General features: G+C 34.5%; 11 protein-coding genes and 2 pseudogenes across 15 annotated transcripts; 1 reads left to right on the top strand and 12 right to left on the bottom strand.

The window, feature by feature from the left end:
* Nucleotides 1-15070: 15070 nt before the first annotated feature.
* Nucleotides 15071-16819, bottom strand: LOC146955914 (uncharacterized). Its single transcript, XM_085724770.1, has 6 exons — nt 16616-16819; nt 16289-16461; nt 15782-15902; nt 15530-15582; nt 15313-15442; nt 15071-15230 (listed from the first exon to the last, which is right to left on the bottom strand). Exons 1-6 carry the CDS (start codon nt 16736-16738, stop codon nt 15081-15083), a joined length of 750 nt encoding a protein of 249 aa, XP_085580896.1. The 5' UTR covers nt 16739-16819; the 3' UTR covers nt 15071-15080.
* Nucleotides 16820-35739: 18920 nt separating this feature from the next.
* PIP5K9 (phosphatidyl inositol monophosphate 5 kinase) lies at nt 35740-44441 on the bottom strand. Of its 2 annotated transcripts, none has more exons than XM_085724757.1 (9): nt 43558-44441; nt 41665-43029; nt 40517-40684; nt 39696-39861; nt 38908-39018; nt 38487-38674; nt 37787-37932; nt 36802-36967; nt 35740-36165 (listed from the first exon to the last, which is right to left on the bottom strand). In XM_085724757.1, exons 2-9 carry the CDS (start codon nt 42897-42899, stop codon nt 35892-35894), a joined length of 2454 nt encoding a protein of 817 aa, XP_085580883.1. In that variant the 5' UTR covers nt 42900-43029; nt 43558-44441; the 3' UTR covers nt 35740-35891. The 2 variants fall into 2 exon arrangements, with proteins under 2 accessions (XP_085580883.1, XP_085580877.1); XM_085724751.1 differs by having other exon boundaries at nt 44259-44441.
* A 17904-nt stretch (nt 44442-62345) lies between these two features.
* LOC146955912 (uncharacterized) lies at nt 62346-62981 on the bottom strand. The gene is made up of 2 exons (XM_085724778.1): nt 62880-62981; nt 62346-62774 (listed from the first exon to the last, which is right to left on the bottom strand). The coding sequence occupies exons 1-2, from the start codon at nt 62941-62943 to the stop codon at nt 62476-62478; spliced, it is 363 nt and encodes a 120-aa protein (XP_085580904.1). The 5' UTR covers nt 62944-62981; the 3' UTR covers nt 62346-62475.
* Nucleotides 62982-63987: 1006 nt separating this feature from the next.
* Nucleotides 63988-66713, bottom strand: LOC146955911 (uncharacterized). Its single transcript, XM_085748984.1, has 9 exons — nt 66614-66713; nt 66340-66519; nt 66080-66235; nt 65901-65987; nt 65696-65803; nt 65520-65615; nt 65250-65372; nt 64349-64507; nt 63988-64256 (listed from the first exon to the last, which is right to left on the bottom strand). Exons 1-9 carry the CDS (start codon nt 66711-66713, stop codon nt 64045-64047), a joined length of 1221 nt encoding a protein of 406 aa, XP_085605110.1. The 3' UTR covers nt 63988-64044.
* A 5257-nt stretch (nt 66714-71970) lies between these two features.
* Nucleotides 71971-82688, bottom strand: LOC146955910 (protein fluG-like). The gene is made up of 9 exons (XM_085724764.1): nt 81785-82688; nt 81410-81661; nt 80810-80876; nt 80579-80695; nt 80235-80340; nt 79951-80107; nt 73104-73199; nt 72576-72624; nt 71971-72321 (listed from the first exon to the last, which is right to left on the bottom strand). Exons 1-9 carry the CDS (start codon nt 82067-82069, stop codon nt 72179-72181), a joined length of 1272 nt encoding a protein of 423 aa, XP_085580890.1. The 5' UTR covers nt 82070-82688; the 3' UTR covers nt 71971-72178.
* A 3359-nt stretch (nt 82689-86047) lies between these two features.
* LOC146955909 (thaumatin-like protein 1a pseudogene) lies at nt 86048-86903 on the bottom strand (annotated as a pseudogene). The gene is made up of 2 exons (XR_015029378.1): nt 86681-86903; nt 86048-86557 (listed from the first exon to the last, which is right to left on the bottom strand). The product of XR_015029378.1 is annotated as a thaumatin-like protein 1a pseudogene (transcript).
* A 3516-nt stretch (nt 86904-90419) lies between these two features.
* Nucleotides 90420-91562, bottom strand: LOC146955908 (thaumatin-like protein 1b). The gene is made up of 2 exons (XM_085724660.1): nt 91386-91562; nt 90420-91262 (listed from the first exon to the last, which is right to left on the bottom strand). Exons 1-2 carry the CDS (start codon nt 91435-91437, stop codon nt 90580-90582), a joined length of 735 nt encoding a protein of 244 aa, XP_085580786.1. The 5' UTR covers nt 91438-91562; the 3' UTR covers nt 90420-90579.
* A 3562-nt stretch (nt 91563-95124) lies between these two features.
* Nucleotides 95125-96267, bottom strand: LOC146955907 (thaumatin-like protein 1b). Its single transcript, XM_085724648.1, has 2 exons — nt 96091-96267; nt 95125-95967 (listed from the first exon to the last, which is right to left on the bottom strand). Exons 1-2 carry the CDS (start codon nt 96140-96142, stop codon nt 95285-95287), a joined length of 735 nt encoding a protein of 244 aa, XP_085580774.1. The 5' UTR covers nt 96143-96267; the 3' UTR covers nt 95125-95284.
* A 3562-nt stretch (nt 96268-99829) lies between these two features.
* LOC146955906 (thaumatin-like protein 1b) lies at nt 99830-100863 on the bottom strand (annotated as a pseudogene). The gene is made up of 2 exons (XR_015018172.1): nt 100797-100863; nt 99830-100673 (listed from the first exon to the last, which is right to left on the bottom strand). The product of XR_015018172.1 is annotated as a thaumatin-like protein 1b (transcript).
* A 4247-nt stretch (nt 100864-105110) lies between these two features.
* On the bottom strand, nt 105111-109584 carry LOC146955905 (uncharacterized). Of its 2 annotated transcripts, XM_085724632.1 has the most exons (14): nt 109461-109584; nt 109227-109385; nt 108930-109139; nt 108733-108825; nt 108485-108598; nt 107860-108360; nt 107501-107767; nt 107130-107404; nt 106201-106362; nt 105990-106103; nt 105827-105902; nt 105631-105726; nt 105406-105496; nt 105111-105280 (listed from the first exon to the last, which is right to left on the bottom strand). In XM_085724632.1, exons 1-14 carry the CDS (start codon nt 109569-109571, stop codon nt 105240-105242), a joined length of 2310 nt encoding a protein of 769 aa, XP_085580758.1. In that variant the 5' UTR covers nt 109572-109584; the 3' UTR covers nt 105111-105239. The 2 variants fall into 2 exon arrangements, with proteins under 2 accessions (XP_085580758.1, XP_085580751.1); XM_085724625.1 differs by lacking the exon at nt 105111-105280 and having other exon boundaries at nt 105356-105496.
* Nucleotides 109585-109672: 88 nt separating this feature from the next.
* Nucleotides 109673-112956, bottom strand: LOC146955904 (uncharacterized). The gene has a single exon (XM_085748983.1). The coding sequence runs from the start codon at nt 112898-112900 to the stop codon at nt 109673-109675; it is 3228 nt and encodes a 1075-aa protein (XP_085605109.1). The 5' UTR covers nt 112901-112956.
* Nucleotides 112957-122336: 9380 nt separating this feature from the next.
* On the top strand, nt 122337-123521 carry LOC146955903 (thaumatin-like protein 1b). Its single transcript, XM_085724741.1, has 2 exons — nt 122337-122560; nt 122684-123521. Exons 1-2 carry the CDS (start codon nt 122386-122388, stop codon nt 123364-123366), a joined length of 858 nt encoding a protein of 285 aa, XP_085580867.1. The 5' UTR covers nt 122337-122385; the 3' UTR covers nt 123367-123521.
* Nucleotides 123522-125998: 2477 nt separating this feature from the next.
* On the bottom strand, nt 125999-132271 carry LOC146955902 (protein fluG-like). Its single transcript, XM_085724731.1, has 18 exons — nt 132103-132271; nt 130916-131167; nt 130753-130820; nt 130527-130642; nt 130344-130449; nt 130015-130171; nt 129830-129925; nt 129707-129755; nt 129351-129613; nt 129076-129248; nt 128749-128869; nt 128481-128533; nt 128269-128398; nt 127991-128136; nt 127433-127621; nt 126944-127176; nt 126678-126814; nt 125999-126204 (listed from the first exon to the last, which is right to left on the bottom strand). The coding sequence occupies exons 1-18, from the start codon at nt 132262-132264 to the stop codon at nt 126142-126144; spliced, it is 2514 nt and encodes an 837-aa protein (XP_085580857.1). The 5' UTR covers nt 132265-132271; the 3' UTR covers nt 125999-126141.
* Between the last annotated feature and the right edge of the window lie 11908 nt (nt 132272-144179).

The following is a 144179-nucleotide window of genomic DNA, read 5'->3' as shown; positions in this document are numbered from 1 at the left end:
GATGTACATGACGGTACCTTTGGGACCCATGCTTCGGGCCACACCATGTCAAGAAAACTGTTAAGAGCCGGCTATTACTGGATAACTATGGAGCGTGACTGCCACAAACATGCTAAGAGATGCCACAAGTGTCAAATTTATGCTGACAAGATTCATATGCCTCCCCATGCCCTCAATGTCATATCTTCCCCATGGCCTTTCTCTATGTGGGGCATTGACATGATCGGAAGAATTGAACCGAAGGCTTCCAATGGACATCGTTTCATTCTAGTGGCAATTGACTATTTCACCAAGTGGGTTGAAGCTGCTTCCTATGCAAATGTGACCAAGCAAGTGGTTGTCAAGTTTATCAAGAATAACATCATCTGTCGATATGGTGTTCCCAACAAAATCATCACTGACAATGGTTCCAATCTGAACAATAGCATGATGCAAGCTTTATGTGAAGAATTCAAAATTGAACATCACAACTCTTCTCCTTATAGGCCTCAGATGAATGGTGCAGTTGAGGCCGCTAACAAGAACATCAAGAAGATTGTTCAGAAGATGGTCACTACCTACAAAGACTGGCATGAAATACTACCTTTTGCCTTGCATGGTTACCGTACTACGGTGCGCAGTTCAACCGGGGCAACTCCTTTTTCTTTGGTGTATGGCATGGAAGCAGTCCTCCCTCTGGAAGTGGAGATTCCATCTCTTCGAGTGATCATGGAAGCAAAATTAACTGAGGCTGAATGGTGTCAAAGTAGGTATGATCAATTGAATCTGATTGAAGAGAAACGTATGGATGCTATGGCTCATGGACAGTTGTACCAAGTGCGAATGAAGAATGCTTTTGACAAGAAAGTCAGACCTCGAGAATTCAAGGAAGGCGAACTTGTAGTGAAAAGAAGGATAAGCCAGCAACCCGACCCAAGGGGCAAGTGGACACCTAACTATGAAGGTCCTTATGTTGTCAAGAAGGCTTTCTCTGGTGGTGCTTTGATTCTTACACACATGGATGGTGTTGAACTCCCAAATCCTGTTAATGCCGATATAGTCAAGAAATACTTTGTCTAGAAAGAAAAGAACAGCGTGGTAGGTCAAAAACCCGAAAGGGCGGCCTAGGCAAAAATGCGCTTCCCGGTGGATCGAAAACCCGAAAGGGCGATCCAGGCAAAAGCTAGGGACAAAAAAAATGAATATGAAAAAGCTCGCTGAGATTGTACGCAACTCAGGCAAGAATGAGCGCCTCGATGAGCCGAAAACCCGAAAGGGCGGTTCATGCAAAAATGAGGTTGACAATAAAAGACAAGTAACTATATCTGGCAAATCACCATCACCCCTCGGGGCATCTGCAACTGTCAATGATCGTCTTCATCAGAGGCTCCTGTCCTTGTGAATTCAAAGTTTCTATGAAATGTAGCGGTCATCGTGTTCAATGTATCACCAACCAATAAAATTACCATTTTCCAAGCTTTGTAAATCCGTGAAGTCATGCCTTTAGCTGACTCTCACTCTTCTACATCAATTTGAGCCTGTGTTATTGTTTGAAACTCTATTTTTCTTTCCACTTTCAACGCTATATATACAAAATATTTTCTTTCTATTTGATGATGTCAATGTCTGAAACAAACATTTTTTGAAAATTGAAAAATCTTTTCCTGTCTATTTTGAAAGCAAACCTGAGCAACAGGGTACATTTCAATGAAACATGCATGAATAAATGAATATCAATGTCTATTCCAATACATGTCACAAGCAGGTTACTCCCCAGGATGATCTGTGGTCAATGGCAAGAATGAAAAAACAGAATGAAAATGAAAAAATGAGAAAGTGAAAATGAAAAGCTCGCTAAGTTGAAAACCCGAAAGGGCGGCTTAGGCAAAAATGAGCACCCCGCTGATTGACAACCTATGAAGGCAATTCAGGCAAAAATGGGGCAATGAAAAGAATCTTTACTCCCCGGTGAATCGAAAACCCGAAAGGGCGGTTCAGGCAAAAATGGGGTTTGAAAATGAAAAATGAAAAGAATATTGAAAAAGCATTGACCACAGATGCGAGCATCCAATGTTCACCCAGCACTGACACGCCTAGCAACGGCGAACTGTATCCAAGAACCTTCCAAGGGTCCCTCCTTTACAAGTTTTATTGCCCTCAGCCATGGTCTTGATACGTTTCCCAATGACGGTCTCTCCATCAGAGGTTTTTCCCCTGTGAATATGTCGCAGCACGAGCCACTACGTGCCCAATTTTCCAATGTCTCATCTGCCTTTGTGAAACTTCTCTGTCGAACTGCCAACCAATCATGCATTTCCAGCATTCATACATGCATAATCATGCATCTTATGTGCTCATACATCCAATAATCTTGTTATACCATACATACATGTTGCATATCCAACTTTCAACTGTCAAATCCAATCCAAATTTCAACTGTCAAGCTCAATTTTCAATTTCAATTTCAATCTCAAATTCAACTGTCAACTGTCAAAATTCAATTTCAATTTCAATTCCAATCCCAACGTCAAATTCAATTCAATTTCAACTATCAAATCCGATGCAATCTCAACTCTCCAATCTCAATTCCAAATTTCAACTGCCAAACTCAATTTCAATTTCAATTCCAATTTCAACCTGTCAAATTCGAAGCAATTTCCAATTTCAATGTCAAACTGTCAAATTCGAAGCAATTTCCAATCTCAATTTCAATTTCAACTGTCAAATTCGAAGCAATCTCATTTCCAATTCCAATGTCAGTATCCAATGACAATGCCAAATTTCCAATCTCCAATTCCAATTCCAATTTCAATGACAATCTCCAATGTCAATGTCAATGTCAATCTCCAATTTCAATTCCAATTTCAAGGTCAATCTCCAATGACAATCTCCAATGACAATCTCCAATGTCAATGTCAAATGTCAGTGTCAATGTCAATGTCAATTTTCAATTCAATTCCAATGTCAATTGCAACTTTCCAATCCAATGTCTATGTCTATGTCTCCGTTCAACCTCAACTTTCAATCCCTCTTCCAATGGCAATCTTCAATTCAAACCAATGTCAATTCACTCTCAATTTACTCTTGGGCCAACAAAAATGGTCATGTCTATTTTTGAATTAAGTCAATGACAATTTACCCTCAATTGGTATCTTGTTAAACCAGACTTTCAATTTGTATCTTGTTACTGGTCAAGTGCCAGGTTCGATCCAAAAAGAACCACTTGTACCTACTTGTATACCTATGCTTCCGGACAAACGGCAAGTTCGATTTGAAGAACAGTTTGTACCCAGCTCATGCTTTGTTATCAGTCAGACGACAAGTTCAATCTGAAGAACAGTTTGTATCCAGCTTATGCTTTGTTATCGGTCAAACGACAAGTTCGTTCTAAGAGAACAGTCTGCACTCTCCCACATGATGTGGTGATAATCCAACAAGCAAGTTCGATCCAAAGAAGCAGCTTGTATCAATCCTTTTGTCTATGTCTCCGGCCAAACAGCCAGTTCAATCCAAAAGAACAGTTTGTGTCCGTCTATCTGTCTGTATCTTCAACCAAGTGTCAAGTTCGATCCAAAGAACAGCTCGTATCTGCCTATATGTCTATGTTTCCAGTCAAGTGCCAAGTTCAGTCCCAAGAACAGCTTGCACCCATCTCTTGTTTTGTATTCCTTGGTCAAGTAGCTAGTTCGACCCAAAGAACAACTTGTACCCTTTTTCCTACCCCCTGGTTTGTCTACCCTATCAATGTCCACCGGAGTCCCCAGTAACATGACAGGTTCCATAGACTCCAGTTGTTTGTCTTGTATTCATAATCAAAGTATTGCATGGCATTCATATTTTTGAAACCCTGAGAGCGTATTTTTATGTCCAAAAGCAGTACAAATGTTAATATTTAAGTATCTTCGTCCCGTCAACTCTAAGACTTCGTCTCTTGACTCTCCGGACAAAGAAACTTAAATAGGGGCAGCTGTTATACCCTAATTTTGGACCTAAAAATACTAACTCAATTCTTCTTTTCTTGCATTTTAAGTCATTTGAACTGTCTTTGATCAATGGCATCTTTCTCCGCATTTTATTTCAATGTTATTTGCAAAATTCACATGCAGGGGTATTTTAGTCATTTCCTATGTCAAATTTCTCTCAGTCTTTCAAAATTTTGTTTGAGTCCTTTCAAGTAGTGTGAATAAGTCTCTGTTTCATTCTATGTCAAAATCCATTTTTAAAAAAAATTGCATTTGAAGTCATTTTTTTTTTGAGTCAGTTTTGCCCCTAGGGGCATTTTAGTCATTTCAAGTGTTAAAACTCTGTTTAAACCCTCAAAATTGCCTCTGAGTCTTTTAATTTTGCTTGTATGAGTCTTTGATTCAATCTCTGTCAAAAATCCATTTTTTTCTTTTTTTAGTCGTTTTGAGCCCCAGGGGCATTTTGGTCATTTCACACGAAATTTCGGCAGAGAGGTACTTTAAAGTACCTCATTTAAGCCATTGGTTCGTTTTAGTCCGTTTTGTCAATTTTAACCGTTCCACTTTACGTTCAGTCAAATTATCATTTTTTATTTTCAATTTTATTTTTAGTTTTTTTTTCTAAGTCCAAAGTGTCCAATATTGCATTTCAATCCCTTAAGTCACCTCATTTTCTTTTTAGGTCCTTGTCTTTATTCGTTTTTTAAGTCAAACTTTTTAAATCTTTTGGTCAATTACACTTTAGTCCAGATTTCTTAACAATTTTGCAGGATGGTCCCTCAAAGTCCAGAAATTGCACAAAGGTCCTTAAAGCAAAATTTCAGTCCAGTTCGAATTAGTTACAAGTCCAGAACAGGTGGCAAGCTTTCATTGGCCACCGAGGCCACTTGGCAGCCTATAAAAGGAGCCAATTCATCAATGCAGTAAAAGAAGCAATCACAAAGTGCCAACTCAATAAACACGTTTCCCTCATTCTCTCTCTTCTCTCCAGAATCAAAATCCTAACTAACTCCAGAAATTTCCAAGAACATGAAGAACACGTAAACCCTAACCGATTCCAGAATTTCAAAATTCATCAAGATTCATAGCAATTTCAACAATACAAGGTGTAATTTAGCAATCATTGTGCAAAATCAGTTCAAATTAACATGAATTCTCAGAGATTCATCACGAATCTTCATCATTGAATTCATACCTTCGCAATCCAAGCACAACGTGCGATCACGAGGGATTTTGTGAGACAAGAAGAAGAGGAATCGAAGTGAGATTCAAATCAGTGAAGAAAAAGAAGGGAATACCGATTTATTTTCGGTTTCCAACTCACCAGAAAGCTTTCACAAGGATCTTTGTTCGAATCTCCATTTTAATCCAGGTATATTCACAAGAATCCTCTCGTTTACACTTTAAATCATCATCGAAGATTCCAGATTGAAAACAAACGGTGAATCGAAGTGAAAACTTCGAAGAAATCAAAAAATTCGAAACGAAACCCTAATTTGAAAAATCATGGAGATTCACCGTTCGTTTTTCAAATACGAGTTCAATTTCGTAACCAGAGAAGAAAATAAAGCATGTTAGGGTTTCGTTTCATGAATTTCGAAAACATGAAAAACCGAATGATTCAATCCTAGATCTGCTCCGATCTGAATTTGTTTTCAAGAAAACGTTTCCAAAATCATGAAGAGGAGAGAAAGAGCTTTAAGAAGATGTACTTAGTTCTCAGATCGGAGAAGGTTGAAACTCCGACGCGGCGGCGCCACCGTGGGCCACCACGTCGGAGAAGGAAGGTCTCATCGGAGAAGAGAGAGTTTGCAGACTCTCTCTCTCTAGTTTCTTTTTAGTGAGAGAAAAGGAATGGGGAAATGGAGGAGGAACCGGTTCAAGGCCTTATATAGGCCACTGAACCGGTTCGACCCATGGTTTAACCCATGGTCTGCTCCATGACCCAGGCCCTCTCTCCCTGAGCCCAACTTCCATGCATGTATGTTCGTTTTGCTTTTCGTACCCCCCTTTCCTGCGTGTTTTGCTATTTTCTTGCTATTTACACCCCCCTGCCTGTCCAAAATTGTTCATAAAAATCCTAAAAAATTTTCATGTATTCTTGATCATTTTCTTGACATTTTTCTGGTGTTCTTATGTGTTAAATCTTGGTTAAAAAATATGTAGTGTTTTCTTGTTAAAAGTTTACCATTTTTTTGTTAAAAATTGTGAAATTTTGCATGTGTTTGTGTCTAAAAATTCTCTAAAAACTCCAAAAATTTTCATGCATGTTTCTTGATAGTTTTGTGGTATTATTGTGATAATTGTTGCATGTTAAAAATTGACAAAAATAATGTGGTTAATTTTCTTACTATTTTGTGATATTTTGTGCTAAAAATTGATGAAAATTTGCTTGTTTCCAATCCCAATCCTTGATAAATGTTTGTGGTTCATGATGGATGATTTTATGAGGTTTTTTACCACTGTTTGAATGTGTTTTTTACTGGACATGTGCATGTGAGGATTGTTTGCTTGCTTGGCAAGTTTTGTTTTGTGAATAAATGGTGCAAATAGGTCTAAATTCACATAAAAATGCAAAGTTTACAATGACACTTGGATCCTCATTTTAAGACCTGGATTTTTATGCCTTGAAAGTATGTTGAATTGTGAGGATTATAGGTCATACTCAAGCCTTGCATTGGTGATGAGATTTTAGGCCTATTTCACATTGTTTTTGCTTGTTTTTTTTATGTTAATTTTCATTACTTTTGTTATGATAGCTTTGGCTTGCTTTACATCTTGTGTTACTAACCATTTGTTCATTGTTTCATACATCATGAGCATTCCATACTTCATCACCTCATTCACTTTAATTTCTTGCACTTTAAGTTTCAATTTCATGCACAAAATTAGAATGTAAAGATTTAGGAATTCTTGTAATATTTTACTTTCATGCTCTTAATTTCTTGGCAAAGAGGCCATAGAATGTATCTAGGGGGTGATGTAAAGGACAATGGACTCTAATGAGGTACACCGACACAAGCACCGACACATGCACACACATCACTATATAGTTAGAATATGCATGTTTAGATGTATGTTTAGGATTGTATGTTTAGATGAATGTTTAGGCTTTAGACTTAGAAAAACAATTTTCCAAAAAATATGAACAAATCTCACTCAAATATTTTTCCAATAAACCTTGGGATCCAAAATCCCATTGTATTTTCTTTTTCATTTTCTTAATCAAATTTCAACAAACTTTAATCATACTTTGACTTGTTTTTGCAAATGACTAATTCAAACCTCACAATTTCCCAATCTCATGCCCTTGAGGCCTCTTTCTATTCTCCGAATTCCAATTTTCAAACTTAAAATCAACCAACAAAAACAAAAACATTTTTTGGAAGAGAACTACGGTGGATTTGATCCCTTAATCGGGTACGTAGGCAAGGAACAAAATTCCTTCAATTCAAATGAAATAAAAATTCGAACACATTCTTCTCCCTCCAATTCTTCACTTAGAACATTCTTAGGTTTAATAAACATTTTCAAAATAGCATTTAAAAATAAAGCGCGCGCGTAGAACTTAAAGACGGTTCCTATAGGTTACTATAGTCGTTATGGGTGCCTAACACCTTCCCGTAGCGAAAACAACACCCGGACCTCGATTCTCAAGGGTTTTGCTTACTTTTTCCCTTCCCAAGAAAAAATAAGATATCACCGGTTTAAAAGGTTCAAACGTAATCAATGTTTGACACCCGAAAACCAAGATAAAAAAACACCAAACACTCGAATGTTCTTAGATGCTTCCGCGGGAGGTAGTCTCAAGAGCAAAACTGATCATGAAGTCCAAGCTTTGATAGAAAACATGGCTGGAAATGAGTATCGTGCTGAAGCTAAGAAGAAAGAAAGAGGAGTGTTTGGAGTAAGTGAGCAAACTGCTATCCTTGCTAACCAAGCAGCGATGAACAAACAAATTGAAGCTCTAACTAAGGAGTTTCAAGGCTTCACTTTGGCCCATAAACAACAACAAGTAGCTGCAATCAAGTGTGACTTATGTGGTGAAGAACATCCCAACGGTGAATGTGTTCCAGAAGGGTCAAATGAAGAAGCTAACTTCATGGGAGGTTATCAAAGGCAGAATCAATACTACAATTCAGGCATTAATAAGCATCCAAATCTAAGCTACTCAAACAACAATGCTTTGAACTCTCAGATGCTCACTCCTCCTCAACAACAACAAAGGAAGCCATCAGCTCTTGAGGAAACTATGATGAACTTCATGAGGATGACTCAAGGCAACTTTGAAGAGATGAAGAAGAGTCAAGAAGCTGAAAGAAAGAAAATGAAGCTTCTAGGAAGCTGCTTGAAACTCAACTGGGGCAATTAGCTAAGCAATTGGCTGAACAAAGTAAAGGCGGATTCTCAGGTAACACTAAAGATAACCCTAAGAATGAGTCTTGTAATGCTATTGAATTGAGGAGCAAAAAGGTTTTGACACCTTTAGTTCCAAAAGCTCCAAAGAAGGTTGATGATGTAGTTGAGGTAGAGGAGGATGATTTAGTTGAAAAAAATGATCAGGGAGTAGTTGAAAATGAAAGGAAGAAAAAAATAGAGGGAGAAAAAAGTGAGAAGTTAATTGATGAAGATTCAATCTTGAGGAAGTCGAAGAGTCAAATTTTGAAAGATGGAGACAAACCACAGGTTATTCCATCATATGTGAAGCTTCCATACCCTCACCTTTCAAAGAAGAAAGAAAAGGATGAAGGGCAATTCAAGAAGTTCATGCAACTTTTCTCACAACTACAGGTGAATATTCCTTTCGGCGAAGCCCTTGATCAAATGCCGTTATATGCTAAGTTCATGAAAGACTTATTGACTAAGCGAAGGAAGCCTAAGGATGATGAGAACATTGCACTTTCTGAGAATTGTAGTGCTATTCTTCAAAAGAAGCTGCCACCTAAGCTGAAGGATCCTGGTGCTTTCACTATCCCTTGTTCAATTGGACCGGTAGACATTGGAAGAGCTTTATGTGACTTGGGAGCAAGTATAAATCTGATGCCACTTTCAATGATGAAGAAGCTTAAGTGTGGGGAACCAAAACCAACAAGAATGACCATTACTTTAGCTGATCGATCAATCTCTTATCCTTTCGGTATACTTGAAGATGTGCTAGTCAAGGTTAATGACTTGGTGTTCCCAGCAGATTTTGTGGTCTTAGATATGGCTGAAGATGAGGATATGCCACTCATTCTAGGAAGACCTTTCCTTGCAACTGGTCGTGCTTTGATTGATGTTGAACGTGGAGAGTTAATGTTGAGATTCCACAATGAGCAGGTTGTTTTCAATATCTTTGAGGCAATGAAGCACCAAGATGAGAATCCCAAGTGTTACCGGATTGACGTTGTGGAAGAAACAGTCGAAGATAAATCCCTTGAATCTCAACCTATTCAATCTACGGAGGTGGAAAGTGTGAAATTTATAGACAGAAAAGAAGTGATTGAAGATGTTGGAGTAATAGAGGGTGCTAAGCAACTGGAAGTAAGCAAAGAACAGATGCAACAACAATCATCAGGAGACATCCGTGACAACAAGTATGGGGGATTGACAACTGGTAACAATGAAACAAAGACTACTACCACCGGTCCAGGTGGTAAATGTGCTTATAAGAGGATTCCCTGTGGGATGCGTAATGGGCCGGCTGCTTTTCAATGGTGTATGCTTTCAATTCTCTCTGATACTTTAGAAAGAATTAGGAGGTACTGTGACGAAGGGTTGGCAAGAAACAAACCTGTTGATGAAGCTGTGGACCTAAGGAAGTCTGGTGCACAAGGAACTTATAAGGGTAAGGGACGAAAGCTGAAAAGGTACCGTGAAGGAGGGCTCCCAAATAATGAAGAGGGAGAGACATCAACTGATCCTTAGGGATCGTCATCAGTCAAGCTAGTGACGATAAAGAAGCGCTGGGTGGGAGGCAACCCACTAATTTATTTTCAGGTATAATTTATTGCTTTCATCTTTTAATTTTTCTTTTACAACAAAACACAAAACAGGCAGAGGATTTCCTAAAAAAAATTTTGTGCAAGCCCTGCCAGGAAGATTGTAATACAATACTGATGTTGTATCACAATCTCCCTTTCCAAGAATAATTATTTTTTCAAAAGTAGAAGTCCAGAAAAAATTTTAAATTTTAAAATATTGGCATTCTGACTTTACAACATCGCATTACGATTGTAAAATCGTAGTACGATGGTGAAGTCAAACACCTGGACTTTGACTTTTGTAATCGTATTACGATTGGGGTATCGTAATACGATCAATGGAAAAATTTTGCACCCTTTCTGTTTCAGACAAATCGTACCACGATGGGATAATCGCATTACGATGGCATCAAGAATTTGAAAAAAATAACCGTTACAAACTGAAATCGTAATACGATTATACCATCGCAGTACGATTTTATCAGGCTCTATAAAAACCGAGCAGTTTCCAGCACCAACCATTCGACTCTTTTTCCTAGTGTTACTCTGCCCAAATTTCTCCAGAAACCCTAACCACGAAATTCATCCCTTTTCTACCAATTTTTCATCTTCCTAACACTTCCCAACATCAATTCCTTCAATAACCTTCATCTTCATCCACATAATCCAACATATTCATCCTACCCTTTTCACCAAATCATCTAATTTTCATCAATGGCACCCAAACAACAACCACCCTCCAAACCATTGACCCGTCAACAATCCAAGCCTAAGAAAACAACCACCCAACCTTCATCTAGCCAAAACAAACGCAAACGAACCCCCGTTCCACCATCCAATGTTAACCGTTTCATTTTCGATGATGCTCGTGCATGGTTTGATTACTGCAAGGGTTTCGAGGTTGTAGGGGAGAGGCAGTTTGATGTGGTGAATCTCACGAAATACCCCATTTTCGACACAATGCTTCGTGAGAGAGGATGGGAAGAATTGAATAGCATGGTACCGGAAGAGAATAACAAGTCTGTTGTGATGGAGTTTTATTCAAACGCTCGTTTCACGGAAACGAAATATCAATCGTATGTGCGAGGGAAGGTCATAGATTTTAGCCCTGATACAATCAACAACTTGCTTGGGTTGGTTGCTCCTGAAGAGTGTGCAGTTCGGAGGTTGGAGAGGGAGGCAAAAAGTTGGGGTGATGATCGATGGGCTGAGTTACTTGCCCAAATGTGTAGGCCAAGGGCTTCATGGAAGAGGGCTAGGATGTTGACATATGCTGAGTTTTTGCCCATACCAAAGGCGTGGGCATCTTTTGTTATTCAGACGCTTGAGAGCACATCTTGCTCTTCTGAGATTCCTCTCAAGCGAGTGCTCACTGTTTCTGCTATTCTTGATCAACAACACATTAATGTTGGTGAACTCATCGCCAACAACATTCATATGTTTGCAAAAGGAAACAAGTCGGTCTATGGGCATGGGAGCATGATTAATTGGCTATGTGAAAAGAAGTTGGTGCAAGAATTTGAGGGTGATTTGCATACTCCGACCACCAAGCCTATCACGGACAAGACTATGGATGTCTTAATGAAGAAATATGCTGAGTATATGCGAAGGAGAAGTGGTGAACCTGAGGCACCACCACCGCAGCAGCCACCACAAATGGAGCATGGAGAGGGTAGTAGTCAGCATGGTTCTTACCCTCCAGTTCATCCTATGGTTCTAGAGTATATGTTCAGTTCTGCTAACTGGATGAATGAGACCTCTGATCTCATGTGGGTTAACCGTCCGAGGTTCTCCGCTGAGTTTGCTGCAGAGGCACAGATGCATAGGAGGCCTATCACCGGGTCTTATGAGAGGTTTGACAAGTCTAGGGAGTCTATGGATGCTTACTTTGATCGCCAAGAGCGATATGCTGCTTTCATGAAGAAGGAGATCACTGATGATTTCGAGGCAGGAGAGAAGGCAGATGCTGATGACTTCTTTGATGGGATACCCGGGACTGGTGGTGATGATGATGTGGATATGGGACTGGATCACTGAGGGTCCAGCTTTGCTTGTTTTATTGTTTTGTTGTAATTTTTATTTTCTGTTGAACAATTTTTCATTCCGTATTGTTTCTATTTCTCGTATTGTCAAAAGTCCGTTGAACTAATTTCCCCTTTTGTGATAAATTTGCACTTGTTTATTATTAATGAATTTGTTTTGTTTCATGTGACCTATTCCAGTTTAGTAACAGTTGTTTGATGAAACGGTATTCCAAAAGTTCTAAAGGAGGGGTGACTTGATTCAAAGGCGAAGTGTACGGCGTTGCTAGGTAGTCACATACTCCCACAAATCTCAGCCATAAGGTTCATTGCCAAATCTTGTTTTTCAATTTACTTATATTTAGATTAGTTTTCCATGCAACTACATTTCTAGAACTTGCATTGTTTCACTATTATTGATTGGTCTTTGTCAATTACACACTGAGGCAAAAGTGCTTGGTCCTGTGAGCCTTTTTGAAGCCTACCCTGTTTTAATTTGTTGAATTTATCCTTTCTTAACCAATTGTGAGCCGGTAGGATTAGAACTTTTTGTTCGGTGACAAACTACATTACAAGCCTAGAGACTTTTAGGACTTGTCCCTTAATGTATTTTCTGAGTTAAGGCATTGTAGAATGTTGCTAAAGATTAAGTTTGGGGTTGCTATTGGAATTTGCAACCAACTAAGTTTGGGGTGGGGGTACTAGAGAATAAGAGAACAAAAATGAAAGAAATATGAAATTGTCATGCAAAATACACACAAAAATGGTGTATCAAAAAAAAAAAGAAATTGAATGATGAAAAAGGGACAAAACATTGAAAATCCGAGTAACTTCAAACTCGAGTGTCCCTAAATGTTAAAAATATTCTCTAGTACCTTTACATTGATTGTTGTTCCACAAGGTGAATGAATGAAGGAATGAATTTTGTGCTTTAACTTCTGTAGGAATGCCTAACTCAAATTTTGTGTAGCCTACTTATCCAAATATATCCCACCTTTCACCTAAGCCCCGTTATAACCCTAAAGACCTCAAAAGTGTGTAATGATATTGACTTTGATTGATATTTAGAAACTTTTCAAGCGTATGGTAATATGTAGACCTGCATGTCGACTGGTAGAACCCTATTTCATATTGATGCGTGGAGTTGTGAATTGGTGGATGCGAACAAGTCAAACTAGCTCATCTTTAGCTAGAAGGAGAATGAACTTTTGGGTACTATCGTTTTGTTAGGTAACTGTTATTTTACTGTCATTTGTCACTGTTGCAAGCAAATTCCTTGAGGACAAGGAATGGTTTAAGTTTGGGGTTGTGATGACATGCTGTCATTACGTAATTTTTAGGACTTATTTTGACATTTTGATAGAGTTCTAAGCAACATTAAGTGTCCAGGAGCAGTTAAAAGCATCAAATATGGAAGAACTGGAAGAAGCCAATCGTACTGCGATTTGCTAATCGCAATACGATTTCTTGAAGTCAGAGAGCATGTTTTTTGAGGAGTTGGATCGCAATACGATCCATACCATCGTGATACGATTTCAAGAAGGGCTTTAAAGGAAATTAGGGTTCAAAGAGACCATCGTGGTACGATTTCTAAATCGTGGTGCGATTTTGGGCGATCCAGAAGTTGCCTATTTAAGCTGAAGTCACTCTCAAACATAGGGATTACGATTTTGGAGAGCTAAAGTGCGATTTTAACACCCAGAAGGCTGCAGCGGAGAGGATTTCATCATCTCTAACCCAGTTTATGTATGTTTTAATTCTTTCATTGATTATGCTATTTGTAAACTCAATTATGAGTAGCTAAATCTCTTAGAGATTGGGTCGGAGATGAACCTATGTAACCCTAATTGATATTATGTTGCTGTGAAACTCTATTGTTTATTAATGAATTTCTAGTCTTTATTCAATTCAATTGTTCTTAATGCTTTTTATATCCTGATCAAATATAAACATGATTTCGTGAGATCGAATGACTACTGACCATAGCTTGCGACTTAGACCTAATTGAATTGTTCTGATAAACATGGTTAGTCTAGGAATAGATAATCGTTTGTTAGTGATATTAGGTTAACGTTCATAAAACCTTCAAGGATTATTAGACCACCTAAGGAATTAGGGGCTGTAGTTTAAGAAGAGGGTCCTAAGTCAAGGGATTGATTAGGGCTAATTTGTTAACTATCGTGAAACTAGAAAATCATTAGTAATAATAGGTGCAGTAACGAATTAGGGGAAACATAGAGGATTCGAAGACCTGATCTCATCTCTCTCCATATTTTCTTAATCAAATCTTATTCTTTTATTTGATTTCATAAAATCAAACCCAATCTACTGCCTAGTGGCAAACAAAATAAACTTTTATACATCCTATTTTTATAACGCGATTGAATTATTGAAGTTAAAAACAGTCCTCGTGGGATCGATATTTTTACTACTTCGATAGTATTTGGTGCACTTGCCAGAGATCTATCAATTCACATGCACTAGAAGATTTATTTTTTTGGAATTATTTGTCGAAGTTGATCTACACTAAACTACTTTAGAGACAATTAATTAGTTGACTAAAGAAACTACTTTAGAGACAAACTCTACGTTTTTTGCCTTAATAGTTGGATGAAGATTGGATGACTCATAATTTGACTTCACTAAGTTGGCTTAAAAATAAAATTTAGAATATAAGTCATCTGATCTTCATCCTACAACCAAGATATGTGATTGTGTGATATATGCAAAAAAGCTAACCAAAGGTTAAAAGCTTTTCATATCTTAAGTACTTATAAATTTAAGGGAGTCTAATTCAAAATATTTACCTTTTGAATTGCTTTTATTGCAGTTAACAACTTATCACCAATAAATTCCTCAAGAAAGTCGGTCTTCTCAAGAGCTTCCAAAGATTCCAAAAGTGAGTTTGGCAATAATCTCTGAAGGTTTTTTAGATTTGAATCGGTATCTGTTTCATACATGACACAAATCACAAAACGGAGAAAAATTAGTATATGTTTACTAATGTTAGAAATTTTAAGAACCAAAAAATATTATGCAACCATCACACAAATCGCCAAAAGGAACATAAACATATGGGCAAAAGTTATTATGCATAAGGAGACCCTTATGCACCGTGCATAATTGCTTTCTACACTCAACATAAACAGTGGTACTTACTTTGGAAGAAAAGTTGCAAGAAAGCCATGTTTTCTAGCAATTGCCCTAACAGTTTCACGTGTGTAAACTAAGTTGTCTGCAGCTTCAGTACAAATGGTATGTCCCAAAACCACCTCAAATTGACCTTTTCCAGTTTCTGAATGTAACTGCAATTTTTCATTAGAAATCAGAAGGTGTCATAGCTCTAAATCATATTCACCGAAGAGTTAAAACTCAAGAGTTCTTTACCTGTTCTACTGGAATGCCCATGGAATGTAAAGCAGAAGTAACTTCGCAAAGTATTGGAGAAGCAGCATCAAATGCTGATGAACAACCGTAAGGACTTGAGTCAAATTGTATCCATTCTTCTTTCCCATCCCTAAATGGTTTTTTTACAGCATGTTTATAACTAAATGGCATGGTAAATTGTATTAATAAAACCACAAGATAATATTGTATGCCATACCTTTTTATGCTCTTCAAGAGAAAAAACTCATTCTCAAATCCTGCATTGATTACCTGGAAGAAGACTTTAAATTGATAATTGTGTTTTTCGACAAAAAATAAATGGACAACATTTGCGACAACAAACTAAATTGTTAACATCGTTTAAGTAAATGATTAATTATGTTCAGTAGATAGTTAATAGATATATCACATCTAAATTTGTAGCTAATGAAGTTACGTAGTATTGGTAATTTAAAACTATGCAACATACCAAGTCAAATTCATCTTTGAGAATTTTGGAAACTCTTCTTAAGGCCTCTCTTGGGCAATACTCCCATGCTTGCCTAGGTTGAACATTCAGATCAGCTAAAACCATTTCATCTTGTTTGCTCCTATTATAATGGAACAGATTTAATTAGCATCACTATAAATAATGGCATACACACCCTAGAGTTTGGTTGGTATGTATAAAGGATAATGTTTGATATCCAGAATTTTGTTTCAAGAAAATATTGTGATGGCTATATATCAAAAGGGACGACCCACATCACACACAATACTCTCCTTGTTTTCCATGTAGAGCCTGATTTAATTGGCTGAAATTATATTCGGGAAGCTCTCCGGACAAAATGGGTCGTGTTATATAGCAACGCCGTTGTTTATTTTACCTAATTGACTTTAGAGTTATGCGCATAATAATACTACATATGGAGAGAGAGGAGTAGTTAAAATAACAAAAAAAAAAACAAAAGTAAAATTATTTGAAGAAATTGTGTACCAAGGAATCGTCCTTTTAGTAGACAAATCAGGCATTACTCTTGCTTCACCAACATAACCTAAACCTGAACCAGGTGCAGGTCCATTCAAAAAGGAAGTCCTTGCCATAGTCACAAATGCTAAACCAACCCCATTCTTAGTAACAACATCATAGAAACGCTTTCTAGGAATAGCCTGAAAATAAATATAAAAAAGGAAAATGATTAGGGTGTATGCATCTTGAGATGAAGAGAAAAATATAATGATATGATAAATTGATGATGTGATAAAAAAAAGAGGGACATATAAATAAAATAGGATGTTGAATATCATGGTAGAGCATACTCACACGACATTTGTGGTTTCCTAGAATATCAACCCACATTATACGAACAAATGAAACTAAATCACTCTCTAACTCATCCACAACTTCAACCTCCTCCACTGCTTTTCTCAACTCAGTCAGATCCATTTTCTCACACTCTATCAATTCCCTTTGGGTCTGGTTATTACAATATATTGATTTTGTTCTCTTTTATAATCTCTTGCAACTACTTGCATGGATTCCTCGTATTAAAAAACACTATTTGTAAGTGTGTTTAGACTATACATATATAGCCACCCTAATTTGAGAAGTTTGAATATTTTAGGGTTAAATATCTCTATAAATATTCTAATTTTTTAATTTAATTTTTTTAAAATATTTCTTCAACTTTTAGCCCCTAAAAATTTTACATCACCATTTTTTATCTTTGCTTTTAAGTCATCAACTCATGTGTATCATTTGAATTTTGATTTTTTTTGCAATCATGTTTAGATTATTATAAAAACTCCTAAAAAAATAGAATTTTTTAACAAAACATTAATCAAATATAAGTTTTATGATTTTGACGCTTATAAATTTATATTTAATTCATGTTTTGTTAAAAAAAATCAATTTTTTTGTGAGAGATTCTTATAATATTTTGAACATTCTAAAAAATTCATTCAAAAATTTGAAGCGTGCGTGCACATGAATTGACTTAAAAATAAAAAAAAAAATGGTTAGCTAAATCTTTTTTGGTGGTGGCCAGGATTTGAACCTCAAAACCTCAAACCTTGCATATATAATGTATTGTCCTTACCAGTTGAGCTAAGCTCACGAGGACAGCTAAATCTTTTAAGGGACTAAAAATCGAACGAAAATTATTTATATAGGGATCAAAACAAAAAGCCTGAATATTCATAAGACGCAAAATATATTTATTCCAATCTGTTACTATACCTTTTCGTCCTCTTCTTTGCAATAGGTTGAAGTAATATTATTACTTTAAACTGCATTAATAGAGAGGCAGAGCCGCCCTAATTCTTTTTTAGAGAAACTTTCTATTATATATTTGATATTTGATGTAATTTTGGAGAGTGTGTAAAGATTCTCTCCAAGGAAGACGTTACTAATAGTCCATTTGAATATGCCTGACATTGTTTAGACTCATCCAAGGAAGACGTTAATATTTATACATTCAAATTACCAGCAAAGTACATCAGATATCAACACAAACTTGACATCCTTAAAAATGAAAACAGCTGATATGGTGGATAAAACTCAAAACCTTTGAGTTAATGACTTAGTCATTGGTCGAAGTTAAGAATTGGTCGAAGTTAATTTGTCAATCACCAAAACAACACAATAAATCAACCAAACACTGCATAGACAAGGGAAAATCAAACAACCCCCTCGTTGGGACAACGAAATCACGAAGAAAGGTAAAATAGACATGAATTATGTGGAAATCACTTATCTATATTAAAAGAGGGGAGAACTTGAAACTTATCTCTGTAATAAAAAACTAACCCCAAAATAACTACTTTCTGGTTAATGAAGAAGATAAAATTTAGGGAGAACGTGAAACTTATCTCTCTAATAAATCACCTACTCCTAAAACATTATTTTAAGGCATCTATTACTGAAAGCTTTTTTTCTCTATTATGCCATTTATTTCTCTATTATTGAGTCATCTTACTCCTAAGGAGAGTTGGATAGCTCAATTAATTTAAGTTAAGGGATAAAGAATTTGAGGTCTTGAATCCAAACTGGACGAAAGACAAAAAAAAAATTAATATAACAACTAATTACTAATATTTACTGTTCAACAAAAAAAAAAAAGTCTTCCTTTTAAATAAGTCAATATAACACTCACCTTCTCCTTAAATCAGTCTAAAGCATCGGCTCATCCGAGGTAAACGATGGAAGCTAATAGATAAAGTAGTGTTTTTGTTTCTAAGTTATTTTATTAACTTTTAGCCAAAAAAAAAAATTATAGTTTCTATGGCAAAAATTAGAGTGCAAAGGTGACAAATCGGCAATTCTGAGTTCCCCGAAAAACTAAAGGATTCGACAAGCAATACAAGTTCAACAAACATAAACAAGATATACGCATATGTCGAGCCACATAATATCTTCCATATAATCAAGGATAGTGGAAAACTTAATCATTCAACACATTGTGTATTAAAGCAGTAATTCAGTGGAATAGCACCTACAAGAAATTTTGTCAATACTCACGGTCAAAAGTCGTCTATAAGTGCAACCTACGACTTATCAAGGATCAAGGGGTCGTGGATAAAAGTCTCGTCAGTAACGTTACCCACGACCATGAAAACTCACAGTAATTACCGCAGCCACACCATGGATAGTTCATGGGTATCCATCATCTTAACAAATTATTTGCCTCGGTTTACCCACGATTAAACCGTCATTAACCTTACCCACGACCAAGATATGGATAAAGTATGTGTTTGTTGAGTGATTTTACCCACGATTAAGCCCTCTATAATATAATGTTTTATAAAAAAATATAAAATTGGCATACATTTATTTAGAGGTCAATTTCATCCATACCTCAAAGGTTCAATGACACAATAAGTAAACTAAAACAATTATAATATTTTGTTGTATAATAGATACAAATGGACATGGGGAAAACATTACATAAAATAAATGGTTGTTCAAATAACACAACTCTTAATTACATATAACAGATGTTGCAATTTTACTTTCAAGCTATTTACATATAATAGAAGCCAACATCTTTTCCATCAATATTTCAATTCAAGTTCACTTTTTATATTTTTTACTTGCAATTTTACTTTCAAGCTATTTACATTTCAGTCTTTTTAACTTCAAGTATTTTTATATTCAATTCATTTAAATTCAATCACCATTTCAATTGAAGTCAATTATTTTGAAAACAATTAGCTTTGAAACCAATTTCACCCATAAAACCTAAATCTAATTAAGAGACATTTTCAAAACAACCCTACACACATGTGAGTCAACATATTAATTTATTTGGACTCTCGCACTGACATTGATTAAACAATTATTTGTGTTTCAGATTTGATTGACTTTCCTTAAACCAAAAATACCCGTAAATATATTGGCAAGCCCGAAGGGACAAGTTTAGAGTAACTTACCTTTTTAAAATTGTGTGTTTTGACAGTTAATATAAGTTTACATGTCTTTAAGAAGCAGAAGAATTGAAATCGTCAAATTAAACCTTCTAATAACTCCAAAACTTATAATAATTGTTTTAGTTGGGTTGAAACAAAAGGACTTGAAGAGCAATCTAGGACTTTATTCGGCTCCTTAAGAGGGTTCTTAGTTGATAGGTTTTATGTGAGACAAGTTTAAGTAGTCTTGAATATATAAAAGGGGAAAAAAAGATAAAGGAAAAATAAGGGCACGCATGTGTGAAAAGTTAAATGAGTTCTAGTAATCTAAGTGAGTTTCATGTTGTTCTTTTAAAATTGTCGGTAGGAGCATTATCCTATGAGGGTGGATGTGTTTCGAGTAGGCGCAGTTCAATCGAACAAAAATGAACTCCTTTGCATGGAGTTTGATTTTACAATTTATAGAAGAAAAATAAACTAACTACTATATTGCTTGCACGCCATATTTTCAGATGTCTTGTTTTTGAATTGTTGGCGCTTCGGAACAAGTAACTGATCATCTTGAAATTTCTCAAGCAATCTTCATAATGCAGTTTTCAGGAGTCGTAGCATTTTGAGTTTTTCGAGCGATGTTGATAGTTTTCCTGACAGTTGTTGTAAACTCTTCAAGACATCTTTGCTTTGAACTGCTTCATTTTAACATTCTGGCTCGAAATATAACTCAAAAGCGCAAGAAATTTCTTAACTTTTAAAAAATTTAAGGACCTTATTGAGTCATGATTTGATTAATGTCATAGATGATATTGAGAAGATGGATCTTTGTCTTGATGCTTCTCAACGAGTATTGTCAAATTTTTGTGCTTGCTTCAATTTTTTGAGTGACCACCGCGAGAATGTTACTTCTACTCTCAATAGACTTTCATAGGATCAAATGTTGCTTGAAAATAGTATCAACTTGCTGAAAGAACTTCGTATATAAGAAAATAACAGAGAGAGAGAGAGAGAGAGAGAGAGAGAGAGAGAGAGAGAGAGAGAGAGAGAGAGTATTGGAAGCTATTGTTATGGCCAAGTCTACCCTAAGAGATATCGACTTGGAATTTGAAGAATCTTATTCTATAAATTCCGACCTATTACGGAATTTATCATCTTTTGAAGAAGTTTGTAATGAAATTGTTGTTAGGAAAGATAACTTGGATTCAATCTCTTTTAAATTTGTATCAGTTCCGATAGAGATTTCTATTTCTAATGATTTTTTTTAGTCATCTTCTCATAAGTATCTTGGTTGTTTAGTCAACCTTTTTTTACATTGATAATAAAATCAGTGACATCTTTTCAAAATAATTGCATTCATGGAGTTTTTAAAGGGAGTTGGATTTGTTGATTTTATCAACTCATTTTGAGCTAATTCATTTTCTCGAAAAAAATTTCTATTCGAGGAGTATACTTTAAAATTATTTCATCGAAATTTGTAAGTAATTTACTAGATTTCTGGAAATATCTTAGAAAGTTAGAACTCTCACATTTATAATTTTGTTTTAATTACTTCATCTGTTTTAAAATAAGTGTCGTTTTAGCAATAAAAATTTGTTTTAAAATGAATGTCATTTACATTTTCCAATGTAGAATTATTATTTTACTTCCAATTTTACCTTCTAATTAATTAAGTGTACATTATTCCAAAACATTACACTAATAGTAAATAAGCTTACTTTAGTAAAATTGTTATGTCTTTTGTAACTATCATTACATTTCTTAATACACCAAAAGAGGAAGGTTTACTGGTGTCGCATTGCTGTTTTATTTGAACGAGTGTGAAAGAGTCTTGCAAGGGTGCTTTGTTTAAGGACGAGGTCATTGCTTCCATATGCATTTTTTTTTTACTTTGGCGCGTTTTTTGGTGAGCTCCTTATTTCTCTTCCTTGTTTCTATCTTCTGCATGATTTATCTGAGATATAGAGTGTGTTTGTTTCAGCTTTAAAAAAAAAAAAGATTTTATGTTAAAAGAATCTGGAGATTTTTTTTTAGAGATTTTAAAAAAATCTGAAGTTATTTTTGTTTGCCTACTACCCATGATTTTGAATTAAAAAAAAAATGAGTTTTAACTTGTACATGTGTTAACTCCTTGTTGTTGAAATAAATTAAGTGTGATTGAATTATTATATAATCGTTTATCATGTTAATATGCTAACTTTTAAAAAAATATTTCATAAGGTCCGTAATTTAAAAATGAATAGTAAACTCTCCCCTTCCTTCCCCTCCTAAACCCTCCATCCAAACACACCGTTAATAATTATTATTTGTGTTCCAAGCAATGAATACACATTTCGCATGGACATGTGTTTACACTGAGTTTTGGTAAACAATCGTTGGTTTAAAAAATAATTACTTGCAAGATCAACCAGTAAATCTTAAGAGCATATTTGTGCTTTGTTATTTCCAGGAAATTATAATGTTCTTAAAGGATTAAATAAACAAGAAAAATAAAAGCGACCGAATTCAACCCAGTTGAATCCAATCGAATTTTGTTAAGTAAAACAAGTGAATTGTTCAAAATGAACAAGTAAAACGTAAAGACATTTAAGAAAAAGAACTTAAATTGCATTGATTGAATGTAAATTGGTGCACAAATTCATACATTGCAACTTGTGACTCGTTTCTCGCTTCCATACGGATAATTTGAGTGTAATTTTTGTATGATTGAATTGTGACCCCTCTCCCTTAGGAAAAACTACTATTTATACAAATAGGAATAACTGTCTAAATTCGAATTCAAATCTATAACTACAGAAAACTAACAAGTCTTATCCATCCCATTTGAATTTCGAACGCGCCTTTAGAAATGTCTGTTGCTTGCCCTTATACAAAGCGATAACCGTTCCTCGATAGGTTTCGTCCGTCGAACCGAAACACGTGCTCCAAGCAACTCCAACTTCGATAAAGACCTGAGAATAGTCTTTATTTCTTCGATGATAAGGTCAACTTTCTTTGATTACATTTAATGATAGCCTTCAAAAAATATAGGCTACCAACATGTCATTGGTCTTTAATTGAAAACGAGTTGCAAGAAGGCTAAATCCCAAGAGAAACATTAACAAACCCATTTGGACCAGTGATTTCATCCTCAAGTAATATGCGCCAAATTATTTTGTTTATTTTTGCAGCAAGGGCCAGGCCCAATATTGTAATAGGTCTAATGACCTAAACCCTACCTATTTAAAAGGTGTTGCTGCCTCTGTGGAGACATAAGAAAATTTCCGTTTTTATTATTTCTTCTTTCTCTTTGTTATTTTCTTTGTTCATCATTAGCATAACTTTGAATTTTGTTGATCCGCAAACGTAAAAGCTATCATTGGTGCTTTCATTGGTGCACTCAAATGCCTCCAAAACCCACAAACCCTTCCTCCAAGGACTTGGAAGACGCCATCAAAGCTACCCAACAACATCTTGAAGACTCCATCAACGCCACCCACTCCCACTTCAATGAACAACTGGGCATTTTGAACACTAAGCTTGATGATCAGCAGTAGCTCCTTGATGCTCGTGACACCAACTTCCAGCGAATCCTAGACGAACGCCTTGAGGCACTTATGGCGATGCTCACCGCAACTCTCCAAAATTTTCCGCCTCCATCGGAACCGTCGTCGGGTTCCTCAGGTATTACCGTTTCAAACCCTTCCTCTCAGCCTACCCTTTCATCAGTTTTGAACCCCTTAACTACTCACACAAACTACCTCAACTCTTTCCTTGTCGTTTCCAGTTTCACCCTCACCCACAAAAACTACTCACCAAATCCAACAATCCATTTTACCCCTCCACACAAACAACCAACCTTTGTTTACTTCACCCACTTCTCCCATTCCCGTACCACTACCCACCCCTCATCTGTATGTAACAGCCCGATTTTTCGCTAGATTTATTTTATTATTATTTAATTCTTTTATGTGTGTTTATATGTGCTCGTAGGTTATTAATTGCCTCTGTGTGTATCCTTGGTTGGGAATTGTAGAATTCGGTGTTAGAGGATATTTTAGTCATTTTGGACTCAGGGGTATTTTGGTCTTTTTGTGAGTAGGGGTAATTTTGTGATCTTGATAAGGATTATTTTTAGTACTTAGTGAGAGTGGTTATTTTACTAAGTTACTAGAGAGAGTGTAGTAATTACTTTATTACCGATAAGTATTAGTATTAAATTTTACCGTTAGGTGAGTAGTAACATTTTGGGTTAGAATAGAAATGGGTTAGGCCCATTAAGGATTATGAGTAAAGCTCAATTAAGTAAAGCCTATTTAAACACTAGTGTTAGTAGAGAAATAGGGTTTTACCAACATTTTCACATTTGGGAAGAGATAGAGACAAGAGAAGAGAAAGGGTTTGAAGGAGGAGAGCTAGAGATCCAAGCTTTGGGAGCTAAAGTGAAGCCTTAGCTTGAGTTTGTGGAGAATTAAGGTAAGGGGGTTAGTCTTTGATCATAATCACTTAGTTGTAGCTTCTACCCTAATTTCCTACATAAGTGCTTATTTGAATAATTGATTATTTGTGAAATTAATTGTGAAATTCGTGCTTGTGTTGTGATGCAATGTTTGGGTATGTAAATTGAATGCTAATTGATGTTTCATGATCGTGTTTGTGTACCAGATGTTCTTGAACTTAGGAGGATGATTTTGGAAGAAGGTCACAGAAGTAGTTTGAGTATTCATCCAGGAGCGACTAAGATGTATCAGGATTTGAAGAGGTTGTTTTGGTGGCCTGGAATGAAGAAAGAGATCGCAGAGTTTGTGTATGCTTGTTTGGTTTGTCAGAAGTCTAAGATTGAACATCAGAGACCGTCAAGTTTGAGGCAACCGTTGTTTGTGAGTGGAAGTGGGATAGTATCTCTATGGATTTTGTTGGAGCTTTGCCGAAGACCGTTAAGGGTTTTGATTCGATTTGGGTAATTGTTGATTGGTTGACGAAGTCGACACATTTTGTTCCTATTAAGACCGGTATGTCTGTGGCGAAGTTGGCTGAGATCTACATTGAGCAGATTGTCAGGTTGCATGGCATTCCTTCTAGCATTGTGTCGGATCGGGATCCGAGGTTTACTTCTAAGTTTTGGGAGAGTTTGCAGGCTGCTTTGGGAACTAAGTTGAGGTTGAGTTCTGCTTATCATCCCAGACTGATGGTCAGACAGAGATGACTATTCAGAGTTTGGAAGATTTGTTGAGAGCTTGTGTGTTAGAGCAAGGTGTCAGTTGGGTTGAATGTTTATCGTTGATTGAGTTTACTTACAACAACAGTTTTCATTCTAGTATCGGGATGGCACCGTTTGAGGCTTTGTATGGTCGGAGGTGCAGGACTCCTTTATGTTGGTATGAGTCAGGTGAAAGTGTTTTGTTAGGACCGGAGGCTGTGCAAGAGACTACGGAAAAGGTTAAGATGATTCAAGAGAAGATGAGAGCATCTCAGAGTAGGCAGAAGAGTTATCATGATAAGAGGAGGAGGGACATTGAGTTTCAGGTGGGTGATCATGTGTTTTTGAGAGTGTATCTTGTAACCGGTGTTGTTTGTGCTTTGAAGTGTCGGAAGTTGACTCATCGTTTTGTTGGACCGTTTGAGATTGTTGAGAAGGTTGGGGTTGTAGCGTATCGGATTGCGTTACCGCCATCTTTGTCGAATCTTCATGATGTGTTTCATGTGTCTCAGTTGCGGAAGTATGTGTATGATGCATCTCATGTGATTCAAGTTGATGATTTGGAAGTAAGGGATAATTTGACCGTTGAGACTTGGCCAGTTAGGATTGAGGATCAGGAAGTGAAAAGTTTGCGTGGCAAGGAGATCGTTTTGGTTAAAGTGATTTAGGTTGGACCGACTGGTGAGAGTGCCACCTGGGAATCGGAGAGTAAGATGAGGGTTGCGTATCCAGAGTTCTTTCCTTCAGGTAATTTTCGAGGGCGAAATTTCTTTTTAGTGGGGGAGAGTTGTAACAGCCCGATTTTTCGCTAGATTTATTTTATTATTATTTAATTATTTTATGTGTGTTTATATGTGCTCGTATGTGATTAATTGCCTCTGTGTGTATCCTTGGTTGGGAATTGTAGAATTCGGTGTTAGAGGGTATTTTAGTCATTTTGGATTCAGGGGTATTTTGGTCTTTTTGCGAGTATGGGTAATTTTGTGATCTTGATAAGGATTATTTTTAGTACTTAGTGAGAGTGGTTATTTTACTAAGTTACTAGAGAGAGTGTAGTAATTATTTTATTACCGGTAAGTATTACATTTTACCGTTAGGTGAGTAGTAACATTTTGGGTTATAATAGAAATGGGTTAGGCCCATTAAGGATTGTGAGTTGAGCTCAATTAAGTAAAGCCTATTTAAACACTAGTGTTAGTAGAGAAATAGGGTTTTACCAACATTTTCACATTTGGGAAGAGATAGAGACAAGAGAAGAGAAAGGGTTTGAAGGAGGAGAGCTAGAGAGAGAGCTAGAGATCCAAGCTTTGGGAGCTAAAGTGAAGCCTTAGCTTGAGTTTGTGGAGAATTAAGGTAAGGGGGTTATTTGTGAAATTGTTTATTTGTGAAATTAATTGTGAAATTCGTGCTTGTGTTGTGATGCAATGTTTGTGTATGTAAATTGAATGCTAATTGAGTTGTTGATGATGAAATTGCAAGCTTAAATCATGTACATATGTATGCTTTGTGTTTTACCCAAAAATTGTTGATATGAGATGTTGTTGTTGATGAATTGTGATGAATTCATGATTAGTTGTTGTTGTTGATGTTGTGAGGTGTTGTTATTGATGAATGGAACCTTGGGTAATCATAATCCTTGAGCTTGTGATGACTTGTGTTGTTATTTTTGAAGTTTTATGAAATGGGTCAAATGGTGAATTTTGTTGGGAGAATGTTTTGGGTCAAATTTTATATCAATTAGAGTGTCTTTTTAAGTTTGGAAATGTTTAGACAAGCCTTGGGATCAAATTTGGGCATTGAGAAGTCAAAATTGGGGTTTTGGGGTGAAAATGGAGGTTTTCCCGAAACTGAACTGTCACAACTCGCCACCGTGCTCGCGAGGCGAGTTGGACGCGAGCAAGGAGGGCTCCCTGGAGCTTACTCGCCTCGCGAGTAAAGTTACTCGCAACGGCGAGTTACACAGGGCAGCACCCCCTGTTTTGCGTTCTTGCGCCTTTTTCCCTCATTTCTGTTTTGATTTGGGTTTTTGTTTAAACATGAAAGTTTTAGATAATCTTGTTATCTTTCCAAAGGCTTTGGTTTGGCGTGGAAATGATTTTTGGTTTTTAAGTTATGAGGAAAATACTCTTAGTAAATTTTACGAAAGTTCCGCATAACTATTCCTAAGTCGACCCAAACCTTGTGGATTGTTTCCTAACTTCAAACTTATGTTTTATGAGTTCATTTAAAGTGTTTAAATGGTTCCTAAACTGTGATGTAGTGGACCTAGCTTGTTTTGATTTGAAAATGGAAAATTCCTTAAAATGTGAGACGAACTTCGAGTTTTTATGATTTCGTCACATTTGGCCGGTGAAACGCCAAAGTATCCTCTACTGCACTCACATGTGGCCTAGAGGTGTACTTAGTTGAGGCATTGAATCTTATTTACTTGTTTTGGTTCAATAATTTCAATTATTTTGAAAACGAGATAAGATAGACGAATTTTGTTGAAAATGGTTCCTTTGGGCCAATTACCTTGTAGATCTTTTGTGAATGACTTTATATGATTAATTGAGGATATATGACTGGTTGTGGAAGGTTGAATATGATGTTTATCCTAAATGTTGTATTATTCCACTTTGCTTGGTTTATGAGAAGTATGTGGAATTGTTGTAGGATATTGTGTAGTTGATGATGATTTATGTGATGATGACTCATACGTGAATTGTGATTGTTGAATGTGTGGACGTGTATACTTGATAATGCAATGTTGTTGAGATAGTCAATGTAATTGGAGGTTTACTTTTACATTGTCGTTGTTACGGTTAAATGGTGCATTATCGAGTCGTTGTTGTATGTCCATGCATCATAATCATATCGAGTCATATGTGAAATGTAAAAGAGGAGGTGTACTTTTACATACGTGAATTGTAAGAGAGGAGGTGTTCTCTTACATATGATGTTTTTGTTGCATCATGGGTGACGACCTTGAGGAGATTTGGTACCACATGCATATACGTGTCGAGTCTAGGCGCATTGCATATTATAATGATGTTGTTGTGGCATGTGAATGATGTGGTTAGTGATGAATGGGTCGATAAATGCTAGTTGTGATACTTGAGTTGTTGCATGAATGTAATCATGGGAGTTAATTGTTCATGTAATCTAATTGAGAATTGAATTGAATTAATTATGTTAATTATTGTTTATTGATTATGATTAATGTAATGCTTACCCCCAGTGGTTTTTGCCGCCTACCTGTCTGTATGGATGGGTAGACGCTGTGCAGGATTAGTTGCTTGGTGAGTTTGCTTGGTGGATGTTTGGATGGCGGGAGCTTTCTCCGCTGTCAAGTCTTAGAGTCTAGGACGGGCTCTGATTAGGCTGGTGTCTTAGGTCTATTTTTGATTCTGGTTTATTTGTCCATGTGTTTAGGACTTGGAGGATTTTACGTTGATGTATTTTGGCCATGACATGTATGTGTGGAGTTTGTGTTTTGCTCCGCTGCGACGGTTGAGATATTTTATATATATGCATGTCTGTTTGGATTTTTGCGTTAGACATAGCGTCTGTTTCTTGAATATTTTTTATATTCGCGTGTTTTATCGCTTTAATAGAAATAGGGTGTTACACTGTACACTCCACAACCACAACCTATCACCCATACTTTTCCCCTTCAACAACCACTACTTTACACACACCCTCCAACGACTCACAACAGTATACCCCGCGGTACATTCCAGCCACAAAATCCTTCTTACGCCACAACTCAACAAAGCCCATATACAAATTCAACCCCACAAACTCAATTTCAACAGACTTTCCGCACCCCCAAGATTGAGCTTCACCCCTTTGATGCTACCAAGCCTCTAGATTGGGTATTTCAAGCCGAGCAATTTTTTTCATTCTACAACATACCTAGTGAAAACCGTTTATCCTTGGCTTCCTTTTACATTAAAGGTGATGCCCTAAGTTGGTATAAGTGGATGTACCAAAATAATCAAATTTTTGATTGGACTTCATTCTCCAAAGCTTTGGAACTTATGTTTGGACCTTCCACTTATGAAAATCACCAAGCCCAACTCTTCAAGCTACGTCAATATACCTCCGTTACGGATTACCAAACCCAATTCGAAAAGTTGCGTAATAGGGTTACCACCGGAGGCATTATTAAATTGTTTTGTCTCGGGACTCATTCCCGAAATTCGACATGAGCTGGCTATAGGCCTTGTAAAACTTATCGAATCAAAAATTAAAGACTCCAAAGCAAAATCCTCAAGAGCCTACACTCCACCAGCCACTACTCTTCCTCATCCAGGCCCCAAACATACCTCCACTCTCCCAATACCCCCTAAGCCCAATCCATCCCCCACAAAGTACACAACTCGCAACACAAAGCCCTAAATTCCCAATTCGTCGTCTAACCGCAACCCAAATGCAATAAAGGTGAGCCCAAGGCCTTTGTTACAATTGTGATGAGAAGTACATCATGGGTCATCGTTGTGCCACGAGAAGATATCTTTTACTCATCCTCGACCCGGATGAAGAGTTTGTTGAACCTCTGGATGATACCACAACCAAAGACGAGACTGAACCCACATATTTTCACCTTTCCCCCAAGCTCTTACGGGCCGCACCTCACCCAAAACACTTAAATTCAAAGGTAATCTTTATGGCCTAACCGTGTCCGTTCTCATCGAAACTGGTAGCACCCACAACATATTACAACCCCGAATCGCACATCACTTTCGAATACCACACACCACAACGCCCAAGTTTTCAGTCATGGTGGGCAATGGATCCCACATTCACTGCTCAGGCTTCTGCCCAAACGTCCCCATCACTCTCCAAAATAAACCATTTCACATTCCAATATATCTCTTCCCCGTAGAAGGCGCATACGTTGTATTGGGTATGGAATGGCTTAAAACATTAGGCAAAATTGATGCGGATTTTACAATACCATCCATCTCTTTGGCACAACAAAACATCGTAGTTACCCTCAAAGGAGACGGTAACAGCCAACCATCACCATCCACACTACACCACATATACCACCTACTTCGTACCAATTCTATAGCCTCCATGCACCTACTCACTTGCACCCCTACACCCCAACTTGAGACCAACATTCCCTCGCCTCCATAACTACCCGAAACCATCCCACTAGCCATAAAACAACTACTTCAACAATATCCATCCGTGTTTCAAACCCCACAGGGACTTCCCCCATCTCGCCCTCGTGATCACCACATCCCTATACAATCTAACACCGCCTCAATCAACGTCAAACCATACCGTTACCCTCACTCTCAAAAAGAAGCCATGACCGTTATCATCCATAACATGCTCAAGGATGGAATTATCATACCTAGTAACGGCCCGTACTCTTCCCCTATGTTATTGGTCCCAAAAAAGAGGGTTCATGGTGTTTTTGCATCGACTATAGAGCCTTAAATGCGGTGACAATTCGCGATCGTTTCCCTATACCAACTATCGATGAATTATTGGATGAATTGGGATCAACTACTGTTTTCACCAAGATAGATTTACGTTCGGGATATCATCAGATTCAAGTTATGCCAAGTGAAACTCACAAATTGGCATTTCGCACTTTTGATGGTCATTATGAGTTTTTAGTTATGCCTTTTGGTTTAACTAATGCTCCTTCTATCTTTCAGTCAACTATGAATGATTTATTTTGTCCATTTTTGCGCAAATTTGTTTTAGTTTTCTTTGATTATATTCTCATTTTTGGTAATTCCCTCTCTGACCATATTTCTCATTTACAGCTGGTTTTAAATCTGTTGCATGAAAACCAATTTTTTGCAAAGCTGTCAAAGTGTATTTTTGCAGTTTCGCAAGTGGAATATTTGGGTCACGTAATTTCACTCGACGAGGTAACACCGGACCCGAAAAACATTGCAGTAATTTTAAATTGGCTGGTGTCAAACTCTCTCACAGCTCTCCGCGGATTCCTAGGCCTAATTGGATTTTACCAACGCTTTGTTCGAAAATATACAACTATCGCCGCGCCACTCACAGATTTGTTAAAGGGTACACGATTTACATGGAATATACAAGCAGATACATCTTTTGCTACATTAAAAACAGCTATGACAACTACACCCGTCTTGGTTCTTCTGGATTTCATGAAGACTTTCACCATCAAAACTGACGCGCCCGTTGTGGCCATAGGGGTTGTTCTCTCACAGGAAGGGCATCCCTTAGCTTTCTTCAGCAGGAAAATGTGCAACCACATGCAAAAATCATTTGTCTATATCCAAGAGCTCTTTGCAATAACTGAAGCGGTTCAGAAGTGGTGCCAGTAACTGATTGGGAGACATTTCTACATATACACAGATCAGAAGAGTCTTAAGGAGCTACTCACTCAAACAATTCAAACACCATAACATAAATAGGCAACGAAATCGCAAGGTTTCAGCTTTGACATTTTCTATAAACCAGGCAAAACTAACCTCGTGGCCGACGCGCTCAGCACAAAATACACTGAGGACGACAGTTCCCTCCTTATGGCTATCACCACTACTGTTCACAACATCCTTCAGGAACTGCGCAACTTCTATCTGCAAAATACATAGGGCAAAGCATTACTTACTAACCTTCATCAGCCAAGCAACCCGAACCCAGACTATACATTTAAAGATGGGCTGCTATTTTTCAAAAGCTGTATCTATGTTTCGAACTTACCAGGTTGGAGAGACTCTCTCTTGACAGAATTTCATGTATCACCAACAGCGGGACACTCCGGCGCAAAACCAACCTTCTCCCGACTTGCAGGCACCTTCCACAATACAGTCAAAGAATGGGTCCAAAAATGCTCCATTTGCCAACACGCTCTAGAAACACCACATAAAGTGTGGGGAGACTTAACAATGGATTTTATCACATATGTACCAAATTCTTTTGGCCATACGGCTGTTTGGGTGATTTGTGACAGATTAACAAAGTTTGTTCATTTTATTGCATCACCTACCTGGTTTACAGCAAGAGACCTAGCACTTCCCTTCTCCACGGAAATTTGCAGACTCCACGGTGTCCCTAACTCTGTTATTTCCGATTGAGACCCCATTTTCCTCAGTAATTTCTGGAAAGAGTTGTTTCGTGTCCAGGGAACGACGTTGAAATTCAGCTCGGCCTATCACCCGAAGACCGACGGACAAACATAAGTCGTCAACAGGAGTCTAGAGACATATCTTCGTTGCTTTGCAAGTGATCATCCTCACAAATGGTACAAATACCTCCACCTTGCTGAATATTGGTATAACTCCTCTTTTCACTCCTCCATTCAAATGTCACCATTCCAAGCTCTGTATGGCCGCACGCCTCCCACCATCCTCAACTATGTTAAGGGTCAAACTACACTCACAGATCTGGACAATTCCCTGGAACTAAGGCAAAAGCTTCTTAACACAATCAAAGAAAATTTGAGTAGAAGTAGGGCTAAAATGAAGGATTAAGCTAATAGAAAATGATGGGACTGTACCTTTTCCCCTAGTGATTCGGTTATTTTCAGAGTCCAGCCATATCGCTAGTAGACTGTGCAACGTCGAATATCTCCCAAGCCGGCAAAACGGTATTTTGGACCGTTCAAAATCCGCTGCCGTATCGGCGCCGTCGCCTCTGGGTGGAACCGCCGCCGTCCTCAAGGATATATCTGGTTATCCATGTATCTTAGTTAAGAGCTTACCATGGTGACAACCCAGAGGCTCACTTCACACCCATACCACAAGAACTGGAACCCAACATTTTTCTAGATCCAACAGCAAAAGAGGGAGACGAAGAAATGACTTTTCAACAAACAAGAGAGAAGGGTGAGTCAAGACAGAAAGAGTCTTCTCACCAAACCCAACCAAACACTTTAACTCCTACTTCTAATTTGAAACCACTATCCACCAAGATTTCCTCTGTTTTACCAAAACCGTTGGCGACACTCTCACCACAAGATCAAAATCCCATCTCCTCAAGTCAATTTCCTTCGTCCGATGCTCCTGCCAACTCTGCACAGCAGACCTCGGGACCCTACACTTCAAACCCCAACGTTCCACTTTCCTACACCCATCCTGCACCATCCGATCCACCTACTACCCCAACCAATGCTCAGGATTTAATCAAGCCACAGCCCCAACATACTTCTAGTGGACCTCTCCCCATCAAAGGAACTGACCCAAACCTTGAGCTCAAGGTTTCATCTGAACCGGACAACAATGTTAGAAGGCTAAATCCCAAGCGAAACACTAACAAACCTATTTGGACCAGAGATTTCATCCTCAAGTAATATGGGCCGAATTATTTTGTTTTTTTTTTTAGCTTTAAGGGCCAGGCCCAATATTGTCATAGGTCTAATGACCTAAACCCTACCTATTTAAGAGGTGTTGCTACCTCTGTGGAGACAAAAGAAAATTGTCGTTTTTATTATTTCTTCTTTCTTTTTGTTATTTTCTTTGTTCATCAGTAGCATAACTCTAAATTTTGTTGATCCCCAAACGTAAAAGCTATCAAGAGTAATACTAAAAAGGAAGTCATAGTTGTTTCTTTTTTTTTTAATGGGAAAAAGGGAGAAGAAGTCATAGTAATTTAATTTGTGAATTTCTTTGGATTATATAAGTATGAGTTAACCAAAAGGATAGATCCACAATTTTAGAAGAAAAAAAAAAGTTATTACAAATAAAAAAAATAGGTCCACACATTTTTCTCCAAAAAATATAGTTAAAATTTGAATATTGACTGCTATTTGAATGTTTCGACTTACTCAAAACACATTAATCAATTATGTTCAACCGTCCTTGTGAGTTTAGCTCAGTTGGTATGAACAATGCATAAAAATATGCAAGGTTCGGGGTTCGAACCCCGGCCACCACCAAAAAAAATCAATTATGCTCAACCATTTAGTTAACAAGCAATGATATTCAAAGCTTTACATTCAAAGCTTTACAAGGATTTCGATGAAATTCTTTACAAGGATTTCGATGAAATTAATTTCATTTCTCTCTTCCCTCCTTTCTTTAGTCACATAAACTACTTGAATGTACTACTTGAATGTATTTAATTCGATGAAATTAATTTCATTTCTCTCTTCCCTCCTTTCTTTAGTCACATAAACTACTTGAATGTACTACTTGAATGTATTTAATATATTTAATTTTCGAGTAATATAACACTTCCGAATGTATCAAAACTAACGGGGCTTGTTGCATGAAAACAGGGTGGGCTACATGCATGACATGACAATAAAAAAAAGGAAATTACTTTATAAGCCTCACATATTTGTTCAAAAACACTTCAATTTATCTGAATACCCTCCTTTCTTTAGTCACATAAACTACTTGAATGTATTTAATATATTTAATTTTCGAGTAATATAACACTTCCGAATGTATCAAAACTAACGGGGCTTGTTGCATGAAAACAGGGTGGGCTACATGCATGACATGACAATAAAAAAAAGGAAATTACTTTATAAGCCTCACATATTTGTTCAAAAACACTTCAATTTATCTGAATATATCTTTCGATGAGACAAACCAATTGGAAGATACATTACGATCAGCTTTTTTTCATCCGAAACTATACTTCATTCGACCTTTTTCAAGGCAACTTTCATAAAAAAAATGTTTTTGAGTTATACTGGGCAGTTGCTTTTAAGCAGGTAAGAGTAGGTCGTCCTTAAATCCTACCCTCCAGCTCTGATTCAAGAAAGTTTATCTCTTCTTTGGGCACATGTATTTTTTTTTTTTTTTTTTTGTCCGGAGTTCGAACTCCAGACCTTATATATATATTATGCATTATTCCTACCAACTGAGCTAAGCTCACGGGGGATGGGCACATGTATCTAGTAGCATGCAAAGAACTCTGCATCTTTTTCTTTGTTAATTGTTAATAGTATTTTTGTTGATTCCTACAAAAAAAAAAATTGTTGATGGTAATTGGTCATTTAATTGGTGTTTTTCATGCACAATGATTGTGAAGAGTCCCTCATCTCTCTGGTTTGATTAATAAATAAATAGATAAACCTTGTTGAAAATCTAACGTAATAAGATAAACTTGGTTTTCCTTCAAAAAAAAGATAAACTTAGTTTAAAAACAATTATTATCTCTGTAGTTTTCCCACTGTCTGGGAGTTACTAACTGACAAGTTTCCAACAAAAATGATAAGGTTTGGAATCAATTTGCCAATACTATAGACATACGATTTTAGTGCAGCTACACACAATCAACATGTTTTGGATGGATGTTGGAGAAGGTTTTTCTTACATCTCAACGTCTAATTAGGTCAATTTTATGATGCACAAGTGACATGTCTTGCATTATACACAACCTAATTTCTACCATTGAATAAATATATCTCACCATTAAATAAAATAAAATAAAATATGATATGACTTTTCGATCAAATAGTGGAATGACATTTATGCATGGTACAAGACAATTTTGCTTATGCTTGTTAGACAAAACCGACAAATCAATGTAATAAAATATAAAAGTAACAAATTGTAGAGTTGTCTAAATTCTAATCGTGCAGTATTATCTTTGCTTTATTAGTCTCCCAAATAAACACTAGTTTTTACTTAGACGCAAGTTAAGGGGAATGCATCGTTTTAATTGTTTTCCTCTCATGTGTTATCAATCTCATCATTCAATGAAAAAGACGAGATGCGTTATTTAATATCAAAATTGAAAGTAAAAAAGTTGAATGGTGAGATTAAAAACACATGAGAACATTTTTTGAGAATCCATTCCCAACGGTAAAAGCCTTTTCTGCCATAGAAACAAACATGCAAGTAAAAACTTATTTCATATATCGCCACTTAAAAAATCATGTTAGTGGCAGAAAATTATTTGCTTTAATTAAATAAATATTTACTAAAAACTTTAATCGAAAAAAAAATATCAAAATTTAGCATATTTATTAAAAAAAAGAAAAACATGTTTACAACAATTACAAAGCATGCATGCACAAAAGGGACAATGTGACCGTTCACAAATTCTGAATAAAAATAATCTGGATGAAGTTACTCAAACTTTATCCTGGCACATTTGATGGGAACACTTTCTGGATAAAATCCAGGAAGCGACGAGAGTAGAATGTAGGATCCACCGCCGATATAGATAACGAATCAAACTGAAGTGATTTATACGCATGTTCAATCCTCTTAGTCATGTTGTAATCTTGCAATATATCAATGATACCCAGGTATAGTACGACGTCATAAGCCTCGTGGAACATTTGAGTTTCCTCTTTTCCTGGTATCTGCTCTGCCCTTGCTGGCATGTTCACACCTAACTGGATTTGAAGTCTGCATAACGAGTTGACAATAAAGAAAAACCCTCAGTCTATAATATTCTAGCAACTATTTAATGGTGCACTACGGGAAGAATTTTGCCTTAATCAATATAATCCCAAGTGAAATAGCTAGATTGTTTGTTTCAAATAACATTTCACACATACGATAACAATTAAGAGATATTAACAAGAATTTTTTTCATGCAGAAGTGTGGTGCAATCATTGGTAATGACTAGATCATCTGTCAAATTGTGTCAATCATACAACATGTACACATTTAAAAGTAGGAGTGCAACTAGTGTTAGGAGTTAGAGGATGTGGAGAGAAGACGAGTAAATATACGAGAGCTTGAACGGCAAAAATCTATGGAGGTTTTGTTCTAAAAAAGAAGATGAATGAGTTACGTTTCAAGAGTAATTGTTCTGCAATCTAAACTGATAGCACCCTAGCAGAACATAAACTACTCTCCCAACAACTGGAGTATTGCACCAGATGCCAGAAACAGCCGCCCGTATTTTATGAACATAAAAGTGATTGTGAATATGTAAATGCTATGATCACACTAATAATAGGATAGCTGGAGTACTACGAATACGATAAAAGTGATAAATAACATAAAACACAACCATTAAACTCATGAAGAATTACCTTGCAGTACCAGGTAGAAGAAGATCCACCTCCTCGTCACCAGCAGCTGAAGCTCGCAATCGGCTACCTCTAATGTGTGACCCGACAACAACACTACCATCATCTGCTCCCCGAGGGACCAGAACAAGACCTTGAGGATAGTTATATACTTCATCCTCTAGAGGGTCTGTAGTTGATTATCGAAGTTTTCAAAATTAATCAGTTCCATAATTATAGTGCTATAACAAAATGCAAGAATACAAGTCATTGCTGAAACTTTAAAAATAATGATAGACCAAATTATAGATAACCGGATAAGCCTATAAGAATTTCTAAAATGATGTGGTCCATAATCATCATATAATTGTAAAACTTTGATTGGATGTCAACCAACCGAATACTCAATTCAAGAGCTCATTTGCCCGTTTCAGTTAGAAGGAAAAAAACCAATATAAAACAAATCCAAAATGCAAGACATAATAAGACAGTGCTGCTAAGTTAAAAGGGTTTGACTGAAAACCAATCAGCATGTTTAATTGGACCAGCAAAGGACCTGGCTATCCTTTTGGACCATCCAAGTCCAGGCCAGATTTTACAACATTGGTCCTAAAAATAGCTCCTAACATTTTTCAAGCAGGAATCTAAACTTAGCCATTCATATCCATCTCATGTTAATAAACAATCATCACATATCATTGATAATAAAATGCTTTTGTGAAAAAGGTCAGATGGGCATTAGTCAATTTATGATGTAAAAGAAAGATTTTCTGGAATACCCCCTCGTAGATCTCATCATCTAAACTACCTAATAATACCAAAATAAGCAGTGTTTATATCATCTGCTGATTACACAATGTCATATCTCTCATTTACAGATCATTAGTTTTATACCGATGATATATGCCAACTTTAGGTAAAACACACAATAGTATTTTTGCCAGAAATAAATTTCAATCACATAAAGGCCAATTACTAAACATTAGCTTTCTTGATTAATAATACATACCTTCCTCTGCAAGCATTGCCAAACCATCTGAACTTATACTAACAGGAGGACGCAGCTGCTGGGGAGCTCGATAATGAACACCTAGAAGAAGACTATAGTCCATTATGTGCTGTTCCTCCAAGAACTTGCTGTCAGTCTCAATCTGCCTGCACAAGAGTACGAGTAAAAGGTAAAATGCATGTTTTGAAGTTGAGCATTGCAGGACTATACATCGTGAAAATTTGCTACTCATCAGAAAAACTTGAAATTCAAACAAATGGTTACTATTTCTAGCAAGAAAGAATAAATAGATTAGATTGACATTAGTCCTTAAAATATTTTACATGTTCATTGTATACAGTATAAAAAAATGTGATGAGAATTCTGCTGCATTACCTCAAATGTACAAATTTAATAATATACTCCCTCCGGTCCTATATATAAGAAAATATTCTTTTTTTAGATACATTTAATAATCAATGTATTTAGTCTTCATTGTAAACGAGATACATTAATTATTCAATGTATCTAAAAAAAGAATATTTTCTTATATATAGGACCGGAGGGAGTACAATACATATCTATTTTTATTTGCTTTGTTCTAAATTACTTTGTTGAAGGAGGGTAATTTGTCTTTCTCCTCTTTGTGTTCCTAGGAATAAAATATTTTCTTACAATGGAAATACATGATTTAAGAAAGTATTTAGTAAATGCCCCTTACTTTAATAAAGACTCCCGCCAAGACGGCTCCAAGTAAAAGCAGTAGTTCAAATCCAAATCTTTAAGAGTGGTATTCTCATCGATTTCTATCTTGTCGGAAGAACGTCCAAGGGATGAACCTTTTAAATCAAATCTTCTATGGATCCTCAATTCTGTGCAGAACATATTTCCCATTACAACAAAGCGGAACTGCAAGATAGAAAATCATATATAAATGCTCGTCTTCAAATTAAAGAAAATAATTTTTTTGTTTGGCATGAAGATGTAATAATGATAGGTTCAAATATTTGCTGTCGTACATGTGCTTTATAAAAATTCTCATTATTTTGATCTTTCTGATTTGCATGAATTAATGTGCAAGTCGCATTAGTAATTGATAAATAATCAAGAAAATGACGCAATTGCAGATAAACGAGCATTACCTTTTGGCCACTTGAAGGTATAATCCTGTGCAAACCAAAAAACTTTGTAACGAGTGTATTCTCATATGACTTCACATGATGATGATAATCTGGAAGCATTCTTAGAAGAACCTACATTTCAGATTATGGTCACTACATTTTCTATTTTACATCGAAAACTGAAAAGTAGAGAAGAACATGTGAACACTAAAATATCATTATTAAACATATGCACCACAAGTTAATTCAAAAAATCTGAGCTAAAAGCTCAATTTTCTATTCTAACTTCTTGGACTGAAAAAGTAGTTTTATCAAAGAGAAAAGAGAAACAGAAAAACAAAGAATATCATCCAAGTTAATGAGGCAGACAATATTAAACTGAAGACATCCTATTTCTGTCTGCAAAGACCTCTTGATATGTGTGTGTGTGTGTGTGTGTGTGTGTGTAGGTACATCCGGATCATGTACATATGAAAAACTGCATTTAAGTTAATGAAGCAGGCTCGTAACTTATGTAAGAATGATGGTAAGTTATTTATATGTATGATTATTGTAATTACTATTTAATGTTTTCTTAATATATTTATGAAGTTTGTTTAACATTTGAATTGACAACATTCTGAGCACAATGATGTCATCAGCCCCTTTTTGCAAGTATGTCATTGATAACCAAGGACCATGGAGAAAACACCCAGGTAAAATGAAATATGGAACAGAACCAGTTGAAAACAAGCCTCCAAGGAAGTTTGTATATCAATATCTGCAACTGCAACAAGTGCTAATGAACAAGAACCACAAAATAAACACACCTTTACTTCTGATCTTCTCAGTGTCTTGATCATGAAACGGTCATCCTGAGACAAGAAAAAGACACTACCACTTTTCCCTGGAGACGATAGTTCTCTCAAAGCATCATTTCCACAAATGGACATCATGTAGTCTGCAGCATCAATCTTGAACAACTCTCTCAAATTTCTGCAAAAGGTCACAAGGTCATATATAACAAGCATATGAAAGGTGAAAGAAAGAAATAGACGAGAGCAAAACAGAGGCTGCAATAGTGTTTCCTTACCATGTATACAAAAACAATTCTAAAAAATGAATAGTCAATTTCCAAATCTACTTTATTTCTTTTTCTTTTTGCAATATTATGAAGTTCACACATCACATCATACATTAGAGGTATTTGTGTAGTTGAAGCAAGAATCCAACATGAAATCTACATGTCTTAATAATCAATTACACAAATAAGAGTCAGTTTTGAATAGTTATTCCATTCTTGTATTCACCTTAAGTTGTCAAGTAGGTATTGCAATTTGAAATGGATATTCAAAATCAGATGTACAAAATTTATTGTGTGTGCATCTGTTTTTGCTATTTCTAATATCAGAACACTAAGGAAAATTATAGAAACAATATGGAAGATTAAAATTCAGTAGTTACTTTAAGAGGAAAAAACTATATTCAGATGAACATAGAACATATAGCCTGATGCTGTCAACCAATCCATAAGAGTGGCATGTAGTGATTTAGTAAAGCAAGGATTGGTTTAAAATGCATGCCTACTGAGTCGATGAATGAGGCAACAGTCATATAAAGAAACAGCATGACTAAAAAAGTTTAAACTAACCTGAACACCATAGGGCAGTAATCTTTCCATTTAAAATCCTCCGACTGATGAGGAGGTGTCAATTGAGAACCTTCTTTAGGAAAATTCATCCAAAAGCTTGCTTTGGCACCAAAATCCGATGCTCGAACTTCTCGTCTCTGTATGGGGGTAATCTTTCCCACAGTATACCTAGCCATTTGAAGCCCATTTTTAAGTTACTTACAGAAAACCATGCAAAAGCAAATATTGATATTCCAGAATAACTTAATTTCTTCTAAAGTTTGGTACATTTGGTTCTTTCATTGTATATGGTTGCCTCATGTCATTAATAGGAATAATGAATCAAGAAAACCTGTGTTAGTTCTACTATAACAATTGTGAAATACAAAAAAGAAGCAAATAGTATTTGTTTGCTTAAGGCAACGCATCTTCCGGTTGCTATGTGATTGCCAATAGGAAATGAAATGGAATATCTTGCTTTTTGGGGGAAAAAGGTATAAAATGAATCATTGATATAAAAAGTATAAAACAGTTTCCGAAGAAAAAAAAAAAGTATAATACAATTTAGCACTCAACCATAATTACTGATATTCAAAGCGTGTTTGATTTTGATGATTAATTAACTTGAATTGTTAATGGTTAATTTTTTTTATAACTGATATATTTTATTCACGCTCGCTTGTTTGTGATTTTCCCATTTTCAATAACCACATTTCTTTTCTGTGGTTAAAAAACAAATATAGGGGTAATCCACATTCTTTTTTCTTGAATCCCATGAGTGACAATTTAGTGATTTCAAAGCAAAATATAGCTCAAAGGATAATAATCTGAAAATTGAAAACCTAAAACCTCAATCTCTTTAAGAGGCATTACATCCCTTCTATTCTTGACAGTTGGTAACAAGGAAGAATAAAAAATATTTCCGTGAACATAAAAACTGTCTGATAATCTGATCAGTGAAAAGATGTACACGACCATATGAAAATTCCCATAAGAAAATTATGACCTCCTTCTAACATGGATTCATCTTGAAAATTCTATGTTCGTAACAATAAAAAAAAAAAAAAAAAAAACTTGTAGAAAGCAAAATCATGTAGCAGTAGCACTGTTATAAATGAAAACAACAAAAGCAGCTTGATTGTGCAAAAAGCCAAGACAGTATCTTTTACCTTATTCCGAGCTGCAAACTAAGCATCAGATCATAACTCCTGTGGCCTTTAATAATTTGTTCACCGGGCCTTTTGATATCTTTGGCAATTTTTTTTTTAAGCTGCTTTGCTCTTCTAGTAAGTGATGCAAAACTATTATTTAAGACTACCTCACTTATTAATACCCCTTGCATATATTCACGCTCCAAAATGGGGATCTTTTCGTTAACCTCTTTATTTCCATCGGCGAAGACTGAATCTGTTGAAGCAAATTGTGAATCATGACCAATCACTTTCTCAATAGCTACCTCTAAACTCCACCGCCTTTCAAGAGAAACATTCTTGCTGCGAGATTGATCCAGATTTAACAGGTTTTCTGTGCCAGACGGAACACCACCTGTTCTCCGGGTCTCACCAAATCTAGCATTTCCCATATCAACTGAAGCAGTGTTATGAATATGCACCTGATTCTGTTTTCTCAAATCTGGTAATAGCCCTCTTTTTCTCAATGCATTGAGATATACTTCTTGTGCAGATGGCAGACAGCTTCCTTTTGGATAAAAGGTTCCTTTGCCATCTTTAAGACCCCGTGTCCATGTCCCAACATAGCACCCCCCATCACCCCAAGTATATGCGCCAAGACCATGCATCATACCATTTAACCAGCTTCCTTCAAACGAGTCTCCACTTACCCAGGTAAGGGTTCCTTTGCCTGACATTGTCCCACCTTTCATATTTCCCAAATATACATTTCCGTTAGCCCAGGTATACTTGCCTGGCCCCTCAGGATTTCCTTGGATCCAAGAGCCTTCAAATATATCTCCATTTGGATAAACTTGATAACCTAGGCCATGTTTAAGATTGAATCGCCATCGACCTTTGTAGGTCAGACTTTCTGGGCCAATATATGATCCTGTACCGTGGATATAGCCACCAGAGAATTCACCTTCATACAACACACCAGAAGGCCATTGTATTTTCCCAAATCCATTCCTCATCCCCCGTCTCCACTCACCATCATATACACAACCATCTGACCATACATACTTACCCTGACCCTCGGGAACGTTGCCGAGAAGGGATCCGGAATATGACTCGCCATTAGGAAGAGAGAGTTCCCCTACTCTAAAACCAGCAATTTCAGTGGAATGACCAGCTTCGCCGTTTGTCAATATAGATATAGGGTCTATGTTAGAAAAGATAGCAAGAGATTGTGTTCGATCCAAACTACTAACTGTGGCCACGGAGCCAGACATGCATAATGATCAAAAGGAAAATTCCTTATAGAATTATAACTATCCCGGATTCTCAACAGCTACAAGACAAGAATGGTTGCAGATAGGAAATCTTACCAAGTGATTGACCCTTGAAACTTTGTCCTTTTGGCTACAAAAGAAAAGTTAAAAAAATGAAACAAATCAGAAATTTGTCACTACACAAAACATAAGACATCCCATTCATATCATATAAAAAAAGGCATAAACAAAGATGATGATAGGAAAATAAGTGGGCTTCATAGACTAAAGTACGGCTGTTCGTGGGCCAGTTTGGTTCGGTTTTGACTAAATCTATTGCGATCAAAAGCCCACGGCTTGGGTTGGGTTGGATTTACATGTTTTTTGTATAAAATTTGAACCAAACCAAGCCGATTGTAAATATGACAGACCACGACATCTATGAAGCACAGATACGGACACGGACATCGGACGCCACACAAACACTGACACACCGACACCGCTAATAATTTGAGAAAATCACATAATTCAGTGTAATTATATGTGTCGGTGTCGGATACGGAATTACACAGACACCACCATAACTAAAAGAAATTGAACTTTCAAAAGAAATCATCAAATCAAAAAAAAAAAAAAAAAAATCATAAGAACCAAAAGGAGAAAAACAATATAATCATACACAAAATGGAAGGAGAGAAGCTTGACTAGATTTCCATAAACCTGAAAGTCTTTATATTGAACAACTTATAACATATAAATACATAATATATATGAAAGATCACTTTATGTAATAAACAATTGCAAGTAAAGCAATATACAGTATATAAAAAACAGAGTAGTCGGTTAAGAAAAATCATAAAAAATTACAGAAAATATCAACAAAGAGAAAAATAATTGAAAAATTAAAATTTTCTCCGTCATGATTGAAACAAACAAAACTTCAAACATTATTGCATAATGAAACAATAATTGCCAGCTCAATTTCATCGCCCATAACACAAAAATTGCTAAACTCATAGTTCAACAAAACATTTTCTGAAAAATTGCATTCACATTATATTGATCGGAAGTTAAAATTGCAAATTTGCAACTCACTTTTGAACGAGTCAAAATTGATTTTACCACCAGAATTTAATTGATTTTGACTTGAAAGTTAGAAACCTTAGCTTTTGATTTTAGAATTGATTTTTAAAGTCGTTTAAATCAGGAAACATAAATCACTTTACCGTCAACTAACTTTTTGTCAGAATCAATCAATCAATTTTACAGAATCAATTCACTCGAAAGCATAAGACAGATGCAATTTCAATATGATAACACATTATTGAAGATGAAGAGATGAATATGAATATATAGAGAGAGAAAGAGAGGAGAGAGAACCTTGTTGAATTGAAAGTTGAAAGAATGAGAATAAAGTCAAGTGTTGTAGGTGGGTAAATAAATCAAACTATCAACGCTCTTTTGCTTGCTGGCTATAGTCTAAGCTTGTTTTCAACTACTCTCCAAATTTCGCTACTCGTTTTCCAATGAGTTTCGTTTCGTTTTGTATTCTAATCGGATCTTAAACTAGTTAACTTGTTCTTTGTCTTTTATTATTGAAGAAGATGATGATTGTGAGATGATCTTTATTCCAATTTCAAGCAACATTTTTCTACTAATAAATTAATAAATACTTGTGTATAAATATAAGAACTACAACAAGATATTATTTATTAATAATATTGCTTTGCTCCTAAAAATATTACAAAAATACACTATGAATTGATATTGGGTTATAGGTGGACCTATCAAATTGATGGACCATGGACATGGTAGATTAATATTTAAAAATTTAGAGTGACAAAAAATAATATCGGATTAATCCTTAACAATTTAGTTTTTATTTTATAATAAATTGAGATTAATTTTTTTTTATGTGTAGAAATATTAAAGAATAATTTGGTATTATTTTTTATCAAAGACTAAATTAGATCACGAGAAAATTGTAAAAATTTACACTCATTTTATAAGTTTTTATTTTATATCCAAGACTAAATTGGATAAAGAGAAAATTATCAAAATTTAGTTTCACTTTAAAAGTTATATGAAATTCTAATTGCATCCAAATGGAAGATATTTAGTTTCATAATCCACTATACCAAATAGATAATAGGGGAGAAAAATAGGAGAGTATAAAGAGCTTTACTAATTCCTCTTACACTCTTTCATATTAAAATATAATCGTATAGAGTTAGTGGTAAATGATAGAGTTATGGTGAGACTTTTTTTTTTCAAGTGGTGGATTAGTGTAGGATATGAGTCAAAAAGAATGTATTATCATGAAAAATTATAAATGAATTATTGCATAAATGGAACTTATATTACTTTCATTGGAATCAATAAATGAAACCTACTTAAATATTAAAAAAAGTAATTCTTTATTGAGGATGTTCTAAATTCTAACAAATATTGTTTTTAAAAGTAAAAACTCGTGTTCTCCTTGTCATCATGCATGAGGCAATGACATAATTTATATCATTTTCATAAAAACAAGAAAGAAAAACTAATATATATATATATATATATATATATATATATATGTATATATTGAGTTTTAAGTCACATTTTTCTTTTTTTATCGTGAATCGTATTAAAAAATAATTGTCTCAATTATGAAGATGATGAGAAGCACTCCAAATTTCTACTTTCAAATCATAAATGTCGATAATTATAAACATATTTATTATGTCGGGACCCTAATTTAAAATAAATTTTTTTCTACATTTAATATGTGTGAATTTACATTTAGATTATTGGAGACTATGGGCACTTTAAAAAAAAAATATGCATCCATCATCTTTGAAATTTCAAATAATTTTTAAACATCAATGAACAATAAACCACCTATCAATCACAATGGTCCATTTTATCAAAAAAAGAAAAGAAAAATCACAATCCATATTAAAATCTGTCATATGCCACCATACATATCCTATTATCCTATGGAGTAGCAAGCATGGCTGTTGGGACAATGGTAAGTGGAGATTAGTCCGTCGTGTTAAATCCAATAATTAATAAATAATGATGTTATTATTCCCAAACAAAGTATGTTCAAACAAATAGTGTCTCCCAAAGTCCTAACTATATTCTAAAGAAATGACCATTGGATTTGGTCCCCCCTAAACTCATAAATTGATTCCAATTCAACTAGTACGAACTAGTCTACCTTCCCATGATATCATACTGTACGTCTATATAAAATTTCCCTCTTTTTTGTATTTATAGTTACGTCATTATATTTTTTATTTAAAACATTAAAAAATGGGTGTAAAGACTCGTATAAGTTGTGTTTGTTTGTCCAATGCAAAGTCGTTTATAAGTAGGGGTGGAAATAGACCGGGCCGGGCTTTGTAAGGCCTAAGTCTGGCCTACTTCAAAAATTATAGGCCTGAGCCTGGCCTATTACCCGTCATAGGCTCATTTTCAAGGTCTGGTCTGACCTTTTTAAAGGTCTGATGAAGCCTGAAAGCCTATTTAAAAGCCTATTTTATGCTAAGGTCTGGCAACACATGTAAGTCTGCTCCTAAATAGGCCAAAACTTATTAAGGCCTAAAGCACACCAATATATTAGCTACTAAATAACCAATCATATGAAGACTTGTGTTTATGAAAAAAAATCTTCAAAAATAACAATAATTGAAGATATATTATATATGAAAAGCTTAATAGGCCGGCCTGATGGGCTTAATAGGCTTTTTTGCAAGCCTTAGCCTGACCTGTTTGATTAAATATGCCTTATAAAAAGCTTGAGCCTGATCTTGTTAATAAACGAGCTGGACCGAGTTAGGCTTTAAATAGGCTAGGCTGTAGGCCCCTGTCGGACGGCCTGACCTGTTCCCACCCCTATTTATAAGGTTATTAAATAGCGTGTTAACTCGTTTTGAGAGGATTATTGATGTGAAGATTGTAGATGTAAATTCGGTTTTGGGTGAAATTAAAATTAAAAATGATATTACAAAACGTTAACTCATATAAACTTGGTTGAAATCAAGTAGAATTGAGTATACAATAGGAAGAAATCATCTCGATTTTATTCGAGTTTACTCAATTTTAAAAAAATCAACTATTATTTTTTTTTTGAATAGTTTTAACTTTTATAAACTTATCAAACTCTTGTTTTTTTAAATAGTATTTTGAATGTGTTTATGATTTGTCAAGGTTATTTATTTAGTTTGATACAAGTTTATGAGCATGACAATTTATTATGATGATTTGATATATTTTTGTTTTATAATAAAGTTAAAATTTTGAATTATTAATACATTTGTAGTATTATATAAGTACGAGTTTATTCTACATTAATAAAACGAGTTTACGATAAAAATTCGAATACCAACTAATATATTTTTTTAAAGAAACAAAATATATATGAATACCAACTAATCAAATTAATTAATGTATAAGAAATGGTAAGATTTATGTAAGAAGAAAAAGAAATGGTAAAGATTAGATTATGAGAATCTTTAGTTCTTTACACCAAAACACACCACTGGATACAGCAGCTAATTAAACCAGAAAATAACAATCTATCTATATCTTCCCTAAAATAAACAATCTATCTATATCAATATATAATAATACCGTCGGGGAATAGAAAAATCTATGAAGATTTTGATTGGAAAAAAAAATCTATGAAGATTTTATTCTCATCGTGCATAGGAAAATATTTGGATTTTTTTGGTTTGATGGAGACGGGAAACAGGGTGTGTGAAATGTGGCTATTGTTTGTGCAATTACACGGTTTGATAAAGTTTTGTACGTAACTTTTTCCTCTGATATTCTTCAATATTGAAGTCATGAAAATTTTGAAGATTACAAATGTACAAATGTAGTAAGTTTGTAATCTATTTTTGTCACGCGTGCTCACAAGTCATAAATTTGGTCTTGTCAAAAAAAAGTCATAAATTTGGTCGATTTTTATGTCTTTTTTAAGGCAATTCGATTAAAGATTTTCCTTAATTGGGCATTCGGGTCACATAAATATTTAGGCAAATCAAATTAGAAGCGGTAAGATCTAAAATGGCCACGTTCACAAAAAATAAATTAATCTAAATAGCCACATGGGTGAGAGAGGAAGCGTGTCATGCCATCCTAACATTATTTTTAATTTCTAAAATTTTTAAGTAATTAATTTTTTTGAATTTCTCTTATTTTAAAACTTTTTTTATTTAAGATATTTTGGAAAGATGGCATGGTTTGCCGTATGAACGATAGTTTTTATATAACAACAATTTAACATTGTAACCTCTTCCTCTCCAACAGACCGATTCTAGTTTTGTCTCTATAAGTTCTCTATTTGATTTCTTCATCGAGAGTAAAGGTGGGCAAAAAAACCTAAAAACCGAACCGAACTACTGACCTGAATCGAATCAAACCAAAAAAAACTGACTCATCACCAACAATTTTGGAATTGAACTGAAACAGTTTAGTTCAGTTAAAAACAGTTTGGTTCGGTTCAAAATAGTTTAGTTCGGTTTTACCTTCTAAAATTCGATTTTTATTTTCTTTTTCAATGGTACCAATAATAACAGCTCGGTTCAATTTGGAACATTACGGTTGAGTTCAAAATGTAAACAGTTCGGTTCGGTTCAATTATTTTAAATTTATCAAATAGTTCAGTTTGGTTTAGTTCAGTTTTCATCCCGAAACCGAGCCATGTCCACCCCTAATTGAGAGGATGGTTTTAGGTCAATATTTGACCCAAAATAACTCATCTTCATATTTTTCTCTATATTTCAATCTAAATAAGCGATTTTCACATAGATTTAGTTTTTTTTCTTCTTCGTGGTTTCGTCGTCTGAGTGCAACGTTATTGTTCAACGTCTTGAGCAGCGTTGTTTGGTTTTCCTCCTTGTTGCGATGTTCATTTGGTTCATATATCGACTATTCAATAAAAAATTTGAGCGTCAACATTGCAGATCCGAAAACATGGGTATTCTGGTGACTTTAATTTTATTATATTATTTATAGGTATTTTATCGTTGTATGCTTTTAACTTGGATGTTGTGAGTTTGTTCACATATATTCATCATTTAAGTTTAATAATATACTCTATCATAACTTTGAATTAAGAATCTTACACAAACTTCAAAGAACCATTGCTACTAAGGATTGTTGTTGCGCGGACAACCTGTTACACAAATAAAAAAGTGTAGTAGTAAAGTTGTTAGTCATTAGGAGAAACTCATGAACAATATTATGAATGTTGATGATTTGTTCTTATTAATTAGTTGGCAGTAGTCTTTGAGCAAACGAATAATACATGCAAATTAATACACGTCTCCGCCAGTTTTTCACAAGATCACAAGATTTTTCACAGGGGATGCCTTGAGTGAGAAGTTTTGTTCGAGTAGGCAAGCATTGGTGAGCAAATCTCCAAATGAAAGAGCGAATCCAGGTGGAATTTTCGTGTGCCAAATAGAGTTCCAACACACATTATTTTGGACAGATGCAATAGCGAGCATAAGGTCCAAATAAGTACGATAGGTAGATTTGACGGTATAAGTGTTGTCCGTTGTTGCCTTATAGATTCGAGAATCTGTTCTTTTGCGAGAAAATAGTGGACTTGATAGTATTGCAGCAATATTAGTAGCATTAAATATAGATTGCACAATTGAAATGTTTCAAGAATTCAAGCGAGGATTCAACAAAGAATTTACTATAAGGTCTTATTGGTGAAGGGGAAGTGGGGTGGACGGTTTAAGGGAAGGGAGGTTGCGGATCCACAACATATTTCACACATTAATCATAGAACCATTACCAATCCTTCAAATACGTAAGATTTAGTACTCCATAGACTCCTCCAAGTATAGTCTGGATTTTAGCCTAGGTTGGCATCCAAGGAATCCCTTTGTAGGAAATATTTAGCTTTGAGAACCAAGGTAAGTAAAGAGGTGGAGTCGGATAAGAGCTTCCAACCTTGCTTGCTAAGCATAGATGGATTGAAAACTTCCGAATTTCCGAAGCCAAGACCTCCTAAACATTTATGAAGTGCGAGTTTATCCTAACGCATCCAATTGATACCACGTTAACCATTCTTTTTAGAACCCTAATAAAAGGAATTCATCTTCCGCTCAATTTCATCATATAAGGAGGTAAGGATGAGGAAGGCATCCATACAATAAGAAAGGATGTCCTGCGCTACAAATTTATCAATATTTTCTTTCTAGCAAGAAAAAGAGACTGAGCGCTCCAAAATTGATTTTTTATTTTTAATCCGGTCCTTTAAATAAGACGACCTTCTTGCTACGCCCCACCATAAATGACAACCCCGCAAGTATTTACCATTGCCAATATAGTTAAGGATCCCAAGAGATGTAGCGATGGACGAGATAATGACTTGCGGCGTGTTTGCACTGAAAGTTATGGCAAATTTACCCATGTTAATCACTTGACCCGAAGCATGTCCATTGTGGAGTGCTAAGAGTACTCTCTTTTCAACACTCCATCTAACACTCACTCGTTTATTGGTTGAAACTCATATCAGTGGCGGAGCCAGGATTATTATAAAGTCTGGGCAAAAAAAAATTTGCAACACATTTATAGGGGTTTACATAAGAAATTGCAAGCAAATAATAAAAAAAAATCTAAAGAAATTGCCCAATTTATAGCGGTTTATATAAGAAATTCAGAGGGATTTACATAAGAAATTGCAAAAAAATCCGGCCCCTTAGAACCGCTCATGCATATGAGTCCCGCAACTTTATGTGGAATCCATTTTTAAAGTAGGCACATTGATTTCATCCAATCAAAGAGTGAGTGTTAGAGAGAGTGTTGAAAAAAGAGTGTTACCAGCATTCCTCCATATCCATTGACCATTTGTGATGTTAAGACGTTAGATAATGACACCTTCGTCTTTTTTTTATCTTGTATATTTGGACCTCCAAAACATAATTTTTAAGATATATCCAATTGGGCAAAACCGTCATAACAAACCTAAGGTTTAAACCTAATGCCTTAAAAATTTTAAGTTAAAGTGTGATGTCAAATTCATTTATATAATTGTTTAAAGTCGAATGTGAGGGTCTCCGAAATCCATTATGACCCAACAATTATATAGGGTATCTCTTTGTTTTCGTTCTTATAGAGTCGCATGTAGTGTCATTCATTGACTCATTCACTTCAATTCTGGTCCCGGACAAGTTACTTTTTAATTTCAAATATCAATATGAATTATGTAATCACTAATAAGAACTTTGGCTTATGTAGAAATAAATGAAATGAAAAATCATATGTAAAGGCACTTTTAAATAATGCATGCAGGTCAACAGACAATAGTAGACAGAGCCAAGGAATCAAACTTTAGTGAACTAGATTCCCGAAAACAAAAATTAAAAACTCAGAAAGAAAGCAAATAACTTGAGGCAGAAAATTCTAAATGCAAACCACCCAACTTGGCATTATATCATCTCAAGAATTTTAGGATCGAGTGGAAATGATAGGGATGCTTCTACTTTTTGTAATGTCTTTTTCTTTTTCTTTTTAAATCCGAACATACTAAAGGTGTTTTTTTTTAATTAATTGATTTATTTCAAACCAAATGTTTGTCTTTGTGTAGTTTATGTCTAGAATAAATTAGTCCGAAGATATACGTAAATACAACTCAGATAGTAAATAATTGCAAACACATTTGATATGTTAGGGTGCGATTAAGTAGTCTAATGGCTATAAATTTATCTTTTAATAGTGACTAAATGAAATGTTTGGAATTCGAATCTGACATCTACATATTACAATGCATTGTCGCCGTCAATTGCCCTAAGTTTATGGGACGCGATTCTTCACTTCTTACCAATTGGTGTACGTAAGTTTTGCCATCATATTTTTAAATGAAAAAAATTGGTCATTCGTACATTGAGAACTACATGGAATCCACTTTATAGACAAACTTATAACTAAAACAAAAGTGGGTAATGTTAGCTGTCCATTATATTTCTCTTCATTCCCTCCACCCTTTTGAGTATCTTTTCTTTGCCTTTACGTTATTTTATAGTTTATGGTTTTCTCTAATGGCTTAATGGACCTACCAAACTTAGCGTGACAATAACTAATTAGGTTTTTTTTTTTTTTGGATAAAACTCTTGAAAATGATCACATGATAATGAGAGGTCAGTCACCATGAGGATAATATATTTTAGTAACAGCCATGAACCATGCATTTTGAGCTCTCAGTACTTTTCGTGGAAGTAGATGCATATTTTGCAATTTAATTTGTATGACTAGCTGTGGCGGAACCATTGGATGACGGGCCAAGTATTAAATCTCTACTTCAATAATGCTTTGAGATGAATTATTGGGTACTAAAAGACTGGTTAATTGTAGTTTGTGATTGAAAGTTAATTATTCTAGTTTAATTATGAACAAAAGGTGTGAAACTCAATATTGCTGCTCTAAACTTTTAAAACTTTTTACTTTATCTTTTTGTTTGAATGGAGTTTCAGTTCCCATATTTTCCTCTTTTATGATTTTGACCCCACAATTTTCAAAATGTATGATATTTTTCCTACATATGCATTTGAGTGGGGTGTGTACAAGAGACAGTTTTGGTTACACCTTGTTGGTTTTGGAATTTGAAAACACCTTGAAATGATTACCACCAAAAGAATTACTGGGTTGAGTCACAACCAGGTTGTTCTCTTTAAGATGTTTCACGAATCACGACACTGTTCAGAATTATGCAAGATGACATACTATCAACAACGTCATCTCCAAGATAAAACAACTAAGTTCACTGTGTAACTAACTACTGCATTGCATATAATCGTTCGAGTATTACACCATTAAATATGGCTATTATGGTCACTCAAATAATGTACGTATACCACTTGAAACTGAATGGACATAAAGAAAAGTTGAAAAGGAGAATAGCTTGTTAACACAAGGCAAAGGGAGAAGAGATGAAAAAAGTTCGATAACTCAGAAACCTTTTTGTAGTACCAAATGAACTATGCGAGCTCTCCTTTAATATGGAGAATTCACAACTGATATGGTGAAACTTGGGGAACAAGAACTTTGTGGATCAGATAAAGTAACAAAATCGATCGAATAAGTTTAGTGAAAAATCTGGAGCGCACGAGCGGATAAGACCAAAAATATATGGATAGTTAGTTGGATCGGATATACACGAATACACGAAATGTGTTAGTTAAGAAAGCACTGATGACACAACATCATATGATATTTTACGCTATGTTTTAGTTATTTTCTTTGATATTTCTTTGATATTTTACGCTATGTTTTAACATAAGAAGGGAGGGAAGTGTAATTCAGGCATTTTTGAGGGGAGGGAGTGTAATTTTATGGCAGTTAAAACAATTACTATGTGCATATTTTTTTCGTTAAAATGTGGTCCTTACATCGTTTCAAACTGCCATTATGCACACTTTTTTGTTGCTGAAAAGTGTACACAGTTCAAACCGTCATTTTATTCAAAATATTAGCCTCCATTTTATTCCACCTTTATTATGGCAGTTTGCATGACGGTTCTTCTTAAACCGCCGTTTTATACTTTGTGGCATGCAAAATTTCAACAATTTTAAAAACGCAATTTTGATTTATAGTTGCGGTTAAAATCTGAGTAACAAGCAAATTTTAGCCGTTGTAATTTACGAAATTTTTTGTAGTGTGAATGTGGGACTTGATGTTTTTCTCCTGAGTCAATATATGAATGAGAAGTTAGACGTGTACAGGGGTAGAGAGATTATGTACCTTTCTCTTTGGTTGGGAGGTATTTATATAGGAATTGTGTAACCTCCCAGGAGCCTAACTAGGGCTGGAAATGAGTCGAGTTGAATCGAACTTGTCTGAGCTCGATTCGACTCATTAAGAATTGACTCGGTTCAAACCTCGATTCGAGTTTGACACGAACTTTTTTTCAACTCGAGTTCGGCTCGTTTAAAGTTCACGAATAGTTTGGTTCGGCTCATTAGGTTCAATTCGTTTGTTCAAAACACATAATTTTAGGTATGGAAATAAGGAAAGTCATTTGAACCACATAACTCAAAAGTCAAAGAATTTAGCTATTATTACACATAGTAATTAACACTAGTATGCAACCACCAAATCCAATTTTGCCTTCTTATTTCATATGTTTCTCTTATTATAGCTAATCGTATCCTCCATTTTTCATGCATGTTCCGATGCGGGACTATTTTAGTTTTGAAATCCTTAAAAACTACAACAACATTGTGCATGGCGTTGTCTATCAATTTTAAAGTAGCTCATTTTTATCCTGTTTTTGCTAAGTATTTGTCTTAGTTTTTAAAGTATTATATATATAATCGAGTCATCTCGTGAACCAAACGAGTCGAACTACATATAGCTCAAGTTCAACTCAATTAGTTGACGAACTTAATTTTCAGCTCAAGTTCGGCTCATTTGGTTCATGAATCAAGTTCGACAAATCAATTGTCGAATCGAATTACGAACTCTAATCGAGTTGGTTCGGTTCATTGCCAACCCTAAGCCTAACTTTTATGGTTGTGATTGTAACCTTCGTAAACCAGTGGCGAAGCCAAGATTATTATAAAGTCTGGGCAAAAAAATTTGCAACACATTTATAAGGGAAAAACTCTAAAGAAATTGCCCAATTTACAAGGGTTTATATCAGAAATTGATAGGGGTTTACATAAAAAATTAAAAAAAATTTGAGCCGGAGCCCGAACAACTGCACAGGCTCGTCGGGCCTTAGAACCGCCCCTGCACTAAACAGTCCCTTGATCTTCGCCCTTATCCCCCCACCTTTGTATTGACCTTTTCCCTACTGGCTGTTGCCAGTGTGTTGAAGAAGTTTGACCATTAATTTGAGTGGGTCATGCGTCTTCGGTTAGGGTTGTGATTGAGTTTAGGCCTAGTAAAAAATATTATTCTAATAATCACAATTTGTAAGGGTGTTTTAATAAATGAATCTCATTTTATCTTTGAAATAATACAACTAACTATTTTGTTAAGAATCACGTATAACATCATAATTCGCTCTTAAAATATAATGATGGGAAAAGTCGAAAATTTTATCCTATACCCCTACACTTATACTTTCACCCCTACGAATTATGAAAAGTTCCAATTTTACCCTTTTTATGATTTGATTTCACCCCCACAAAATATTCATTCAATTATTCCATGATTTGTCCTGCAAACTCATTGTCACTTAATCTTGAATAAAGGAATTCTTCCATGATCATTGATGTATTAACAACAAATTTTCCACAAACTCAAACTCACAAGGTTAAATCTATGTTCACCCCCTACAAATCATATAAATTTCCAAATTTGTCCCTTTTGTAATTTGATGGTAGATCATTTATTTAATTTGTTGTATTTTCGTGAAAAAATTCTACAAAAACTATTAGATACATTGGGAAAAAACAGCCTTGACAAATCATGTAAATCATAATCAAACGCTTTTTGATTAAGTGCTAGTTATTTGTATCCAGGTTGAAAAAATTGTATTCTCTATTCTCTTTTACTTTTTGGATTGTGGCTTATTTTAGCTTCGTGAGTTTTGGGTTCCTTTCATTTTGATTAAATTATTCATACAATTAGAAATTGTGAATGAAAGTTCATAAATTTTTCGGTAACCTAAACAACTGTAATTTCATATCTGCAGTTCAGCCACGGTATAAATTTTAATTTCCAGAAATCTTGTGTTCGATTGCAACTTCCGGAAAACTTGTTCTATCAAAAAAAAAATTGTAGGGTGAATTCATATGACAAAAGGTCAAAATTGGGATTTTTTATGATTTGTAGGGGTGAAGGTATAAGTGTTGGGGTACACGGTAAAACGTTCGGAAAAGTCACTCATTTTGAATGCTAAAATCGTGAATTTATAAAGAGGGGACTAAAATCGTGAAGAGATGTCTTCAAAAAAAAAAATCGTGAAGAGACAAAATATAATGACTAAAAATACACTTTTGTTTAGTATTTCTCAAATAAATTTTTATTAGATTCCATCTTTTTCATAATTTATTTATTTTTGTGAATCATATAAATGAATTAAGCCTCTATTCAGAACTCAATACAAAGCTATCAAACAAGACTATCTTTTTTTTTGGGTACAAAAAACAATACCATTTTAATCATATATATTTTATTTGATCGAAAATCAGAGTGAGACACAATTTTCAACTGACCAAAATCAAATTAATTCCGTGAAATAGCCCAAGTTGCACTTGTGTTCATCTCATGCCATCCACGCGTGGTTTGATTATAAATTTAATTTATTCAATAAAAGTCAAGGACTATTTGTTTGTTATTTCAAAGTCAGTTTTGCAGGCAATTTTTGTACTAGAGTTGGTTATTTAGAAGGCAAGTTATATTTAAATACAATTTTTCTTGCCAAATAGCTCATTAAAAAATTATTAGAAACGTTTGTTTTCCTTTCCCAAATGAACATATCACTAAAATGTAAACAACAATCCTTAAAAATCAGTTGACTGCGCTAAAAAATCCTAGGTGTGAGTATTTTAATTTTTAAGCTTGCTAAAAATTATGTTAAGAATGAAGAAGTGAATAAATCTTTTAAGTTTTAAGTACTTTAAAAAAATCTCTTTAAGTTTGCATGAAAAATAGAGGTAATATGTTTTTTTTTTTTTTTAAGAACATTGGTCTATCCTTATTCTCAACTAACACTATCAATTAGTAAACAAAACATATCAAAATGGTGTCTTCTAAGTCTCAAAAGATGGAGAATGGGGAAAGAGACATCTTCTTTGTGGTCTTCTTTATCGTGTGTAGAAAAAAAGGATGAAGTGAAACTCACTGTGCTAGGGTTACACATGGTGTGCATAAAGAAGATGGAAACAAATGCAAGCCTTAATTACCATAGAATTAAAGACATGAAATGACATACAAGATTTAAATCATGAAAAAGTATGAATATAGTTGGTATGGTGGAGCATGAATGATCACATTTTGATGTTGAATGGATTTGCAAAAATGACATACGCCTACTTGTCTGTTTGATGATGATTGTAGGCCCCCATGTAGACCTTAAATGAATTTTCCCTTTGCCCTTTTTTTGTTTCTTTTGTTTTTTCCTCCTGGTTTGTTTCCATATGCTTGTTGTGGAGCCAATATGAGATTTAAAGCACACGGAAAAAATTTATATGATAATGGGACGTTGAATTTACTTGTTTGTTAATGCTGTGGTTTTGCTGGAAGTTGAATTTTGTTGGTAGCAAGACAAATGGAAGTGGCCAATTTAAGCTTTGGACACAACACATGTACATTAATTACGGCCACAGCTTTTGCGAAAGCTCAGTCCCATTATATATATAATTGGATAACCCATTAATATATCTTATGTCAAAAAAAAAAAAAAAACCATTAATATATCAATAACTGGAAATGTCGGTATATGTTGTTATTTCCTATTTCTTGTTCAGGGTTAAATATAATTTTAATTCTAGCAAAATAAATATATTTTGAAGTTTAGTCCCTAAAGTATCTAAAAAAATGTTTAGTCTCTAAATAATTATATTACTTCATCTGTCTCAAATTAATCGAGTCTTTTGTAAAAAAATATTCCAAAATATATAACTCATTTCACTTTTCAATACAATATTAATTACATTTTTCAATTATACACTCTAATCTTTATGTTTATAATAAATATTTGTCTAACACAAAACAAAAGTAAACATGCATCTCCTCATTGTAAATTTGTTGGGTATTGACTTTTGTTTGACCACTTATCCACATCATCTCATATTTGTCTAATACACGTGTACACAACACGTAAATAACTTGCTTATTGGGTATTGACTTTTGTTTGATCACTTATCCACATCATCTCATATTTTAACACATTTGATACATACTATTTGAATTTGATTTAGCCATTTGTTAATGTATGACATCATCAACTCAAAAATGGAAAAGTCGTGTGATTTTTTTTTGAAAGATGAAAAATAAATTGTATTGAATCACACTTTTAATTTTTGTTCAATTTCATTGACTTGGTATTTTCATTTTGCATTAGATAACCATCACAATTTCTCTCATTAACCAATCAAACTTTTCTATTTACTTTAATGTGTCACAATATCAATTGTTAGCCAATCAACTTCTGCATCAAGCAATCAAATATTGTGGTCGTGTTTTCGTAATAGGTTTTAGCATTCAAAATTTTGGTGTTTTTCTTCTATATATATAGTATTGGACCTATGCGACATAAATTTAACGTTATGAGTATTGGACTATGTGACATAGATTTAAGGGATTTATTTTTTCCATCCTATGGTATTTTTGTGCGCCCTATTTTTTTTTTCTTTCAACATAAAAACTGAAGGCCAACATGCCTCAGACACATACTTGCATAGAGTGGGTGAAAACTTATTCGGAAAGTAATATCCGAAAGCTATTTCCATATTTCGGATAGTATAATCCGAAAAATGACCTTCTTAAAAGCGGAAAATCTTTCAGATTATAGAATCTGAAACCTTCGAATATATAAGGCTTGCCCAGAACCTAGCAGAAGTTCACCACCTTTATCACCAACACTCCCTACACGTTCAAAAACAAACCCTTTTGGGCGAAAACGTGATTTAGAGTAGCATTATGGTCATCAAGGGGCGTTTACTACATCATTTTCGTCTAAATGCAAATGTAATGTTCCTATAAAACCTTCGTCATTCGATTTCTAAGCGCTTTCCTTTTGATCACGACACCTCAGCTGTACTGGAAGCTTTAAGATTTTATAATTCGAAACCTAACAATGTTCTTCAGATTGTATAATCTGAATGACACTAGTACAAAAACTGCTAAGTTTTCTTGACCATGATTTTGCACTGTTTCAGTAATGGATGTTCCCATTGACGCCTCCCATGAATTGACACTTGACATTGAAACTCCTATAGTGTTGCCAACTGTTTCACATGAAGTTATGGATGATTCCAGCAATGCCAAAGCCAAGGATCCCCCACCGAAAACTGATATTCCTTCCAACGATGCGAAAATAGAGGATGCTTCTTTGCTTGTTGTACCTCCAGCTGATGATCATCCAGCTATTAGACATGTTGTTGTTTCTATTGATCATCGAGAACTATTTACCACCAAACAAAAGTTTGCTACATGAAACGATTTGTTTGAGTGGGTTCAAGAGGAAGCAAGAAAGCTAGGATTTTCAACCGTTATAGGTGAAAATTGTAGATGAGGTTCATATACTGAGTACAAGAGGTTATCCAGGCGCAAAATATCTGGTTCGGTGAAATGTGAGTGTCTGTTTCATGTGAGAGGTTATTTATTGATTCCTGGTGATTAGAGACTCAAAGTTGGTGATGGTAAACACAACCATGAGATTGCACATAAGTTGACTAGTCATAAAACCACCAGAAATCTAAACCCAAATGAAAGTAGATACCTACGTGAGTTGATAGACTCAAATGTTTCTCCGAGGCAAATTCTTACCAATTTAAGAAAAAGGAACAATATAACTTCAACTACCATCAAGCATATTTATAATGCTTGTCACATGTTCAAGCAATCCATTAGGAGTTCGAGAATAGACATTCAACATCTCTTGAAATCATTGGTTGAGAATAAGTATGTATATTATTGTAGTAAGTATCCTGATTCTGATGATGTCAGAGATATTTTCTGGGCGCATACAAATGGTATTAAGTTGTTTAACATGTTCTCTACGGTGCTTGTGTTGGGTTCCACTTATAAGACCAACAAGTACCGTCTTTTGCTGCTTGGGTTTGTTGGTGTCACTTCTAATGACTTGACGTTCTCTATTGCATTTGCTTATATGATGTCTGAGAAGCAAGATAATGTTACTTGGGCTCTTGAGAGGTGGCGTGATTTGTTGCATTCCAAATATATTTCACCTAAAGTAGTTGTCACCGATCGGGACAATGCTTTGATGAATGTTCTGGATACTGTTTTCCCATATGCTAGTACTCAGTTATGTGAGTATCACGTTGAAAGAAGTGTTAGAGAAAAGTGTAAGACATATTGCGAAGTTAAGGATCTCAAAGGCAAGGATGGGAAAGAAATCAAGTCAAGTGAAGTGGTGAATACAGTCATGGTTGTATGGGAGGCTATTGTGAATTATGATACAAAGGATTCATATACTGATAATTGCAACTGGTTAAAAGTTGTATGCTACAAGTTTCCTAAGTTTTTGGAATATGTTGAAACTTCAATTTTGGGTCCAGTGAAAGTGAACGTTTTGAAGTTTTAGGTTAATCAAGTCATGCTTATGGGTAATAATATAACAAACAGAGTTGAATCTGCACACAACCGATTGAAGAAGTACCTGACTAGTAGTATGAGTGATTTAAGTATAAACTAGAAATCTGTTCATAACATGTTATAGTTACAACATACTCAGATACACATATCGTTCCAGACAAGCATGATCATGCTTGAACATAACTTCAAAGGAAAGTTGTTGTGGTATAGGTTGATTAGAAACATATCAAGGAACACTTTACATTATCTCGTAGACGGAGATGACCCAACAATTGGGTGTGGTATGGATAAATCTAAGTGTGGATGTTTCATTTACTTCACTTAGGGATTGCCGTGTGCGTGAACGATTTCCAAGAAGATAAAGCACAACACCCCCCCCTCCGTTTGGATGAAATCCAAACTCACTGGAAGAGGTTGCGGTTGGTGTATGAAGGTGATCCTAAGAAAGGAAGATCTCTCTCTCTCTCTCTCTCTCTCTCTCTCTCTCTCTCTCTCTCTCTCTCCCTCCCCCTCTCTCTTACCTAAATGGGATTTGCTTCAATTTTTTTAAACTATGTTTGGTTGAATTTATGTTTTCGGCATGTACATTTCAAATTATATAATCCGAACATAATATATATGTTTCAGATTATACAATATGAAATGTTTGTTTTCACGCCCCATGCATACATACTTGGGTTGCATGGAGGTAGGGTGTTTGGGACATTTCAGACTATAATTTTCGAAACGTGTCTTGAGGTTTCACATTATATAATCCAAAAAGTATCAGAATCACAACTGAATGCATATTTCCTGGTTTTCCACAACATTCCAACTAACAACTTTTTTAAACATTCTAGGCCAGGTTCAAGATGGCTGATTAAACATGAAGTTGTGTATGAAAGAACAATTTCGAAAGTTTGTTTTGCTAAAAACAACTTCTATGCGTCAACTGCCAAAAAGGTCCACACAAAAGGGCCCCAAAGAAAGATAAACATATTATTCGGTCAACAAAGTGATCACCTTCACTCGGAGCATGTTGACTCTAGGGATCCACTGACACAAGCTTCACAAACCAAGTCAACAAGGTCAACTAGAAAAAGTGTGTGTAAAAGAAATATTTCTCCTCATCCTCCCGATTCAACATCATCTTTTTGTCAATGGTTTTTTTTTAATCATTTTTCTTGAGTTTCTTCAATGTTTTTTTTACTTCATTTTGTTAAACTTTGGCGTAGGTTTAACAAGAGAACTAGATCGTCCGACGGTGTTGCGGCATGGGTCACATACATTTACAAACATTCCTTGCAATGTAATATTCAACGTCACACAAAATTATAACAATTGAAAATCCAAAAACAATACAAATGACTTGATTTTATAATTCAGGTTTTACACGTCTCGAAAAATCTCTATACACCACATTTGAAGTCGTATTAATACATTTGACATATTCATCAGTCAACATAATTTTCAAACCATTTATTGATGTAACTCTTGTTATTGCATCATACAGTTGTCTGTGTGATAACATTGGGGGATGACCGTGAGAGAAGAAAAAAGAAATTTGATAGTTTTTTTTTTTTTTTAATTTGCTTTCTTATATTTTTCTTATCATGAATAGAATTTTAATTAATACAAAATAATAATTACTATGATTTTTTTTTACTATTTTCTGTAGGTATGCATCTTTTCCCTCCTTTATCATATGAGGTTACTGGAGATCCCCAAGTAAGAGGAGATTAGCCGTTCATAAAGTTGTTTCTTTTCTTTCTATGTTACTTCACCCACATTTGAAATAAACCTTGCTTTTAATTTTGCTTCATTTCATTGATGTCATTCTTACGGCTTATCAATGTCTTTCTTCTTCATCTTTGGCTGGCACTTACCTCTATTTGCACTCTATGAAGGCCATGGTGAAGCACTTATTTTCTTCTTCTATTCTCTAATCGTGGTTTTTCCTATTTTAACTTAATTTTCATGTTTGAATGTAGAATCTTGATTTTTTTTAGGGGAATGTGGAAATGCTTTTAATTAAAAAGAAACATATTTTAGTACTATGTAAATTCAAATTCAAAATCAAAATGATATTCAGTGCAAATGTTTCTGCCCAAAAAAAAAAAAGAATCAACATAACTTTATTTGTTATCTCAGCATACAAAATAAATGGATATTTTTTAGTGACTGAAGATATCTGTTGAAGACACAATATTACAAATATCTACAGGGATATTTTGAAATATGTTGTATATATAATTGATTGACTATAAATTTTGTTCTTTCAAAAAAGGCAAAAAACAAAAAACAAAAATCAACAGAAACACCTGATTTCTGATCTCAACATCCAAATTTTGTGGGAGCTCATTGTGTAAAGTGAGTGATTGTCCTAATGTTTTGGACCCCATGCCACAAATTCGTCAAAAGCGTTGCAATAGTAATAAGATCGTTTCCTCCTTGCAACAAAGGGACGAGCACACGCGACTTCTTTTTCCTTAGCAAAATCCTCAGGTAGAAGCAGGTTGGTGGTCACAGGAGGCTTCTCCGCAAGAAGCAGGTTCGTCGTCGCATGAGGCTTCTCGGCAAGAAGCGGGTTAGCCATCGCATCAGGATTTTCAGCAAGAAGCTGGTCGGTCGTCACAGGAGGCTTCTCCGCAAGAAGTAGGTTGTTGGTCACAAGAGACATCTCTGCAGGAAACGGGTCGGTCGTCACAAGAAACAAGTTGAACATATTATTACAACATTGAGAGTAAAACTTAACATATTATTACAACATCAAGATTAAAAACTTACTTTCTACTTCTTTCTTTTCAGCAGGAAAGAGGGCTGAACTTATCCGCTCTATATTTCGCTTCATATTAGCATCTTCTATCCCTTGTTCTGATCAAATAAAAAACCAAAAGGGTGAGGATATTTTAATATGGTAGAAACTTGAAAGAAAAAGACAAGATACAAACTTACTTTTCACATCTTGCTTCTTGCCATCAAGAAACTGGTTGGTCACCACCAGGGGCGGTGGCACCCCCCAGCTAGCCTGGGCACTAGCCCGGGCTCAGCTACTACTTTCTATGTACCAAGTCCGGTCCAATAGCCCTTTTTCTACTTAAAAAAAAGAAGGGCAAAACAGAAAATTCTCACACGCAAAGAGATCTCGGAAAGGGTATTTATTTATCTCCTAATTTTATTTAGCACACTATTGGCAGATTCATCTCTCTTATTTTGAATGGTTAATTGTTCAAATTGACCATGTAAAATAAAAAAACATATATTCTAGCATTGTAATTCGAGTTTTTTTCTTATTTTTTATCCTATAATATACGCGTAGTATAAAAATGTGACATAGATGTTGACTTTTTTCATGATTTTTTCCATGCATGTTTAGCACGTTAAAATATAGCTTCACACAAAAAATTAAATTTTTTCGACCAGGGACAAATTAATTATGAATTTTTATTCCCCATAATTATGAATTTCTTAAACAATTTATAATTAATTTGTATCTCATTTAAAAACTACAAAATTTCATTGTGAAGGTTCTTATCATCTTCTAGTCATGCCTGCAAAATTAGGGAACTAAATTTGACCTGTGAGTATACGCTTACTAGGAACAAAATTTTAATTTTGCATGTTTTGGTTGAAAAATCAAAATAAATTGAAACGATTTCGAAATGCTATGAAACTTTACAGATCCTTTTTATGTATTTTTATAGATGTCTCTGCAAATAATGAGCTCAAAATTTGATTTATAGGTCGAGATTTCCGTTGTTTTGTTTTTGAGTTTTTGACACTTTAAAAATTCATAATTATTTTGTCGTTTATTACAAATTTATAATATTTTGTGTTAAGCTATATTTTAACGTTCTTAACACGCCATATTTTGCGATAATTTTTTTGTCCAGGCTCTATAATTTTCGTGGCTCCGCCACTGGTCACCACACCAGGCTCAAACACACCAAAGTCAAACACTATGTTCTTTAAATATTCTGTCCATTGTGTTGATCAAAGAAAAAAACCAAAAAGGTGAGTATATTTTAATATGGTTGAAACTTAAAAAAAGAAAAAGAAAAGACACAAACTTACTTTTAATTTCTTCCTTATCATAAATAAACTGGTTGGTAATCACATCAGACTCAAACTCTGTGCGCTCTACTTTTTGCTTCTTAGCATCTTCTATACATTGTTTTAATCAAATAAAAAACCAAAAGGTGAGGATATTTTAATATGGTTGAAACTTAAAAAAGAAAGAAAAGACACAAACTTACTTTCCACTTCTTGCTTCTTAGCATGATAGAAGTTGAGAACCGGGTCGGTCGTCACTGGAGGCTTCTCAGAAAGAAGCAGGTTGGCCGTCACAGGAGGCTTCACGGCAAGAAGCGAGTTGGTCGTCACAGGAGTCCTCTCTACAAGAAAAGTGTTGGTACCATTTGCATTTAAGTTTGTAGAGCATAACAAACAAATAAAAAATTGATTGGATTTCATGTCTTCATCTGAATATAAGATTATTTTGGTTAATGATTCTTTTTTTTTGTTGAAGGATTTGGTTAATTATTCATAGAATTTTGTTTGAGTTTTACTGTGTGGTCATACTATGGAAACTTGTTTTAAGAAGCACGGTTTCACTCCTGGATCTAAGCCAACGGGAAAATACTTTAGCTGCGAAGATTGTGGTAAGAAAATGGATAGTGGCAATCATTCTGAAAAAGAGATACCAGTTGCAGGGAAGGGGAAAGAAGAAAGAGCCGAATGTGCCTCACTAGTAATGAATGCAGGATTATGATATACCCGCTGCAGAAATGGATTTGTACCAATTTGATGCTGATTTGCAGGGCACACATCATGTCAATCAAGCTAGTGTTAGAAGAATTGGTTCTTTAAAGCAAATTGAAGGTATAAATCATGTATTTTCTTGTAGAACAAAATAGAGGTAGTCAAATATGGATAGTCGATTCTGGTGTAATTGATCATATTCGCACATCATTGAATTATCGTTCAACAACACTTTAATTTATTTGATCAAATCTCTAAACTTTAATTTGGTCGAATCTCTAAACATTTATCCTCAACACTATTTTAATATGGTTGACACTTAAAAAAGAAAGGACACAAACTTACTTTCCACTTCTTGCTTCTTAGGAAGATAGAAGTTGAGAAATGGGTACCACATCACAGGAGACTTCTCAGCAAGAAGCGGGTTGGCCATCGCATGAGGCTTTTCAGCAAGAAGCTGGTTGGTCGTCACAGGAGGCTTCTCCGCAAGAAGCAGGTTTCTCGTCACAGGAGGCATATCTACAAGAAAAGGGTTGGTCGTCACAAGAGGCATCTCTGCAAGAAATGGGTCGGTCGTCACAAGAAACAAGTAGAACATATTATTACAACATTGGGAGTAAAACTTAACATATTATTACATTTACAACATCAATAGTGAAAACTTACTTTCTACTTCTTTCTTCTTGGCAATAAACCGGTTGGCACGAGACTTAAACTTTATGCGCAATACACTTAGCTTCATAGCATCTTCCATCCTTTGTTCTGATCAAATAAAAAACCAAAAGGGTGAGGATATTTTAATATGGCAGAAACTTGAAAGAAAAGACAAGACACAAACTTACTTTTCACATCTTGCTTCTTCTGATCAGCAATAAACAGGTTGGGCACCAAACCAGGCTCAAACATACTAGGCTGATACACTATGTTCTTCATGTCTTGCTTAAAATACTCTTTCCATTGTTTTGATCAAATAAAAAAACCATAAAGGTTAGGATATTTTAATATGGTTGAAAATTAAAAAAAGAAAAAGACAAGACAGAAACTTACTTTCAATTTCTTCCTTAGCAAGTAACTGGTTGGTAATCACACCAGACTCAAACTGTGTGCGCTCTACTTTTTGCTTCCCCGCAACTTCTATCCATTGTTTTGATCAAATAAACAACCAAAAGGTGATGATACTTTAATATGGTTGAAACTTAAAAAAGAAAGAAAAGACACAAACATACTTTCCACTTCTTGCTTCTTAGCATGATAGAGGTTGAGAACCGGAGGCTTCTTAAGAAGCAGGTTGGCCATCACAGGAGGCTTCTCAGCAAGAATCAGGTTGGCCGTCTCAGGAGGCTTCACCGCAACAAGCAAGTTGGTCGTCACAGGAGTCCTCTCTAGAAGAAAAGGGTTGGTCGTCACAAGAAACAGGTTGAACATATTATTAAAACATTGAGAGTAAAACTTAACATATTATTACAACATCAAGGGTAAAACTTACTATCTACTTCTTTCTTCTCATCAATAAACTGGTTGGTAATCACACGAGACTCAAACTCTGTTCTCTCTACTTTTCGCTTCTTAGCAACTTTTGTCTGTACAAAATTACGTTCCACTTCTTGCTTTTTAGGAAGATAGAAGTAAATCAAAGGAGCCTCAACCTTTATGTTCTGAGAAAGATCTGGCCATTGTTTTGATCAAATAAAAAACCAAAGGGTGAGGATATTTTAATATGGTTGAAACTTAAAAAGGAAAAATACAAGTCACAAACTTACTTTCCGCTTCTTGCTTCTTTGCAAAATTGAAGTTGAGAAGCGGGTTGGTGGTCACATGAGGCTTCTCACCAGGAAAGAGGAGGCCAGGAATTATTTTCATCTCAGCAACTTCTGTTTATTCGTCGAAGGCAAGAGAATTACATCAAAACACAGTCAAATTCAAAGGTTTTAAACCCTACCTAATAAGCCCTAGTTCACATAACATATTTAGGAAGTGCAAGAGAATTATGAATTAACTAGATAATTACCCTAAACTTTTAATAAAGCGCACATATATAACAAGTAGATAATTGTAAATTCAAATTCTTTAAAAAAAAAAAGGAGTAAATTTAAACATTAAAAAAAGTGTTAGAAAGTTTTTTCCCTTGTCATTTATCCTTTAAAAAAGATAATGGCCCTTGTCATTTATCCTTTATAAAAGATAATGGGTGAGAGTAAATTAAAAATAAAAAGCGTAAGAAACACAATACGAGTATATGTCCAATTTTTTGTCTTCGATCCTATATTTAAAAAGTGTAACAAATCAAACTGAATCGAGTATATATAAAGAAATAGAAGATTGTCCTTGTGAGTTTAGCTCAATTGGTAGGGACAATGCATAATGGAAATAAAAATTGTTCTCGTGGGCTTAGCTTAGTTGGCAGAGACAACACATAATATATGCAAGGTCTAGAATTCAAACCCCGACCACCACAAAATAAAAAATAAAAGATTTTGATCTGAGTTTTTTTATTTTCCCAATTATATCCGTAAACAATTTGTTCTATAACAATGATTACTTTTGGAAAGATTTTATATTTGTTTTTATTGACAGCTATTTGTTATATTGTATCATTTAAAAAGATAATTATAGTTTGTAACAATATAAAATTGCAAAATATATGTTATTTATAAATATAATATTAATCACAAACAAATTAATTTCAATCAAAATTTCATAAAAATTATTGTTCGTAATTTACACGCCTCAACCCAGTTAAAATTCGTGCTTGTCAATCGCTTGTATACTATAGCTAAGACTATTTCTTTTCCGCTTTCTCATGTGCCCTAATTTTTTTTCCGAAATTATCCTTTGTTTGGATTATATAATCTGAAGAACAATAATGCGTATATTATTAAAATTGCATAATTGAAAATCACAAAAAAAATAATAAAAATAAATGTAAGAAACAATAAGAAGAAAATGTTTCCTGGAAGAAGCAATGGTGTCAGAGGATCAAGCTACAAAGAAAAGAAGGATGAACCAAATGCTTGTTTCAACTGTAAGAAACCTGATCATTTTGTTGTTGATTGTCCTGATCTTCATAAAGACAAGACTAAGAAGCAAATTTCCAAGAAGGGGAACTTCAAGAACATAGTCAAGAAAAGTCTCATGGAAAAGTCTCATTTTGTTGTTGATTGTCCTGACTCAAATGAAGAGGAAGCAAATTTAGCTCTGATTGCATTAACATCTTCTGATGCAGAAGATAATGATGAAGTATATTCTGAACTTACTCGTGAAGAGTTAATCATTGTTGTCGAAGACCTTATCAACAATTTTTTAGAGTAAATCAAAGAGTTTTAAATTTTCATAAAGCAATATGAATTACACTCTAAGGGTTGTTAGTCTATATGATGATTAAACAAATAAGCTGGAGGGGAGGGTAGGGGAGGGGGTGAATAACTTTTTTTCAAAATATTCGTTTGTGAAACCTTTAGAAAGTATTTTTGATTGTTAACAAGTTGAGTGTTTAAAAACTCTAATCATTGAAATTAAGATTAGGTTAATGTAAAATTAACATTCACAATCAAATGGTAATCCATTCTAGAAATTCATATATCACAATTAATTGCTGAAATTAAAAAAATAAGGGAGAAAAAAACATCGAGATTTTCCTTAAAAAAAAACATCGAGATTTTCGTCCTTGCTAAGGGTACATCCTCTCTTCATAGAAAAATATATTTGTTCTACGAGTTTTCACTGTGATGAAAATGTTTACAAGTGTATTATTACAAAGATTCTTTCGATTCATAATCTTATATGCTAAACAATCACACAAGATCCCATCTTCAAGACCTCTTGAAATTGGACATGCCACAAGGTCTTTGAATCTCAAGTTTAATTTCATACAATCCTTTGAACATCTATTTAGAGAATTTGTCTTTGCTATGTCTCTGCTTCGTTCCACTTGAACCTTGAATTGTTGAGAAAAAACCCCCAGAATTACCTTAGGAGGTGAAAAGTGCCTTCTTTTTTTTTTTTTTAGATCCTTGATGTTCCACCAAGATCCTTGAGAGAAACCAATCTTACAAGTCCTATAGCACCCTAACAATCTCGACCTCGAAATCTACAAAGATTCTTAGAAGAAAGTTTAATCTTTAGAAGGTGGAGAGAGAGAGAGAGAGAGAGAGAGAGAGAGAGAGAGAGAGAGAGAGAGAGAGAGAGAGAGAGAGAGAGAGAGAGAGAGAGAGAGTTTTGAGACTTTAAAGTGTATTTCCAAATTGATTATATGAATATGAGAGTGTGTGTATTTGTAAATGTATACATAGATGTGAGTGAAAATAGTTAATTTAGCCACAAAATAGTGCAGTGTGGTTTGGATTGCGGTTTTCATCATTTTCATCTCCCTCTTCCTATCATACAATGTTGCCAACTTTCATACAACACAAAAAAACCTAATTTCACCTTTCTTTTTAAAATTGTTTATCATGATTCATGACACCAAAATTGGACAATAAATATGAGATTAACTCACTCAAAGAATCATGAAGTATAGTCATGAGAATTCTACGTGTTTGATTTGTATGTAAACTATTTTCCCGTTTCATTTAGTTTTGTTTTGTTTATTTTGGTTTTTATGTAAATCATGTAAACAAGATAGAACCATACAATCTTTCAAAAAACAAAAGATAGAACCATACAATGTGATATTAATTTATTTTCCGTTTCTTTTTTGTTAATACATTTTCTGTTTATGTTTTTATTGATTGTAAATGTTGTTTATCGACTTTATAATTCTTGATATTTTTATTTTATTTATTTGTTTGAAGTGGGTAACATAATTCACTATGCCCTCACATTTCCCTTTAAATAAAAAAAAATATGTATGTTTATACTCTTATTTTTTTATCCAACTAAGCGAATGCGTTAAAGCACATATAATTCTCTTTTTTTTGTACATCTGATGAAAATAAAAGTGATGTCCTTGACAAGTTCAAATAATTTGTAACTACAATTGAAAATCAATTCAAAAGAAAATCAAACGATTTCATAGTAATATAGGCACACAATATAATTCTTGCACCTTAAATGTGTTTTTATAAAGATCAAGGAATTATTCATGAGCCATTTGCTCCTTATTCTTCTCAAATGAATGATAAAGCGAAAAGAAAAATAATGGAACGTTTACCGAGTCAATTGTTTCTTAACTCCGGCGTTACATCTCATTGATGAGGGAATAATTTTATTAATTGGTGGTTTTGTGCTAAATAGAGTGCCTAGGTCGGAAAAAAAAAATTTCTTACTTTGAAGAAAAGATAACCTAAGTTGTGTTACTTTGAAACTTGAAATCGTCTAACTTAGGTTTGGACTCTAAGAGAGTTAAACTCTCAAGTAGATACTTTGAGTGTGTATACATTGGTTATGTTAATAAAAAATAAAAAAAAAAAGGTTTTATGACCTAAATGTTAAAAGATTATAGAATCAAACAATGTTGATTTCTAAGAAAAAAATCCACCTTTAAATCAAAAAATAATGGGGGCACTGTATCTGATCACACCCTAGTGATCACGAGCGATGATGATAACATGGACCAAGATGTGACAATAAACATCTATAAAGATGTCTAATACTAGAGATCAAAATAAGTTAAATAATAAAAATGAAAAGGCAAATCATGACCATGCTGAATTAATTCAATATCAATCTTTGCCTTATGTTCAATATTGATAAAAGGGAAAGGGATAAATTTACGCATGATCATTATCAAGGAGAATGTTTCGTCAGATCACAAAACATTTTAGTCACTTGGGTGACAACAACGATATATAGTAATACCAATGTATTACTAGATAACATTGTTTATGATATGATTTAATATTATTACCAACGTGACGGGAACCTATAAAGTTACACACATAAGACATATAGATGAGACAAAATATATAAATAAATATGACTTATTTATGAAATAATAAGTAGGACTCTTCGTAATAAAATTAATAAATATGATCTATTAATTAAACCATAAAATGTGGTGCATCGTAAGTTACATTGTGTTTTAAGTGGAAAGTAGTACATCATAGGCTATGGTGCACCCAAGTGAGTCTATAAATAGAACTCAGTTGTGTAGAATTCTGTTAGCCACTTTACAAAACCCTAAACTGCAAACTAAAAACCCTAATTCTCTATGAACCTGGGATCGAAATCGATTCTTCACTTCAAGAGGTTACAATATTGTCACTAATCACAGTAAAATTTGTAATGATCGATGAAAAGAAAATCAAAATTTTAAATTTTTGCTACCTCTCTGATCATGAATTGGATTGTTTTGTTCATTTCTTTGTGCTTTATGTTTCTTTTTGAGTACTTTCTTCCTCCAAAAATTTTCTCAACTTGTAATATCTTTAGAGGCCTTTTAAATCTTCATTTATTTTCTTCCTAATTCTTCATGAGGTATTTTACTTTCCAAAATTACGTGATTTTTTAATGAAATACATCAAAAACACCTAAAAATTTCTTGGTTTACAGAAAACTAGAATTACATGAATCGATATGAAAACATTACAAAATACCCGTTAAACCATATGCAATTGTCCTAAAACTCATCAAATTTGGGACAAACCATAGTTAGGAGGTTGAAGGGCTTCACTTGGTCCAATTTTAAAGTTCCCCCATATTGGGGGGGTTTTGAGGGGTAAAACATACGAATTGACAATTTTGCCCTCATAATAATTTAAATTTCAATTTTGGACAGAACCCCTAGTTTCAAAAATTCCCTTGTCGAACATTGGATGGTGTGCACAAAAACACTAGTGTTTATACTTTATATAGTGAAGGTAGGACTCTTAAAGGTGTGCCCTCGAGGGCACACAATTTTGTAAATGGGTGATGACATACTCAACATGACCATCACATGTGCAACGACACCATTGTCCGGCCAGGCGGGCCTGAAATGTGTGGTGTATTATATTTTAATGACCCAAAACGTTAAGTTAATTAATTTTTCGAATTTTTTGTTTTGGTACACCTCATCGCCACACAAGCATAGATGTCAAAACAAAATTTATTAATGTTACTCTACCTCCAAATGATACATGTTTACATCTCTAGGCTATTATTCAACCTGTAAATTACTGTAATTGCAAAATAAGAAAAATTTAAACAAGAGTAACTTCTTATAATATGGCTGAAACATAACATTGGCTAATATTGCCTTTCACATTAACTGAAACTGAAAACCAACACTTGAACAAAACTAAAAGTTGATAACAAACTAGAGTTCTATAAATAGAACATCATTGACAAAGGTAATAACCACATAATATGAAGTCTTAACACAAATATTATGTGAACTAACATCAATTTTAGTTAGTAATATTATAGAAGTTGATTGAATTTCGTGCAAAGAGATCTTTTGCAACTTCCACAGCCTCCGGAACAGTGAGATCGCCGTCAATGCATGAATCACGCAGAACGGTGAAAACAACTTTGCGAGCATTCTTCGCACCTGTTAAAACAAATTTCATGATTTTAACTAGCAATCTTCACACACTATATAGATGAATTGCAAATTTTCACAGATTGAGTGAAAGCAGCAAAAATTGATAGTTGTACTCATTTCTCACTATAAGAATTTCATTCAACAATAATTCAATTGATTCAAGGACATTAATCTATATGCCTTTTGTAATATTTGAAAGTAGAAAAAATCACTTCAATATAGTTTTGAAAATAAGGTAACATAAATTGATGTTAACATACCTAAGTAGAAGAGTTCAGGGAATGCATAGGCATCGGTACTAAACATCACCTGCAATGCAAAGTTTACTCTTATTAGACATTAAATGTACAAGTTTTCTTTCATTATTCAAAGTTAAAGGATATTAAAATTCTGTTATGTGTGGATAAACCATTTTGAAATAACAAAACATTCATTTGTGTTGTTTTTAGCCTTACATTATTTTAAACGACTTGAACTCTAAAGAAAAGTTTAAGGAAGGTAAAAAATTAATACAACAAAAAATATAGCTCTATAGTAACCAAGTTAGCAATAGATTTAGATGCAAAATAATATCAAGTTAGTTTCTAAATCTGTCACTAAAATTAGGGAGTAATGATGTATAGGCATTTCATAAATCAATCTTTAAACCGGTCACAAACTCATTTAGGGACTGATTTAGCGACTTATTTAGAAACCGGCTTTTCATCGAAGTAAATTAGACCGAAATATTTTTGTCACTTCATGAGTTGCTACATACCAAATTTTTAGTTGTATTACTTTTTGAATACCTTGTTTAATGGAGCTTGCTCTAAAAGATCTTTCACTGCAGAAACCATGCCATGCACACTAAGTTTTGGAATAGCCAAGCCAAAATCAAGGTAAACCTGAAGGATAAAGATTGGGTTACTTGCTTTGTAATTCAAAATCAAATCTACGACTACAAGTCACTGATTTGTAGAGTTTTTTTGTAAACAATCTATAGTCAAGATCGAGTTATTACATGAAATTAGAACACACTTACTTGTAAACGATGATTACCGCATTCGCCGAGATTTGAGACAAGACTCTTCCTTTACCTTTCACATGCTCCGGACTTAGGGTTTTCAATGGGGCAAACCGCTAATGAGCAGAATAGTCAGAGTGATGGCAAAGGGGACCTAGCCTCTCTATTTATAACCGTGCAACCCTAGGCACCACCCATCATGGGCCTAGTGTTTGGGCCTACACTATGTTTCTACACAAATCAGATTAAGTGCCCAAAAGCCCATTATCTATTGATCACTTTTATTAGGGCCTAAGCATCATCAAATGGATCACAACATCAGTCCGTTTTTATTAAAACCAAAACCAACAATTGATTGCAGCCCACAAATTATTAGAAGAAATTCTAACATTCTCCCACTTGGGCAAAATCAATTGTGTATTTAAAATAAAAATAATGAAAAATAAAATAAAAATATTTTTGAAAACGACTCTCGGACTGATAACAAACTTCCTAACGTGGCCACTACATGATCCCATGATGCAACACTTAATAAAGACTCCGTCCAACTAAGAACTGAATGATATCGAATCATGGCGGTAGTTATATCCTTAATTCATACAACACCTTCCATGGTTACAAATATCACCAATTCCGTCGACTAGTCATTTGTGTAGAGTGTAGCAAGAAATGATATGTCAACGTGATCATCGACCATACTATCATTTTCAATGTCGATCCTCAATTTCTCTCAATGCCTTAAAGCCAGAGAATTTATGTGATTTCTCTCAAATGCTTAAAGCCAAAGAAATTATGTGATTTCTCTCAAATGCTTTAAAGCCAAAGAAATTATGTGATTTCTCTCAAATGCTTAAAGCCAAAGAAATTGTGTGATTTCTCTCAAATGCCTTAAAGCCAGAGAAATTATGCGGTCCACGGAAAACCACATTGCCTCAGCTCCAAAATAGTGTCAATCACCGGCATAGTGATCCCAACGACACTGAGCTCTAATTTTCACACATAATACATCAGCTCCAAAATAATGTTAACAGCCGGCATAAAGATCCTGTCAACATTGAGCTCAAATTTTTCACATGTAATGCCTCAGCTCCAAAATAGTGTCGATCACCGGCATAGTGATCCCTTCAACACTGAGCTATAATTTTTTCACATTTGATATTTGATATATACAAGAATTCATCTCATCATCAATAATTAAATTGAATGGAAATTCACATCAATATATCAAAGAAAATAAGTGAAAGAAAAATTCATCATCAAAAAATTAATAATATAAAATTCAAACTCCCACTAACCAAATGCATCAAAAGAATTCACAGTATTCATGTTATTCAAAATGACTCTTGAAAACAATGAACCTAAGTCATTTGGTTAAAAGAACAATTAATGTCAAGGTTAGGAAGCCAATGAATGTAATAAATAATTCATTACCATAAATTATAGGAGTTGGGAGCCACTAATTTCATTTTCGACAATTTCAAAGGGTTCAAAAATGCTAGTTGTAACCTTTGGTTTTATTAAGTTTGCTTCTAATGCAATCCACACAAGTACCTGGATCATCAAACTTTAAGAAAGGTAGAATATTTACTTTGATTAATTTCTCAGCCCTTTCCCCAATAAATATGATCCAAGTGTTTATGTCATAAAGTAAAGGATGTCTTCCTCAACATTAGACCTAATAGCAACAAAAGTTTTGACAATGAAAGACGAAGCAAGGTTATGTGAAATCAAAGACAACTTAAATAAACTATCAACAAAAGATCCAGGGAGTCATGAACCATCTACTAGAGACAATTTATATAGATGAACAAAGGATGAAGCAAGGTTATGTGAGTTTAAACTCAAACTTAGTTTTCTACCTTCAAGAGTAAAACTAAAACAAATTTGCTCCAACAAGGTAACACAAACAAGTTTCATCCTAAATGAAGGTTACGTGAAAGATATTTTTCAAAACAAGTTCAAAACTAGAATGTTAAATTATGGTGACATCTCCCACTGACTTCAAAATTACTCCTAGATATTAATTTGAAATTAAGTTGACATCTCCCACTGACTTCACAATTACTCCTAAATTACAACATTGTCAGATTTTTACGTCCAATAACTTTTCATTGACACATGGAGACCATTATGGTCAGATACTTTAACTTGTGAGTCATCTCCCACTTACCAAAAGGTTATTTCAGTTCAGACATGTTCTCCTAGAGATAACTCCAGATCTTACTTCCATTTCTTACGGTTTGACTCGGTTAAGATCTCAATGGAAGTAAAACAATCATTCATTGATAAGGAAAAAAAAATGAATGAATTTAAATATGTCATAAGACGTCATAAGACAAGATATAGCTTAAAATAAACAAGCTATTATAACGAGGCCAATATAATTATACAATCACCTTTGGGCAGAATGCACAAACTAAGGTTGAAACCCAAGCCAAAACCTCAATTGAGTTAATCAATGAGGATACATTGAACTTGGGAAATTGTCACCTTTGGGCAGACAAATTCATTGGTTCAACATATACTCCAATAACTCCATCTTATATAAGTTAATCAATGAGCATGCATAATAAAAGCATAACAATTATCCATTGAGGAAATATACGAGACAAAACATGAATGCATCAAAATATATCTTTTGACAAGATATAGCTCAAAATAAACAAGCTATCACAATGAGGCCAATATAATTGTACAATCACCTTTGGGCAGAATGTACAAACTAAGGTTATAACCCCAGTCAAAACCTCAGGTAAGTTAATCAATGAGCATGTATTGAATTCAGAAATTTGTCACCTTTGGGCAGGCAAATTCCTTAGTTCAAAACATTCTCCAATAACTTATCCCAAATAAATTTTTAATTGTAAAATGCAATAACCACCTTTGGGCAGGAAACTACATGTTACAATTAAAAACATTCCTCAAACTACAAAAGGAAATTTCATCAATCAATCAATAGAGGCGGTCCCACTTTGGTGGTAACGACCTATATCAACGCAAGAAATTCTTTTTGCATAGGAATCAATTACTCTTGTCAAAATATGACACAGAAAAAATATGCATCATTTAAATGCATCTAGACTGGTCAATATCGTTTCAATTTGCATTCATCATAATTTTGTTGGATACAATGCGGTAGAATAGTACGTTAAAAGCACATAGAAGAAAATCAAGATATCATTATCTGTTATCCTTTTGGAAGAGTACTATTACCGCTAAACTCATAATCTCATTAACAAGTAATGATTTAAATCAATTATCTACGCAGCAGAAATATATGAGACTTGAATTTTACCACAATTGAGGATAAAAGACAAAAGAGTCACAAAAGAATATTTAATAAAAGACTATAATATCCTCAATGTAAGTCTCCATAATAAACAAAAGAGTATTTTTCAACAAAGGATATTTGTTTCTCATTTATAGATAATTGATGACATGTAAGATTCTCCCACTTGATAGAGAATGATAGTTGGATTATCAATCCAAGATTTTTAAAACATTCAAACAAATATTCAATTATATTCTCTATCACACAATGGTTATGTCAGTTAATATTACACCAATAGGATATGCCCATCCCCTATAAAATAAGGGAACATGTGTAATCAAATTCAATAAAAGAATTTAAATTAATTAAATCATGGCTAACCTCGAAAAGTGTAATCAATTCTCCTTGTAGAGTCATTAAGCTTCGATGACTTAAAGTTCCGCACAATTTGGCATATTGTCATCTCAATTGGTTCATAATTCAACAACAAACCAGTATAACAAAAGAAAGACTCCAATAATATATCAATACAATACAAGGATAATAGTTTTCAATTGCCTTCAGAATTGCTCAAAAATTAACTTTTATGATATTCCACAAGCGAGCATACCAATAAGAACAAGGCAATATAGAATTTATACAAAATAAATTCATATACATTGGTATTTGGTGATATTGTAATTTCACAATTACAACACTTTAATAGAATAATTCACTTCTATAAAAGAGAATTTCACAAATAATATTTTAAACTCATCCATGGGAATATATATCTCACAAAAAAAAAAAAGATTTTACATATTTCACAAAATAAAATTTATTCCCATAAATAAAAATGTGAAAACAATGTTTGGAAATTATTTCCAATCAAATCAATCGACCAAAATCAAATCAAATCCTTTTGAAAATGCAAAATTTGATCCATAAAATATTAATCATGGTGTTTTCTTCCGGATTTGAGATAAAATAAAATTATGCATGATGGAATATTCATATAATAATCATGCCAATATTTATTCACATTAGATGCACATGCACAATGAATCACAACATGTGAAATTTGTTTCAAAAATCGCAAACCTTATGGCAACAGAAACAAATATAACATCAATTTTTAGTGACAAAAACAACATCAAAAGGAGTAGCACAAAAATACATGGTCTTAATTTGAACATGACTACTCAAAATTGTCTCTGAATCCACACATGCAATTGTAATTCAATCATGATAAACATATTTTTAAAGCAACTTCAATCTATGCATAAACCAATCTCAAATCCACTCAAATAATAGAATAGAAACTATAGTCATATATAAAGGAAACTATCCATAAACTTAACAGAAGAAGGAGCCACACAAAATTGGATCAATTTACCAAATTCACACATATTAATACATCTATGACACATATAAAAATAATAATAATTGAGCAAACAATTATTTAACTCAAACAATCTTTGATATAGATTAATGAAATTTACCAAAATTCCACAAAGAAAATAATCAAAACTCTTGTTCAAGTAGCTTTATTTTGATTAAAAATTGTTTGTGAGATAAACAAAGATCAAACACATACAACAATAGAAAATATTTAATTTCCCTTTCAGCCATATAATTTTGAAAATTGAAACAATTTCAATGATTCAAATTGAATATTAACAAACAAATCTTTCAATTCAAAACTTCAAACTAAATGCTTAAAACAAGAACAAATTCTTGAGAACAAAGTTGAACGTTATAAACAAACATGCAAATTCACCGTGAAGTACATACCATATATATAAATATATCAGCCAAAAAAAAAAAAAATACCAAGGTTGAAAAGAATATCAAATTCCAAGATATGGCAACGATATTAGAGAAAAATGAGCCAAAGTGAAAAGATTTGATTCTAAATCTTTAGAAACAAATCACTCAAAATTAATCGATATCCATATCCACTTTAAGAACTTGAATTCAATTGTATGATGAGAAACATATCTTTTCCGATCCATATTAATGTAAAATAAATTAATATCCAAAAGGATATCACTTTAATAGCATATGATTCAATCAATTCATGCCAAAATATGATAAATTCTGTCCAAATTAAAACAAAAACAAAAAAAAAAATCATAGCATGAAATTGAAAATCAATATCACATAGTGGTTCACAAGAATTCCAAAAGCTACGAGAGCATATGAAAAGGAAACTCATGAAAAGATGAATAGAAGGTGCACCCATTCATATTGAGTCAACACCTAACAGTCTTACAATGAAATCCAGTTTGATAGTTCAAACATCCTTTGATTAACTGCGGTGTATATGATGCACAAGTTTTTTTTTTTTTTGTCTATAATTGAATACAAATATGTCTATGAGCGACATATATATTCATAAATTCAACAAAACAAAATTTAAAAAAGGCAATCACCGTGTAATTATAGTCCCCTCAAAGAACAATGGTGACTAACAAAATATTCGGGGAGTTAAAAGCTTTTCTAAATTTTTGTTTTCTGTACAGTTGAATACAAAATATGGATTTAGAAAATTAGCATATATGATTTGAATGAAACTAAAACTGAGTTGGCACACAATTTCAACAACTTTAACTTGAAATTGAATTAAATAAAAGTTTGATGCCGTAAAAGCTGAATTCTTCATTTATAGCAATCCAAAAATAAAATTAGAGAAAGGGTATGAATTCAGCTTAAAAATACAGTTTGGGACAACAACGATTTGTCAAGAACACAACAATACGGTATAACAGAGGCCTAGGAACGGCGATTGTAATCCCAAATCAAATTTAAAACAAATTTTGATACAACTCAATAGAGATAAATTGCGATTTGCAGCACAACGCTTATATTAATTTAAATATGTGATGCAGTCTACAAATATCGAACGTTAGGGTTCTAAATCATATAATAATAGCTCTGATACCACATGTAAACAATCTATAGTCAAGATCGAGTTATTACATGAAATTAGAACACACTTACTTGTAAACGATGATTACCGCATTCGCCGAGATTTGAGACAAGACTCTTCCTTTACCTTTCACATGCTCCGGACTTAGGGTTTTCAATGGGGCAAACCGCTAATGAGCAGAATAGTCAGAGTGATGGCAAAGGGGACCTAGCCTCTCTATTTATAACCGTGCAACCCTAGGCACCACCCATCATGGGCCTAGTGTTTGGGCCTACACTATGTTTCTACACAAATCAGATTAAGTGCCCAAAAGCCCATTATCTATTGATCACTTTTATTAGGGCCTAAGCATCATCAAATGGATCACAACATCAGTCCGTTTTTATTAAAACCAAAACCAACAATTGATTGCAGCCCACAAATTATTAGAAGAAATTCTAACATTTTTACCTGGGAGTACAGAGAAGCCAGATATGATGCTTCCTTTGAGAATGGATATGATGTATGTAAAAGAACAATTCTGCACTTTGCAAACCTCTTGTCCTCAAGAACATTGTGGAGATAAAGAGGATTTGACATTCTTAGATTCAAACCTCTATCACCAAAGCTATTATCAATAGAAAGAAAAGATTAGTATCTTAAGTGATAGGTACTAAAGAGTAGCACTATAGTGGTAAATTCACCCAAATATGATCAAAAATCAATGAAGGTAGCAATATAAAACAATCCATTACCCTGTGTGTAGTTGCATTGGCAAGTCATGGGATTGAGCAAATTCCAAACTTAGCAAGAAGATGTAGTCAACCAGATTTTTGTTTGCTACCAACACAGGCTTGAAAACTGAATTATAAAAATAATCAGTAGCCTTACTATTAATACCATGAAACATATATCAAAACCAATTTAGGTATTTTTCTATGGTTTTACACACATAAAGAGGTTATGCTCATAATATTCAATCATTTTTTTTATCGATTTCCTTTTTATTATTAATTTTTTTTTTTTTACATGTGTGTGCCTAAACATTATTTATTTGGTCTTGGGACGATGTTAGAATTCCACTTCATTCTCTACTCACCAGCTAACACCTGCTGCAGACCCTCCTCAGCTTCCTTTTTAGTCACCTTTGTATTGATGTCTAGGCCAAAGTAGTATGCTGCTATGCTTTTCAAACCAACTATTTCATCAGCAACAGTAACAGTCATGCTAAGGAATCCAACTAGAATATTGAACTTTAAATTTTGCACAACTATAAGAGCTTATTTTTGTGTGTGTTTGTGTGTAGAGAGAGAATATTATGAAGGATATGATTCCAACTTGGAGAGAAATGCTTTAGTGAATAAATCCAGAGTCCATGAAGATCCATTTGGTAAACCCTTCAGGAAGCATTAAATATAAATATAAGATAATATAACTAGTTAGTGAAAAACATACAAAATAATATAACTAGAACAATTGTGTAATTTGAACAATAACTTCTACGAACGTAATTAATTACTACTTGCTTGAGTGGTGTTGACCTTATAATTTGTCGCGAAAGTTGTCTAAATTTGGTCCTACAAAAATCAATCATATCACTATAATTCTGTACAAAAATTGGTTGTACAAAGACTTTATTAAAATGAATATACATAATTCTCTAGATTTTTTATAACCAATCCCGTTAGTTCTACCGCCCCTTTTATAGGATGAAACTCATGAGTCTCACTCTACTTTCAAAGCGTGTGACCCACATGTGTTTCATCTCATAACAGAGTGAATGTTAAAGAAAATGTTAGAAAAATTGTTCGTAACACTCATTATCGGTATCGACATATATATGAGTATCGTGTTTGGTATCCATGTCGATGCTTCATAGATATAAATGCTGAAATGCATGAATAAAAAGTAATGTGAATAAGAATCTTACTTCATTTAGGATATTTTCAGCTAGGCGTTCAACTCTCACAAGTCTAGCAACACGAGGAGTAAAACTTTTGTGCCATTCAGTATCAAGTATTTTGTCCAAATGTATCCCATCATCGAAAATTACAGTAGAGATTCTTGCAGCTTTGAAGCATGTTGAACTAATAGATTCTAATCCTGAAATTCTTCTGTACTCTTCAACAGCTTCCAAAGTTGACTCGCATCCATACAACTCAGCAACATCTCTTAGATTTCTCTGCCATCACAAAATAACCAATCAAAATTTACCAATATTTCCGTGCAAGTTAGCTGGTATTGAAAGATAACAAAGAAAACTTTGTTCCAACAGGGAGCTAAAAAAGCATAGAATGTTTTTTACCTTGAAGGATAGAGAGTATTGTGTTGAAGCAACAGCATCACCATGTGCTAAAGAAAAAGCATGAATCAAAGAAAAGTTGGAGTCAACCGCAACTAAGTTATGGGCATGACCATCCACAAGTTCTACCTCCTCAATCGTTTTTCTCAATACACTGAAATCCATTCTCTCTCTTTTTGTCTCGGTGTATTTGTGTCTTCCAAATTGGTAACTGTTGGCAGAATAAAATGTTGAAAGATAACAAAGAAAAATGAATGAAAAAGAGAGAAAAGTCATAGAATATTGCATTGATTTCTCACGTGTGAAGATACAACCTTACAAGTATTTAACTATTTATAGAATGTCAATGATAGATCACACTAAGCTAAAGTGGTACAATAGGACGTAAGGACGAAACTAGAAAGGGGACCAGCATAGGCCACCGCATCTCTTCAATATATTGCCTCTTCAACACCTATTTCTCTAGGCTTCATTACGCTAATACTTAATTAGAATCCTTAACGGCGAAAAACAAAGTGGAGTTTTGTCTAAAATTTACAAAAGAACCCTAATTAATCCTTAACTGGAATCCCAATATATGATTCCTCATTGCAATTTTGTTTAGAAATATTGAATAATTATCTGCAATTTTGTTTGAGCAGTACCAACGATTCATTGGTCGCGATTTCATCCTAAATTGATCCTCATACAGTTGCATTTTCGTTGTTTAATTTCATATTTTCTTTCTCCGCTATACATACAAAGTTCGCTTTAGTCTCGTCATTCTCAGACAAACCTTAAATCTTGTTTGTATCATTCTTCAATTATAAGAGTCACACCTCAATTATGTAGTTTTTATATCATAAATTTTGAAGGCAACAGTTAATTTACAAATCACATCACATAATTGCTAGTCTCGTTAGCTTACAATTGTAGTGAATCAATATATATTTAAATCCCGTATGAGAGATATTCACATTTAATCGTCTGACATATTTCAAATAAAATTATCTTTTGTTATTGAAGAAACTTATGGAAAACCAACAAAGTATCATAGCAGATGAGATAAGGCTTAAAATGTCACCTTATTAAAATTTTATTATGGTTAACTTAAGCTGAATCCAAATTTTAAGAAAAATACATAAACATATTGGATACATTGTACTAGTCCCATACTTGCTTCCATGAGTCATGAATAAATAAACAAATTATAATACATTTGGTCCAATATATTTTATTTTTGAAATTTAAGTTTAGTTTTGACTTCGGAGTGTGTATTTGTTTTTTTGCTAAACGGGGAGTGAAAATTTAGATTCTCATTTCTCATGCTTGTTCAAATATGCATAAGGACATATATTGAAAAATATACTCGTACCTTTTCAGTCCTCCCCTAGTCCTTATACTCCTACGTTTCCTCCAAATTCTACTTTTGTCCTTCACATTTTCAACTATAAATTTGTTCTATTCATTGATCAATTGGAGATTGCACTTGATGATTCCAATTGGCCTGTGAAATACATTGCATTTGCTGCAATTTATGGAAGGAAAATAAAAATAAAAACAAAAACTAGGGCGAGCCAACACTTATGTTTTAATATTTTTTTTTCTTCTAAAAATTGTTCCAAATTTTTCATTTTTTTTAATTTTTTTTTGAGGATTTTTTTGGAACAATATTACATATTTTTTATCAATTTTTTTTTTTAAATCAAGAACATATAATAATCTTTTTAATGCGAAAAATGTTAGTATATTACTTGTTATATTTATTTTTACCATGTCAGGATTTGTACTATGCACTTTTAACCCCTCAACTCATTGAATCCCTTAGTTTATCAAATATTAGATTCTCTTTAAAAAAATGTAAGATTCTTTAAGTGAGCAATTAAGATGATGAGAAGAGCGTATCCTAGTTCATTTGTGGAAATGGAAAATGCTATTTCTCTATAAAAATAGCATCAATCATTTTTCAAGACACAGCTGACAAGTTTTAATTGCATGATTTATTTGTTCACTTTCTCTTTTTCAGCCACACCTCCTTGAATTGTGGCAATTAGTGCATTGTGATTGACTGCTCTTTATTCTTGAAGAATTCTTGATGTTATTTTTCTAGAGATATAGCATTGCTCGAAATGGAAATAATGGAACATAATTTTGGTATTTTTATTGTTTTCAGAAAATGTGAACAATTGTTAAATTTAAGTGTCTATCATCAACTTTTTGTTGTCTAGTAAAATTCAATATAAATTTAAAAAATAAGAGATTGTTTTTATTAAGTAAACGAGGTTAATTGTGTTTAGAATATTATATTTTATAAAAAAATTAAATTCCAACAACCTGCACAATGTGATTGGACCACTACAATTCAAGAAAACAACTAGCAAACATACTCTGGGAAATATAGAGTGATCTATGTATTCATTTCATTGTCTGTTGTACATATATTTGGCAATACTGAAAGTTATTGCAATTTTGTGCCCTCAAAACGCATACAATTTAGAGATGTTTGTCATGCAGTTGGTTCAGTTTTATGACTAAAGGTCATTCGTACCGCATGATAAAAAATCATACGGTTTGGTTTTATTGACCTTCAAAATTAAAAACCAAACCAAATCAAACCATTGCGGTTTGGGTTAGTTTGATTGTTGCGGTTTTTTACGAGACAATACATTTTTTTGATTCCAACTTTAAAATCAACTTATCTTGAACAATGTTTCAAATTTGATCCAACATTACAATTTTATTTTCATTCAACAATGTTCTCGTCGGCGTACAAAATTAAAACATGGACAAAAAAACAATTCTCTTCGGTAAGAAAATACAAAAGACTAAGATTTTATTATTCTCTAAAACTTCAATTCTCTTCGGTAAGAAAATGCAAAAGACTAATATTTTATTATTCTCTAAAAGTTCAAATTGAATTTCTACTATTCCAGATATATCTAACATAAACATATATACAAAAATGCAATTAAATTAAGTTAAAACACATAAATACATTTTTAAAATCAAAAGCATAGAAGAAACTTACATGAGAAAAAACATGTCTTAGTAAAAAAAAAATATTCAATTGAATTTCTATGAGTACTAGGTTGGGTGAAATCAGTTTAGTTAGTGTTTCTCTTATGTTGGTGTTTGGTTTGGTTGCTAAAATACAAACCGCAAGTCGATCCAAACTATGCGATTGAATCAAAAAATGATCTGAATACATAAAAATCAAATGTGGTGTTTTTATGGTTTGCGATTTGAGTTGATTTGGTTTACGGTTTTTTTATTTTGTTGAATAATTATCTTATTTGTTTACGGTTTTTCTTTGGTTTACGGTTTTTCTATTGGTTTACGGTTTTGGTACAAAGACATAATTACCTTATTTGTTTTGAATTTAGAATTACAAATTGTATATATTTTCTAACATAAAGCCTAATTGATGTTTGTACACCCTTTTTCATCAATTTTTTTTTGTACTTCCTCGGTCTACAATTATGAGTATATATTAGGACAATATTCGTTAAAAGTTGTTTCGAAAGGAGTATAGTTATGCAATTTTTCAGTTATCAATGTAGTTTTTTTTTGGTTTTTGAAACATATAATTATTTACAGTGAAGATCAAATCTAGTCTCTTAGAATTTTCTCCTAGACCTATCCAATCTCTAACAAAAATAAGCTCAAACTAGTCTTTGACATTTTTATATCAGGGGACAAATTAGTCCCTATGATACAATAAGTTAAAGACTAATTTGTCTCCGGGAAGAAAATGTAAGGGATTACAATGGATTTATTTTTTGGTTAGGGATTGAATTGATGTGCCAGAAAATTGTGAGGAATAAATTTAATCCGCAGTCTTTTATTTATTGTTTTTGCCCCTGAAGTTGAATGAATTTATAGAAGTTGTGTAATTTAATTCTTTAGTGTTAGACTTTTGGTATTAATCTCTAATCTCTCTAGTCGGATAGGACTGTAATGGATGACAAAGCTCTCATTTTAAGATTTAAAACTATTGGTGAATAAGTTAGGTGTCTGAGATTCGAATCTCAGCCCCTGCATATAACAATACATTGACCCTGCCAACTGAGTTATGCTCATGGCGTTTCTCTCAATTTCTTAAAAAAATATCAAGTGTTCCATTCGGAGAGAGATATATATTCAAAATAATTGATAGAAATATCGACAGCAACAAATTTATAGTGGATTCCACCATAATTATTATTTTTTGTTACAATGTCTCAATCAAATGGATCTCTTCATTCATTTTAAGAAATGGAGAAGATCCTAATTAACCTTGACAATATATTAAATTTTACCTAACAAAATATGTCTCATTTTATTTTTTAACAACTTTTGTAATACCTCTATCACTCGGAGTTCAGAAGGACACACAACATTAATGTTCCCCGGACAACTGGAGGTTTTGCAGTCACCACTGCCACCTTGTGGGGTTACAGACATTGGCACATTGAATCCGTCCACATTGCTCACATCGTAGAAGTCTTGTCCCCCGTCTGTTGCTACCGTTATTTCTACCAATGTTGCTGGTGGGATTGCACCAGCACCGTTGCAACCGACTTGACCAGAGGCACAATCAGCGGTGGCACAACTGAACTTTCCATTGTTGTCGGAGCATCCAGTTCGGCCCCAAAATCTACCCGACCATGGTGATGGAAGATCCACCGAAGTTGTTGCTCCAGGTCCTAACTCGAAACCCTGTTGTTGATAGTTGAGCTTTTTGGTCTCCGGTTAATGTTCCTGGCCATACAGTGTATTCACACCTATTTGTGAATGTCACCTTAGCTCCTCCAACCACTACATAAACAAATGCAAAATCAGGATCATATTATTACTGCAACTGAATTTATTAACTAAGCAAAATAAATTAATTGATCAACTATATGAAAAATTGATGTAGTTGAGTATTGATATTTATACCATAGAAGAGGAATGTCAAGCTAAAGCATAAAGCAACACGGGTGCTTGTCATTTTGGATATGACTTGATTAATCTTGTTTTGCAGGCTTGTGAATATTGATGCAGTGTTTTCTTTTTCAATTGTAGTTTGTTGTTTGAAGGTGATTGATGAAGTTGTTCTCTTCTTCTTGACATATATATAGCCTTCTATCGATGGTTTGAATCTTAATTCAACGATTGGTATTCATTTGGTTCGGTCAACAAAAAACTGAGAGGCACATATATGGAACTATTCTACGTCGTATATAGTTATTTATTTATTTAGCCTCCATGCATTGGAAATGTCTCAATCAAATCTTACGTAGTACTTACTTGGTCCCATGTTCGTATATTATTGACGAAAATAAAGAAAAACAAATTATGTTAAAGAATTTATTTATATATTTCATTTAGAGTGAAGATTTGATTTAATCCCTAACAATATTTTCGCAAGTCCATCTAGTTCATGACAAAAAATAAGCAAATCAGTTTCTGACATAATTTAGTCTCTCTATTACAACGAGTTACCAATTAATTTGTCTAAGATATGAAAATTGTCGGGGATTAATATGCATGTTTATACTATTTGTCAAGGATTTTGGATGATTGGTTTGCGAGGGACAAAATTTGGTCTCCATTCATCTTTTACAAATTATTCTTGTCCATGAAGTTGAATAAACTTATTGAAGTTGTGCAATTTAATTTTTCCGTGTTAGACTTTTGGTATTAACAATGTATCCTCTGCGCCGGTCTCCAATGATCTTTTATAATTTATTGTTGCCCATGAAGTTGAATGAATTTATTGAAATTTTGTAATTTAATTTTTTCCGTGTTAGACATTTGGTATTAATAAGGTATCCTCCCTGGGTAAATGCAAAAATTAATCTTTTAAATCGGGAAGGACGGAAATTGTAACGCCCATACTTAACGTATCTAGGAAGTTTAACATGCGCGTTATCTTTAGTACCCGATACATTAAAAATTTACAACATAAAATACATACGAATGAATATTTATACCACAATTTGAGTTCATACAATCAAAATACAAAACATCTCGTCCATACATAGAAAATGCATCCTTGAAATCCATAACATCATGCGGAGGTACGAACACGCACTCGATGAAATATCCATACGGCTTCAAGCTTGCATATCATCCTGCTTATCTGAAACAAATAAGGATTGGGATGAGACATAATGTCTCAGTGAGTTCCACCTAATCCTAGGCTATAGGCAACCACGGGGGAAACCTACGGTCACCACGTGTCTACAATACAACCTGGCGGTTGATTATACGTGTGTGGGGACTTGCTTTCCTAGACGGTAGTGCATACTAGGCCCGTCAAGGTTCATCTTACTTGTCATCGGTCTTACTATCATCATACGTGTCATGGCGGTAAAGGGTTCCTAGAACCGCTAACTCAAGATACGATATACGCATCAAGACATAACATAACATATTCATGACACGGTCCTAAGCCGGACGATTAGGGAAACCTAAGATCGTCATCGGTATACATTCATATTTCATTCTATTCATAACTTGCTCTTGGCTAACATCATATCATCATCATAATCATATCATACATAGTCATATCATTCATTCATCATTATGTTAGCGTTGAACAAACAATCATATCTTGATTCATTTTACGGAGAGCCCCAGGGTGGAGTAGCCCCAAGTACAATCCCATACCTCCTTCAGTGACGTGCGGGCCCCTTGCGGAGCTTATCCCGTTCTCACGACACATACGTCTTACTTACTCAATGACATGCGGGCCCCCCTTGCAGAGCTTATCCCATTCCCATAAAGAGAACCCATTGAGATCCAACCTAACGGGATCACAAGAGACATGACACCTACATCATTCATAAAGTCATAGTCTTAACATTCATGAAAGGTTTCTAACCTATACATGCATACTCGTTTACCTCGGATCCGGCATCGATCCGATTAATGGTAAACTACATTCATTCATTCATTCATACTTATTCAAATGTGAAGAGATTACTATCAATTTGATGAGTCATAGATTAGTATATTTTAATGCTTTATTTAGTTTAGTTTTAAATAAGATTTGATTTAATTATATTACATTTTATTTCCTTTTAGAATATTTTACTCTAAATTGTCTTTTATTTTATTTTAGGAATGAATATATGGTGGAAGGTGCCTTGGAGCGAAAGAAAGAGGACTGGAGCAAATACAGCGCAAGAATACGAAGATACGGGACAAAAATATGTTCCCCCAAAGTCAGAAGCTTAGCACGGCCCGTGCCAACATGTGGCACGGCCGTGCCCGTCCCCAGATTCACTTTTGCTGCTTTTTCTTCGGGCCCAAGTTACCCTGTTGCAGCTTTACTATTTTACCCTTTTAGTTGCTTAGTTTCTAAGTCGATTGTAAAGCTATAAATAGAGTAGCTCTCCACCATAAACATTCACCCTTTACTTTGTTTATTTCAAGTATTATTTCAATAAAAAGTCTTTATTTTCCTTTTACTTTCTTTCAATAAACATTCACCCTTTACTTTGTTTAATGAATAAGTTAGGTGTCTGGGATTCGAATCTCAGCCCCTGCATATAACAATACATTGACTCTGCCAACTGAGTTATGCTTATGACGTTTCTCTCAATTTCTTAAAAAAATATCAAGTGTTCCATTTGGAGAGAGAGATATATTCAAAATAATTGATAGAAATATCGACAACAACAAATTTATAGTGGATTCCACCATAATTATTATTTTTTGTTACAATGTCTCAATCAAATGGATCTCTTCATTCATTTTAAGAAATGGAGAAGATCCTAATTAACCTTGACAATATATTAAATTTTACCTAACAAAATATGTCTCATTTTATTTTTTAACAACTTTTGTAATACCTCTAATCGATCCAGCAAAGGCGTGTGTCCAAAAAAAGGCTTGATTACAAGCCAAATTTTTAGAAGACAGTATATAGTAAGGTTGACTGAAGAATACTCTCATTGTTTTGTTTTTTGACACTGCATATATGGTGTAAAATCGTTCAAGTCCAATAGGATGGACTAGCAATAGGTAAAGAAATCAAATTCATTAGCCTTAATTAAAGTGTAGAAGAAAAGGCTACACATAAAACACTCTACAAATAGAAATAGATAAAGAAGTATCTGGCGACAAAAGTGAAGATTGGAAAAATGACGAGCTATCATTCATTTTCATAGACTTCATTGTTTAGGTGCAAATAGATGAAAACATCAAAGGATATTTTCAAGAAAAAATTACGAATATAAGAGGGACAACACTGATAGGAAGAAGATAATCTCTTAAGACTGCAAAGAGCGAGGACATTTCAGACTAGAATGTCTAAAGTTTGAAAAGGAGAAACCCAGAAAAAGCGAGCACAAGAAAAAGAAACAAGGATTTCATGGCGAAGATGATATGTAACATCAATGCTAACGAGGTAGAAAACATATGTTTTACAACAACGCACGAACATAAATAAGAGTATCGATACAAAAGATCGATACTTTCAATACACGACAATTGGAAGAAAGATGATAAAAACAATTTCAATGTTAGAAAATAGTTGTTTACAATATTATGTAAAGCCCAATCTATAGACTTGCGTAAATGTATTGAAGGATAAAAATAAGAACACAATTATAAAAAAGGACAAGATTAAATGCTGATGACGACATAAGGAGAATAACCTATATAATATACCCATCAAGACAATAAATTATAAAAAAAAAATTACTGCAATAATAATTGAAAATACTTGTGGTTTATATTACATGACAAATGTGTGTGTATATGTTTCATTTGTATACATGCACTTATTTTATTTTAGACAAATACATAAATGAATTAAGACGGCATATTTTGTTTGATCGTGGAGTTTAATTTGATGGGCAGAAGGTGATGGCATAATCGGGTCTTGCAAAGCAAGTGAAAGTGCTGCTCTTATCGTCGTAAGCATAGCTATAAGCACCAGGGCATTGGTTCTTGAAAATCATAGAGTATTCCGTGGGTGGACATTTTTCTTCTGTATTGAAATCTCCACGACAACAATATTTATCTTCATTTAAAGCCAAACAAGCGCTCTTACAAGCAACCACACTCCCATCAGAACCTATCACTTGGAGTTCAGAAGGACACACAACATTAATGTTCCCCGGACAACTGGAGGTTTTGCAGTCACCACTGCCACCTTGTGGGGTTACAGACATTGGCACATTGAATCCGTCCACATTGCTCACATCGTAGAAGTCTTGTCCCCCGTCTGTTGCTACCGTTATTTCTACCAATGTTGCTGGTGGGATTGCACCAGCACCGTTGCAACCGACTTGACCAGAGGCACAATCAGCGGTGGCACAACTGAACTTTCCATTGTTGTCGGAGCATCCAGTTCGGCCCCAAAATCTACCCGACCATGGTGATGGAAGATCCACCGAAGTTGTTGCTCCAGGTCCTAACTCGAAACCTGTTGTTGATAGTTGAGCTTTTTGGTCTCCGGTTAATGTTCCTGGCCATACAGTGTATTCACACCTATTTGTGAATGTCACCTTAGCTCCTCCAACCACTACATAAACAAATGCAAAATCAGGATCATATTATTACTGCAACTGAATTTATTAACTAAGCAAAATAAATTAATTGATCAACTATATGAAAAATTGATGTAGTTGAGTATTGATATTTATACCATAGAAGAGGAATGTCAAGCTAAAGCATAAAGCAACACGGGTGCTTGTCATTTTGGATATGACTTGATTAATCTTGTTTTGCAGGCTTGTGAATATTGATGCAGTGTTTTCTTTTTCAATTGTAGTTTGTTGTTTGAAGGTGATTGATGAAGTTGTTCTCTTCTTCTTGACATATATATAGCCTTCTATCGATGGTTTGAATCTTAATTCAACGATTGGTATTCATTTGGTTCGGTCAACAAAAAACTGAGAGGCACATATATGGAACTATTCTACGTCGTATATAGTTATTTATTTATTTAGCCTCCATGCATTGGAAATGTCTCAATCAAATCTTACGTAGTACTTACTTGGTCCCATGTTCGTATATTATTGACGAAAATAAAGAAAAACAAATTATGTTAAAGAATTTATTTATATATTTCATTTAGAGTGAAGATTTGATTTAATCCCTAACAATATTTTCGCAAGTCCATCTAGTTCATGACAAAAAATAAGCAAATCAGTTTCTGACATAATTTAGTCTCTCTATTACAACGAGTTACCAATTAATTTGTCTAAGATATGAAAATTGTCGGGGATTAATATGCATGTTTATACTATTTGTCAAGGATTTTGGATGATTGGTTTGCGAGGGACAAAATTTGGTCTCCATTCATCTTTTACAAATTATTCTTGTCCATGAAGTTGAATAAACTTATTGAAGTTGTGCAATTTAATTTTTCCGTGTTAGACTTTTGGTATTAACAATGTATCCTCTGCGCCGGTCTCCAATGATCTTTTATAATTTATTGTTGCCCATGAAGTTGAATGAATTTATTGAAATTTTGTAATTTAATTTTTTCCGTGTTAGACATTTGGTATTAATAAGGTATCCTCCCTGGGTAAATGCAAAAATTAATCTTTTAAATCGGGAAGGACGGAAATTGTAACGCCCATACTTAACGTATCTAGGAAGTTTAACATGCGCGTTATCTTTAGTACCCGATACATTAAAAATTTACAACATAAAATACATACGAATGAATATTTATACCACAATTTGAGTTCATACAATCAAAATACAAAACATCTCGTCCATACATAGAAAATGCATCCTTGAAATCCATAACATCATGCGGAGGTACGAACACGCACTCGATGAAATATCCATACGGCTTCAAGCTTGCATATCATCCTGCTTATCTGAAACAAATAAGGATTGGGATGAGACATAATGTCTCAGTGAGTTCCACCTAATCCTAGGCTATAGGCAACCACGGGGGAAACCTACGGTCACCACGTGTCTACAATACAACCTGGCGGTTGATTATACGTGTGTGGGGACTTGCTTTCCTAGACGGTAGTGCATACTAGGCCCGTCAAGGTTCATCTTACTTGTCATCGGTCTTACTATCATCATACGTGTCATGGCGGTAAAGGGTTCCTAGAACCGCTAACTCAAGATACGATATACGCATCAAGACATAACATAACATATTCATGACACGGTCCTAAGCCGGACGATTAGGGAAACCTAAGATCGTCATCGGTATACATTCATATTTCATTCTATTCATAACTTGCTCTTGGCTAACATCATATCATCATCATAATCATATCATACATAGTCATATCATTCATTCATCATTATGTTAGCGTTGAACAAACAATCATATCTTGATTCATTTTACGGAGAGCCCCAGGGTGGAGTAGCCCCAAGTACAATCCCATACCTCCTTCAGTGACGTGCGGGCCCCTTGCGGAGCTTATCCCGTTCTCACGACACATACGTCTTACTTACTCAATGACATGCGGGCCCCCCTTGCAGAGCTTATCCCATTCCCATAAAGAGAACCCATTGAGATCCAACCTAACGGGATCACAAGAGACATGACACCTACATCATTCATAAAGTCATAGTCTTAACATTCATGAAAGGTTTCTAACCTATACATGCATACTCGTTTACCTCGGATCCGGGATCGATCCGATTAATGGTAAACTACATTCATTCATTCATTCATACTTATTCAAATGTGAAGAGATTACTATCAATTTGATGAGTCATAGATTAGTATATTTTAATGCTTTATTTAGTTTAGTTTTAAATAAGATTTGATTTAATTATATTACATTTTATTTCCTTTTAGAATATTTTACTCTAAATTGTCTTTTATTTTATTTTAGGAATGAATATATGGTGGAAGGTGCCTTGGAGCGAAAGAAAGAGGACTGGAGCAAATACAGCGCAAGAATACGAAGATACGGGACAAAAATATGTTCCCCCAAAGTCAGAAGCTTAGCACGGCCCGTGCCAACATGTGGCACGGCCGTGCCCGTCCCCAGATTCACTTTTGCTGCTTTTTCTTCGGGCCCAAGTTACCCTGTTGCAGCTTTACTATTTTACCCTTTTAGTTGCTTAGTTTCTAAGTCGATTGTAAAGCTATAAATAGAGTAGCTCTCCACCATAAACATTCACCCTTTACTTTGTTTATTTCAAGTATTATTTCAATAAAAAGTCTTTATTTTCCTTTTACTTTCTTTCAATAAACATTCACCCTTTACTTTGTTTAATGAATAAGTTAGGTGTCTGGGATTCGAATCTCAGCCCCTGCATATAACAATACATTGACTCTGCCAACTGAGTTATGCTTATGACGTTTCTCTCAATTTCTTAAAAAAATATCAAGTGTTCCATTTGGAGAGAGAGATATATTCAAAATAATTGATAGAAATATCGACAACAACAAATTTATAGTGGATTCCACCATAATTATTATTTTTTGTTACAATGTCTCAATCAAATGGATCTCTTCATTCATTTTAAGAAATGGAGAAGATCCTAATTAACCTTGACAATATATTAAATTTTACCTAACAAAATATGTCTCATTTTATTTTTTAACAACTTTTGTAATACCTCTAATCGATCCAGCAAAGGCGTGTGTCCAAAAAAAGGCTTGATTACAAGCCAAATTTTTAGAAGACAGTATATAGTAAGGTTGACTGAAGAATACTCTCATTGTTTTGTTTTTTGACACTGCATATATGGTGTAAAATCGTTCAAGTCCAATAGGATGGACTAGCAATAGGTAAAGAAATCAAATTCATTAGCCTTAATTAAAGTGTAGAAGAAAAGGCTACACATAAAACACTCTACAAATAGAAATAGATAAAGAAGTATCTGGCGACAAAAGTGAAGATTGGAAAAATGACGAGCTATCATTCATTTTCATAGACTTCATTGTTTAGGTGCAAATAGATGAAAACATCAAAGGATATTTTCAAGAAAAAATTACGAATATAAGAGGGACAACACTGATAGGAAGAAGATAATCTCTTAAGACTGCAAAGAGCGAGGACATTTCAGACTAGAATGTCTAAAGTTTGAAAAGGAGAAACCCAGAAAAAGCGAGCACAAGAAAAAGAAACAAGGATTTCATGGCGAAGATGATATGTAACATCAATGCTAACGAGGTAGAAAACATATGTTTTACAACAACGCACGAACATAAATAAGAGTATCGATACAAAAGATCGATACTTTCAATACACGACAATTGGAAGAAAGATGATAAAAACAATTTCAATGTTAGAAAATAGTTGTTTACAATATTATGTAAAGCCCAATCTATAGACTTGCGTAAATGTATTGAAGGATAAAAATAAGAACACAATTATAAAAAAGGACAAGATTAAATGCTGATGACGACATAAGGAGAATAACCTATATAATATACCCATCAAGACAATAAATTATAAAAAAAAAATTACTGCAATAATAATTGAAAATACTTGTGGTTTATATTACATGACAAATGTGTGTGTATATGTTTCATTTGTATACATGCACTTATTTTATTTTAGACAAATACATAAATGAATTAAGACGGCATATTTTGTTTGATCGTGGAGTTTAATTTGATGGGCAGAAGGTGATGGCATAATCGGGTCTTGCAAAGCAAGTGAAAGTGCTGCTCTTATCGTCGTAAGCATAGCTATAAGCACCAGGGCATTGGTTCTTGAAAATCATAGAGTATTCCGTGGGTGGACATTTTTCTTCTGTATTGAAATCTCCACGACAACAATATTTATCTTCATTTAAAGCCAAACAAGCGCTCTTACAAGCAACCACACTCCCATCAGAACCTATCACTTGGAGTTCAGAAGGACACACAACATTAATGTTCCCCGGACAACTGGAGGTTTTGCAGTCACCACTGCCACCTTGTGGGGTTACAGACATTGGCACATTGAATCCGTCCACATTGCTCACATCGTAGAAGTCTTGTCCCCCGTCTGTTGCTACCGTTATTTCTACCAATGTTGCTGGTGGGATTGCACCAGCACCGTTGCAACCGACTTGACCAGAGGCACAATCAGCGGTGGCACAACTGAACTTTCCATTGTTGTCGGAGCATCCAGTTCGGCCCCAAAATCTACCCGACCATGGTGATGGAAGATCCACCGAAGTTGTTGCTCCAGGTCCTAACTCGAAACCTGTTGTTGATAGTTGAGCTTTTTGGTCTCCGGTTAATGTTCCTGGCCATACAGTGTATTCACACCTATTTGTGAATGTCACCTTAGCTCCTCCAACCACTACATAAACAAATGCAAAATCAGGATCATATTATTACTGCAACTGAATTTATTAACTAAGCAAAATAAATTAATTGATCAACTATATGAAAAATTGATGTAGTTGAGTATTGATATTTATACCATAGAAGAGGAATGTCAAGCTAAAGCATAAAGCAACACGGGTGCTTGTCATTTTGGATATGACTTGATTAATCTTGTTTTGCAGGCTTGTGAATATTGATGCAGTGTTTTCTTTTTCAATTGTAGTTTGTTGTTTGAAGGTGATTGATGAAGTTGTTCTCTTCTTCTTGACATATATATAGCCTTCTATCGATGGTTTGAATCTTAATTCAACGATTGGTATTCATTTGGTTCGGTCAACAAAAAACTGAGAGGCACATATATGGAACTATTCTACGTCGTATATAGTTATTTATTTATTTAGCCTCCATGCATTGGAAATGTCTCAATCAAATCTTACGTAGTACTTACTTGGTCCCATGTTCGTATATTATTGACGAAAATAAAGAAAAACAAATTATGTTAAAGAATTTATTTATATATTTCATTTAGAGTGAAGATTTGATTTAATCCCTAACAATATTTTCGCAAGTCCATCTAGTTCATGACAAAAAATAAGCAAATCAGTTTCTGACATAATTTAGTCTCTCTATTACAACGAGTTACCAATTAATTTGTCTAAGATATGAAAATTGTCGGGGATTAATATGCATGTTTATACTATTTGTCAAGGATTTTGGATGATTGGTTTGCGAGGGACAAAATTTGGTCTCCATTCATCTTTTACAAATTATTCTTGTCCATGAAGTTGAATAAACTTATTGAAGTTGTGCAATTTAATTTTTCCGTGTTAGACTTTTGGTATTAACAATGTATCCTCTGCGCCGGTCTCCAATGATCTTTTATAATTTATTGTTGCCCATGAAGTTGAATGAATTTATTGAAATTTTGTAATTTAATTTTTTCCGTGTTAGACATTTGGTATTAATAAGGTATCCTCCCTGGGTAAATGCAAAAATTAATCTTTTAAATCGGGAAGGACGGAAATTGTAACGCCCATACTTAACGTATCTAGGAAGTTTAACATGCGCGTTATCTTTAGTACCCGATACATTAAAAATTTACAACATAAAATACATACGAATGAATATTTATACCACAATTTGAGTTCATACAATCAAAATACAAAACATCTCGTCCATACATAGAAAATGCATCCTTGAAATCCATAACATCATGCGGAGGTACGAACACGCACTCGATGAAATATCCATACGGCTTCAAGCTTGCATATCATCCTGCTTATCTGAAACAAATAAGGATTGGGATGAGACATAATGTCTCAGTGAGTTCCACCTAATCCTAGGCTATAGGCAACCACGGGGGAAACCTACGGTCACCACGTGTCTACAATACAACCTGGCGGTTGATTATACGTGTGTGGGGACTTGCTTTCCTAGACGGTAGTGCATACTAGGCCCGTCAAGGTTCATCTTACTTGTCATCGGTCTTACTATCATCATACGTGTCATGGCGGTAAAGGGTTCCTAGAACCGCTAACTCAAGATACGATATACGCATCAAGACATAACATAACATATTCATGACACGGTCCTAAGCCGGACGATTAGGGAAACCTAAGATCGTCATCGGTATACATTCATATTTCATTCTATTCATAACTTGCTCTTGGCTAACATCATATCATCATCATAATCATATCATACATAGTCATATCATTCATTCATCATTATGTTAGCGTTGAACAAACAATCATATCTTGATTCATTTTACGGAGAGCCCCAGGGTGGAGTAGCCCCAAGTACAATCCCATACCTCCTTCAGTGACGTGCGGGCCCCTTGCGGAGCTTATCCCGTTCTCACGACACATACGTCTTACTTACTCAATGACATGCGGGCCCCCCTTGCAGAGCTTATCCCATTCCCATAAAGAGAACCCATTGAGATCCAACCTAACGGGATCACAAGAGACATGACACCTACATCATTCATAAAGTCATAGTCTTAACATTCATGAAAGGTTTCTAACCTATACATGCATACTCGTTTACCTCGGATCCGGGATCGATCCGATTAATGGTAAACTACATTCATTCATTCATTCATACTTATTCAAATGTGAAGAGATTACTATCAATTTGATGAGTCATAGATTAGTATATTTTAATGCTTTATTTAGTTTAGTTTTAAATAAGATTTGATTTAATTATATTACATTTTATTTCCTTTTAGAATATTTTACTCTAAATTGTCTTTTATTTTATTTTAGGAATGAATATATGGTGGAAGGTGCCTTGGAGCGAAAGAAAGAGGACTGGAGCAAATACAGCGCAAGAATACGAAGATACGGGACAAAAATATGTTCCCCCAAAGTCAGAAGCTTAGCACGGCCCGTGCCAACATGTGGCACGGCCGTGCCCGTCCCCAGATTCACTTTTGCTGCTTTTTCTTCGGGCCCAAGTTACCCTGTTGCAGCTTTACTATTTTACCCTTTTAGTTGCTTAGTTTCTAAGTCGATTGTAAAGCTATAAATAGAGTAGCTCTCCACCATAAACATTCACCCTTTACTTTGTTTATTTCAAGTATTATTTCAATAAAAAGTCTTTATTTTCCTTTTACTTTCTTTCAATAAACATTCACCCTTTACTTTGTTTAATGAATAAGTTAGGTGTCTGGGATTCGAATCTCAGCCCCTGCATATAACAATACATTGACTCTGCCAACTGAGTTATGCTTATGACGTTTCTCTCAATTTCTTAAAAAAATATCAAGTGTTCCATTTGGAGAGAGAGATATATTCAAAATAATTGATAGAAATATCGACAACAACAAATTTATAGTGGATTCCACCATAATTATTATTTTTTGTTACAATGTCTCAATCAAATGGATCTCTTCATTCATTTTAAGAAATGGAGAAGATCCTAATTAACCTTGACAATATATTAAATTTTACCTAACAAAATATGTCTCATTTTATTTTTTAACAACTTTTGTAATACCTCTAATCGATCCAGCAAAGGCGTGTGTCCAAAAAAAGGCTTGATTACAAGCCAAATTTTTAGAAGACAGTATATAGTAAGGTTGACTGAAGAATACTCTCATTGTTTTGTTTTTTGACACTGCATATATGGTGTAAAATCGTTCAAGTCCAATAGGATGGACTAGCAATAGGTAAAGAAATCAAATTCATTAGCCTTAATTAAAGTGTAGAAGAAAAGGCTACACATAAAACACTCTACAAATAGAAATAGATAAAGAAGTATCTGGCGACAAAAGTGAAGATTGGAAAAATGACGAGCTATCATTCATTTTCATAGACTTCATTGTTTAGGTGCAAATAGATGAAAACATCAAAGGATATTTTCAAGAAAAAATTACGAATATAAGAGGGACAACACTGATAGGAAGAAGATAATCTCTTAAGACTGCAAAGAGCGAGGACATTTCAGACTAGAATGTCTAAAGTTTGAAAAGGAGAAACCCAGAAAAAGCGAGCACAAGAAAAAGAAACAAGGATTTCATGGCGAAGATGATATGTAACATCAATGCTAACGAGGTAGAAAACATATGTTTTACAACAACGCACGAACATAAATAAGAGTATCGATACAAAAGATCGATACTTTCAATACACGACAATTGGAAGAAAGATGATAAAAACAATTTCAATGTTAGAAAATAGTTGTTTACAATATTATGTAAAGCCCAATCTATAGACTTGCGTAAATGTATTGAAGGATAAAAATAAGAACACAATTATAAAAAAGGACAAGATTAAATGCTGATGACGACATAAGGAGAATAACCTATATAATATACCCATCAAGACAATAAATTATAAAAAAAAAATTACTGCAATAATAATTGAAAATACTTGTGGTTTATATTACATGACAAATGTGTGTGTATATGTTTCATTTGTATACATGCACTTATTTTATTTTAGACAAATACATAAATGAATTAAGACGGCATATTTTGTTTGATCGTGGAGTTTAATTTGATGGGCAGAAGGTGATGGCATAATCGGGTCTTGCAAAGCAAGTGAAAGTGCTGCTCTTATCGTCGTAAGCATAGCTATAAGCACCAGGGCATTGGTTCTTGAAAATCATAGAGTATTCCGTGGGTGGACATTTTTCTTCTGTATTGAAATCTCCACGACAACAATATTTATCTTCATTTAAAGCCAAACAAGCGCTCTTACAAGCAACCACACTCCCATCAGAACCTATCACTTGGAGTTCAGAAGGACACACAACATTAATGTTCCCCGGACAACTGGAGGTTTTGCAGTCACCACTGCCACCTTGTGGGGTTACAGACATTGGCACATTGAATCCGTCCACATTGCTCACATCGTAGAAGTCTTGTCCCCCGTCTGTTGCTACCGTTATTTCTACCAATGTTGCTGGTGGGATTGCACCAGCACCGTTGCAACCGACTTGACCAGAGGCACAATCAGCGGTGGCACAACTGAACTTTCCATTGTTGTCGGAGCATCCAGTTCGGCCCCAAAATCTACCCGACCATGGTGATGGAAGATCCACCGAAGTTGTTGCTCCAGGTCCTAACTCGAAACCCTGTTGTTGATAGTTGAGCTTTTTGGTCTCCGGTTAATGTTCCTGGCCATACAGTGTATTCACACCTATTTGTGAATGTCACCTTAGCTCCTCCAACCACTACATAAACAAATGCAAAATCAGGATCATATTATTACTGCAACTGAATTTATTAACTAAGCAAAATAAATTAATTGATCAACTATATGAAAAATTGATGTAGTTGAGTATTGATATTTATACCATAGAAGAGGAATGTCAAGCTAAAGCATAAAGCAACACGGGTGCTTGTCATTTTGGATATGACTTGATTAATCTTGTTTTGCAGGCTTGTGAATATTGATGCAGTGTTTTCTTTTTCAATCGTAGTTTGTTGTTTGAAGGTGATTGATGAAGTTGTTCTCTTCTTCTTGACATATATATAGCCTTCTATCGATGGTTTGAATCTTAATTCAACGATTGGTATTCATTTGGTTCGGTCAACAAAAAACTGAGAGGCACATATATGGAACTATTCTACGTTGTATATAGTTATTTATGTATTTAGCCTCCATGCATTGGAAATGTCTCAATCAAATCTTACGTAGTACTTACTTGGTCCCATGTTCGTATATTATTGACGAAAATAAAGAAAAAATATTATGTTAATGAATTTATTTATATATTTTATTTAGAGTGAAGATTTGATTTAATCCCTAACAATATTTTCGCGAGTCCATCTAGTTCATGACAAAAAATAAGCAAATCAGTTTCTGACATAATTTAGTCTCTCTATTACAATGAGTTACCAATTAATTTGTCTAAGATATGAAAATTGTCGGGGATTAATATGTGTATATTTTTCAAGGATTGGATGATTGGTTTGCCAGGGACAAAATTTGGTCTCCATTCATCTTTTATAAATTATTTTTGTCCATGAAGTTGAATAAACTTATTGAAGTTGTGCAATTTAATTTTTCCGTGTTAGACTTTGGTATTAACAATGCATCCTCTACGTCGGTCTCTAATGATCTTTTATAATTTATTGTTGCCCATGAAGTTGAATGAATTTATTGAAATTGTGTAATTTAATTTTTTTCCGTGTTAGACATTTGGTATTAATAAGGTATCCTCCGCGAGTAAATGCAAAAATTAATCTTTTAAATCGGGAAGGACGGAAATGAATGACAAAACTCTCACTCTAGAGATTTCAAACTTTCACAGCTAAATTCGACATATGGTTGAGTTCGAAAAAACCTCTTTCTTTGTTAGATGTACTAATTAAACTCTTTGTCTTACTATAAAATTAACTTCAAAAAGTCTATTATTTAATATTTATAAGATCTTAGTATTAATATTATTATATGTATTATTCCCTAAAGATGCGATTCTCTCAGTTTCTCAAAAGAAACTTAGTATTCAATTTGGAGAGAGATATATTCAAAAGAAATGATAGAATTATCGACAACAACAAAAATTGTAGTGGATCCCATGATTGAGAGAGATATATTCCCTATAGTTCTCTAGTACCCTTACCCCAAACATAAATGTTGCTAGTTCCAACAACAACCCCAAACTTAAAACTTATCATACAATCTACATAGTTTAACTCCAACACAAAATCGGGTCACCTATGGTCTCTAGGTTTCTAATGCAGTTTTTTACCGAACAAAGGATTCTAATCCTAAATGCTCAATTTGGTTTAACAACGGATAAATATAAACATAAAATCCAGGTAGGCTCAAAAAGGCTCTAGGCACCAAACACTCTGTCTTAGTTTGTTCAAAACATGACCAATCAACAAATGATAGTTGCATAAACACTCATATATGTGAAAATTGAAAAATAAATTTTGGCTTAACCTTACAAGTTTAGATTTCAGGAAGTTGTGGCTACCTAACATTACAAATGCATTACACTTCTTGTTTAATTTACATGCAAGCATCCACCACCTTATGAACTTTGATGTTACCACTGGTGAAACAAACTGTTATGAAACTGGGATATTTGAAGAAACAAGAAAATTCATTAATTATAAACAAGAAAGCAATAAAAGTTTTAGAAAAATGGAATCAAACTGACACGACTGACATCTGACATAGACGAGTTATTAAAAAGACTGATGTGAACTTTGATGATAGAAAGATCGACAACAACAAAAATTGTAGTGGATCCCACCATAATTAATTTTTTTTTGTTTCTATTACTCTTTCAAATGGATATCTTCCTTCATTTCAAATATATATAGAGGACCATAACCTCGAAAATATATGAAACTTTACCTAATAATACATATCTCATTATATTTGTCAAAACTTTTGTGAAACTTTTAAGCGATCTAGTAGTGGCTTGAGTTCTAATAAGGCTTGAAAATATTAATGCAATATGTTCTGGACCGGTCACAAGACCAATCATATGCCGACACGTGGCCGAAAAATACACAGTCATAAGGCTCCGCACTCAAAGGAGCACGCCAGGTTGTATGCACCGTGCCACACGGGAGTGCACCCTCGCACGAGGATCACCATACAACTGTCCCTTTTTGTTCCTAATCATACGCCGCATAACCCGGAGACGGTTATGACCTACGCGCGCCTATAAAAGGGTGAACTTGCCTCACCCTTAAGGTACACATCACTTTTCACAACACTTCTTACACACTCTTTCTCCGTTCCATTACTGACTTGAGCGTTGGAGTGCTAATGTGCCTGCAGGCACCTTTCGTTCCTCCGCGAAGACTCATCCCCACCAGGCCGGAAGCCGTTACCGTCACATCGGAGCATTCTCTTCCGTCGTTGCTACTAACCTGTTCTCACCGGACATATCACAAACCTACAGTAATGTTCGCTAAAGCATAATTTCATAGTTTTGTTCCTTGAGACCGTCTAATACAAAATCGTTCATGTCCAATAGGCTGGACTAGCTATCATGTTAATAGTGAACCAGTAGGCTGGACTAGCTATCATGTTAATAGTGAACCAGTAAAGACGTCAAAGTCATTAGCCTTAAAGTATAAAAGATATGGTTACCTACAAAAATAAATGAAGAACTATCTGGTGACAAGAGTGAAGATTGGAATAACAACGAACTACCATTCATTTGTAGAAAACTTCTATGTATAGGTGACATTAGATGAAAGCGTCAAATGAACTTTTCAAGAAAAAAATTTCGTATATATGAGGGAAACAATGATAAGAAGAAGATAATATTTTAAGAGTGCATGTAGAATGGACATTTCAAACTAGAATGTCCAAGGATTGAAAAAGAGAAACCTAGAAGAAGCGAACACAAGATAAAGAAACAAGGATTCATTGAAAAGATAATATGTAACATCAAGGATAACGATATTGAAAAAAATTGTCATGCAACAAGGCAAGGACGTCAATCAGGGTATTGAAACAAATGGTTCTTTCAACACACACAGTTTGATTTTGATGGTAATCTGTCACGAAGAAGTCTCCACGCAAATATAGAGACCTTCAAACTCAAAGCAACCTGTCTGTGCCAAATTAAATCTGCTGATGTATCCAAAGTAATAGAATCTTGGGAAGTTAATAGTTGGTAAACTCCAAGAACTAAATAACCTCATACGAGGTCAAGCTGCTACTATCACTGATCTGATAAATGACTGCTAAAAAATGTCACGAAGTAACGTCCTACACTCCACTAACAACTCCTCCTCCCATGCCCACAACCGCCTCAACCACTTCCATGCCCCACCCCCTTCGCCCCATCCTAATAAGAACATACCAGCCATTGTACTTGACTTATTCCCATCCAAGTCGAATAAACGCTTAAATCGCACACAAAAAGGAGTCCCTCTAACCACAGATCATACCGAAAATAAGAATTTAACCCATTTCCCACTTTTTTCGAGACACAATTCTCAAACCAGCCACCTCCTACACCACCAACCCCGTCCCAAATTTTCGCAATCTCCCGCCACCATGTGGACCCAAACTACCCCCCAACACTACAACAAAATACCCCCTTTAATAGCACTTATTTTGGCTCTTAATAGCGCTTCTCAAGTGCTAAGAAAGCCCCCGCTATAAAAGGTCATGAGCCTATAATAGCGCTTTCCAAACGCTATTAAATAGCAACATGTCAATAGCGCTTTCAGAAAAGCGCTAATAAAGCCTTTCCAAACGCTATTAAATAGCAGCACGTCAATAGCGCTTTCAGAAAAGCGCTAATAAAGCCTTTTCCTAGTGCTATTAAAGTAGCTTTTCTAACAGTTGTTTCTTAGCACTTTCTGAGAAGCGCTATCGTAGCCTTTGGATTCCTTAGCGTTTTACTAAAAGCGCTAATAAAAGTTGCATATTTTTTTTTTTAATTAAAATTTGTAACCAAGAATGCTATAATTAAACGCTATAATAAGATACTGAAATTTGAATATAGCAAATTTACATTCATGATAATCTCATTACAATCTTCAGAATTCATTCCATAAAAAGATAAAAGTACAAAATAAAGATGAAGATGAGGGGGGACATAAAACCAAAATCCTCCAAAAAGTACTAATATGGGAAAGTCTTGTTCCTAGCAACCTGAAATCTAAAGCTATTCAAGAAAGTCTTGTTCCTAGCAACCTGAAATCTAAAGCTTCAAGGAACTATCTTTGGGGACTTGAAAGCTAATTGAATATTCAGAATTTGTAAATAAGCTCCACAAGTAGCTTTATCAGAGCTGACAGCACCATCATTGTTACATTTTACCCAATTTAAGTTTTTCAGCAATATAGGTTCCTATGTCATATAATATGAAACGAAAAATTAATGAACATAGAATTTCCAGCACAACCAATTACGATTTAAAATAACTCAATTAAAAAACGCAAATAAAAATTGTTGAAAAAGAAAATGAAACTCACTAAGAAACTCGACCATAAAGGTTGCCCAATCCTCCTCGACCTCAACTAGCTTATCTTTAGAATAGGTTTTACATTTGTAATCTCCGAAGTACTTCAAATATAAAAGTAGCAAAAAATTGAGTTAGAAAAAGAATGCCTAGCTATATATATATATATATATATATATATATATATATATATATATATGATTACAAATTAACAGTATATTAAAAATCACATGCATACATTTTCGGGGATGATGTCTTGATTTGCCAATATTATCTCTTTCATAAATCGCATGACAAAATAGCCACAGTCAATGCCATTAGTTTGCATAGGACACTGGAAAAAAAATTACATAATTGAAATTTAATCCACATGATGAATTAAAAATACCATTGATTACATTGTCAGAAAAAATACCATTGATTAGAAAATATACCTTTATTTCTATCCATGGGATTATACTTGACTTTGATTTTGACTTGGGATGAAGGGAACGGCAAATACACATGGCACTATCAAAATTAAATCAACTTCAAATGAGTAATAGCACTCAATAATCATACTTATGTCAATTATAAATCTAAAGAATCAATACTCACTTCATGAACTTTCTTCTTACAACGTCAATGTTAGGATGTCCCCCCGGCAATGAATCCATATAATATATCATCTCAGCTCCGGGATTGATGACAAGCAACACCCAATGATTTAGCCTGCATCCATCATAATTTACATATATTTCAATTATAATTAAAAAACCACTTTTTCAAATTTAGTCATTTTGAATGATGTTTTGTAGAGAAAACTCACCCTAAATTGACCGGTGCAAAAATCAGTTTCTTCTTAAACTTGTGTGTCAATAGGATGTCTGCTATTTGTTGCCCTTGTTTATCCTCTTGAGATACATGTGGGGATAAAAATGAGAACTTATTTTCCAACCCACGAGGCTTGATCAAATTTTCATACAAGAACCTTGAAACATAACAAACAACACAAAACAGATAACACATTTAGACAAGCATTATAAACAAGCTAAACACTTTGTCAATTATCGATAATGTGGGATACATGTTGAACTCCATAAATAAGTACAAAACAGACACTGGTTCAAAAGAATTAGAAGATAGAACACTCTTCAGATGACAAAAGAAATAAAACATGAATCCCTCTAATCCGTAATCCTTTACGCCTCACGTTGGGCAGCAAGCATGTGCAACCCAAGATGTTAAAAAATGTTCAACTATACGACATACTATATTTATTCACTGTTTCATACTATATTTTCAGCTTATGCATAAAAATTCAATTCTACACAAGTTTTGATCCTAATGTATCACATACTTGTACAGGTACCAGGCATCACACCACACCATAATTCATGATACGCTGGCTAAGGGAAAGACAGTAATTGTAATATTAATTTTTCATAAATATTTGTGACAGAAAACAAATATAATAAAGGTCCTTCCATTCTGACTCACTACAAGCACATAAATCGCCTTCTCATCCTACTAATTCATAGTTAACATCTTTCATTTTGACTCACATCAACTAGCGCAGGAGATAGTATAGCATCTCCAAAAACAGCTCAACATGACTAAGATAAATGCCATAGAAGTTAAAAAACCAAACAACACACTCCCAAAAATAGGAATAACAGAACAGCAGAGTTTGTGACAGAAAGCCAATATAATAAAGCCCTGTAACAGTCCTAAATAACAACTATTTAATAGAGGTACCTGGCATATACAGCTATAACAGTGGCACTTAACCAATCATGTTGCACAAGCTCTTCTATATTCTCTATTTCTACTTCGTCTGTATAAGCTTTGCCATATATAACATTGTCCATGTAAATTGGGACTGATTGTCCTTCAGTCATTATTGCCTTCACATAAGTATCAAGGAATGGTACCATAGCAGGCTTCACAGTTTTCATCTTTTTGTTTGGTGAAGCAACTGATTCAGCACTACGTTGGGGTCTCTTGTCAATTTTTTTAGATTTAGCTGGAATCTAATTAGTTACAATACTTTAGGTTAGTGACCAAATAATAAAACAAGTATATATCACTTATCAATCACAAAGGTTAATAATAGGTAATTAATTTACCTTTTGATGTTCATCAACCAATTTAACAAGATTCAATTGCCATGCCACAAATGTCCCTATTGCTTCACCAACAGTCAAGACATCGCCTTCTTCAACAGGTATAGGCAACAAAGCTTTCCTCTCAACAGCAACATCAATCCTAACCTTGACATATCCGGGTGGTAATTTCTTGTTGTGTAAAACATCACTACCCGTGTTATATAATTTTCCATGAGCAACCAAACATCGGCATGGGGATGATAAGTAAATTTCAATAGACGAAATACCCTAAACCAATAGTTAATGAACATATACGTTATTAGGATTATGAAGCAAAATAAATAAATTAAAATTTAACACTTTATAAAGAAAACATTTACCTTCGGAATGGCGTCAAGTGCAAGAGGGCTGCAAGAATCTTTGGCACTAGTTTCTATCCTTTGAACCAAATCTCGTGGTTGTGGCGTCTCTCCACCATCTTTCTGATTTGTTCTCTCTCCAACATCTCTTTTTTGTTGTCTTTCTTCAGCATCTTTTTCATGTTGACTTTCTCCGACATGTTTTAGTTGTTGCCTCTCTCTCTCGCTTTCTACATCTTTCTCAATATTTCCATTCTCTGTAGTATCTCCATCATGTGTCTGCCTCTCTAACACCAATCTCTCTAGTGACTCCATTCTCTTACTCATTTTGCCAAACATTGCATTCACTTCATCGACGGGGATATATTGTCGTGGAAAGATGTCTTTGGGACATACCCCAAAACCATAACCCCTAACACGACCAGAGTATTTTGGAAGATGTTCTAAGGCCAATTGAAGAACATCATTACGACCAAGATCTTTTCCCCTCTCATCTTCTGGTAAAGATTGTGTTAACTCCTTCTGTGACATTGACAAGCAAAAATAATTTTGCATAAAAATTACCTCTCATGTTTCTGAACTTTCATCACAATTAACAAAATATTTTGATATGAATCCAATAAAAAAGAAGCTATATTTGACTTACACATTTATCCGCAACTTTTTGAACTTCCTCTTTATCAATCACTCCATCCTTACCAACATGGGCAGCAATCCACACAGATGCACGTGGTATCATTTCCTCTCCACTCTCTTTTTTCTTTTGTTTTTTTTTTGGAGAATAGGCAAAACAGAACAGAGAAGTCAAAACAAGAAGGCAGCATAGAGAATTCGGTATATAGACAAAGTATAATAATCAGACTTGGATCCCTACAACTTTATATATATACTTACCATATTATGTTCGAGACGACCTAATCCCATCCGTGATTTTCTATATGGATGTCTAGGATTTAAAGCTCTTTCTCGATTTTCTTTACTTTTTTTCTGCGTGAATTATAATTTTATTAGGTTGATAAAAAATATGATGATAAAAAAGAATAGAGAAAATAAATGTCATGAATTTAAACACAAAGCTACAAAGACATTACCTTGAATTCAGGAGTGAGACGTTGAGCTACAAAGGCATCCCAATGCTCCGATTCTATGTAGGGATAATCATCAGTCGAAGGTTTTACAATCTCATCAGGATTTTTATCTGTCACATAGAGTCTTGTCAATGTGGCTTTATGTGCTCTGAACAACTTTCCAGCTTCCATTTTTACATGATCATCATGCTCATTGCCAAATATGAAAACTTTCTGCAAGATGACAGAGATCATTAATTAACAAATATAAATATATAAACATAATGAAATTTTTTCAACTAGATTGAGTTTGTGTTTTACCCGAATTTCATCCAAAATTTTTTGTTTGTAAGGTATCATTTCACGAGCTCTCCAATATGACATACTAATAGGAACCAACCGACGAACGATGCATCCAATGTAACTGACAAAACGTTGGCTATCTTCTCCAACTGGTTGACCTAAAGCATTCCAACGAACCTGAAGAAAGAAAGTGATTATTAATTCAAAAATACAAAATGAAATCATAAAATCTTATCGAGACCAACTAGTTACCTCAAAAGTATCTCCACGGCTTTTAGCTTTGTGAATTACTCGCATGCGGGTCACACCACGTTTACCATTTTTGTTTCCTTTTGAACTACTTCCACCATTACTTGAAGCCATTTATCTGTAAAAAAGTGTTATTAACATTAAAAATAATTAACATTAAAAATGAGAATCATAGACAATAAAATAATAAAAACAAGCTATTATGTCATACAAGATCAAGTCAGTCTTTTTCTCTTCCTACTCTGATCCTTGCTCTTTTTTTTATTCTTACTTTTCTGTTTTTCAATTACACAGATTGATTGATCGATCAAATCCCCCTCCTCATGATCCTCTCTTGTATAGAGAATATCATCTACAGTTGGAACATTCTCAGTTGATTCTGATGTATTAATGAAAGGATCATCCTCAACACATGTATTTTCACATTCTTTATTGTTGTGATCATTTAAAATCACAATAGACCATTTTTCATTTGCAGGGTCAGTAACATAGAACACTTGCTGAGCTTGTGATGCTAAAATAAAAGGCTCGTCTCTATACCCAACTCTGTTAAAATCAACCTTAATGAACCCATGATCATCAACTTTCACACCATTGTTGTTTTCAACCCACTTGCAACCAAACACAGGCACTTGAAAGGATGAGTAATCCAACTCCCAAATATGTTCAATGACCCCAAAATACGACAACTTGGCATACAAGGGATTTCTGTCTTTGGCACTTGAGATATGCAATGATTGAGCTTCGAGTGTGACACCACTATTTTGCATAGTGCTTTCTTGATCATGTTCTTTTGTATAAAATGTAAAGTTGTTAATCATATACCCATAGTAAGAGAAAACATCTATATCTGGACCATCTGCTAGCATTCTCAATCTTTCTGAAACTGAATCGGGATTTTTAACACATTCTGAAAAAATATGATCTTTTAGCCATGATGTAAAAGTTCGATTGTGTTCTCTTGTTAACCAATTTTCATTTCTATTAGGGTTCAAACTCTTAAGCTTTTCCTTGTGTTTTTCGACATATGGCTCAACCTCAACATCATTGTGTAGAACATACAAGTGGGCTTGCTCCAATTCAACTTTTGAGATGGACATTATTTTACATGCACCAATCCCTTCACCTTCTGTTCGTCCTGAGTGTCGTGACATTGGAATGCCTATGGGTTCCACATTAGCGAGGTGTTCAGTAGAAAGCTCAATAGCTTCTTCAGTTATATACCGTTCAACAATACAACCCTCTGGTCGACTTCGATTCTTTATGTACCCTTTTAGTATCTTCATGTGACGCTCAACTGGGTACATCCACCTCATATAAGCCGGTCCACAATGTTGTGTTTCCCTGACAAGGTGGACTGTTAGATGAACCATTATGTCAAAAAATGAGGGTGGAAAATACATCTCAAGCTCACATAAGGTGACAACAATTTCATTCTGCAATGCTGACAACTTCTCAGGATTGATGACTTTGCTACATATAGCCTTGAAGAAAAAACATAGTTTAGTTATGGTCCATCTCACCTTTTCAGGCAAAATGGAACGTATACCTATTGGCAGCAAATTCTGCAATATAACATGACAATCATGAGTCTTTGTACCCTTTAACTTGAGATCCTTCATACAAACCAATCTCTTAATGTTTGAGGAGAACCCCTCTGGAACTTTAACTCCATGAAGAAAATTACAAAGAATAATTTTCTCTTTTCTTGAGAGTGTATGAGCCGCTGGCGGTAGAAATGTACGATTCCCCTTCTTAACAGGCCTCAACTCTTTTCTCATGCCCATTTTTTCCATGTCTAACCTTGCATTGATGCCATCCTTGGACTTTCCTGTCACGTTGAGTAATGTACAAATGACATTATCGAACACATTTTTTTCAATATGCATCACATCAAGGAAATGTCTCACATACAATGACTTCCAATATGGCAATTCAAAGAAAATTGACTTTTTTTTCCAACCGCCCTTGACAAGCTCCCTTTTAAAAGGCTTTCCAAATTTAATACGCAGACGCTTTACCTTTTTGTATAATTGATCACCTGTCAAAGGCACGGGAGCTTTATCTTCTTCAGTTTCACCATTAAATGCTTTTCTCCACCTTCGATAACGATGTTTGGTATTTAAGAATCTACGATGCCCAAGAAAAACTTGCTTTTTACAATTTTCCAACCGTATCCATTTTGTACCATCTTCACATACGGGACATGCACGCTTTCCTTTGACACTATACCCAGATAGATTCCCGTATGCTGGAAAATCATTTATTGTTCCAAATAACATAGCCCTCAAGTTGAAGAATTCTTTTCTATACCCATCATACACCTCTACACCCGTCTCCCACAAAAGCTTTAAATCTTCAATTAATGGAGCCAAGTATATGTCTATATCATTCCCCGGTTCATAGGGACCAGAAATTAACATTGTCAGCATCATGTACTTACGCTTCGTATATAGCCATGGAGGAAGGTTATAAATCATCATAATCACCGGCCAAGTAGTGTGTTTACTACTTTGAATACCATGAGGGTTTATTCCGTCAGTAGACAATGCAAGACGTAGATTTCTTTCTTCTTTCCCAAAATCTTGGTAATCATGATCAATTTTTTCCCATTGAGGAGAATCTGCAGGATGTCGAAGCATTCCATCTGCAACCCTTCCATATTCATGCCATGTTAAGTGCTTTGCATCTTCTGCATTACGATACATGCGCCTAAATCTTGGTATTATCGGAAAGTACCATAGCACTTTGGATGGGGCTGTTTCTTTCTTATTGTATCGTGATGCACCGCATTTAGGACACGAATCTAATGATGCATACTCATTTCGAAATAAAATGCAATCTTTAGGACAAGCATGTATCTTCTCATAACTCATGCCAATAGAGCGTAACATCTGTTTAGCCTCATAGGTTCGACTAGGGAGCACGTTATTCTCAGGCAACATATCTTTTAACAGAGTTAGCAAGTCTGTAAAGCTCTTATCAGACCATCCATTGCGTGCTTTTAAGTTATACAATTTTAAGACCGTAGACAATCTTGTGAATTTAGCACATCCATCATACAATGGTATCTTTGAATCACTTACTAGCCTCTCAAACATTTTGGGACAATCACGAAGATCTTCTTCAATTTCATTGATAAACTCTTCGACTCGATCAAACTCATAATCATTTGACGTATCTCTCACATTGCTCCTCAAACCAGCAGACTCAGTTTCTTCTTCCCCGTGCATTGTCCAACATGTATAGCTTTCATCAATTCCATTACATATTAAGTGATCTTGCAGCTGTTCCGCACTAACTCCTCTGTAACAACATTCTAAGCATGGGCATATGATGTTACTGATGTCTTTTGCATGAGCAACAGCAAACTCAACAAACTCTTTCACTCCTTCTATGTACTCCTTTGACGCTCGATTCGCAGACACCCATTTCCGATCCATAGTTCCTAGGTCTTGATAGTTAGATGTCGGGAATAGTTAGTTTGAGTTTATTGGTAACAAATATTACTAGCTAAAATTTGGTTCTACCAACTGAGTTATGAATCATATGCTTAAGGATTCACTGCCCATACACAATTGAAAAAAGATAGAAAAAGAAAATAATTAAATAATATTTATTTTTTAAATAATAAAATAAAAGGTAATTTTATGTGTGTGTGCCTAAGTGGTACGCTCAAAAGCTTGTGACCATGCAAGACTTTCTCCAAAGATATATGCATATAGTCCATTGCAAATTTGATATCTTTCCGTAACCACCTAACTTAAATAGTTGCTTTTAATCATCAAGAATTCCTACCACTATTATCCACCAAACAATTGTGTGAGTAACACTTGAGCTAGTATTTGGGACATACCTTAAAAAAATGGAACGATACAAGCCTCTATTGTGAAAGTGATCGACCAAATCCAATAAGTTAAGCTGTATCTGCACATAATTCAGTGGTACAGTTGTGAGCGAGCTGACCAGACTTAACATGAATTGTTATAATAAGCAAATGAACTATTGGAGAATCCTTTTTCATTTTCAGTTGGCTTGGTTCACAAGGCAATTGTGTTAACATTGTGTTTCAATATTGTCATGAATAGTTAGAAATTTTAAATAAGTAATAGCAGGTTAATGTTTAACCATGACTAACAAATTATGAACACTCATAAATTAGATTTCAAGTACACACAATCAATATGCATGACAGAAACATCAATAAGTGAATCACTATATATAGCTGATGTGAAAATAAACAAAAATGCAAGATTTGAAGAAGATGTAACAATGAAAAACAAACACAAAACATGAGAAAAAATTGGATTTTTAAACCTTTGAAAGCCATTGGCACACCACAAATGGTTACTGGTTATATGAAATAAAAGTAATCGTCGTAGATAAAGTTATAGGTGAATCATGAAATGTTACAAGTAAATAGTGTCGAAACATGTGTGTGAGCGCACCATCTCAGATTTGAACAAAGACAAAGAAATCACGACAGTATTCATTGAGGTGCTGGTGCTGACTTATATTACCTTTTCTCATGATAAGCTAATTCCATAGTACAAGTAAAAATTAATAAAATCTGTAGCTGATGATATAAGACCAGCAAGATAAAACAGCAGGATATAAATAACCATGAGCATGTATTTGGAGTAAAATTTAAAACCATGAACAGTAAAAGAACATGCACTCTCATATCAGTCCAGCTTTACAAGCACCAATAGCTTAAAACATTACACCAATAGGACAAAAATATAAACAAGAGACAGTATGTGGTGGAAAATAAGCTGCCAAGTTCTCTAAGCTTTTTTTTGCATTGTTAGGAATAGCCGAAGACATAACAATCCACTTTAAGATCTATAAACTATCTACGCTCAACCATGTTTCGATTTAAGGAAACAAAGAAAGATACAGAGGAGACTGCTTCAACTTAAAACAATCAGTTTCGAGCATGTAAAGATTTTGATTATAACTTTAATTCTGATTACAAATTGAGAAGCATATTATTCTTTTTAATTCATGCAGTGACAGTGGCAGCACATATGAAGGCTCTTTGCCTTCCTATGAGCAAATATACGCATGTCTATGAGCTTTAATACTTCGAAAATAATGCGAGTATAACACCACCGTCAAATTTTGAATAATAACGAACAAATAAAGATTCTAGCAGAGTACATAAAGATCTGTTTTCAATGTTCTTCGTATAAATCAAACATTGCTTCTAATTAAGCATCTTCTAAGTTCTGGACACCCCTTGGAGGAAATCACTCTAAGCTTGTTGTAAACCAAGCATCAATGAAGGGGGTGTATTATGCTTTTGGCATTAGCGGACTCAATATGTGCATGTGTTTGTGTAGTATCTAGTGCTAGAGTCGATCTTCATAGTTCTTAATTCTTATGTTCTTTTTTCACAATTAAGATTACACAGATTAATTAATAAATAACAATCAATAAACAATGCCATAGTTCTTAAATTGTAGTGAAACGTAACAAGAAAAGAAAAGATTACAATAAAATCAAACCAACCATTACTATCAACTAACATTATTATTAGTAGTAGTATTCTTCTTTGAGTGTGTTTGGATTGATATTATCATAACTATTTGTACATGATCTTAAGGATATATATCAGATTTGCATCAAGATAAAAGGAAAATATTTTATATTTATAACTAGTCCAAATCTTAGAAATGGAATCAAGGTAAAATAATCTTTCTGACTTTTTCCACTTAATCAAAAGAGCAAATTGAATTCTCTATCATAAATGAAATCTCCCACTGTCGAATTCAAATAGTCAAAACCAGAATATATCAAACTCAAACCTAATATTCCATTAAAATGATGAAAAAACAAATCCCTAGCTTTTCCCATTTGTTGCTAAAAACATAAGAAACAATACAGGTAAAAACAGAACAAAACTTGTTCATACTCAGATTAAAACAAATACCAAAAACACAAGTCTCACACATGTAATACCAACAATGAACAATCCTTCACTACCCCTAAAAACTTCCCCATGCACTAAGTGACATACTGATTTTCAAAAATTGCAGCCAAACAAACTTTGCATTAATGTGGACTGCATTAAATTATAAAGTAATATAAATTTAGAGTGGAAATGCATCATACCTTTTACAATAACAATCAAGTCATTAGATTAATTTGAGAGACTAAAAAACCAGATTAACATATGAGAATATGAAATTTTGATCTGAACCCATATAAGAAAAGAAATGCAATGCAACAAACAAGCACTCAAAAATGATATTACAGACACACATGAGACTTTATTCTCTTTTGTTTTTGATTGTGTTTTAGTCAACATAGACAACAACAGAGTTCTACTTTCTATGTCTTCATTGTCTTTTGTAGATATATGATGACCCACCATTGCTTTCAATTTTATTATACTTATTTGGATTGGATGTAATAATGGTCACACCAGCTTCTCTTTTCAATTCCCATTTTAGTTTATTACTTTATCACTGTGCATTGATGATTGGGCTGCTTCAATTCCATGATAATGTGTGTGCTTTTGGGCTGCATACTAATAATAAATAATAGAATAAATCATTACTTTACCCCTAAACTATCATCTCTTGTCAAAAAGAAAAATTATCTAATATGGTCAGAATTTCATCCGTGAAGATGAATAAGTGGATAATACTGGTTTCAACCTCGACCGATGCATATTGCAGCATCGCTACTACAAATCGAGCTATGAGCTAATGATAAAGGGGATATCTTTTCTCTAATTCAAACCCTGAACTATGTAAAAAGTAATAATTAGTCACTAAAGTATATAACATTAGTCAATTTATTCCATAATATTAAGACATTAGAGATAAATTTTTGGACTTTCAAATACTTTACAAACAAAATTGAGGAATTTCATATAGTATACAAATTTACTAATAAATAAATGATTTTTGCCTAAAAAATTGATAACTGAATTTTTTTTTATTTCAATTAGAAATTGAAGCTAGTTTGAATCCTTAGTAAAATTCGAGTAATTAGTGCAACAAGTCACAAATTTGCAGTTACCTCGATACATACATTCATTAATGTTCATATAAACCAAACATACAAAAATGCACATATATATCAGTGTCTATAAGCTATGAAGCACAAACACTCCTCATATTATGAGTGTCTATGACACGTATCGTATCCGACACCGACACGTACAATTACACTGAATATGATTGCCTAATTTGAATTTATCCTAAGCCATTTTTTCAGCTTATTTTCATAAGCTCTCGAATATAGTTTATGAAAACAGCTTACAGCTTGTACTTTTACAATTTAACTTTATTTAATCTGTTTTTATAGAAACAACTTATAAATAAGTGTTTGTCATTATAATAACTTATATAGAAGAACAATTTGAATCACACAACATATGATTTGAATCAGCCACAATCACATTGAAGATTCGAACCACAGTAAACCACAATCAAAGTCAATTGAAAAACACAATCAAATGAAAATCTAAACCCTAATAACCACAAATATACATGTAAATAATACGAATCTGTAATTAGCAAAGAAGAAGGTGAGAAACTTACCAAAATCAAAAACGGAGAATCCCCTTCTAATCACAATAACCCCTTTTTGACGAGAACCCTTTTCTGATCATAATCAACAAAGAGAGAGGGACGGTTGGGCAAAGAGAGACGATGGATTGAATCAGAGAGAATCGGACAGATAAACGGAACTGGTGACAGAATCACAATCGGAAGAGAGAGGGACGATGGGTTTTTGTTCGAAGAGAGAGGGACAATAGGTTAACGATGGATTTTCGAAGATTTTGGGAGAAGCAAGGAAGTGACTTCTGACTTTGACTGATTTTGGACGCAAACAAGGACGGTGGAAGATTTTTGAAGGACTGTGAGTTTTGGACGGTGAGTGAGTGAGAGAGTGAGTTTTGGAACGGTGAGTGTTTTGGAATGAGTGTTTTCACGCTTTTGTTGTGCGCGAAAATGAAAAAAGTATCCGCCCTTTTTCAATTTTCATAAAACCCAAACATAGCGTTTGCGAAAACGCTATCTATACCCCTTCAACAATAGCGTTTTCTTAAAAGCGCTATTAGTGAGAACTAGAATAATAGCACTTATAGAAAAGCGCTATCTAACCCAATTTTTTTCATGGTTTTTTTAGCGCTTTTTAGAGAGTGCTATAACAGGTTTATAATTTGCACTTTTAATAGCATTTATCCAGAAACGCTATTAAAATTGTGCTATTAAAAGCCAAAATTGTGGTAGTGCAACCTTTAACTTTCCTCATACCCCCTATATCCACCAACATCCTCCAACACCATTTACCTAAAAGAGCAATGTTGAACTCCCTCATCTGCCTAACCCCCAACCCACCATACTCGTTTTGTAAACAAACTGTTTTTTTTAACCAATTCAACTAGTTTTCCTATGATCCTCACTCCCACCCCAAAAAAAATTATTCAAAGTAGATTTAATAGAAGAGATTATACATGATGGAGCCTTGAAGAAGGAAAGAGCATAGACAGGCAGAGAAGTCATGACAGATATAAGAACAATCAAGCGACCACCAAAAGAAAGATATCGACTCTTCCAATCAGACAGTCTATATTTTATGCGAGAAAAAACCAGCTCCCAAAACATTAAACGCATCGGATCACCACCAATAGGAAGACCCAAATACACAAAAGACACCTTTCCCACTTTACAACTCAAACCAGAAATATTGACCCCAACCAGCATACTCTTATGGAAATTAACCTTCCAACCCAACATTACCTCATAAAGCACAAGCACTGCCCGCAGTGCACGAAAATTAGCCCATTTTTTAACCCAAAAAAGTAACGTCGTCGAATAACTGAAGATTGGAAACAACAGTTGGATTCTGCATACTAGTAATGTACCCAATAAATATGTTGGACTCAACCATGGCTTTCATCATCACATTCAAACCTCATCAACCAGCAAAAAAAAAAAAAAATAAAGGAGAAAAGGGATCACCTTTTCTTAGACCTCTCTCAAGAGGAAATTCTTCTGTTGGACTGCCATTACTATCATAGAAGCTATTTCAGTACAAACACACTCTTCAATCCCTTTCCTTCACAAAAACGGGAAAGACATTTGCCCCATCACTGCATCTAAGTATCCCCAATCTACCGAATAGTATGATTTTTTCAAAATCAACTTTAAATAACATTAACTCCTTACTAGACTTACAAGCAGTCTCTGACTCAAAGATTACACTTACAATAACCGACCGCAACATGTTTGCTAACAATTTTGCCAAGGTTGTATACATACTCCCCACCTAGGAAATATGCCTAAAATCATTTAATTTTTCAAGGCTATCCACTTTAGGTATAAGTTCTATGAAAGTATTATTTATAACTTACGTCGATTTACTATTCAAATGAAACTCTGAAATAAACCGCATGATGTCATCCTTGAATTTAAGCCAATTTTTTTTTTATAAAACCAAAATAAATGCCATCTGGACCCGGACTCCTGTAACTGTCACAATCCCACACAATATCCTTAACTTCCTCCAAATAAAAAGGTTAAATCAAGCTACCACCTTCTAAAAACGACAAAGTCCGAAGCTGAAGATTACGCTTGGCCTTTCAAGATTGCACGCCTAGAAGTGAGACACAAAATTTTAAACAACAGTCTCTCTAATGGGATTCACGCCCTCCACCAGAAAGCCATCCACCAAAAAAAACTATATTACATACTTTTTTTTTATAATTTTTTTAAATCAAGAACATTTAATAACTTTTTTAACGACAAATGTTAACAACAAATGGATCTTGAAAGAGAAAAGCTTGAGAAACAGAAAATTCTGTTATAATTCAATGTAGTTGAAAGATACAAGGGGAAAACTTATGTACACGTGGCTAGTTCCAGCTCATACTATCTGTCCTAACTAACTACACATGTAAGCTAAATGCAAATGAAAGGAAGGACCATCACGCACAGGAAGAAGTATTCACGTTTTGGAACAAAAGGAAGGAAGGCATCATGGACACTCAACAATAGCATTTTGAATGAAATTGAGTAGCAACGTGAATACGACATAATTCTATCGGTTTAATTTATTTACTATGTTGTTTATTTGTATGATTATGTCTAACTAATTTTCTTTGATTAGGATTAGATGATTTTAATTCGAGTTGTATGAACCATGTGATTCTATAAACTCTTTTCAATGCAATTATAATCCTAGTTTTATTTAAATTTGCTTGAGTGTAACGCTTTTTGTATGTTTACGAATGACTACTAGCCTTAACTTTTTAAATATATGAATGTATCTTAGAATTTAAATGACTACTAGTCATATCTTTTAAAGATTGATCAGAACTATTTTGTTAATTTGTCGTAAAATTAGGAGAATAATTGTACAGACCGAAAGACCTCATCACTTATCTCTGTTATTTTCCGAAACAATTTATTTTATTTTAATTTTATGTTAAATTCAGATCATCACCACTTATCTCTGTTATTTTCCGAAACAATTTATTTTTATTTTATTTTTATGTTAAATTCAAATATGCTCTGCATACCCCCATTTGTTAAATCCTTATGACAATTAAATTACCGAGTTAAGATTGAAACAATCATTGTGAAGACGAACTTATAAATTTTATTATTTCAATGCATTTCAACCACACTTTCTAAAAGTCTATCAAATTTTTGGCGTCATTGGCGGAGACTGTTGATTAATTTCGACAAGGCAATTTTTTTAGTTAGTTTTTTTTTTTTAATTTTCAGTTACTAAAAAACATAAAAAAATAAAAATTGTGTTCTTTATGTCTTTTTTATTGTGTCTTGCTACTAAAATGTTTATCTGAGTTTTGTAGCAATGTGGGGTAGAAGACTATTGATAGATACTGAAGAGATAATTATCCTTCAGTATGAAAAACTTAAGTTATCTCTTCGTATAAAAGATTTGGATAAAGGTTAAAGGTGAGATGTGGTTTTTGTGGTAAGAATCGTCATAGTCACTATTATAATGAGCATTGTGTGGATAAAGAAGGGCAACAAGTGGTCAATATTGATTATAACTTTGAACTTGACAATTTTTAGATGAATTCTTAAGGCCCAGTCAATTTTCATTTGATAGATTTTAAGTTCAGTGTGTTGAACTTGTTGAGAAACTATATTGGTATGCGGAGAAGTTGGTTGAGATAGAGACTGAATGTCACACCTTTGTGATGGAAAAGGAAAATTTCAAAAACTGAAATAGTGGCATGGAAGAAAAATCACAAGTGATGCACGTAGATCTCCATGTGACATTTGAGATTCAAACATTGGAGATTAAGGAGATTCAGTTGCAACAAGAGTTTTATTCTTCTCGAAGGTGGAAGATCAAAATTTCCAGAAGCCTACTGCTCGATCTACTTCTTTGTGTCAAGTTCATGGAATTCCTACCAAACAAGAGAAAAAAAAGGATGATGTGCTTTTTTTTATCATATATGTCACCCTAACAGTGGTTGAGGCGTCAAGCTTATGACATTAAAGAAGCGCTTGGTGGTAGGCAACCCATAAAGAACTTGCAATTTTTCTTTATTTGTTGATTGGTCATGTTTTGAACAAACTAAGACAGAGTGTTTGGTACCTAGAGCCTTTTTGAGCCTACCTGGATTTTATGTTTATATTTATCCGTTGTTAAACCAAATTGAGCATTTAGGATTAGAATCCTTTGTTCGGTAAAAAACTGCATTAGAAACCTAGAGACCATAGGTGACCCGATTTTGTGTTGGAGTTAAACTATGTAGATTGTATGATAAGTTTTAAGTTTGGGGTTGTTGTTGGAACTAGCAACATTTATGTTTGGGGTAAGGGTACTAGAGAACTATAGGGAATATATCTCTCTCAATCATGGGATCCACTACAATTTTTGTTGTTGTCGATAATTCTATCATTTCTTTTGAATATATCTCTCTCCAAATTGAATACTAAGTTTCTTTTGAGAAACTGAGAGAATCGCATCTTTAGGGAATAATACATATAATAATATTAATACTAAGATCTTATAAATATTAAATAATAGACTTTTTGAAGTTAATTTTATAGTAAGACAAAGAGTTTAATTAGTACATCTAACAAAGAAAGAGGTTTTTTCGAACTCAACCATATGTCGAATTTAGCTGTGAAAGTTTGAAATCTCTAGAGTGAGAGTTTTGTCATTCATTTCCGTCCTTCCCGATTTAAAAGATTAATTTTTGCATTTACTCGCGGAGGATACCTTATTAATACCAAATGTCTAACACGGAAAAAAATTAAATTACACAATTTCAATAAATTCATTCAACTTCATGGGCAACAATAAATTATAAAAGATCATTAGAGACCGACGTAGAGGATGCATTGTTAATACCAAAGTCTAACACGGAAAAATTAAATTGCACAACTTCAATAAGTTTATTCAACTTCATGGACAAAAATAATTTATAAAAGATGAATGGAGACCAAATTTTGTCCCTGGCAAACCAATCATCCAATCCTTGAAAAATATACACATATTAATCCCCGACAATTTTCATATCTTAGACAAATTAATTGGTAACTCATTGTAATAGAGGACTAAATTATGTCAGAAACTGATTTGCTTATTTTTTGTCATGAACTAGATGGACTCGCGAAAATATTGTTAGGGATTAAATCAAATCTTCACTCTAAATAAAATATATAAATAAATTCTTTAACATAATTTTTTTTCTTTATTTTCGTCAATAATATACGAACATGGGACCAAGTAAGTACTACGTAAGATTTGATTGAGACATTTCCAATGCATGGAGGCTAAATAAATAAATAACTATATACAACGTAGAATAGTTCCATATATGTGCCTCTCAGTTTTTTGTTGACCGAACCAAATGAATACCATTCGTTGAATTAAGATTCAAACCAATGAACCATCGATCGAACAGAAGGCTATATATATGGCAAGAAGAAGAGAGCAACTTCATCATTCACCTTCAAATAGCAAAACTACAATCGAAAGAGAAAATACTGCACCAATATTCACAAGCCTGCAAATCAAGATTAATCAAGTCATATCCAAAATGAAGAACACCCGTGTTGCTTTATGCTTTAGCTTGGCATTCCTCTTCTATGGTATATATATCACTATACAACTATATTAATTTTTCATATAGTTGATCGATTAATTCATCTTGCTTAGTTAATAAATTCAGTTGCATTAATAATATGATCCTGATTTTGCATTTGTTTATGTAGTGGTTGGAGGAGCTAAGGTGACATTCACAAATAGGTGTGAATACACTGTATGGCCAGGAACGTTAACTGGAGACCAAAAACCTCAGCTATCAACGACGGGTTTTGAGTTAGGACCCGGAGCAACAATTGCAGTGGACCTTCCATCACCATGGTCGGGTAGATTTTGGGGCCGAACTGGATGCTCCGACAACAACGGAAAGTTCAGCTGCGCCACCGCAGATTGTGCCTCCGGTCAAGTCGGTTGCAATGGTGCTGGTGCAATCCCACCAGCAACACTAGTGGAAATAACAGTAGCAACAGACGGGGGACAAGACTTCTACGATGTGAGCAATGTGGACGGATTCAACGTGCCAATGTCTGTAACGCCACAAGGCGGTAGTGGTGACTGCAAAACCTCCAGTTGTCCGGGGAACATTAACGTTGTGTGTCCTTCAGAGCTCCAAGTTATTGGTACTGATGGGAGTGTGGTTGCCTGTAAGAGTGCTTGTTTGGCTTTAAATGAAGATAAATATTGTTGTCGTGGAGATTTCAATACAGAAGAAAAATGTCCACCCACAGACTACTCTATGGTTTTCAAGAACCAGTGCCCCGGTGCTTATAGCTATGCTTACGACGATAAGAGCAGCACTTTCACTTGCTTTGCAAGACCCGATTACGCCATCACCTTCTGCCCATCAAATTAAACTCCAAGATCAAACAAAATATGCCGTCTTAATTCATTTATGTATTTGTCTAAAATAAAATAAGTGCATGTATACAAATGAAACATATAGACACATTTGTCATGTAATATAAACCACAAGTATTTTCAATTATTATTGCAGTCATTTTTTTATAATTTATTGTCTTGATGGGTATAATATATAGGTTATTCTCCTTATGTCGTCATCAGCATTTAATCTTGTCCTTTTTCTTCGTTCGGTGATTTCTATCTTTAGCATAGTGAGGGTCAAAAAAACCTGCTAACTTGTAATCCGTTTAACAACAGTATGATAGGATCGGATTAAAATCTTGCACAAGAACATTTGTTGAATACAGAATATCAAGTCTATAGATATTGTTAGATATACTATTAACCAAGCATGCCTTTGTATACCTTATGATCCGCCTTATTGCTTATATTTTTTTTATCAAGAGAACAAGTTGGATGCATTAGGGTTTGCATTCTTTTAGATTGAACTTTTTAAAAATTATTTTGTGTATTTTGTTTGGTGAATATAAACTCCTCTAGACTATTGCAGGATTTGAATTCCAAGAAAAATTTGAGTTCTCCCAATATGCTCATTTAGAAAATTTCTTGCACAAATACTATATTTATAAACCCAGGGTGAGTAATGACATTAGGCATATGTCGTCAAATATTATTTTAATTTACAGAAGCGAGAGACTGCCATTCCTTCCACAAACTAGTGTGATGGTTATGCTGCTATTTCTCTGAGTTCTCTTTTTCTTCTTCTTCTTTATTGGTTTTCTGCAAATAGTTAATGAAATTTAATGAAATTTATCGAGAATCGAATTGAAGACATTATGAGGAGATAAAGCACTATAGAGAAGTTTCTGAATAAAGATATCACCGATCTTCTGTACAGTGATCTATATATCAATGCTACAGATGGGTAATTCCTTTTTTTCTGTGTTTTGGTTGTCTAGTTTCTAGATTAAATTTTGTTAGATTATTCACCAAGTAGGCAAGCACGATATCTAGATTAATGTAGTAATTTATGAGGGTTGTGCTTTGCAAAAACCGTGCTACTTTTCATTGATTGGTTGCTTATTTGAGACTTATTATGGAAGGATGAAAATCTTGAAGTAGAAATTGTTACCAACTATGGAGTTCTCATAGAGTGGTTGCTTGATTAGTTTAGAAATGATGTATCTGGATCAACAATTTAGATAATGTTTGCTTGTTTTCAAGGGCTTCAAGGGTGTGGTAAGAATTGTCGGTTAAGATCGATAATATTTGATGCCTGATATTAGAAGATGAAGGTTTACACCTTAGGAAGAGAAGTTAATTACAAGCTTTCATGTGGTTATTGGCAACAGGTTAATTTGAACTATCTTGAATCACACTACACAGCTACCTGTGCCAATTAAGAATTTTGAATCATGATTAGAAGAGCAGTGAAAAGTTTCTTCATTCACATGAATTCAACATCAACTAATGTTCCTTTCATTAATTTCTAATATTTGCCGCTAGGAGATTTTTTTTGTTTCAAGTGAAGATAGCAAAAATGGTGTTGCAAGCTTGTCAAACAATTGAAAAGCCCAAGTGTTGCTCAACTTTCATTAGTTGTTTAGATCCTCTCATGGGTAGTATTTATTTTTAGGAGAGTTTTGGTGAATAAGTGATTAGGAAGTTTGGCTATGGTATATTATACTTGCCGTGAGTACCATGTCTAAAACTAGGGTTTAGTATCTGTTTAGGTCATGCCTTCAGAATGATCTCAAGGTGGGGTATTTACATCCCTCTTGGGTTTATGTTTTCCTCACTGTGTCCTAAGTAACATAATTAAGCCCTAAGTCAAGAAGCGCATGTGCTAGATGTTTCTAGATGCTTTGGCCGAATATTTAGCCCCAAGATATGGGGAAGGCGGTTTCGGTGCTAAAGGGCAAGGGCACGCAGTAGAAAAGGGTCAATAAGCCTTTGTAGAGGGCTAGCAAGCCATTGACGGTCCATATATGAAATTACAATTTATATTAATCTCTATGTACCAAGCGTCAATAATGTTACTATAAAGCACAGTAGCAACATAAACTTGGAATATAAACAAGCGCTACATCACGAACAAAAAGATGAAATTACTGCAACATAGCACCAGTTCTAATGCCATCAATTCCAAAATTTAGTATATTCATAGACAAGCAAGGAGATAGAACCACCTTACAACCAAAAAGTTTCAGATTTAGCACCCAAATCTTCAGAATTTCCTATTGCACTTCAAAGAAAAGTACAAACAAATGAAGAAAATTACAAGCTAGTATGGAAATTAAAACCATTTCTTTAGGGTTTAGGATTTAGGGTAATAGTAAGATAGAATCCAAGTAGAGAATAAGCAGAATTGTAAGAGGGAGAGAGACTAGAAATCATCAAAATTCTTCAAACAGTTCAATGCCAATCATTAATGCTTAATTTTATAGAGGTTCAAATAATATTTTTGGTTAGCTTTACTCATGAATATTGAATCACGTGATGCGTATTCCTTTTCTCTAATCATTTTCTCTATTATTAGTAAGATTTTTTTACTGATTATCGATGACAATAAGTTGTTTGTAAAGAGAAAATGTCATCAGTAATAAGATATAAATCCAGCCAAATGAGAAACAATTATTCTTAATTTAACTAGAACCAATAAACTCAGAAGTGTAAATGCAAGCTATGAAAATGTCTAATGCGAAGAATTCTCCATAATCTAAATCATGTGCCGACTAGTCATTACACACGAAAAAAGACAGCTAGCCTAATAACGGTGTATGAGTTGCTTGTATGCATCCTTGTTCTCCGAGTAATGATCAATTTCAGCCTGGCATCATAAGTCACATTAAGAATCAAAATCAGTGGCTTGGAAGAGAGAATCACATAAAGATGAAAGGGAGTGGAGGTAAAAAGTAAAGGCTTATTTTTCTGAATTACTTATTTACTAGACATTTTTCAAGAATAAGTAACCCTGAAACTTTGTATTAAAAGATATTTATAAGCAACATAAAGGCCCTATTTGGATAAACAACGTAATTATGCATTTTTCATACAACTGCATACGTATAAGTTAGTTTTATAGGTAGAAACACACGGTCTTAATCCTTGGATGAGGACCAGAGACTCGTGTTCCGACATCACTATGTTGTCTTAAAATACAACTTAAAATGAGTTGTCCGATCTTTCATCCTAGGACCGAGATTCGCTACTGCATGCGTGAAAGTACCCAAAAAGCTATCCAAGTATTGAAAAGCTTTCGTAGGAATTATAAATTTAGAAGCATCTAAGTCAAACACATACCTTCCTAATTGCTTTTATGGCAGTGAGCAACTTATCACCGATAAATTCCTCAAGGAAGTCGGCCTTGTGAAGAGCTTCCAAAGATTCTGAAAGTGATTTTGGCAATCTCAGAAGGTTTTTTGGATTTGGATCTGTATCTGTTTCATACACGAAATAATAAGTTAATATGAACCAAAATAAAATGGCTTATTGTTTGAAGATCATGCAAGATATAAACAAGTGATATTCATGATGCATATTACACTGTATAATTTATATTATCTTACCAACAGGTTCGGGAAGAGAATGATGTCGACGAAGGCCATCAATGCCAGCAGCAATTATAGCAGCTAAGCCCAAGTATGGGTTTGCAGAACCGTCAAATGATTTCACCTCAAAATTACTCACTAAACCATCGGGAGTTCCGGGAGGCGATGAAGCTCGCAACGGAGCCTCCTTATTTTCATTTCCCCAAAACAAGTATGCACCACTCCATGTGTTGGGCTGCAACCGATCATAACTGCAATCAAATTGCTTACTGGTGTAAGGAAACAAAGTGTATAATTTGTGTTCAAAACTCAAGCTGTGTTGCACTACTTTGTCGAGGTATTGTTTGCTTTGGGTTTTTCGTAAGCCCTTAAGGTTACATAACTCCATATTTGCATACATGTTTTGAATATAATGCTTTATAGATATAAAACTAAACATAAAAATTATAGGCCTCCGCCTAGAAACTTAAGCTTTTAGGAGAATGAGTCGTTATAGATACGAGAAACCTGATAGGAAGTGGTGCTAAAAATGGCAAAATTGAAGGAAGATGATACAGAACTCCAGCCATAAATTCTTTTCCCAAAGTTGATATTCCATACTTTGATGATACATCTGATGCCATAAATACATTTTGACCATTCTGCCACAAGCTTAGATGAACATGGCATCCAGAACCCGCATCATCTAAAGTGTACCTTCAATATGACAACAAAACATTCTTATACACTTCAAAATATTCACTTTAATTTCTGCTATAAGGAAAAACAAGAGTTTATCAACTCTAGTTATGTTTTATAGGCCACATGACTACATCTCCATACAACTACATTGGATCAGTTACTTATGTAGAGTTTACCGACGAAAATACTTGAATTGATAAAAAAACATATACATTATAAAAAGTTTACTTACTAAGGATTTAATTGAGTTGTTTATCAAAACAGCCTCGACTCTTAAAATAGAATGCTACGTTGCTACTACATCTTATTCATAGCCGCTTATTCAAAATCTAAATTAACCATATGTATAATATTTCATACTTTCAAGGAACTTATTCCACTTACTTTGGAACAAACGTAGCCAGCAAGCCATGTTTTCTAGCAATTGCCCTAACAGTTTCACGTGTATAAACTAAGTTGTCAGCAGCTTTAGTAGAAATGGTATGTCCTAAAACCAGCTCAAATTGACCTTTTCCAGATTCAGCGTGTAACTGCAATATTTTATTAAGAATAAAAGGCCCGACAATAGGACACGTGTTAGAAATCAGAGGGTTCCACAGTTCCAAATTAAATGCAATGAAGATCAAACAAGGCCATCATCATATCTTTCATATATAATTTACCTGTTCTACAGGAATGCCCATGGAATGTAAAGCAGAAGCAACTTCACGAAGTATAGGGGAAGCAGCATCAAACGCTGATGAGGAACAGTAAGGACTCGAGTCAAATGGTATCCATTCTTCTTTCCCTTCCCTGAATGATTTTCTAAATGTTTATAACTAATTGGCATGGTATTTGCATTAATCAAATCACAAGATAATATTATATGCCATACCTTGTCTTACTCTTCAAGAGAAAAAACTCATTCTCAAAACCTGCATTCACTACCTATAAGCAGACTATATGTTAAGAGTAGTGTCATTTGAATATTATAAATTCGACACCGTACATCAACACCGTATAAAAATACAACCAACATAATTGTTGAGTGACGAAGAGAAAAAATCAATAAAAAACACAAAACCTTGTCATTAAATGGTATCAGACAACTTTTTAAGTAAACAACATATGGCATCAAAAATACGACAAGCTATGCAACATACCAAGTCAAATTCATCTTTGAGAATTTTGGAAACTCTTCTTAAGGCCTCTCTTGGGCAATACTCCCATGCTTGGCCAGGTTTAACATTCAGATCACCTAAAACCATTTCATCTTCCTTGCTCCTATAATGGATGGATCAAAATGCATCAGTTTAAATACTTTCAGTAAAGCAAGATAAGTTCTTGATTCAAGAAAGTGTTATTTACTAGATTAATCAAATAGTGATAGCCACACTTAAAAAAAAGCAGAAAGAAAATTATATGAAGTTAGAACTTAAGTAACAAGATAAACAAGCTCAGAACATCCTCGTAAGAAAGAACTTGTGTACCAAGGAATCCTCCTTTTAGTAGACAGATCAGGCGTTAATCTTGTTTCACCAACTGCGCCTAAACCAGATCCGGCTGCAGGTCCATCTATTAAAGAACTCATTCCCATAGGCGCAAATGCTAAACCAACCCCGTTCTTCGAAACAACATCATTGAAACGCTTTCTAGGAATAGCCTGAAAAAAAAATTGACAGCACCTCATACCATGTATAAACATAAAAAAAATCTTTAAATGAATGAATAATGAAGTGACAGAAACAGGATAGAGGAAACTCACACGACATCTGTGCTGTCCCGAATTATCAACCCATATTATACGAACAAATGAAACATCAGTCTCTAAATCGTCATCAATCACATCTAGTTGTAAGTTATTATTGGAACTAATAACATTGTTGGCAAAATTAATCTTATAAAAATGCATTGAATTTCTTGCAAGGATGTCTTTTGCAGCTTCCACAGCCTCGGGAACAGTGAGATCACCATCAAGGCATGAATCACGTAGAACAGAGAAAACAACTTCGCGAGACTTCTTTGCACCTGTGAAAGCATAACTCATTATGTTAATAAATGAAACTGAAACACTTTAAGGACTCTTCATGTATAATCTTCATTTTCGGGATGTTAACCAACCTAAGTAGAATGATTCAGGAAATGCATAGCCATCAGTACTAAACATCACCTGCAATGCAAGAAATATTTATCTGAAAATTCATGATCTCGGTGAATAATTCTTTGAAGTGCTTATATTGTCACCTTATTTATTGGAGCCAGCTCTAAAAGCTCTTTCAATGATGAAATCATCCCATGTACACTCAGCTTTGGAATTGCCAATCCAAAATCAAGGTAAACCTGAATGAGAAGATTGTGTTACCTGCCAGTGAACATGTAATCCGTATTCAAATCTACTAATACAAGTCACCGAGATATAAAATGTTTACCTGAGGGTACACAGATGCTAGATATGATGCTTCCTTTGAGAATGGATAGGATGCATGTAAAAGAACAATCCGAGATTTTGAATATCTCTTGTCCTCAAAAACTGAACGAAGATGAAGAGGATTCGCCAGTCGTATATCCAAATCTTTATCTCCAAACCTAATTACATAAAGGTAAGTTTAGTATATAGGTAAGAGTAGAATTCCAAGCAAGAAGAAAATTATTATATCTATATCCATCCATCAAATACAATACTGGTAATAATTGAAGAAAATAGAAATGATTGAATATAATAACATGTGTATCCAAAAATTTAAAACCATTTCATTACCCTGTGTGTATCTGTATTGGTAAGTCATAGGATTGAGCAACTTCCAAACTTTGCAAGAAGATGTAGTCGATAAGATTCTTGTTTGCAATACGAATAGGCTTCCCAGCTAAACATGTAGAATAATTAGTATGAATAATACTTCGAAACAGAACATTTTAAAACCAATATGCATATTCTACTCACAAAGTAGCACTTGTCGGAGACCCTCCTCAGCATCCTTTATTGTCAAATTTGTATTGATTTCTAGACCACTGCGGTATGCAGCTATGCTTTTCAATCCATAGATTTCAGCAGCAACTGTTAAAGATGACGCTAAGGAACCTAACTAAAATATTGGATATTTTTGTAAAGCTAAGAACTTTTGTTGTGTAAGTAAAGAGAAGATAGTAATAATACATAGAAAGGATATGATTTCAACTTCGAGAGAAATGCTTCAGTGAATGAATCCAACGTCCAGCAAGATCCATCAGGCAAATCCTTCGGGTAGTGTATCACATATTATTATGAATACAATTTCAAATAGAAGAATGCAATATAGCACAAGAAAGAAAATCAAAAGTGAAGCATCTTACTTGATCAAGGATTTTCTCAGCCACCCTTTCGATTCTTAAGATTCTACCAACAAGAGGTATAAAACTCTTATGCCATTCTATATCATGCTTTTTGTCCAATTCTAACCCATCATCCATGAGTATAGCAGAGATTCTTGCAGCTTTGAAACATGTTGAGGATGACAACTCCAATCCAGAGACATTTCGATATTCTTCAATACCTTGCAAAGATGACTCACATCCATATAGCTCAGCTAAATCCCTTAGATTTCTCTGAACATTACATAAATAATAAACTGTCATAAATCATAAAAATTATCCAAATTTGAAGCTCCACAAAAAATAATTGTGAACTATAAACTAATACATAAATAAATAAGCCTGGTTATCAATATCTTACGATACATGCAAGCCAAACCTCGATTCAATGCAAAACTGAACTCAATTGATATGAATGTCTAGTGTATATCTATTTCGAACATGAATTTCATCTTGAATCTTGATTTACTATGATGAATATTAACTCATCTTAGTATAGTCGGCCACTTTTGTTGTCAACTTTGTATTGAGGTTCATATGCCATTTATCTACTTAAAAAGTTTTTTATGTCACTTGTTTTTCTTATAAATATCTTATTTCTATTGGCGATATATTTTACGATTCATAATAAAATTCAATTCACAATTCAGAAATTAGGTTTTACTATTCATGATTTGAATCTCAATTTGATAACCATGCACATACGTAATATTGTTGAATTCCCAGAGCCAAAACAACGGCAAAGTGGGATGCTGCCAACGGCTGCCATAAACTGATTGACTAGTAAAGTTTCAAAAACGACACACATCTTTGTTTCGAGAACTGCTCTATCGCCCCTCGCATTGCTGGAAAAAGCCTCCTATATACCGGAAGATAATTTCTGATGGCAAAAATGTATCGGAACACATGTTCTGATCCATGTTTTTCGACTAAAATCTCTCGGATTCTACGTTTCGATAGGGCTATTTCCCGGCTTGAGCAACATGGGGAGGCTAAAAAGAAATTTCTATATTTTCTGATACGTTTCCAAATGAACCAAACCAGAAATTGGCAGCAACGGCGTTGACTTTTATACATATAAATATATGTGTCGTTAAAATGTGTCCATTTATTTATGTTCATATAGCATAAAACAATATAAATGAAGTAAATGGTGCAAGAGAAAGAACCTTGAAGGATAGAGAGTGCTGTGAAGAAGAAAGAGCATCACCATGTGCTTCAGAAAAGGCATGAATAAAAGGCAAGTTGGATTGAAGAGAAACTATGTTGTGGGCATGACCATCCACAAGTTCAACCTCTTCCACTGCTTTTCTTAACTCACTCAAATCCATTCTATCACACAAGTATAATTAGAGACAAAACCCTTTTTTTTTTTTCCCCTTTCGGTGTTTTATAAACAACGATTGGCTATTTTTATGGTTCATCCGGTCTCATTTATAAACAACGATTGACTATTTTTTAGATACAATGAATAATTTATGTATTTAGTCTAAAATTTAGACTGGATACATCAATTATTCAATGAATCTTAAAAATCAATTGTTTTTGTAAATAGAACTAGAAAGACTACAACTTTTTCTTTTAAGGAAATTTTTTATACTTAATTAATGCATTGGATTTTATGTTTTCAATTAATTATAATTGTCAAAATAAAATCTGAACAATTTGTTTAGGAGAAAAGAATACTATACAGTACATTTTTTTTGAGGAAAAAATACTACTATACATGATTGGTTGTATTTTGTCCTTAAAAGAAATAATTGGTTGTGATTTGATTAATTATTATTATTATTATTATTATTATTATTATTATTATTATTATTATTATTATTATTATTATTATTATTACTTTTTTTGTACAAATTATTATAATTATTAACTTTATGTAATAGAGTCCTTTAAAAAAAAGAGAAAAAAAACTTTATGTAATAGAGTGTGTGTGAAGACTTTCAAACGTACATTTGACTTGAGTTTGCCTGTAACAATGACATGTCTAGATCCATAGGAGGACGATACTAATTACTATTGAAGACGAGTTATGACTTTTGATTTATTTTTTTATTTCTTTCTTTTTTGTAAATGGGATTTTTTTAATTCCCAGCTAATAAAACGTGTCATTAAAAAAATTAAAGGAATGAGAGTGTAATTCTTATAAAAGAAAAAACTATATTTTTTTCTTATGAAACGATATTTTCTAAAATATAAAAGTCGATAATAAATAAAATATTATTCACATGTACGATTCTTAAGAAGTGATTCTTATGAACAAATTTTTGTAGGACATTGGATTATATTTTCAATTAGTTTTAGGGTTAATAGTGTTTTACCCTCTATATTATAGGTCATTTTCAGTTTACTCCCTGTAATTTATTTATTTTTTAGATTTCATCCTTGTAATTTAAAGATTCTTTGGTTCTGAACCTTCATGACATCAAATTACAAAATTTAATTATGGTACTTTCGTCCCTGTAATTTGAGCAAATTTCGATTTACCTCTTACCATTTCATCGATTTTTTTACGTTCAAAATTCACAAAGGTCTAAAACAAAAGAATCTTCGCATTATAGGGATGAAATCTAAACAATTTTTTTACAGGAGGTAAACCAGAAATGGTCTGGGTAAAAAACTATTAATCTTCAATTTTATTCAAAAATTATTATTACTTTATGTAAGGGAGAATATGTGAAGATTTTCACACGCACATTTGAGTATACTCCCTCCGTCTCAAATTATAAACAAAAAAAACTCATTTCTGTGTCCCAAATTATTAGAAGAAAAAAAAAAGACAAGTTTTTGCCGTATTTAATTATGTTATTTTAAAAAATCATCTTTTACAAAGTGAATTTGTTCTCCCTCTCATTTTCTGCATAACAAATAACCAATGAAAATTGTTTTTACATCTTCTTGTGAAACCAATTTTAAGGAGAATACAAGAAACTATACTCCAAATTATCATGTTTTAGTTTTTTTAATAAGTGTGAAATAATTTGTTAATGCAATTTCCTTATAATTTTGATCTGTCCGATAAGAGACCGATATAGGCAGCGGTGGCGAAAAGTGCTCCAGTACAGTGGCGATGAGTCTTCGCGGTGGATCGAAAGGTGTGTGCATGCACATTAGCACTCCAACACTCAAGTCAGTATTGAAATACTGAGAAATAGTGTCTAAAAAGTGTGGGACAAGTGAATCATACCTTGAGGGTGAAGCTAACTCACCCTTATATAGGCGGGTGTGAGAAAAACTGCTTTCGTGATATGTGATGCGTGATTAGGAGACGGTTAAAGGACACATGTATGGTGTTTGATGCACGGAGGTGTGCTCTGGTGAGGTGATGTGCACTGATATTGGTGTGTTCCTTCAGGTGATGCGCCTTTAGCCTGGTGGATATTTAGCCCACATGTCATTGTTGAATTGGCCATATGAACAAATTTCATATAAATTCATTGGAGGACTATACTAATTACTATTGAAGACTAGTTAAGACTATACTTGCAACTCCTAACCCTAAAGAAAGTATCCTTGCAATTTATAACAAGAACAATTGATAAGTCAAAATGAAAGTCACCTCTGCTTCTCCTCATACGCCCTTTTTTTCAAAATTATCTATGTTTGGATTCAAAAATCCAGAACGTTTGATTTCTGAAATCTTCACTTACCATATACAATTTGAAAACCTTTGCTTCCCCTCACTTTTCCATTTTCAATTTTCAACCTAAAAAACACTCAAAAACCCATCAATCTAAAACCCCACCACATTGTGACATTTTACATCAAAACTTGCTCAATTCCATTACATTTCAATGGTTTCCTTCTACTACACACGATGTTATTACACATTTGAACAAGTATTGTGTTTTGAATTGCATTTTTCTTCTTCTTTCAGACTGGTTTAGTTCGGATTTTAGAATTCAAAATATGTTCTTCATATGTTTTGATTCTAAAATTTGGAATTTGCTCATAGATGCATTTTCATGATTTCTTCCTGGTTTTGTCAATGTTTCAAAGATGGAGACGCACATCAATTTCATTAGGGGGAACATGGTGTTGATGACGGCCTCTGGTGGGAAGGAGTGTTAGATTTAGCGTAGAACCCTGATAGTCTCTGTATGAACCTCATCCTTAGGAACCTGAGTTGCATGAGGAGAAAGTAGAGCAGCAAGTGGCACCACCATAACAGTCTATTGATTCATATCTTGGTGGCTCGTCTGATATGTGGCTAAATGTATCCATCTGGGATATGTACGATATGACCTTATTTATTCCAATTTATTTTCTTACTTTATATTTCTTATTATTTAACTTTTTTGTCTTTCAAAAAAAAAAAAACCTTTTGTTTTTTTTGGCAGTTATGCGACGTAGCTAAATGTCACACCCACAAGGGTCCTCGTGAGCTTAGCTCAGTAGGTAAGGACAATGCATAATATATGCAAGGTCCGGGGTTCAAACCTCGGCTACCACCAAAAAAAAAATGTGACACCAACGAGAATAAGGTCTTCGTCTGGATATGTTGGACACCATCAGAACCATTAGAATGACATACCATGTTACCACGCTGTACTTAATGATTGATCACCACCTCTTATCGACATTTTCTGAGAGGTAGCACTTGAAAATAATGTCCCAAGTTCCAAGATAAAAGCATGGAAGAAGATCATTCAATGAATAAAAAAACGGCATTTTCCGACCACTTTCGTGCCCCTATGCGCCTCAGGCTCATGACACCTGTAGGAAGGCAAAATTCCTTACCCCGATTACACCTAGGGTGCATGGTTGCGACACAGATGACAGAGAAGTCAGAGGGGATTTGAAGAATCCTAATCACCACCTAACCTTTGAACCAAATCCTTTAATTTTCTACAAACAACTACTACTCGCATTGAGCACACAATTTCAAAGTGAAAACCCTTAAACCCAATTAATTACTTGTTAGCTTTAATTAGTTAAGTAAATTCCCGAGTCGACTACAACCATTGTGGAGACAATACATTTATCACTTTATTACTTGTTACGGTTGGGTAGACTTGCCAAATTTTTCATTAGTTGCATACTCACCAAATACATTAGGGGTTTATAACTAGTGAAAAGTTTGGGTGACCAACACATTGACCTAGTTATTTTGTTGAGACATCGTGAAACCAAATAAACGGTTGTAGACACTAGACCTAATTACCAAGGAGTGAAAGAGAGCGAAATCCAACATGACATAATCGCCATTTTTTCCCATTTTCCTGCGTTTACATAAAACAACCATTGTCAAGTCCAACTCCCTAAGTAACATAATCCTAATCATATTCGTTGTAGTAAAGTAGGAATTCGAAAATCCTTATGGATATGAACTATACAAATTTTAGTACTTGATGACAGTTTAGTACATTTCCTAAACTAACCATCATACCTCAAGGAACAAAAGAATAAAGAGGCCTCTAAAGACATTACAAGAGGCCTCAAGGAACAATTAATTATTGCTCCTTGTACAAAACAATAAATAGGTGATTATGCGCAGAAAAATGCACTCGTTCGCCCCCGGGGTATGTGAAAATACACCAATGCGCCCTTGGGTGTTTGCCATGAGCCCCTAGGTGCACAAAATAACACTTGTGCACCCCATAGGTGTATCCTGTGCGCGCTCGAGTGTTCCATTTTGGGAAATAACTGCTTTTGGGTGGAAACAAACCCAATTTTAAGGCCCAAACCTAGGTAAAACTTTGCCTATAAATACAACTCCTCTCATACATAATTTTTCATTTAGAACGAAGCGGTTCAAGAGGAAGTGACATACCTAATATTGGTGAAAACCTGCCCAAATTAGGAAGTAACTAAGAGAATGAAATCACGATAATTAGGAAAATAGTAGTTGATGACAGTACGTCATTACTAGTTTTTTAGTCATATTTGTGTCCTTTTTGTAATGTTTAGAGAGTCAACTGCTTGTAATTCATGGTGAAATCAGATTAAAACAGGAAAAAGAGCCCAAAGGAAGAAATTGAGAAAAAGAGGAAAAAATGTGAAGAATCGTGCCACGTTTGCTCTAATCGTGGCACGTTGCAAGAATGTGGAATTCACTGATGCGTTCTGGAAATTTCGTGGCACGATGAACCACGAAACGTGCCACGATGATTAAATATAGTTGCTGTCACGTATGAATTAATTTGGGTGTGAATAATAGAAAGATTAGGAAAGGAATTGGGCTTTGACCTAATGGTGGGTGTTGACCCGAAAAGAAAAACAAGAAGAAAAGTCACTTGGAAAGAAAGAAAGGAAAACGGCACATGACATGGTATATAAAGGAAGCATCACACTTTGGCCATTGATTCACGTTTCTTGGTAGCCATTCAGGTTTCGGCGAATCACGTTTTTGGAAGGAGAGAAGCCGCAAGCAACACGAGACAAAAGGAGGAGGAGAAAAGCTCATGGAATTTGGAATATGCAACAGTACTGATTAAATAGAGCAAAGCCGGTAGCACCATAATTCGATCGGTTTATTTCTTTTAATATGTTGTTTATTTCTTTGATCATGTGTAGCTAATTTCCTTTGATTAAGGCATGATGAACCTATTGTAATATATGAATCAGTAGTTGAACTCTCTTTATTACCAATGTTATTCAGTCTTTATTCAGAATTGTTTGTGTTCATTGCTTTTTATATGATTGTTTGTATGACTATTAACCCTAACTTCTTGCAATCAAATAAATTGATCTTAGTGTTATACCCTAATTTTGGACCTAAAAATACTTGGTCAATTCTTCTTTTCTTGCATTATAAGCCATTTGAACTGTCTCTGATCAATTGCATCTTTCCCTGCATTTTATTTCAATATTATTTGCAAAATTCACATGCAAGGGTATTTTAGTCATTTCCTATGTCAAAATTTCTTCCGGTCTTTTAAAATTTTGTTTGAGTCCTTTCAAGTAGTTTGAATAGGTCCTTATTTCAATTCTATGTCAAAATCCATTTCAAAAAATTGCATAAGAAGTCATTTTGAGCCAGTTTTGCCCCTAGGGGCATTTTAGTCTTTTCAAGTGTCAAAGCTCTGTTCAAATCTTAAAAATTGCCTCTGAGTCTTTCAAGTTGGTTTAAATAAACTTTGTTTCAATTTCTTGTTAAAAATCCATTTTAAAATTTGTATCTGAGTCATTCTCAGTCGTTTTAGCCCCAGGGGCATTTTGGTCATTTCACACGAAATTTCGGCAGAGAGAGGTTACTTTAAAGTACCTCATTTAAGCCATTGGTTCGTTTTAGTCCGTTTTGTCAATTTTAATTGTCTCACTTTACGTTATTTTCCATTTTACCAATTTTAATCCAATTTTATTTTAAATTTCATTCTAAGTCCTAAAAATTCTAAAATTTGCATTTTTGGCCCTTTTGTCATTTTATTTTAAGTCTTTGATTAATTTTAGGTCAATTTTCGTTTAAAGTTCTCTTTTTTAGTCAATTACATTTTGGTCCCCAAAGTTCCAAATATTGCAAAATGGTCTTTTTTTGTCCAGGTCATCTTTTTGTTAGTTCTCTTATTTTGCAGATCAGTCCCTTAAGTTCTCAAAATTGCAAAGAGGTCCAAATGTCCAAAATAGGTCAAGGTCGAATCAGTTAGAGTCCAATCCAGGTGTCACAGGTCCATTGGTCAAGGCAATACACATGTCAGCTATAAATACAACACATCATCATCACAGAGCCATACACTCATTGCCAACTCACCAAAATACAGTCACAACCCTTTTCACGCGCCCTACGCGCCACCCTAACAGAATCTTTCAGCCATTGAAACCACCGTAACAAACACCAAATTACACCAATTCGCCACAAATTCGAATCAAAACGATCACAAATTCACCAATTCATTGCCAAATCCACGAAAATCAACACAAGTTTTCAAGAATCGAAATCAAAAGCTTGCAATTCATCAAAATATTCTCGGATTCAACAAACTCTCAGGGATTACATTGCATAATCATCATCATCGAGCTTGTTCCCTGCAATTCGAGCATGAATTTGTCACTGGAGTGACGAATCATACGATCACAGGGATTTGGGGAAGAGAAGAAGAGGATCGAAGCAAGATCAAATCAGTTCGAAGAAGAAGAAGATCAAAACACCGATTTATTTTCGGTCTCAAAGCATACCAGAAGAAGCCGAAGCTTGCTCAAGGATCTTTCGTTCGAAACCTCCAAACAAATCCAGGTATATTCAAGAAAAACCTTCTCGTTTTTGCTCATAATCATCATCGAAGGCTTGAAATCAAGAATAAACGGTGAATCGAAGAATGATTTTGAAAAAGATTCGAAGAAATTCGAACGAAACCCTAGAAATGTGAATCGTCCAAGAATTCACCGTTTATTTCATAAATTGAGGTTCAAATCCATAATCAGTGAAGAAAGTAGTTCGAATTAGGGTTTTGCTTCAGAAAAATTCGAAAAGAAAGTTGAAACCCTAAAAAACCGTAAAGATCCAAAATCAAACCTGTGTAAAAGACGTAGATCGAAACGTTTTGAGCATCCTTCTTCAAAGAACACATAGATCGAAACGTTTCGAACTATTTCTCTTCAAAAATGTCAAGATCGAACGGTTTGAACGACTTTCTTCAGAAAATAGCAAAGATCGAAGTGTTTCATGTTCATTCTATGTTTGATTTGAGTGTTGATTCATAGTTTATAGTCCAAAAATCATGTTTGATGTGTGAAAATCATGAAAGAGGCCATGAGAGAACGAGAGAGAACGAGAGAGTCTGAAGAGAAGAAAGAGAAACCTAGGTTTGGAATGAAGGTGGACCGGTCTCCACGTTTTTATAAGAGGGTGAACCAGACCGGTTCACCTGAACCAGTCTGGTTCACTTCTAGACCGGTCTCCCTTTCGTTTTACAACGTTAGATGCATGCAGTGATGACGTGGACGGTCTGGATGTTTTGTTATAGTGGTCTTGTTTGTCTTGTTGTGTGCCATACGTTTCCAGCCCTTAGATCTAGGTTTGTGATGGACTTGGATCAATCCAACGCCTCTGAGGCATCTGGATAGTCCAAGATCCATCAAGAACCTTGGGCCTGGGTCACTTTTTACTGGATCCCTCGTTTTTGCTCATTTCTTGCTATGCGCACCCCTGGACTTTACTTCCTGCACCTCCTGTGTATCAAAATCTTTTGCAAAAATTCCCAAGCTTTTTTCCATGTTTTCTTGATGTTTTTTGGTGTTTTGCTAATACTTTTACACTGGAAAATTTGATAAAAGATATATAGACAATTTTAGTGTTATTTCTTGAATTTTATGTTAAAAAATTGGTAAAAAATTGGTTCAACTTTGCTTCTTATCTTTGATGCACACTTGTGATACATGATATGTGTTTCTATAACTTTTTAGCCACTGTTTGAACATGATTTTGATACTTGTGTGTGAAGTTTAGTTAGTTGCTTGGCTTGCAAGTCACATTTGTGAATAATTTGTGTAAATATGTCTAAATTCACTTAAGAATGTAAGGCTCATCATGTGGTTTCAATTCTCACTCTTTGAAATAGAATGTATACTTTTAAAAATGTACGAGACTATGAGAGTTGTGAGCTCTATGATGCTTGCATCTTATGAGTGAATTCTTAGTCATATTTTGCACTTGGTTTGGTTTATTTTGTGTTAGATTCCATGCTTTTATTATAGTACCTTTCTTGCCTTATTTTTTTCTCCATATTATTATGTGCTACTAACCATTTTCTTGTGTTTCATGCCTCATACATCATAAGCATACTCCCTATCACACTTTCTCATCCCATTTCTTTACATTTCTTTTGCCTTTAATTCATTTGTGTGGGATTAAGTTCTCACAAGGAAGTAGTGTGTAGCTAGGCCAAATGATGTAATAAGGACAATGGACTCTAATGATGTACACCGACACATGCACACACCCCACTATAGCTAGAATATTCATGTTTAGATGTATGTTTAGGATTGTATGTTTAGATGAATGTTTAGGCTTTATACTTAGAAAAAATCAATTTTCCAAACAAATGTGAACAACATCACTCAAACCATTTTCAAAATAAACCTTGGGATCAAAATCCCATTGTATTCTCCCTTTTGTTTTCTTAATCAAATTTCAATGAACTTTAATCATACTTTGACTTTCTTTTGCAAATAACTAATTCCACCTCACAATTTCTAAATCTCATGCCCTTGAGGCCTCTTTCTATTCTTCAAAATCCCATTTTTCAAACTTAAAATCAACCAACAAAAACAAAAACATTTTTGGAAGAGAACTACGGTGGATTTGATCCCTTAAACGGGTACGTAGGCAAGGAACAAAATTCCTTCAATTCAAATAAAATAAAAATCCAAAAACATTCTTCTCCCTCCAATTCTTCACTTAGAACATTCTTAGGTTTAATAAACACTTTCAAAATAGCATTTAAAAATAAAGCGCGCGCGTAGAAATTAAAGACGGTTCCTATAGGATACTATAGTCGTTATGGGTGCCTAACACCTTCCCGTAGCGAAAACAACTCCCGGACGTCGATTCTCAAGGGTTTTGCTTACTTTTTTCCCTTCCCAAGAAAAAATAAGATATCACCGGTTTAAAAGGTTCAAACGTAATCAATGTTTGACACCCAAAAAACCAAGATAAAACAGCTGGCGACTCCGCTGGGGAGATTCGAGAGTTACGCCTAGTCTTTATTTCCACGCTTGCGCTTGTATTTTTACTTGCTTCTTTTACTTGTTTTCTTATGTGAATAAACGTTTAAATTCTTGCAAACGTGTGGGGTGAGAATATCAAAAGTCCTGCACCCGGGCTGAGTGAACTTAGGATTTAGGAGGGATATAATCGACAATTCATTCCGGGGGTTGCCTCGTGTTTTGGATTATGCGATCAATCCCACATAGCTGAGGCATTTTGGGGGTGATGTTGTCGGCGCGTGTTGTCGCGTTTAGGCACTTTACTTCTAATTGTTCTATGACGCTATGAACCGTAGATAACCAAACCCATCCATGGCCATTTTCTAGGACGTAGTGCGGAGGCTAAACCGAGTGTTGTCTTGAGTTTTAGTCGACACGCGATACTACACTCAAGTTAGACCTTCCACGTATAATCATGGAGCGAGTGCTGTCTCGTGACACCGTGATATACGTCGGAGAGGTTGCAACTTGGGAACCTTTTAGAACCCAGTTACTATTTCCTAAAGCCCTAGATTCACCGGACACCGTGTCCACCCATGACTCCTCGACTTTGAACTTCAACCCACCATGTTTTCTCCGAACTTGAACATAATCATGCATTCATGCATGCATACATGCATAAACTTTTTCCATGAATTGTTATCGAAGGGCTTAGACAAGTTGAATTTGTAAACATTATAGGAATGAAGAGGACTAATTCCTACAAGTTCAAGGAAGTGGATTTGGCTAGTTTGAGAGATTTGGCACTCAAGATCGAGGATCCGACTGGTTTCCGACGTCGTTACGGGGCTTTACTTTCTATTCTCCAGACTAATGTGGATGAGAAGCTTGTGCACACTCTAGTGCAATTCTATGATCGGGACTATCGGTGCTTCACCTTTCCGGACTTTCAGCTGGTGCCTACTCTAGAGGCTTATTCTTCCTTGATGGATCTGTCTATTGCTAAGGGGATACCTTTCTCGGGACCTGAAAATCCTCCCACTCCATTGGTTATTGCTAAGGATCTCTATCTCAAGACCACCGATGTCTCCAAGAATCTTGTCACTAAAGCACGCATCCGAGGGTTCACTTCAGAGTATCTTCTTGGGAAAGCCAACCTCAAGACCACTTGTCAGGACACTCTCGAGGCTATTCTTGCACTTCTCATCTATGGGCTTATTCTCTTTCCGAATCTTGATGGCTTCGTGGACATGAATGCTATTATGATCTTCCACTCCAAGAATCCGGTCCCTACTTTGCTAGCTGACACATACCATGCTATTCATGATCGTTCCGGCAAGGGTCTTGGATATATTCTTTGTTGTGACCCTATCCTCTATAGGTGGTTTATTTCACACCTTCCGGAGTCTTTCCACGCCAATCCGGAGAATTGGTCTATTTCACAGAGGATTATGGCTCTCACACCTAATGAAGTGGTTTGGCTTACTCCCGCTTAAAGGGTTAAGGAAATCATCTTTGGTGGTGGGAAATTTCTTAATGTACCTCTTCTTGGTACCCGGGGTGGAATCAACTATAACCCGGAGCTTGCTTTGCGACAATTTGGTTTTCCGATGAAAGATAAGCCCATCAATCTTGCTACAGCTCCTTACTTCTTTCACTACTCCAATGCTCCCACAGGAATAAGAGAGGATTTCATAGGAGCTTGGTCTAAACTTCGGAAGAAAGAGGTGAAGCACATGGGTGTAAGGTCCGGTGTTGCTCATGAAGCCTATACACAGTGGGTGATAAACCAAGCTGTGGAGATTGGTATGCCTTACCCCTCTATGAGATATGTGTCTGCATCTATTCCTACTATGCCTTTGCCTCTACTCCCACCTACCCAGGAGATGTATCAGGAACATCTAGCTATGGAGAGTCGGGAGAAGCATCAGTGGAGAGCTAGATACTATGAGGCTGAGAACTTGATCATGACTTTGGATGGAAAGGATGAGCAGAAGACTCATGAGGTTATGACACTGAAGAAAGAGTTAGCTAAGGCTAAGAGAGAGATTGAAGAGAAAGATAGGTTGCTTATGAGAGACTCCAAGAGGGCTAAGGGTGCCCGTAACTTCTATGCACGATACTGCAGCTATGAGTCTGAGTCTGAGGATGATGCTTCCACTTCCTATGCTTGAGGATTTCTTTTTCCTGTTGTTATTTCCATTTGTTTATGTCGGAATTGTCTTGTAAAACTATATGTTGGTTGTTTCCCGTTCATGTTAAATGTTGTTTAGTAATGTTTACAAGTTTCTAATTTGTCTAAAAACCCTTCGATAACACAAAAAGAGTCTTTTTTGCATATGCATTAACACATTTCATGCATCATATGCATTCATCGGTCACAAAAAACTTCTCTCGTGCTCATTGCCTCCTGGTTTTGTCCGCCGCAGTCTGAAAAGTGGCTCGTGTTCGCAAAGTCTACCAACCAGATAGAATTCATCAAACAAGATTTCACAACAGAAGAGTGATGGCTAACCTTGAAGAAGAAAATGCTCAGCTCCGTGCCGAATTGGCTGCTATGAAAGAAGACTTGGCTAAGGCTCATGACACTATGTCTGCATTGCTGGCTGCACAAGAACAACCAGCCACATCTGTCCCAATTTCTACTGAAGCAATT

This window comes from Medicago sativa, chromosome 1, assembly GCF_051527215.1.
Source record: "Medicago sativa cultivar Bolivia chromosome 1, Bolivia_mono, whole genome shotgun sequence".
Taxonomy (NCBI): Eukaryota; Viridiplantae; Streptophyta; class Magnoliopsida; order Fabales; family Fabaceae; genus Medicago; species Medicago sativa.
This window is presented reverse-complemented; position numbering and strand designations above follow the sequence as displayed.

What these genes read in the sequence shown, in the direction of transcription:
- LOC146955912 (XM_085724778.1), bottom strand. Translation starts at nt 62,943, where the DNA reads ATGAAGCGAAATATAGAGCGGATAAGTTCAGCCCTCTTTCCTGCTGAA. An exon ending in TGAAAAGAAAGAAGTAGAAA is followed by an intron (nt 62,775 to 62,879) that starts GTAAGTTTTTAA and finishes CGTTTCCTGCAG; the next exon opens with AGATGTCTCTTGTGACCAAC.
- LOC146955904 (XM_085748983.1), bottom strand. Translation starts at nt 112,900, where the DNA reads ATGGATCGGAAATGGGTGTCTGCGAATCGAGCGTCAAAGGAGTACATA.
- LOC146955914 (XM_085724770.1), bottom strand. Translation starts at nt 16,738, where the DNA reads ATGGATCTGACTGAGTTGAGAAAAGCAGTGGAGGAGGTTGAAGTTGTG. An exon ending in ACTAAAAGGACGATTCCTTG is followed by an intron (nt 15,903 to 16,288) that starts GTACACAATTTC and finishes CCATTATAATAG; the next exon opens with GAGCAAACAAGATGAAATGG. An exon ending in CTCTTGAAGAGCATAAAAAG is followed by an intron (nt 15,443 to 15,529) that starts GTATGGCATACA and finishes AAAACCATTTAG; the next exon opens with GGATGGGAAAGAAGAATGGA.
- LOC146955902 (XM_085724731.1), bottom strand. Translation starts at nt 132,264, where the DNA reads ATGGATTTGAGTGAGTTAAGAAAAGCAGTGGAAGAGGTTGAACTTGTG. An exon ending in TAGCATCTGTGTACCCTCAG is followed by an intron (nt 129,926 to 130,014) that starts GTAAACATTTTA and finishes CTTCTCATTCAG; the next exon opens with GTTTACCTTGATTTTGGATT. An exon ending in TCCTGAATCATTCTACTTAG is followed by an intron (nt 129,614 to 129,706) that starts GTTGGTTAACAT and finishes ATGCTTTCACAG; the next exon opens with GTGCAAAGAAGTCTCGCGAA.
- PIP5K9 (XM_085724757.1), bottom strand. Translation starts at nt 42,899, where the DNA reads ATGTCTGGCTCCGTGGCCACAGTTAGTAGTTTGGATCGAACACAATCT. An exon ending in TGAGAAGATCAGAAGTAAAG is followed by an intron (nt 39,019 to 39,695) that starts GTGTGTTTATTT and finishes TCTGAAATGTAG; the next exon opens with GTTCTTCTAAGAATGCTTCC. An exon ending in TGGCGGGAGTCTTTATTAAA is followed by an intron (nt 37,933 to 38,486) that starts GTAAGGGGCATT and finishes ACTCTTGTGCAG; the next exon opens with GCAGATTGAGACTGACAGCA.
- LOC146955910 (XM_085724764.1), bottom strand. Translation starts at nt 82,069, where the DNA reads ATGCAATATTCTATGACTTTTCTCTCTTTTTCATTCATTTTTCTTTGT. An exon ending in CCAATGCAACTACACACAGG is followed by an intron (nt 80,108 to 80,234) that starts GTAATGGATTGT and finishes TATTGATAATAG; the next exon opens with CTTTGGTGATAGAGGTTTGA. An exon ending in CCCTGAACTCTTCTACTTAG is followed by an intron (nt 72,322 to 72,575) that starts GTATGTTAACAT and finishes TTGTTTTAACAG; the next exon opens with GTGCGAAGAATGCTCGCAAA.
- LOC146955908 (XM_085724660.1), bottom strand. Translation starts at nt 91,437, where the DNA reads ATGACAAGCACCCGTGTTGCTTTATGCTTTAGCTTGACATTCCTCTTC. An exon ending in CTTGACATTCCTCTTCTATG is followed by an intron (nt 91,263 to 91,385) that starts GTATAAATATCA and finishes TTGTTTATGTAG; the next exon opens with TGGTTGGAGGAGCTAAGGTG.
- LOC146955907 (XM_085724648.1), bottom strand. Translation starts at nt 96,142, where the DNA reads ATGACAAGCACCCGTGTTGCTTTATGCTTTAGCTTGACATTCCTCTTC. An exon ending in CTTGACATTCCTCTTCTATG is followed by an intron (nt 95,968 to 96,090) that starts GTATAAATATCA and finishes TTGTTTATGTAG; the next exon opens with TGGTTGGAGGAGCTAAGGTG.
- LOC146955903 (XM_085724741.1), top strand. Translation starts at nt 122,386, where the DNA reads ATGGCAAGAAGAAGAGAGCAACTTCATCATTCACCTTCAAATAGCAAA. An exon ending in CTTGGCATTCCTCTTCTATG is followed by an intron (nt 122,561 to 122,683) that starts GTATATATATCA and finishes TTGTTTATGTAG; the next exon opens with TGGTTGGAGGAGCTAAGGTG.
- LOC146955911 (XM_085748984.1), bottom strand. Translation starts at nt 66,713, where the DNA reads ATGAAAATAATTCCTGGCCTCCTCTTTCCTGGTGAGAAGCCTCATGTG. An exon ending in TGAGAAGAAAGAAGTAGATA is followed by an intron (nt 66,236 to 66,339) that starts GTAAGTTTTACC and finishes CTTTTCTTCTAG; the next exon opens with AGAGGACTCCTGTGACGACC. An exon ending in GAAGAAGCAAGATGTGAAAA is followed by an intron (nt 65,616 to 65,695) that starts GTAAGTTTGTGT and finishes TTATTTGATCAG; the next exon opens with AACAAAGGATGGAAGATGCT.
- LOC146955905 (XM_085724625.1), bottom strand. Translation starts at nt 109,571, where the DNA reads ATGGCTTCAAGTAATGGTGGAAGTAGTTCAAAAGGAAACAAAAATGGT. An exon ending in GTCGTCTCGAACATAATATG is followed by an intron (nt 108,599 to 108,732) that starts GTAAGTATATAT and finishes AAAAAACAAAAG; the next exon opens with AAAAAAGAGAGTGGAGAGGA. An exon ending in TCCCATGGATAGAAATAAAG is followed by an intron (nt 105,727 to 105,826) that starts GTATATTTTCTA and finishes TTTTTTTTCCAG; the next exon opens with TGTCCTATGCAAACTAATGG.